The sequence below is a fragment of the Myodes glareolus genome, chromosome 7 (assembly GCF_982192425.1).
Source record: "Myodes glareolus chromosome 7, mMyoGla1.1, whole genome shotgun sequence".
NCBI lineage: Eukaryota > Metazoa > Chordata > Mammalia > Rodentia > Cricetidae > Myodes > Myodes glareolus.
This window is the reverse complement of record NC_142032.1, coordinates 101,790,357-101,903,916: the sequence shown is the minus strand read 5'-3', so window position 1 is coordinate 101,903,916 and position 113,560 is coordinate 101,790,357. Positions and strand designations below refer to the sequence as shown.

General features: G+C 42.5%; 6 protein-coding genes and 1 pseudogene across 6 annotated transcripts; 5 read left to right on the top strand and 2 right to left on the bottom strand.

Moving 5' to 3' along the window:
* Positions 1-9,859: 9,859 nt before the first annotated feature.
* LOC125397271 (olfactory receptor 51G2-like) lies at positions 9,860-10,810 on the top strand. The gene has a single exon (XM_048429549.3). It carries the CDS (start codon positions 9,860-9,862, stop codon positions 10,808-10,810), a length of 951 nt encoding a protein of 316 aa, XP_048285506.3.
* Positions 10,811-27,601: 16,791 nt separating this feature from the next.
* Positions 27,602-28,549, bottom strand: LOC125397232 (olfactory receptor 52P1-like). Its single transcript, XM_048429520.3, has one exon. It carries the CDS (start codon positions 28,547-28,549, stop codon positions 27,602-27,604), a length of 948 nt encoding a protein of 315 aa, XP_048285477.2.
* A 9,306-nt stretch (positions 28,550-37,855) lies between these two features.
* Positions 37,856-38,809, top strand: LOC125397231 (olfactory receptor 52K2). Its single transcript, XM_048429519.3, has one exon. It carries the CDS (start codon positions 37,856-37,858, stop codon positions 38,807-38,809), a length of 954 nt encoding a protein of 317 aa, XP_048285476.1.
* A 7,533-nt stretch (positions 38,810-46,342) lies between these two features.
* LOC125397233 (olfactory receptor 52M1-like) lies at positions 46,343-47,302 on the bottom strand. The gene has a single exon (XM_048429521.3). It carries the CDS (start codon positions 47,300-47,302, stop codon positions 46,343-46,345), a length of 960 nt encoding a protein of 319 aa, XP_048285478.3.
* Positions 47,303-58,355: 11,053 nt separating this feature from the next.
* LOC125397230 (olfactory receptor 52M1) lies at positions 58,356-59,309 on the top strand. Its single transcript, XM_048429518.3, has one exon. It carries the CDS (start codon positions 58,356-58,358, stop codon positions 59,307-59,309), a length of 954 nt encoding a protein of 317 aa, XP_048285475.1.
* Positions 59,310-70,469: 11,160 nt separating this feature from the next.
* Positions 70,470-98,550, top strand: LOC125397234 (olfactory receptor 51H1-like; annotated as a pseudogene).
* Positions 98,551-101,395: 2,845 nt separating this feature from the next.
* On the top strand, positions 101,396-102,370 carry LOC125397229 (olfactory receptor 52I2-like). Its single transcript, XM_048429516.3, has one exon. The coding sequence runs from the start codon at positions 101,396-101,398 to the stop codon at positions 102,368-102,370; it is 975 nt and encodes a 324-aa protein (XP_048285473.1).
* Positions 102,371-113,560: the final 11,190 nt, after the last annotated feature.

Genomic DNA, 113,560 nt, shown 5'->3' with positions numbered 1-113,560 from the left:
GGATGAGTCCACTCTGGCCAGGACAGGAAGGACATCCTCTGCCTAGTTCTAATTAGTGACCTAAGAGGCTCCAAAGATGTGGACGTAGAAGCAGGACCAGTCGGGAAGAGGAAGGGCTCACCAGGAGCGGGAGAGGCGCAAGAGTGGGTGACAGAGGGTTGCTCATTTTAACTGTGCATCAGAATTAGCCTTTACTCTCATAGATGAGGTGTTTGCTGGTTTCTGTGCCTATAATAAAATACCACAGACTGAGTAATTCATAAAAACAGGTTTCCTTTTTTACGACTGTGGAGGGTGGGAAGTCCGAGATACGGCAGCAGCAGGTTTGTTACCTCATACTCGCTCTCTTCTAAAGATGAAGCCTTCTCTCTGGATCTTGTTCCGTAAGGATTCTAAGGCACAGCTTCATTTCCTGTAATCATCATCGTCGTCATCCTCACCTTAATATGTGAATTTCACGGATACACAGACATTCAGATCACAGCAGATGGGATTTCCAAATTGCTGTCACACCTGTGCTCTCGGCAGGGCTACTGACCACCTGTCCTAACTGATGATGCACATCCCAGATAAATGGTTTCCGTAGGGAAGCCCCATTATTAGGACTCGTTAGATCTAAAACAGTTTCCTGGTTACAGGTAATGCTTTGGAAATAGCTTAGTGGTGCAGGTTTAAAAATGGTGACACTTGGCAGACATAATGTAAAAAGAAAAACATATACAGGAATATTACTTACTTTGTTTGAAAAATTCCATTCGTTTAATGTAAATAATATCACTAGAAAACTGCTCAGACTTTCCTAGGCACAGTAAAAAGTCAGGCTAAGAGTTAGAGTTATACATAATGGCAGCATTCCACTTCCTCCAGGAACCCCCAACTTCCTCCTTCCACTTCCCCCAGGAAGTGATGGGATCTCCAATCTTAAGAACCCGTTATGGATCAAACGCTGTAAGCAAATGTACAAAGAGTGTAAGATTAATTTTGGTTGTAACTTTGCTGGCTTGAGGTGCTGTCTGGAGAACTGGCCTCTCTCTCTGAATGAGTTTGATATAGTCCCCCCCGCCACCAAAGCATACTAAGACTCTTCCACAGCTTGACCATGGGGAGGGCAAGGTTAATATGTGTATATTGGTATAGAGGAGGCTTGATGGGCCAACAAAGCCAGCTCTTAATATCTAATGGGGAAGTGTAAAGCTTGTAAATCCTTTCCCAAGAGCCCCATGTATTATAATTTATTTAGGTTTTAAAGGACTCGTGTGTGTGTGTGTGTGTGTGTGTGTGTGTGTGTGTGTGTGTGTTTTAAAGTGCACGAATTTGGTAGGAAAAATGGTAGGGGAGTAGGGGAGGAACTGGGAGAAAGGGAATAGGGAATAGGAAATACGGTTGATCAAAACACAATATATGCATGTATGAAATTCTCAAATAGTAAAAAAGAAAAAATTCCACATGAAAAGTTTGTATTTTAAAAGAGAATGTGTAGTTATTTTATAAAGTAAATGATCTGAAACAAACCAGATTAATGAGTGTTGGAAAAAACAAGACTTATTTTATGTGTGTGTGTTTATGTGCACACGTGTGCAAGTGCCCATGGAAGCCAGCAGGCGATGCTGGATACTCTGGAGCTGGGGTTATTAGGCAGCTATGTTGCCTGATGTGAGTGCTGAGGACCAAAATCTGGTCCTCTGGAAGAGTAGAAAGCATGCTACACGGTTTCCCAGCCACATACGTCCTAATTTAATCATAGCAAAGATTCTGTAGAGCAATCATCACTTCCAATATACAAACAAAGGCTAAAGATCAAGGAAGTCAGTTGTTCACAATCACATATTTGGTGACTGGCTCAGAAATAAACAGCCCAGAAGTTTTCTACTACATCAAGCTAAGCAAATGATCACCAAGGGCATTCCTGGGAGTGAGAGAAAGCTTGCTTCTGGGGTGTCTTTACCTTCCAACACTGTCATTTCCAAGCGCCACCGTGGGGTTAAGCAGAAAAAATTTTCATCCTCTCTCCCAAGTTTCCTGGGCCTAAGGCACTGGTGTGTGTTTCTGGCTAGCCTAATTCCTCTTTGAAAGAATTTGGCAAGATCACACTGATGCTCTCTAGATACAGGCATTCTTCAAGGTCTCTTCCACAGTAGAACAGAGTGTGCCCAATCTCTAGGTACCCTCTTGCTCCCCACCTGCCTCCGTCTGTCACAGGAGTTCAGGGGGCTGGGTCTTCAGGAAACATAGCCACTCTGCGTGAGTTGTCTTGAGCGCCCTCCTGGCCTGATGCTTCCACACCAGGTCTCAGAGCTGCCTGTCCCAGAGCTCAGGGACCTCAGCAAGGTGAGCTGAGTAAATCTCTTGGATTTGCGTCTGGTTCCCAGCAGACCAGTTATGTCTCCACTTCCAACAGGAAGATTATAAAGCACTGGCCTTTATGGGCAGAGCAAGAGATGCGTCTTACTAACAGAGGAACAGATGAGAGGAGACACGGACTCTGCAGCTGTGGTGAGTGAGCGGATGAGCTGCCGGGGCTGGGCGGAGGGACCCTCTGCCCGTGCCGTCATTTCTGCTACTGAGCAGCACGGTAGCCATCTAGAGCAGCCGCCTTCCCTCTGGGTCAGTCGTCCCTGAGACGTGAGAGTGCCTGGATGAAGGCTTTTCCTAATCTCCTAGCATGAGGGACTTGGGTCTGTGAGGCTCTCTTTAGGGCTGACTGTTCCTAGGTGGTCCGACCAAGGACTAGAACGAGAAGATGGGCAACTCAGGATGAAGGGTAACACTGTTCTTCGCTGCTTCAGGCACAGGCAGAACCCGAAGTGTTCTACAGTCCGTTGTGGGGCAAAGTTAGCTACAGCATGGGATCAGCTGCTTGGCTAAACCTCCATCTAAGTGGCGATTTCTGACTAGTTTGAGGAAGGTAGTTGACAGTCTCTCTTCTGCTAAGCCAATTCGGTCTGAGGAGGCAGGAGGGACCATATGACGCTGGTCCCGTTAACACTTGCTAGAACCTCATGACTTCTGGATGATCTCATAGACCTTCACTGCCACTCAAGGATAGATGCGCTCCTGTTGTTTCTTGTTTACAGATAGGCAATTTAGAACAAAGAGGTACCAAAACATGCCCAATACTCACTGGTGGCAAGTAGCAATGCTAGGATTCAAACCTAGACTTTATGGATCTAAAGCACAGACTTGAAATGTTTTCAGTTTAGTTTAGTTTAGTTTAGTTTGTGTGTGTGTGAGTGTTTTGCCTGCATGTATGTATGCACACTACATGTACTCTCAAAGGGTCATTATCTCTCATGTGGGGTGGGGAAGTCAACCTGGGCCCTCTGCATGAGCAACAAGAGCTCTCAATATCTGAGCCATTTCTTTAGCCCCTAGAGTGTGCACCTTTAATCCCGTGTTGCCTGCCTAGAATGTAATATATATATATATATATATTATATGCCTACATGCTCTAACTTCTGAAATACCAGTGTAAAATGTGTGATTTTAATAGAACACACACGCTACTAAAATTACCCAAATAATTCCCCTTCTTCTCCTCTCTCTCTCTCTCTCTCTCTCTCCCTCTTTCCTTCCTTCCTTCCTTCCTTCCTTCCTTCCTTCCTTCCTTCCTTTCTTCGTTCCTTCTATGTGTCTATAGTTATTACATCTTGATACTAAATATATTCTGGACTTACTGTAGACTGTAACCTCACCAGTTAAATGTAAGTTTTAGTTGCTCTTTGTTTTAAAGCAAAGACAATACTCATACGATTAGATTTTGAAGATCAACTGTTTAAAACATCTGAAGAGATTTAATACAAGTCAGAATAACATCAAGACAAGGATCTGATTTATTTAAAACAAAGATTTTTTTTCCTATAAAGATCATGAGTGTGTGAACAAACAAAAAGTTTGACAAGATTCTCCAGTTTCCATTCTTTTCTTAATCTCACTGCAACTCTTCTGACAACATCAGACCCAAGTTTGTTATTAGTTTTCATCCATGGACTCTGAGGATCCCAGTTTGTAAGGGGTGTAGGTAGGAAAGGTGTGGAGAGCAAGTCTCCTCTTCACCACCCTGCACTCATCCTCTCTACCATGTACATAATGAAAGCTTCAGCCAGCCGGGAAGCCGCGGAGGTGGAGGAGTGGTTGCTTGGTGACCCTGCAAACAGTTCTTAACTTCCTTGTCGCAGGTGCCTGGCATAGGCAGGTGTACCCAAGCTTCTTTCTGAGCAGTGTAATTTTAGCCCTCATGTTAGCTGAGGTACATCGGTGTCATGGCTTGAGGAAACCTGAGTTTCTGGCTCATGCCAGTCCCTGCTAGGCTTAGGATTCGGCACCGTGATCTGTTTTTTTTGTGTCTTCCCTTTAGGCCCTAGGACTCAGCTGACAAAGCCAGAGGCTTAAACCCTCACATTCCCTGGAGTGTTGGTGACTGATACTTAGTTGTCATAGAAACCTTCCTGGGGTCTCCAACCTTCTCTAAGCTGGACTATTTCCTTTCAAGACTCATAGTGAAGCTGTTAGTGATAGACTTCTTTGATTAGCAAAACAAAATAGACTTTATACTATTCACAACCTTCTGGGACCTGGGTAGGTAAAATGGTGGAAGGACAGAGAATGTAATTTAATTTTTTCCATCCCCAGAATTGACCGTGTTTCTGACTTTTCTCTGTCTACCCAACCTGTGTGTTATTTATCTATTTTATCTATTCCTCAGTCCTGTCTACCCTTCACTCCATCTACATCTAGTTTGATTAAGTGTCTTGGTCCCTCTCAGGAGATTCCTGCTTTGAGGAGCATGTTCTTCCTCGGCCATAACTCCGTATCTAATCCACATGGTTTACACACAGGATGGTCATTTAGCTTGTGGGCTTCTTTTGGTTTAGGGTGTAGAAATATGAGAATTCTCAAGGGCTGGTGACTGGGACATCGGAGGGGTCATGGACGAGGCAGGGCTGCTACCTCTCAAGTATGTAACTTCCTGTCACCTCTTTGGGGACAGGTATTTCCAGCACTAATCATGTTAGTAGGCACAACAGACAATAGAAGAAGCAATCATAACATGGTGCCTAGGAGCCCCTGGGATCAGGCTGCCTCGAATTCTATTCTGGCCATTCACTTCTTAACTTTATGGTCTTAGGCAAGTCATCAAATTACTTGGTGTCTCAGTTTTCCCATGTGAAGATGGGAGGATAATTCTATTCTCATAATATAGCAAGACCTCAATAAATAGGGAATTTATTATTATTATTATTATAATAAAATTATTATTATTGAGATTGGAGCTCATTGTGTAGCCTAGACTGGCCTCAAACCCACAATCTTCTTATCCCAACCCCTGCTATGTACTGGCATTGCAGGTGTGCTTCACCACTGTGATATGTATGAAGTATGTGAGTGGTAGCCATGTCAGTGCTCATGTACCAAGCACAGTTTCAAGTCTCACGTACACACACACACACACACACACACTCAGTACATACACACACACACACACACACACACACACACACACACACTTATAGGAAGAGATGGTTCTTGGGAGTGAGAATACTGATGGCAGGCACACCAGCATTGGTATCAAGTCGTTTGTTTCTTCTGCTTACTTCTAATGAGGTAAGACAGGATTTCTCGTCTCTTCGATTGCTTTCTCATCTTCAGGAAGGAGACAAGGCCACTCAAAGGCTTTGGAAGGAGGGGGCTTCATGAGATGTGGGCTCTAGGCTCTAGGCTAAGGCGTGGTTAGCATTACCTTTCACCAGTGTCTACAGTGTGTAAAACGGTGTGCAGCCTTTCCCAGGTTCATGACCACTCTGTGACATCAGTGTCATGGTCCTTTATTACGTGAAAGGAGATGATGCTGGCTCAAGCTGGGAAACACAGCTTCTGGAGGCCACACTCCCTGGGGCTGAAGGGTAGAGGCAGCCCTGGCAGTGTTACTCTGACTGCATAGTTGCTCATGCTTACGTATGAGACCAAGTGTGGTTTGGCTTGTGTGACAGAGCGGCTTAGGAAGAGCATACAGGCATGCACGCATTGCGGGGATACTGTAGGATTCAGGCAGGCACAATGATGCCTGCCATGAACTTTCCTTCAGCAAGCTTCATCCTCACAATTCTCCAAAGAGATGTGCTTTAAAATAGGGCAAAAGAAGGAATGACGGAACTTTGATACTGTTTAAGGGCTTATATTTCTGGGTTTTCATTACTCAAGAGTGTCCTCAGACTTTCTTTCTTTCTTTTTTTTTTCAAGAAGCAATCCAAACTGCATCTTTATTGAATTTTATTGTAATCTAAAATACAACATTGATGAAAATGCAAAGCATTTCATGATATTTAGTGTATATGTAAGTATGCATCTATCTAAAGCAAACCAACAGAAGGAAAAAAGTCTCAAGAGCAGGCACAAGAATCATTGACCTGCTTGTTCACACAACCAGGAGTCCCACAAAAGTACTAAACTCAAAGTCATGATATATACTCAGAGGGTCTGGTGCACACCACGCAGGCCCTGTGCTTGTGGCTTCAGTATCTGTGAGTTCACATGAGCTTTGCTCAGTTGGATTAGAGGGCCTTGTTCTCTTGGTGTCCTCTGTCCCCTCTGGTTACCACAGTCCTTCTGCCTCCTCTTGCACTGGGTTTCCTGGCTTTCACTGAATTGAGAGAATGAACTGACAAGGTGAAGTAGACACTGTGTGTCAGACACATGCTGTTGTATCTACTCACAGTGGAAGAATCCTCCAGCAAAGAGATGAACAAATTGCAAGTAGATGCAGTGGTATGGATGTGTCATAGATACAAAGTTGAATGAATTACATGTGCACACTGTATGATTATAATTATATAATATTCCAAAATTTGTGACATTAATCTTTGGTGTCAGGAATCAGAATAGGGGGAGGATGGAGTCACTGGAAGCGGTCATTGAACTTGGAGATTCTGAAAATACTTAGTTTCTTATTTAAAAACATACTATTATTTTGTGAATGAGTGTGTGAGTGTGTGGGGGGAGGGAGGAAGGGGAATAGAGGTGTACATGCTATGCACACGTGTGAAGATCAGAGGATAGCTGTGTGGAGATGGCTCCTTTCTTCCACCTTTACATGGGGAGTAACTCTGTTAGCCAGGCTTGCCCAGCGAGCACCTTTGCTCTGGGCCATCTTGCTGGCCCTCAATATTCGGCTACACGGATGTACTCACCTTGTGGGAATTAATCAAGCTTTACATTTTTGATTTGCAGAAATGTATGTGCTATATCCTAATCAACATATTGTTAAATAAGCAAACAGCAAATTCAATGAATAGAAGGATATCTTAGTAATTCAGGGTATCTAGGGGAAAGGTGACTGAAAAGATTAGAGACATGAGATGGGCACCATGGGGACCTTTTAGCTCTGCTCCTCTGTACATCAGGGGCCATCGATGCTCGTAAATGCCAGAGTTGCTAAAACACAAGTGCACCCTATTTATTTATTTACACATTCATTCTTTGATTCATTCATTAATTCTTAGCTGTATATGTAACAATTTTAGTACTTCTACTGAACTTTCTATAAATATCTTGAGCCTAATTAAATAGAAACTTGAAAACTGAAATACACAAAGATTGCAATAAATGGAACAATGGAGCTGATTCATTACTCAGAAAAGTGGTGTTGGTTTGGCTTGATTAATTTCACTGAGACCTGAAGAGAAGAGAAAGTTCAAAGATTAGCTGATTAGAAGAATATATTCGGAGTAAAAGGTTTTTGAGTGTTTTATGGATAAACAAAGGAAAGGAGACAGGAGTCCACAGGAAAGGGATTGTGGCTTTGGGAGGGATGGGAGGGATTAGTGTTTTGTTAATCTGTAATGTAGACCAGTGTGCAAAGCTAGGTGGAAAAGGGAAGGTCAGCTGTGCTTTGTGGCAAGAAACTGGGAGAAAGTGATGTATGAGGTTGTCAGAACAGGGGGCACACACACTTCAGTCTGGTGTGTCAGAACAGGAGAGCGCACACTTCAGTCTGGTGTGTCAGAACAGGAGAGCGCACACTTCAGTCTGGTGTGTCAGAACAGGAGAGCACACACTTCAGTCTGGTGTGTCAGAACAGGAGAGCGCACACTTCAGTCTGGTGTGTCAGAACAGGAGAGCACACACTTCAGTCTGGTGTGTCAGAACAGGAGAGCGCACACTTCAGTCTGGTGTGTCAGAACAGGAGAGAGCGCACACTTCAGTCTGGTGTGTCAGAATGGGGGCACACACTCTTCAGTCTGGTGTGTCAGAACAGGAGAGCGCACACTTCAGTCTGGTGTGTGAGGACAGGAGAGCGCACACACTTCAGTCTGGTGTGTGAGAACAGGAGAGTGCACACACTTCAGTCTGGTGTGTGAGGACAGGAGAGCGCACACTTCAGTCTGGGCCTTTGGACAGAGCTTTATTAATCCTGGGGTTCTGGAAGCACATGATTCTGCTTTACCTGACATCATGTGATGCCCTTGAGCTCTGTCAGTCATGTCCCTCTTTCCCCCCCCACCACCCCCGTTCCCAGCCAAGGAGACCTTCGAGGTAGCTGAGCTCATCTAAGAGGCTGAAGGGTGGTTTCAGGGAAACAGCTCTGTAGTTGAGTCTGTGACCAGGGCCCTATGCTGACAGGAGGGTCAGGATCCCACAGGAAAGCTTTCAGTAGACGATGAGGTGGACATGGGACTGGAAAATGCACTAGCAAGATTGAATGTATTTGGTAAATTCCCACCTTGCCTTGCTTACCAGACTCTGAGGAATCCTTGGCCACTTCTTTTAAGCCAGTTCATTTTCACAGGAGAGAAATTCGTCACCAGTGAGCCCATTTGAAGAGGCTATACTGGCTAGTACACATTGCATGTATGTATTGAAATATCACATGGGTCCTTACAAATATGTACAATTATTACACATTCACCAAGAATTTAAATATGTTTAAGGGGTAAAATGTTAGCTGGCTGAATTGATTATTATACGATGTACACATTAATTGGTACAAAGTACTCCACACATCTGTACAGTTAGCAGCAACTAAAAATGATATACAACCAACTAAAGAACCTGTTTTCCTCCCCCAAAGCCTTTCCCAGAAGGTTTGCAGAAAGTGTACACAACAGTAGAGAAGTGAAAGCCAGCCTCCTAAGGGGATGTTTCTGCACACACACCACTGGGTCAACCGTCCTTTCGGGCATGAGTGATGGCAGTGTCAGGTGGAAAATCCACCTCTAAGGGGCAATGCAACCATCCTCCTGTCTCTGGGCCATATGATTTGTTTGTATTGTCATCCTAAAATTAAAAAAAAATTATCACACTTATTGTGTGGGTGTGCGTGTGTGTATATGCGTGTGTGTGTGTGTGTGTGTGTGTGTGTGTGTGTGTGTGCATGTGTGCCTCGTGCCAATTAGAGGACAATGGTAGAAATCAGATTCTCTTCCACTGAGTAAGTTCCAGGGAGCCAACTTAGGCTTCAAGCTTGGCAGAAGGCGCTGTTATCAGCTGCGCTATCTTGCCGGCCACCATCCGTTTCTCTGGAGAACTTTTCTTCCCCAGTACGTAGCCTGAGAAGGCTCTCTCGGTGATTAGGCTTTAAGGTTTCACTCAGGTGAAAACCAGAAGTTGCTCAGACCCCAGTGAAGGCAGGTGCTGCCGGCTAAAGAAAAGACAGCCAGCAAAAATCAGAAATTGACTCAGGAAATGTGTCCGACAACACTTTCTTCAGAGAAGGAAAATCAAATGAAACAAGAGCTCCTAGGAGGAGTGCTGCTGTCTTTCAGTGGCCTGGTTGCGCGCTATGAGTAACTCCCCTTTCCTAGCTCAGTGGCGACTGAACGAATGTCTCTTCTCTTAGGGCGGACAGTTCCCTCCCGGAGTCAGCATGTTCTGCAACACCAGCGCTCCTGGCCACTCTACCTTCCTCCTTACTGGCTTTCCAGGCCTGGAAGCCTCCCACCATTGGGTTTCCATTCCTATCAATCTCATCTGTGTGGTTTCCATCCTGGGCAACAGCATCATCCTGTTCCTGATCCGCACAGATCCAGCCTTACATGAACCCATGTACATGTTCCTGTCCATGCTAGCTGCCTCTGATCTGGGCCTCTGTGCCTCCACCTTCCCCACCATGGTGCGGCTCTTCTGGCTGGGCATTCGGGAACTGCCCTTCGACCTCTGTGCAGCACAGATGTTTTTCATCCATGCCTTCACCTACGTGGAATCTGGCGTGCTACTGGCCATGGCCTTCGATCGTTTTATTGCCATCCGGGATCCTCTGCACTACGCCACGATCCTTCCCCACTCCGCAGTGGCCAAAGTCGGAGTCGCGGTTTTAGCAAGGGCCATCCTACTCAATCTCCCTGCACCCATCCTTCTCCGGCGCCTGCTCTTTCCTCAGATCAGCGTCCTCTCCCATTGCTACTGCCTGCACTGTGACCTCGTGGGACTAGCTTGCTCAGACACTCGGATCAACAGCTCGGTTGGCCTGGTCTCCATCCTCCTCTCCCTGGGCCTCGACTCCGCTCTCATCATGCTCTCCTATGCTCTGATCCTGCGGACTGTGCTAAGCATCGCATCGCCCGGGGAACGGCTCAAGGCACTCAACACGTGTGTCTCGCACCTCTGCATCGTTCTCATCTTCTATTTGCCAAAGTTGGGACTGTCTGTGCTGCACCGAGTGGAGAAGCACAGCTACCCAGCTCTGGCAGTGCTCATGGCCAACCTGCACTTCCTGGTGCCACCCTTCATGAACCCTGTCGTCTATTGCATCAAGTCCAAGCAGATCCGCCAGGGCTTCCTAAAGCGCTTCCAACAGAAGAGGGTTGAGGCTTTCTAGGCCACCATGACCTCATCTTGGGGTGGTGAGGTGTAGTGAATGGGTCAACTTTTGAGGCCTTTGAGTGTCGTCACTGTTGAACCCTTTGGGGGCCCTCCTGACTTCTATCATTATAGACTTCAGACACTGAGCCTGTCGGAGAACTCCTTTGATAATCTTTTCCATGTTCCATTAAATCAGAGCTGAGCTTCCTAGACTGACACACGCTGCAGCATCTTACCCAGGCTGCACGTCTCACTGACAGAATGTTTCTGCCACTGTGTTAAAACACCCAGATGAAAAGCACCACAGGGGAGAAAAGCCTTTATCTGGTTTACAGATAGTCTGTTATTTAATGGACGCCAGCACAGGAGCTGGAAGCATCACATCTGTAGTCAAGAGCAGAAAGAGAATAAACACATGGGTTCTAGCCTGTGTGCTCAGCCTCCCCTTTCTCTCCTCTACAGCCCAGGAACCTTGCTGGAGGAATGGTGCCACCTAGAATGGACTGTTTCATTTAATGATCAAGGCAACCCTCTACACACATGCCCACGGACCAAGCTGACCCAGGAAACCCTTCAGTGGAGACTCCCTTCTCAGGTGGTTCTAGGTTGTGTCAAATTGATAGTTAAAACTAATTGGCATGCTGTCTACACAGGCATCGCTCCTTCCTAGATTTCCCTTTGCATTTTGTGCATAAACCCAAGGAAGAACTGACATAAACTCTGTTAATTGCCTTCCCCCAAATTTTGTATTAACTGACTCCTGTGTCAATAAGCACAGAGGGAGGCGGGTGATGGGGAAACACAGATGACAATATTGTACTTACTTGCAGCTTAGGGAAAGGTAATTATATCTTTCAAAAATTCTTTGAGAATTTCAGGCAATGTATTTTGATCAAATTCATTCCTTCCCAAACTCCTCGAAGACCCACCCCCCTTTTTTTAATCTTCTCAACTTTGTGTCCTCGTTAAAAAAAATCAAGTCCAGTTGTGCTGCTTATACACTTGTGGGTTTGCAACCATTCACTAGGATGTACTTGACCTATCAGCGACCACAGTCTTACATAAAATGGACTCTCTTCCTATTGGACAGCTTGCCAATAGCTCCTCAGCTAGGGATGGGACTTTGTGCCACCTTATCCCCCTCTTCCATGGTGGGATCTTATCTAGCCGAAGCCTGCAGATGTCCTGTGCTTGCTGTGTCAGCTGCTGTCAGTCTGCACGTCTACCGGGCTGTGTCTGGGAGGCGTGGTTTCCCGAGAGCGACCTACAATCTTTCCATCATCTCTGCTGCAGTGATCCCCGAGCCTTGGACGGAGAGGACGTGATATAGCTATCCCATTTAAGACTGAGCATCCAGACTCTCTTATTCTCTGCCCCTTGACTAGTTGTGCGAGTCCGTATCCATCACTACGCTCTTCAGAAAGCACCTGTCTGATGAAACTCGAGAGATGCACTCACCTATGGGTGTGATGATGTCGTTTGGATGGCTTTAACACTGTGTCTGTTTAGCAGAATAGTTGTAGTGGTTTCTCCCTTGGAGACCATGACCTGTCCAGCCACAGGTTCTTGGCGCTGGTAACAGTGCTAGTGCCACGTATGGGTTTCATCTTGAGAAGTGAGGTTTCTTTTTTTTTTCTCTTTCTTTTTCATTTATTAGATTTTTAACAAATACCAACCCAAATTCCTACTCCCTCCCTTCCTCTCATCTTCTCCCATTCCCTCCACACACCTTTCCATTCCACCCCCATCCAAGACTCAGAGAGGGTAAGGCATATAGCTTTGTGAAAGGTCCAAGGCTCTCCCTACTATATCTAGGCTAAGCAAGGCATACATTCAAAGAGAATAGGTTCCCAAAAAGCCAGTACATGCAGTAGGGATAAATCCTGGTGTCACTGCCTGTGGCCCCTCAGTCTGCCCCAGCCACGCAACTGTCAACAACATTCAGAGGGCTAATTTGGTCCTATGCTTGTTCCTTCCCAGTCTGACTGGAGTTGGAGAGCTCCCGGTAGCTCAGCTAAACTGTTTCAGTGGGTGAACCCATCATGGTCTTGGCCTCTTTGCTCATATTCTCATTCCTCCCACTCTTCAACTGGACTTTGGGAGCTCAGTCCACTGCTTCGAAGCAGGTTTCTGCCTCTGTTTCCATCAGTTGCTGGATGAAGCTTCTAGATGCCCCTCAACCGAAGAATGGATAAAGAAAATGTGGCAATTTACACATTATAGTACTACTCAGAGGTAAAAAACAATGACATCTTGAATTTTGCATGCAAATGGATGGAATTAGAAAACACTATCCTGTATCAACATGTAGAAAAATGAAAATAGACCAATATCTATCACCATGCACAAAACTCAAATCCAGATGGATCAAAGACTTCAGCATAAAGCCAGCCACACTGAACCTTATAGAAGAGAAAGTGGGAAGTACACTTGAATGCATTGGCACAGGAGACCACTTCCTAAATATAACCCCAGTAGCACAGACACTGAGAAAAACAATGAATAAATGGGACCTCCTGAAACTGAAAAGCTTCTGTAAAGCAAAGGACATAGACAACAAGACAAAATGACAGCTTACAGAATGGGAAAAGATCTTCACTAATCCCACATCAGACAGAGGTCTGATCTCCAAAATATACAAAGAACTCAAGAAATTGGTCATCAAAAGAAATAATTCAATAAAAAAAATAGAGTACAGACCTAAACAGAGAACTCTCAACATAGGAATCTAAAATATAAAAATGCCTGAAAGACACTTAAGGAAATGTTCAACATCCACAGTCATCAGAGAAATTCAAACCAAAACAACTCTGAGATTCCATCTTACACCTGTAAGAATGGCCAAGATCAAAAGCACTGATGACAACTTATGCTGGAGAGGTTGTGGAGTAAAGGGAACACTCCTGCATTGCTGGTGGGAATGCAAGCTGGTCCAGCCCCTTTGGATGTCAGTGTGGCAATTTCTCAGAAAATTAGGAAACAACCTTCCTCAAGATCCAGTAATACCACTTTTGGGTATCTATCCAGAGAATGCTCAATTGTGCCACAAGGACATGTGCTCAGCTATGTTCATAGCAGCTTTGATTGTCATAGCCAGAACCTGGAAATAACCTAAATGCCTTTTGATGGAAGAAAGGATAAGGAAAATGTAGTACATTTACACAATAGAGTACTACACAGCAGAAAAAAATAATGACATTTTGGATTTTGCAGGCAAATGGATGGAGCTAGAAAACATCATTTTGAGTGAGGTAACCCAGACCCAGAAAGACAATTATCATATGTACTCACTCATAGGTGGTTCTTAAACATAAAGCAGAGAAAACCAGCCCACAAATCATAATCCCAGAAAACCTAGACAGCAAAGAGGACCCTAAGAGAGACATACATGGATCTAATGTACATGGGAAGTAGAAAAAGACAAGCTCTTCTGAGTAAATTGGGAGCATGGGGATCTTGGGAGAGGTTGAAGGGGAGGAGAGAGGGAAGAGGCAGGGAGGGGAGCAGAGAAAAATGTAGAGTTCAACAAATATTAATAAAAAAAGAAAACACTATCCTGAGTGAGGTAACCCAGACCCCAAAAGATGAATATGGAATGTACTCACTCATAAATGGATACTAGCTATAAACAAAGGACACTGAGCCTATAGTTCATGATCTTAGAAAAGCTAAGTAATAAGGTGAACCCAAAGAAAAACATATAGATCCACCTGGAATTGGAAATAGACAAGATCGCCTGACAAAATTGGGAGCATGGAGGTAGGGGGTGGGGAGGGTAGAAGGGGAATAGGAAGGGAGAAGGGGAAAGGTAAGGAGAACTTGAGGGAATGGGATATTCAAGATGGAGGAAGGATAGAGGTGAGAACAAGGAAAGAGATATCTTGATTGAGGGAGCCATTATAGGGTTAGCAGAAACCTGGCACTAGAGAAATTCCCAGGAATCCACAAGGGAGGCCCGATCTCGACTTGTCCTGTAGTCAGACTGATGAATATCTTAAATATCTTCCTTCCTTCCTTCCTTCCTTCCTTCCTTCCTTCCTTCCTTCCTTCCTTCCTTCCCTCCTTTCTTCCTTCTTCCTTCTCTCTCTCTCCCTCTCCTTCTTTCTTTCTTTCTTTCTTTCTTTCTTTCTTTCTTTCTTTCTTTCTTTCTTTCTTTTCTGTCCTGTGTACCTTTTCCTTTTTTTTTTTTTTAGAAAGTTTGTTATTGTCAGGGTTAAGGAAGTTATTTCTGGGAGGCACTTGTTTCTTAGGTACAAATAGTAATGCTAGACTTTCCTTCGGTTCCACAGCAGTTGACCTACTGGAGTTGATAGTCTCCAAGAGGCAAAGGATTCAGGGCTGTTTGTTCATTGATGTGTCTGTCTTTAGCATTAGGAATGGTGCCTTCTGAAGAGGGACACAGGGTCTTCAATGGATCCGTGAGTGGGGGAGATGCAAGGGTAAGATATTAACAGCTGGTTCTCAGGAGGGCAGAGAACTGGGAGATCTGAATGTCTAAGGCAGACGAGGGGAGCAGGCAGCTAATATATTAACTGGAATGCACGACGTAAGGCAGACAAGGGAGCAGGCAGATAATACATAAACTGGAATGCATGAGGTAAGGATGGGTGTCACGGACCTTCAGATTACTATTTGGGAAACTATGCTCTTAGACCACAAGAAGGTGGCTTCTTCCAAGACAGTAGCTTGGAGAGGAGCCAAGGACACTGTGAAATCTTTTCCATTACTGCTTCCAAACTTTCAGGAGACTGAAGGATTTCATTCAACTTATGCCCTTTCTCTTGATACAAATTATTCAAGTATTTATTGAATAAATGTGGATATTCCTGGTGGAAAAAGCCATGACAACCCTGCTAGGTAGAACTTTTACTTTATATCTAGATATTTGAGACCCCAATGATTATGGTCATTTGTCATTTTCGTAAATTGAGAAGAGAGAGAATAAGGACCTTGGGGGCAGGAAGACAGCATGAAGAGTTATGAATCTCAAATAAAGATGTGTGACTGGAAAGCTTGCTTGCCCTGCTGTTTCCTCTGGCCATTTCCTCTGGCCACAGTAGTGTGAATTCTGTGCGTGTCAGTAAGTAGAAGGAGGCTTTTGTGACCCCGTGTTGGATCCCAGGCCTTTCCCAGCTCCTCGAGGTGCTATGCAGGACTGTTTACCCAACCAGTCTAGCTTCCTGTCATCTCCTCTGCTTGCTCCACCTAGCGGTTAGGGGAATTAGCATAGAGAGCCTTATCCTCTATTGGCATGGTAATTCCACCTGCAAAGAAGGGTTCTCACAGCGGCACCTGCCATGTCTGTCACTGCAGCTAGCTCGGCACCCCCTGCCCGGCAGATTCTGTCATCCGGCGCCAGGCGCCCAACACCTTGATCTCACTTGCAGCTGGGAGGGGGTTCTCCTCCTTTGGCCTCTAAGTATATAAACCTGGAATTTCGTTGAATAAAGTTGATATTTACCTTTTGGGCAAATGATCCAGGTCTCTCTCTCTGTGTGTGTGTCTGTTTTTAACTCCTAGGACATTGTTCCAAGCTCGCGGTTCGATACAGGAGGCGCGCACCCATATCAGGGGAAAAACGGGCTTGCAGAATTGGGTGGAACATCTGGAGGCACCGCTTAGGATCAGAGAAAAAACAGCTGCCTTCTGCTCATCTGCTCATCTGCAAACGAGAGCTTTGGGGAGGTAAGACCCCGTGGGAGTCACCCTCAAGAGGGCTGGCCAGCATCATAAGTGTGTAAGTGTGCAAGGAGGGTGAATTGGCTTGGTTTCGGAAAAATGGGTGCCGATTTGTCTGTTCCGGCGTTAAAAGGCCAATTAGCAGATCAGTTGCTGGACCTCGTAAGGAGGCTAGGCACCAAGATCAGAGTTGACACTGCACAGGAGATCATAAAGACGATTTCAGAGCTCAGTCCTTGGTTCTCATTAACAGGAGGTTTTAATATCATGGACTGGGAACAAGTCAGGGCTGATTTATGTATTGCTCAGAGAGAACAGGGAACTAAGGCTGTCCCCCTAGCGATCTAATTGCTATGGCGTCTTATCAGAGATGCCCTCCTCAGTGAGGATGTAATAGTGAAGGAACAGTTAGAGGTTTTGAACAAAACCCTTGAGGAGATTCAGAAAGTAGAATCTATGAGTTCTATCAGGAGTTTTGAGGAGTAAGAAATCAAAAGCATTGAGAATTTAGAAGAGGAAGAGGAAATATTAGAAGGCGAAATTGCACTTCTAACCAAACAGCTGGAAAAAGAGGAAGGCGGGGCCGCTAACAGAGATCTCCCTGTGAGACTTCTGCCACAAAAAACATTTTTTTGCCACCCCAAACCGTTGTGCTATGGTTCTCGCACCTATCGACCTAGAGGCGGGAACTCGAGAGATGTTAGACGGACCTAATAATCTGGGTAGAGAAAGGCCGATTTATCCTGCTGAGGAAACTATCGGTCAGCAAGTACATAGAATCAGAAAGCTTGACTCTCTGGCCTCTAAGGATGTCAAGCAACTGAAAGAGGCGGTCGTTGCCTACGGGGCTCACGCGTCTTTTACTGTGGCATTGCTGGAGCCCTTCGCTAAACTTAACCTCACACCCAGGGATTGGACACAACTTTGCAAGGCCTGTCTCTCGGCGGGGGGGGGGGGGGGGGGATTATTTGCTGTGGAGGGGTGACATGCGAAAAAATTGCAAGGAGACCGCATGGCATAATGCTACCACAGGTTTTCCCCAGCATAACCTTGACATGCTACTTGGTGAGAGTCAATATTCTGACCTTACAGCACAGAATACCTACAATCCCGCAGTTTATGCTCAAATTGCTGCCGCGGCGATCAAGGCCTGGAAAACTCTGCCCAATGTTAAAACAGGGGAGCAGCTTTCAAAAATTGTACAAGGACCTACAGAGCCTTATTCTGAGTTCATTGACCACCTTTTAGAGGTGGGCAATCGTGCTCTTGGGGATATAAATTCACCAATGCCAGTAATAAAACTATTAGCCTATGACAACGCTAGCAGATCTTGCCAAAAGGTTCTGTGCCCACATAGAAACAGGAGTTTAGATGATTTTATCCACCTATGCAGAGACGTGGATACTCCCCCTATGGTGGAACAGGCGAATGCTTCTGCCCCTAGGAAAGTTCCAGGCAGAGCTAGATCTGGAAATTGTTTTCACTGTGGCAGGCCAGGCCAAGCCGCAGAGCCGCACAGAGTGGAGCCTGCGAGTGGGTCAGAGCCAGGCGGCGCAGAGAGGGAGTGGAGTGCACACTTGGCCCCGGTGGCCACTGTGACGGACAGCGGCCCCACAGGGGATGATGGAGGCACATGCCTCCCATCCCAGCTCTTTGGAGACAGAGACCTACAGATCTCTGTGAGTCCAAGGCCAGCCTGGTTATAGTTAAGTTCCTAAAACAGCTAGAATACATTGCTCCCAGAGACCGGCGAGGGAAGCCGGTTATGGTGGCGCACGCAGGCAGGATTTGCCTCATCTAGCCGATGACATCTGGCATGGTCCAGGTCATGTACTAATGTAGCATGGTCCAGTTCATGTATTAATTTGGGAGAGGAGCAGTGTGTATGTTTCCACAGGACGCAGATCACCCCATTTGGGTCCCCGAGCAACTGGTATGGACTGTGGATTCTTCCGCCCAAAGACCTGAAGACGAGACAAAGCCAGGAAGTCCCACGGATGCTGGCTTGTCTGTGGCGGAGCTGGCGGATTCCTGAGAAACGATCCAGCTCCTGATTTTACCCTTTTCCCAGCTCCCTACCCTTGTTCTGCCTTGATCTGTCAGTCATTGCCGTGCCTGCCCCTATCCTGTCAGCAGCTCCTGCTATGCGCTGCGGAAACCTTGCCGAGGCAGGCTGAAATGCCATGGCCGTTCAAATTGAGCTAAATTTTCAATTGAGTACTGCAGTTTATTTTTATGGACTGGGTATGGGTTTTTGACCTCTGCTGGTCACAGAATAGGCTTTTTGCTGTCTTACCTAAATCTTGGTATACAAGATTTGCTAATTGGCATTATTATTAATCTAGTTAGATTTACCAGGGGCCTTTTTCACCGGTACTGGTCCTTGCTTAAGGGGCTCTGTCTCTGAGCAAGTTTTTAAGGAGTGTGCTAAGCACAGTCTCCTTTTGGAATGCTTGTGTGTGCTGGTGCATCATTCCATGGTGCAGAGCCGGTGGCTACTCAGGTTCGCCACACGGTAAGTCCTATTAGGCATTCACCTCGGAGCATCTTTCAGCTTAAATCTGGCTGACCTAGTTGATGCATGACCTGAGCCAAAGACGGGTTTGGTTGCATGGAGGGGCAATCTCAACCTAAGACAGGGATGCGTTTAGACCTGGGCACATTCCGTAGACAAGTAAGGGATCTAGCCTGGCTTCCATCACGCCTAAGACAGGTCTGGTCATCATATTTTATATTTAATAAGGGAGATCTGCTGGATCCCAGGACTTTCCCAGCTCCTCGAGGTGCTATGCAGGACTGTTTACCCAACCAGTCTAGCTTCCTGTCATCTCCTCTGCTTGCTCCACCTAGCGGTTAGGGGAATTAGCATAGAGAGCCTTATCCTCTATTGGTATGGTAATTCCACCTGCAAAGAAGGGTTCTCACAGCGGCACCTGCCATGTCTGTCACTGCAGCTAGCTCGGCACCCCCTGCCACCCGGCAGCTCCTGCCACCCGGTGCCAGGCGCCCAACACCTTGATCTCACTTGCGGCTGGGAGGGGGTTCTCCTCCTTTGGCCCCTAAGTATATAAACCTGGAATTTTGCTGAATAAAGTTGATATTTACCTTCAGGACAAATGATCCAGGTCTCTCTGTGTGTGTGTCTGTTTTTAACTCCTAGGACATTGTTCCAAGCTCACGGTTCGATACAGAAGGTGCGTACCTGTATTGGGGAAAAAGGGGCTCGCAGAATTGGGTGGAACACCCCGTGTTTGAGGTTACAGACACTGTCCTTAGAGATCAAGAAACAAGGATGAAAAACACAGGTTTAGAAGTCTGGGCTGTGAAAGCCATTGCATGGTCAGAATAAACTGGTTTTTCTGTGGGAGCATGGAAGACAAGACTACTAAAATAAATACAGAAGGTGGAGGCCTGGCTTGCAAATTTCCATTTTGATATACTGTGTACTATCCAGCCAACAACATCAGTGAATTTGGTTTGGCCCCTCTTCTGCTTCATGTGCAAGTCCAGTAACAAGAAGGTTCTAGATCTGGAGGAAGTCCATTTCACTGAGGGTTTTACCCTCAGTTTCTGTCTGAAACTAGAGGTTCACAGATGGCATGCATAGACAGTCAAACAAACAAACAAGCAAACAAACAAACAAACAATTGTTTTAGAGCCCAGAGGCTAGAACATTCCCATTCAGAAGATGAAAGGAATAGACTTGAGGAGAGGGAACCTGGACTCCATCACACTTAAGTGACAACATCTCTGAGCTTGGCAATGTCTTTCTCTTTTCATTTTAATTTTTAAATATTTATTTATTTTATCTGTATGAATGCTTTTTAAAATATGTTTTAAAATTGAAATAGAACTATATCACTTTATCCCCCCTTTCCCTCCATCCCCTCACAGGTACCTGGAATAAGGCATGAGTTTTTGCCTGCATATTTGCATGTGCATCATGTGTGTGCCTGGTGCTCATGTAGGTCTAAGACCTGGTGTCCGTGGAGGTCTAAGGGAATGCTGGATGCCTGGAACTGGAGTTTTGGATAGGTGTCAGTCACCATGTGGGTGCTGAGAGTCAAACCCAGGTCCTCTGCAAGAGCAACACAAGTCCTAAACTGTTGGATCATCTCTCGCATCCCATTGGTGATGTCTCTCAGGGTTCCCTCTCTGTCGTTGCAGCTGACTTTTCATGGCCATTATGACATTACAAGCTGGTTGGGATCTAGGATCCTGTACCTCTACAACTTCATTTACTGTGCAAACATCTCAGCATGGCCCACAGTCTTTACCTTTGCTTTACAAGCCAACTACAGAATGGCTGAGTCGGGCATAATAAGGACTCCCGAGATGACCTCTAAAATGCTTTGCTATTAGTTTACCCTGTAGAGATTGTTAGGATGTAATGTTCAGTGGTCTTAAGGTTTCAGTGTCAATAAAATGTCCATGCACTGGCGCATGCCTTTAATCCCAGCACTCAGGAGGCAGAGGCAGGTGGATCTCTGTGAGGTTGAGGCCAGCCTGGTTTACAAGAGTGAGTTCCAGGACAGTCAGTATTGTTACACAGAGAAGATCTATCTCAAAAAACAAAAACAAAAACAAACAAAAACAAAAAAAATGTCCATGCACATGAATATAATGCTTCTGTTCTTACTCTGTGTTCTAATCAGACTGCATGGGTATGCGGAAAATACAAGTTTGAAAGTCTTGTTCTGCCTCATGCTTCCATGTGGCCTTCAGCTAATTACAGCACCCTTCCGAGGTGCCATTTTCTTAGATGGAGATACCTTCCTTGCAGAGGTGAAGACTTGACTGTACAGAGCACACAGTTCAACACTAGAGGACCCTTTGATGTGGATTTAGTTATTTGACTAGTGACGTTTTTCCCTTTTACTAGAAACACCATGGAGACAGTTTCTTGACTTAGCCAATCTTATTGGTGAACATGGTTTAGTCCATTGCAAGCCTTTTATGTAATAAAGAAATAAGCAAAAGACTGCATTCCTAGTCTTTTGCAACTGAAGGTAGCATTGATTCAAGTTGCAATTGCCCTTATACCACAATGACGTGGAGATGAAATGGGCTCCATTTGGAGAATTTTAAGAAGTACAGGAAAATGCAATAATGCTATAACTTGGTGTCATTTATCCCTTGGGCCCCATAAATCCGAGGCAGTGACCTTGCCTAGCTGTCTGCTCTCCCAGATCATGTCTAATTTAATTATCCTTTCCCAGAGCTCCAGAAACCCCGAGAGACATTCCTAGCTTTGAGAGCTGATTTGAGAGTCTTCCAATTCCTTATCACCTGAACCATTAACACAATTTCACAATTCAGTTAAACTTAAGAAGAATGCTGACCTACACTTTAGAAGTATTTATAAAGATGACTTTTAACCCTCGCCTAGCAAAGGAGGCGTGGTTTGATATTTCCTTTTTATGGAGGAAGAATATTGCTATGTCCTGGAGTTGGGGGAGGACAGACTTTTCCTCTCACTGCTGTTTATAGCCTTCCTAAAAAGCGTGTGTGTGTGTGTGTGTGTGTGTGTGTGTGTGTGTGTGTGTGTCTGAGAGAGAGAGAGAGAGAGAGAGAGAGAGAGAGAGAGAGAGTATTTATGTATGTATGTAGGCGAGAGGACAACACAAGCTGTCATTCCTCTGAGCACTTTATTTACTGAACTATATCTCCTTGACCCCTAGGCTTCAATTTTAAAAGTTTATGGATGATTTTCATGCAGCGCCCTGCTTCTATCTTCCTTTCTATACATCTTTTGTCACATCATTGGCAGGTATTGATAAGGCATTGATTATAATATGCTGCTGCCCTTCTTCAGAGATGGACTTTACCATTGAGTAACATCTTGTCTTTCATTTGTTGGTGTGTAATGACATTTCCCCAAGACTTTAGATTGTTATCATCAGGCATTTGAAATAAGTAGGCACAGATTAGAGCCATACTCTAAGCCTTATGAGGGACAATTCCACAATTAATGGTATATTCCAAGATTTGGCTCTTTAAGGTAGCATTGTGCTTCAGCTAGGCTAAATTTCTGCATCTCCAAAACTGTCAACTGTGTCAGGTGTCACTTGCAAAGATGCAAAGCTTAATTTCCTTCTCTCACCTCTCCTCCTTCATCTCCTCCTCTTCCTCCTCCACCCTTCCCTTCTCAGCTTCCTCCTCCCTCTTTGTCTATTGTTACAGGGTCTCATTATGTAGCTCAGGTTGCTCCCAAATTAACGATCTTTATACCTCAATATCTTGAATGCTGGAGTTACAGATATATGTCACCAGGCCTGGCCTTAAGACTCCGTTTTCTTCTCTGAAACTCAGTCATTATGCTTGATAGCCAGCTGGTTTCATGCAGGAAACAACGAAAGATGCTGCTACAGCTTGACAGCTGTCATTTTTCAAGTTCTTGTTTTTTCTTTTGAGGTCATCCCTCTTTATGAATTCATTTTAATTCATATCATCTTCTTGTCCCATTGGAGAAGATGTGAAACTTGATGACCTGACTAAACATTCTTAATTCAGGAGGATGGGTCAGCTTATAAATTGATTTCACTGAGAGAACTGCTTCAGTCAATTTCCTCCATCAAGAGAGCAACTGAAGGTAATACTTCTGAAGGGCCCAATTTATTATGGGATGGGTTGAGAGAGGGATTTCTGTACCTTACCAGTTGGATTATGTAACCACAAGGATCCTAACTGATCTCCAAGCTGAATGCATTAGGAAACAAATAATGTCCAGTTACTCGCCATCTTTATCAGAAGCATGCCTTGTGGTTAGCATGGATACACTCCAGTCTTCATCTGGAAGCATGCTGTGTGGTTAGCATGGACACACTTCTGTCTTTATCCAGAAGCATGCTGTGTGGTTACATGAACATATATCTCCCCCACCCTCTGCCCCTTAAAGGAGATGGTTTGGTACGTACGGCAACTTGATGTGGGATTCCCCTCTGTGTGCTGTGAATAAAGAAACTGCCTTGGTCTGTTGTTAGGGCAGAATTTACGTAGGCAGGGAAAACTAAACTGAATGCTGGGAGAGTCAAGAAGAGGAGGAGGCAGAGTCAAGGAGAAGCTATGTAGCCCCACTGGAGACAGACACTGGGAACTTTACCAGGTAAGCCACAGCAATGTGGCAATACACAGGCTATTAGAAATGGGTTAAATTAAGATATAAGTGTTAGCCAATAAGAAGCTAGAGCTAACGGGCTAAGCTGGGTTTTAAATAATATAGTTTCTGTGTGATTATTTTGGGTCTGAGGTGCTGGGCGGCTGGGAAACAAACAAGTGGCCTCCTTACAACAGCAACTCAGAAGCAGAGGTCTTGTTAAATTTTTTGGTTTGATCTTCCTCCTGTGAGAAAGCAATTTTTCTCATAACCCACACCAGGCATGGGGCTTTTATCCAGCAATGATGGGGAGAACGGAAATGCTGTGAACTCATCATTACCAGTCCTTTCCTCGCTGTCCTCTCCCGTGTTCAGGTCAGGCTTTCAGCTCCTTCACTCCACTGGGATGACTCACTAATCCAAGCTAAAGTGGGACGGAGTCTCCCTGAGGATGAGCTCACCAAATGGTTATCCAATACCAGCAGTTGGCCCTGAAAACATGTGCATGCAAAGATCATTTTATGGACTGGGCAGGTGGTGGACATGTTTGTAGGAGTATATATACCAACTGTTCAAGAAAAAGAGGCCAGGAATTTGAACAAGGGGACTGGTATATAAGAAGATTTGGAGGAAGGAAAAGAAAGGAGGAAATATAATTAATTAAAAAACATTAAAATAGTTTCCATTTATTGTCTGACATCAGCATTTAACAGTGAATCTCTTCACTCTATAAAACTTTCTTCAAAGATGTGGTCTATTTGCACAATGGAGTTCTATTCAGCGGAAACAATGACATCTTGAAATTGGTGGGCAAATGGATGGAGCTAGAAAACATCATAGTGGGTGAGGTAACCCAGACCCAGAAAGACGATTATCACATGTACTCACTCACAAGTGGCTTTTAGATGTAAAACAAACAAACAAACAAACAAACAAAAAGCCTACAATTCACAATCACAGAAAACCTAGACAACAAAGAGGACCCTAAGAGAGACATACATAGATCTAATCTACAAGGGAAGAAGAAAAAGATAAGATCTCAGAGTAAATTGGGAGCGTGGGGACCATGGAAAAGAGTAGAAGGGGAGGGGAGAGGGAGGGAAGCAGAGAAAAATATATAGCTCAATAAAAACAATTAAAAAACAAAGTCTGCCTGGTCTAGGAGTTATCAACAAATCTTAGATAGTAAAAAAAAAAAAAGATGTGGTGACCATTTTGTCACATATGAAAAGATACATTTTTAGATACTTTTGAAAAACAGAAGAAATATTCTAATTAATCAAAGAGTTTCTTTGTTGCTATTATTGAGGTTTTTTTTGTGTTCTGATTGATTGCTGTTTTGTTGCAGTACTGGGGACAGAACCTAGGCCCTCACACACATCAGGCAAGCAAGTGTTCTTAAGCTGAGCTACATTCTGAGCCTACGAAAATAATGTGTTCTTGCTAACAATGTAGTATTTAGCAATTTTCTATCTTTAAATAAACTAATTCAATTCCTGCTGTAAAAAAAAAAAAACAACAAAAAAACTTTCTTTAATTTCCTCCAATACAGCAGATCCAAATCCTCTCATTTCACCCCATCACGTCACTGTCTTTCTCTTCCAGATTCTTTGGGTGTCTCCTCACTGCGCAGTGCTACCTTGATTCATATGCCTTCATGGCTGACTGGGCAGCCAGAGGTCCCCACTACTCTTGGAGTTGGAAGAAAAGCCTGCTCTTGCTGCTGAGTGCGCGTTTGTTCCTGGCTGCAGGGCCTGCTGCCAGGCTCTTGTACCATTCCTGTCTCTCACGATGTCCCCATACCTCACTCAGCCTTTGCAGGCCACGCACACCTGCATTAGTCAGCTTACACAGTAACTGTGTAATGTTACACAGTAATAACATGGTGTCTCAGTTAGTGATGCTGTGATGAACTCCGTGACCACAGCAAGTGTGGAGGAAAGGGTTTATTTGTCTTCCTCCTTCACATCGCTGTTCATCACCAAAGAAAGGCAGGACAGGAACTCAAGCAGGGCCGTGCCCTGGAGGCAGAGGCTGATACAGAGGCCCTGGAGGGGTGCTGCTTACTGATTTGCTCATCATTCCTTGCTCTGTCTGCTTCCTTTAGGAACCCAGAACCACATTCCAGGGATGGCCCCACCCACAATAGACTTGGTTCTCCATCAATCACTAATTAAGAAAAGACCTATTTTGCCTACAGCCTGATATCATGAAGACATTTCCTCAGTTGAAGCTCTGTCCTCTGAGATGACGATGCCTGTGTCAAGTTGGCACAAAACTCAGTGTTGTGCGGCACCCACGAGAGATGACTTGGAATGGACTGAAGGGAGCAGCAAGCCTTCGTTAGCCAGTGGGGACGCCGCGGAGGGTTCAGGACCCCAGCGTAGTCCCAGGCCTTTCTCAGCATGAGCTTTTAAGCACAAAAGCCATATTAGTATAGTTTGCAGAAATAAAAACCCCAAATACTGTACAGATGTAGAAACCAGATTTTCATAGCACATATTTAAGTAGACGATTAAGAGGGAAAATGAGAGAAGTCACACAGGAATTATTTTTGAAACATTTTGTTATCATTGAATACTTTATAGATAAAGTATGTAAAAAGCAGGGTAGACAAGACAGCTCAGCTATTTACCATGAAATCTGACGACCTGCATTTAATCTTAGAAGCCACATGTGGGAGGAGAAAACTGACTCCTGAAATATTTCCTCTTGCCTCTCTGCCTGTGCTATGACCAATTTGACAAGGGAACTCAGTTTGACAGAGGAAGAACTTCCAACAAAAATCGCTGGAGCAGATGGATATCCACATGTGAAAGAGGAAACTCGAGTCCTAACTTACGCCATAATAGTTGGTATTTGTTGTGTTGGGTCATACACCTAAAATTAAAATGTAAGTATATGAAATGAATAATAAACCACAAATAAAATGATTTGCGGTTTACCATAACTTGCATTTTAAGTAAAAGATATCATTAAGAAAACAAAACAAGCCAGGCAGTGGTGGCCCACGCCTTTAATCTCAGCACTTGGGAAGCAGAGGCAGGCAGATCTCAATGAGTCCGAGGACAACCTTGTTTACAAAGAGAGTTCCAGGACAGCCAAGACTGTTACACAGGGAAACTCTGTCTCAAAAAGCCAAAAAGCAAGCAAGCAAGCAAACCACAAAATTAGACAAATAGTATGTATACTTGACAGATAACTTAGACTCAGAGCAATTAGACAAAACATATAATACTGAGCAAGAAACTCTAAATATGGGCAAAAGACTGAAGTTTTTATAAAAGGAATATTCATGAATTGTCAACATGAGAGAGTTTGCTTAACATAATTAGTTACAAGAAAAACGCAAGGCATTGCTGCAATGAATTTCTTCTAGTTTACGCTCACTGGAGTGGTAAAAAAATAATGACATTATCAAAGATGGGCAGGAGAGGGACAGCTGGGAACTGCTCGACATCATTGACGAGACTGCGCCATGGTACAACTACACTGAACAAAGCCATCCAGCAGGTTCTGTTAAATACACACCTGCCCTCTTCCTGGCAATTGTACCTGTAGGTTAAGAAATATAGCAGCTTTATTTCCCTCCAGCCCAAAGTAGAAAACATGCAGGGGTCCAGGATCAGAGAGTCAAACTGTGGTGGTTTTGCACAAGGTAGCATTTGTCAGCAATCAAAAGGAATTAGCTGGTGGACACAGCAACCTGCAGGTGGGAAGTATTGTTCTTCTGAGGTCAGGAGCCACATTTCTCCCATTTAATCAGCATCCTTTGGAAGAGAGGAGAGATGGTAGACAGTGGGATTTCCAGGGAAGCCACTATCAGTTTGGAAGCTGTATCTTCTTGTAGACATATCTTCCTGAGCGCTGTGACCCTATCTCCATCACAAGTAGCAAGCAGTGAATGATTCCTCTTCCACCGTATGCAATCTTCACATTGAAATAAGAATGCCATCGAATGTGGGCTCCTGCTTCCCATCATGTTGGCAGTTGAAGAAAAACAGCATAGAGTCTGGGGGTAGGGTTGAAGCATTATGACGGGACAGGACCCCTCTTCAGTAGTCGGAATGCTCCGTCTCGGATCTGCTTGGTTTTCATCCCATAGATGATGGGGTTGAGCATGGGTGGCACAACCAGGTAGAGGTCAGCCAGGAGGATGTGGACATGCCTGGGCACATGCTGGCCAAAGCGCTGTGTGTAGAATGAGAAGAGCCCTGGCGTATAGAAGAGAAGGATGACACCCAGGTGGGAGCCACAAGTGCCAAAGGTCTTAGCTCGGGCCTCTTTGGAGGAGAGGCCCAGCACAGCCCGGAGGATGAGCGCATAGGATATGGCGATACAAATGGAGTCAGTTCCTACTACTAGAGTGGCTGCTGTGATGCCGTATATATTGTTTGGTTGTGTGCCGCCACAAGCCAGCTTCACCACAGCCATGTGCTCACAGTAGGAGTGTGCCACCACTCGGCCACAGTAGCTCAGCCTTGCCAGTAGGCAAGTAAGTGGGGTCATGAGCCCCAAGCCACGAAGCAAAGCAACAGCCCCTAACTTGTTCACTGACTCTAGGGACAGCAATGACCCATAGTGCAGTGGCCGACAGATAGCCAAGTAGCGGTCAAAGGCCATTGATAGCAAGATCCCAGACTCTACAGCTGAGAAGCCGTGGATAAAGAACATTTGGGCAGCACAGGCCCCAAAGGCAATCTCAGCAGCATTTGCCCAAAAGACGGCGAGGAGCTTGGGCACAGTGGAGGTGCAGAGCACCAGGTCAATGGCTGACAGCATGCACAGGAACAGGTACATGGGTTGGTGCAGTGATGGCTCAGAGTGCACCACCAGCAGGACCGCCATGTTGCCAAGCACTGCCAGGGCGTACATGGAGCAGAAAGGAAATGCAATCCAAAAGTGGGATGACTCCAGGCCAGGAATTCCCATAAGTAGGAAGGAGCTGGGGTTCTGATGGCTGTGGTTTGTGTATTGCATGGTCAGGCCAAAGACAGACAGTATTGGGGAAGATCTCACTGCTTTGCTCTAAGCTCTATGAAGCCTTAAGAGATAAGATCATCTTTCTGCTCTAGCTGAATGGCAGCAGAAACATTTGAACTAAGACTCTACAAAAGAGCATCTGGGATGGGAAGATTTGTAGGACCCTGGGAAATAACAAAGCAGGAGATGGGTTAGTATCAGCAAGGTTCAAAGGACACCCTTCTCACTTCGTCTGGTCTGTGGGGTGGGGTGAGGGGGCATGGCTATAGAACTACCACAAGGTGAAATTCAGAGCTAGAGATGTTTACATAGTTGTCTCTGCCTATGAACCTTTGAAATTCTCTAATACTATTTTCTTCCAATTCATTGGCTGTGTGATAACAGCACAGGGTCAGTCCGAGTGAACAGGAGCCTCAAATATGGTTCCTTTTCAAGATGTGAAGATTATTATTGAAGGAAGTAAATGGAGGTTAAGACATTTTGTGGGGGTGATTCCAAGCTCCTGAGTCTATCACAACTCATGCATAAGGACTGAAAATTCAGTTTTGACCAGGAATATTAAAGCACAGATGAAGGACTACATCTCTTGTAGCCTCTGTGGACAGAAGATTTTCTGGCTCAAGTTTAGTAAGATCCTGGAATTGTGTTATGTGTCTATATAGCTATAGGCAGAACCAGGTGAAGCAATGCAGAATGGTTAGCCGTAGCTGTCAAGCTGATTTAGTCATAACAAATGATTTGTTGAGGGTCATAATAAGTGATTTGATGAGACCATTAACAGATAATTGCTTGCAAATATATTCTATAATAAAATGTTAAGTTATGTAAAAGGGTGAGATGTGCATTTTAATCACCAACAATATACAATACCCATAAGCAAGCAGAGTTAAACTTTGTCCAAAGACAACGCTGGGCTCTGACGTATCTCTATTCCACACTGTCTGCCTCACACACGCTTCCGATCTCCCTCCACCTACGTACATCTTCTCACTTTTTTATACACTAACCAGCAATATTTGAGAATTTAAGAGAGTGAGGAGATCAAGTGAAAAATATGGGAAGAGGATGATAGGGGAGAGATGCTGATGAAAATGAAACCGAGAATCAAAGCCAGAATTCACATGGAGAGAAGTGCTCACGACAAGATGGGCCACGAGCTTGTCCTGGTTGCATGTCCATCAGCATTTACAGGGACTCCTGTCTTCTGATTTAGTGAGCTCTAGGCTGAGGGCTGAGCAGCATGCTTGCTGAGCCCATTCAAGGTGAAGGTGGTACTGGATGGACACTTTTCCAGCATTTTCCTGTATCTCTATAGCCTAGCCCTCTTTTTAGTCTCTAGTGTCTTTTTTCCTGATTCATCTGCAACTTGCAGTCTACCAAATATACCCCAGCCACTTCCAAATAACTTTCTCAAAATAGCAAGTAGTTTCTCATCCATTCGCCTTATTTGAATCACATTAACATTTGCTATAAGACAGACCTTACTTAAAACATATAAGAATAGGTGCCCAGGTGCCAGGAACAGAGTTAAGTTTTGAGGTAAGAAACAGGTTTCTCACCCCGCTTGGGCGTATGAAAACACCTTTGCCAGAAATTCATCACTCCTTGATGAAAGACCAAGATCACTGCAATTCAAATCCTGGTTCAGAAACTCACTAGCAGTGTAGATTCAATGATCTCACCTAAACGCTATTCACCTGCTTCCCTGTGACCTGGAGAGGCTGATCCATACATTATAGGACACTGTTGATTGACAGAGGAGGTCTTTATCCGAAGAGCCTGGAATATCTCAGCGAGAAATGATCCTAGTGGTGCTTGGGTCTGTGGTCAACTATTGTGTGTCTAATGCAGAAGTGAGCTTACAGACAGACTTACCGGGTATGAGAAGGGGGTGATCATGGAGTTCCGGTCCTGTGGGGCTTAGAGCTTCAGTATTTATCCTGTCATTAGGGCTCTAGGTGTGAGCAGAAACTCCCTGGTGGTAAGGACACTAAAGAGACCTCTGGGATGCTGCACAGAAGCATCAAATTGAAGCCTTGAAATTTAGACTTTGTTTGAGGAGGAAAGAATGTCATAATCCACCCTCTGCTGTAACAGAATACCACAGTGTGCTTTATAAATAATAAAAATTTATTTGGCTTATGGTTTTAAAGGCTGTTAGTTTCAAGTTCCAGGGGCTCCATCTGCCAAGGGCCTCATTACTGTGTTACTATGTGTTATTTATTTATTTATAAATGAAACGGTCGTGTGATCTCTCAATTTCACTACTGGGTATATACTCAAAGAAAATGAAGTCAGTATGTTGAAGAGAGATCTGAACTCCCAGTGTTTATTCACAATCAGTGGCATGGAACTCAGAGTTCATCAATAGATAAGTGCTATTTAGCCATAGCAAGAGTACAATGCTGTTTGCCACAATATGGATGAACTGCAGATGGTATCAGGTGGAAGAAGACAGACACAGAAAGACAAATCCCTCCTATTTGTGGAATATAAAGACCGGCATGATGGGAAGAGAAAGTTAGATCAAAGAACACAAAGACTGAAGTTAATTGAGGGCAGGTTTCAGAGGGCCAGGCAAATGTCATGGCCAACTCCTAGTCGCTCAATTACTGCCTCGTGAGACTAAACAAGACAGTTTCTGAGGAAGACACAACAAAGCATATCCAATTGCCAACACGCTTTGGACATGGAAAAGGGCACGTGATAAACCTGGACCAAACTTCCCATTGCCTTAGGACAATAATCAAATAAGGACAAAGCCTGTAACCTTCGCTGTAAAAGCTATATGCTTAGCTAACTCCTGCTAGCCCGAACCAATTAGGACATACTAATCACACACTAAACACTAAAATCACACTGCTTTTGGAAGTCCTTTAGCTATAAAAGAGCCTGCAAGTTTTTCTTGGGGGTCACCTTTGTGCTGGATGTGCAACCCCAGCATGTTAGCACTTCTAGTCTAGAGATAACAAAAGTTCTTGTTGATTGCGTACGTGGAAGGTGGTCTTTTGTGGGACTTCTCCAGGGCCCTAATGAGGTTCGAGAGACAGTTATTATATTATGCTCTGAACTTAGTTAACAATAGTTAACAATTTCTTTCCTTAGTTCTTGCATGATCTAGTGATGACAGAGGTTTCTGTCCCTCCCGGTACTGTAGTCATTCAGTCCCAAAGAAACACATAGAGGCCTACATAAATTATAAACTGATTGACCAATTAGTTTAGGTTTTCTTATGAACTAACTCTTACATCTAAAATTAGCCCATAATTCTTGTCTGTGTTAGCCACATGACTTGTTACCTTTTATCAGTGAGGCATTATCATCTTGTTTCCTCTTGGTCTGGGTGACAACTGCAGACTGCAGAGACTTTTCCCTTCCCAGAATTCTCCTACTCTGGTTGCCCTGCCTATACTTCCTGCCTGGCTACCGGCCAATCAGTATTTTATTAAAACAGTACATGTGACAAATCTTCAGAGAGTACAAGACCATTATCCCACAGCAATCTAGGCAAGTGATCTGCCCCTTTCATGTGGGATTAATATACATATTAAGTCAGCTTAATTATCCAAATCACAAAGTACATATATTTAAGACATTATGCTGTGCATAATAAACGTACAGAATTTTATTTAAAAATTTAAAAATGAGAGGTGCTTTGGAAAAATTGGATTATAAGGAAGAAAGTGTTAGGAAGTGCAAGTTGGCAATTATGATAGACCTTTCTGAGGAGCTGACTGAGTTGGGGATCTTGATGAAGTAAATGAGAAAGGCAGGCTGGTCTATGAGGTATACTGCTACAGGCAAAAGGAACAGTAGATATGGAAGCATCTGGAATGCATTTCGTGAATTTGAAAGACAGCCTCAGGCCAGTTGCTAAGGTGGAGTGACAGAGGAGATAGTGAAAATGAATTTGGTGAAGAGGCTGTGGCCAATGAGACAAAGACTGTAGCAGGTTGTGGTGAGGATTCTGTTTGCTTGAAATGTGACGAAAGACATTGAAGACAGTGGTGGCTGGAATGAAAATGGCCCCCATAGGCTCACAGGGAAGGGCACCATTGGGAGGTGTGGCCCTGTTGGGGCAAGTGTGTTACTAGGGGTGAGTGTGGGGTTTCTGAAGCCCAAGTCATCCACAGTGGCACTCTTTCCCCCTGCTGTATGCTGATCCAGATGTAGAACTCCCAGCTACCCCTTCAGCTCCATGTCTGCCTGTGTGCCACCATGCTACCCACCATGATGATAAGGGACTAAAATTTGAAACTGTAAGCCAGCCCCAATTAAATACTGTCTTTTTTAGGAGTTGCCATAGTCATGGTGTCTCTTCACAGAGATCTAAGACAGAAGTTGGTCCCAGAAGTGGAGCATTGTTGTGATTGTCCTGACCATGCTTTTGTTTGGAGGAAAATGGAATACTTTGGTACTAGAATATTTCTGAACTAGAAAAGCATTTGGACACTTTAAGTGGGCTTCAATGAGCTATAGTAGTAGGATCATATAACACAGTGGTTTTGAGGGAGAATTGAAGTCGGACCTTAACAATGTAACCTTTGTGGGGAAGTCCTGCTTCAGGGCAATGTGTCCTGGAGACAACAGGCTCAAGGTGGTGCATACTTACTTCTGAGGGTCAACATTAGGACACCCATGCAGGAAGAGTGTGTGTCAGCAGGACACAATTTCAATAAAAAGTAGCTGCAATGCCTCAGGGAGTAATGTTTTCAGGCTGAGGGGTACAGAAGCATATTTGAACCCCAACTTCTCTCCTTAGGATCATGGCAGAGTAGTACATCTAAGACCAGTCCTGGGGGTTTTTGATACTTTGATATTATTAGAGACTAATAATTATCGAATATTAATAGCATAGTTTGTTATTCTATAATGATCTCATTGGATCCTTCTTTGGATCTTGTAAGGTGTGAAGGACCAGGCACTGGGGTCATGAGAATGAAACCATCTAAAGAATGAAGAGATTAAGTGCCTTGCCAACGTTGCAAACTAGATGTAAATGCAGGTCTCCTGTCCATAATCTCAAATGACAGCCCAGTGTAGAAAACAAACAAACATAAAATCACAGATGATCGTGCGTTTGTTATGAACCAACAACCCTCCCTTCCTCAGCCAAGGAGCAAGCAGCATCAGGACCAGCTCTTGGTGTCTTCTGGAGACGGCTTGCAGTTCTCAGCAGTCACCAAGAGATGGTAGAAGGAGGCACACTCATTACCTGACTGTAATTAGCCACGCTCTGCCTCCAGGGAGAAGCAAGACTGAATGTAACAACCACAAAATGGCCAGGACGTGGGCTTGGTAGGAAGCCAGAGGCAATGACTAGAAAGCCCTAGTGTCTCCCCAGAGAGAAGTCAGTACTTATGACAAGGCCTGGTTAGGATGTTCCTCAGAGACCAGGCCAACTGTTCCCCTTTTCTTCTGGGAAAAGGGAAGGCGAAGGGTATATCCAGTCTGCTTTGTCCATCCCTTCCCACGGAGAGAGGAGCAGGACAGGGCTTTGCCATGACCTGCAGGAAGTGAGTGGAGCTACATTCTGAGGTATGAGGCAGTTGATGCAGACTGATCAGGGAAGGGTACTTGTGGTGGGGTCAGCTGGCCTCTGGGAGGCTGGGGGTGGGGCGTGAGCAGATTATCTGGGGGGTAGGGAGGCAGAACAGACCAAGAAAAGAGGTCAGGGCATTGCCTCAGCTCCCCGCTCTCACTCCTATCCAGTACACACGCCCAGACACTAGGACACTTCCTACCCTCTTCTGAGGCTTTGTCTGCTTTGGGCATCTGATCCTCTCATCACGCCATCATTAGAAGCCCTGACTGCTCCCTAGGCCCATGCCCACTTTGGGTGCTTCTTAAAGTCCACTACCACCAGCTAACCCTGGCTGAGTAACCCAGACCCTGCCTAGACGCGCGCTCTCTGGCCGCCATTACTTTTCTTCCACCCCACATTCAGGCGCTCTCTCCCTCACCCACAGCTACTGCGTGGTGGCTGAAGACAATGGGAAGGACCGGTGAGACATCTGGTTCGTTAAAGAGTGCAGTAACAAGCAGCTGTGTCTCCACAGTGTGCTCCGGCAGCCGCAATCCTTAACACTGCAGGAAGGGTCAAAAGACGCGGAAACTAGGCTTAGAGTTGAAGCTTGAGTCCTCCGCGAGGATTTGGTGATGTACTTCCCCAAATCTATAATTTTAAGGTTTTTACTGTTTTAGACAAAGGCATGGTGAACTATGGCAACAGTGCTGCTTCAATGCTATCAGCTGCGGTTTGTGGGGAGACAACTTCTTATGGATCCTCACTGATATCGTTGGTGAGGACAGGCAATGAGCATAGCTGTCCCAGTGAGTGACGTGAAGGGCTGGGAACAGGAGCAGACTGGTGGAGACTGTGAACCGAACGGGAGGTGTGTTTTACTTGCAGCTGAAAAGAGCAGAGCTTGGCGGCTTCTGGGTGTTGTAGACATGACTGACAAGATTTGAGACTGAGCCGTGAGGGGAAACAGACCAGAGGGCCAGTGGCAGTCATCAGAAGAGTATAGGAAGTAAGAGAGACAAGGTCACTCAGGGAAGAGCAGTGGCTTGCTTGGAATAGAAGCAGCACATTTCTTTAGGAAGGGATGTAAGGGGTACAGCTTCATTGAGTCAGTGACTGCCTAGAAAATGCCACCATGACCTCATGGGGTCCCTAACTTGTGTCTTAGAGAAAATTCACAGTTTTATATAGCCTTGGAGAGGGCAATTTCTTCTTTCTTAAACTGAATTAGATTTGTTTATGTAATATATTCTGATTGCTGATTTCCTTCCCTCAACTCCTCAGATCCACCCTCCTCACTCCCAGGAGCCTTCTTTCTACTTTCATGTAACTTGTGAGCTTTGCTCTCTCCCCTTCTCAGACCTTGTCCTTCTCCCTGGGTCTCCTTACCCACCTCACAAACCTTAAAAGCCACGATCTCCATAAGTTGAGAGAGAGCTGAGACTTTTGTCTTTCTGAGACTAGGTCACCTCACTTACTAGAACACAGTTAAGAGCCATCCGTTTCCTGCAAATTTCATTTAAATTCCTTACAACAAAGTTCTCACAGCCCAAATTTGACACGGACAGTTTCCAGCTGTGGAACCATCCGCAGTAAGAACGGCCAGATTTCCTAACTCAGACGGTACCTGCATTTACTGAGGATGTTTTATGCTAAGTCTTTTTACATGATACTCTCAAAATGCTCAAAAGAAACATTTTAGGCTGTCCCTGGAAAAGATAAGAGGGAGAATGTGTCAACATTTTTTTGATAAAATGTTTAAGTTTATTTATGGTAGTGGGGAATTGAAACTAGCACCCTTTCCCCCCCTGAAATCGCCTGTGTTTATTTTTCCATAAGTTTTTATACCCAAATGTAAATGAGGGGTGTGTGGGGAATGTGACAAAAGACTTCATTAACATGACACAAAGGACAGCCCGAACAGTTAATCGCTTTAACACTTTGAGACATCAAATCATTAGCATTTTGTTGTTTAGGCAGTGAAGCTGCCCTGGACCACACGTCCTGAAGACAGCCACCCCAGGTGACCCCATAGTTACAAAAGAAGGAGCAGAAGGCATTTGTCCTGACCACCTGTCAGGATGGCATGGGCCTACTTGCATGAGCTATTTTAGTATCAAAAGAATCAAGTAATTACCTTCTGAGTTGTGATGTGTTAACTATGCTTGTCAACCACTTAGAGCAACTTCCAACTCTCTGACCATAATATGGGGTGGAAATCGATTCACATTTCTGGGCCTCCACAATTCCTCCCTTTTTATTAATTGTAGTAAGTGTATCTGCCTTAGGTGAGCACTTTCCTGTTTCCCAGACTTACCCATCTTTGGTACATGTATTTTAATCATACAAGTCCATGTCTTAGTCACCTGGGAAAACTCGTACCTTCTGTATGCTGGGCAAGAGCTCTAACATGTGCTATATTCTCAGTTATGTTTGAGCATTGTTCCCCCTCCCACTCTGGTTCTCTCTCTCCTTCCCTCCTTCCTTTCCCTTTTCCTTCCTTCTTTCCTCCCTCCCTTCCTTCCTTCCTTCCTTTCCTCCCTCTCTCCCTCCCTCCCTCCCTTCCTTCCTTCCTTTCCTCCCTCCCTCCCCCCCTCTCTTTCTCTCTCTCTTTTTCTTTTCTTCTTCTTTCAAGACAGGGTTTCTCTGTGTAGCCCTGGCTGTCCTGGAACTAACTCTGTAGACCAGGCTGGCCTCCAACTCAAAGATCTTCCTGCCTCTGCTTACCTAGGGCTGGGATTAAAGATGTGTGCCACCACACCTGGCTCTGTTTAAGTATTTTCAAAGCAGATAATAAACAAGGAGATAAAAGAGGAAGATAAGGGTCCCAGTTGAATTAAAACGGTAGGATAGAATGTTTTCTGAATGCCATGAAATCTAGCAAGGAAGTGGGTGAAAGAAAGAACTAGAGATGGAAATCAAGGTATGTGAAGGAGCCCAAAAAGACTCCTCATGTTTTTCTTAGCTGTAGAAAAGATGTTGATTGCAGAGATTGTGTGTTCAGCAGAATTTATAGAATGCAGTAGTATAGAATATACCATATCAGTAGTATAGAATAGAGTAGTAGTATAGAATCCAGCAGTAGCTGGGTCTTGTGGATCAGATTTAAAGCCCAGCTACTGGAGGGGCCGAGGCTGGAACATCTCAAGTTCAAGGCCACCCTGGCAATTTAGTGAAATTGTATTTTAAGTAAAATGTGAAAAGAGCTTTTTGGATAGACCTCAATGATATATGTGATTCGTCTTTGCAAGGCCCTAGGTTTAAACCTCAGCACAGCAAATAAAACCAACCAACCAATCCAAAACTTACAGATAAATAAATTAAGAGGTGATAAGTTTGCTTGTTTTCCATATAGCTATGTTTGATATTTCAGAAAGAAGTTCTTTTTGTGTTGAGGAGCTTTGTTGGAGTTGGGAGGCAGCAAGAAGTCAGTGAGACCAAGTAAAGTTTTGCAAGATGAAAGCAGAAATCCTTATCTTTAATAGAGACACCTCTGAATTCCCTCTGCAGTCCAAAACGGCCTTGAACTAATGGATCCCAAGAAGACTGCTTTTTGGTACCACCCACAGTAGTATTAGATACTCTGATAACAGGTGACTTTAGGGTAATTTTTTGATATATATTATTATTATTTATTTAGAGATTCACAAATGTGAAGAAGGGCTGATACTCCTCCATAACTGATTGGGACTTAAATTGAACACTGATTCTACTAATGGTGGATCCTCTTGGGAAGGGCTCTGTGGAAGCAGCTAGGAGGAAGAAAACTCCCAGCAGCCATGTTAGCTAATAATATCAACTCAACTCATCCAGTGGCCTTCCTGTTGATGGGGATCCCCGGGCTAGAGCACCTACATATTTGGATCTCCATCCCCTTCTGCTCAGCCTACACCTTGGCTGTGCTTGGCAACTGCACCCTCCTTTTCATCATCCTGGTTGATACAGCCCTCCATGAGCCCATGTACCTCTTTCTGGCCATGTTGGCAGCAATAGATTTGGTTCTGTCCTCTTCAACACTGCCCAAAATGCTTGCCCTGTTCTGGCTGAGGGATCGAGAGATCAATTTCCATGCCTGCCTGGTTCAAATGTTCTTTCTCCATTCCTTCGCTATCATGGAGTCAGCAATGTTGCTGGCCATGGCCTTTGACCGCTATGTCGCCATCTGCAAGCCCCTGCACTATACCACGATTCTGACCAAGCGCCTTATCATCAGGATTGGCCTGGCCTCTGTGACTAGGGCTGTGACACTAATGACCCCACTCCCCTTTCTGCTCAGACGCTTCCACTACTGTCGAGGGACAGTGATTGCCCACTGCTACTGTGAGCACATGGCTGTGGTAAGGCTGGCGTGTGGGGACACGAGATTCAACAACATCTATGGCATTGCTGTGGCCATGTTTATTGTGGTGCTGGACCTGCTCTTTGTTGTCTTGTCTTATCTCTTCATCCTTCGTGCTGTTCTTAAGCTGGCCTCTCAGGAGGCCCGCTACAAGGCCTTTGGGACATGTGTGTCTCACGTAGGTGCCATCTTGGCCTTCTACACACCTGTGGTCATCTCCTCAGTCATGCACCGTGTAGCTCGTCAGGCCGCCCCTCATGTCCACATACTCCTGGCTAATTTCTATCTGCTCTTTCCACCCATGGTCAATCCCATCATCTATGGTGTCAAGACCAAGCAGATTCGAGAGCGAGTCTTAGGACTCTTCCTCAGAAAGGATGTAAAAGGAGGGTGAGGGACAGTTGAAGAAGGAGTTAGACACAGGATGATAGCCGGTAAAGGAGTGCCAGGATCTCCATGCTTACTTTTATCTTGGTGTGATTTTGAAAAAGGTCTAGCCCTTGACAAGGCATCTTTCTCAATTCCGACTTGAGAACTTTCCCGATTCCTCACTCCTGCCCTACAGTAGCACGACAGAGCCATGAACTGCTGACCTCCTTCAGACTTCAAATAAAGACAATGTTCTCAAGCTCACTTGCTCATGAGAAGCCTGAGGGTCTGGTTTCTTGTCTGCGTCCCTGGAAGATAAAGCTTTATTTATCTGTCTATGCAGAACCTGGATATGCACCAAGAGTTTATCAATGAAGAGATCCTTATCACTTACTCCAGCCGGGGTCCAGGTTCAGACGGAACACTCTCACTGTTGGGGTCTGTAACGTTCTGGGACTCCAGGTCCATGTGACTAGACCGCTCTTTCTTCCCTTACCCAGCCTGTGCATTCTCTGACATCTGTTCACCTTTTCCCCTTCACAGCCATCTGCTCCCATTAAACACCGGATAACACACAGCACCTCTTCTGATCCTTCTTGTGGCATAAAGATCTTTCTTTGTACATATGTTAAAAAACCCTTATGTTTTCAATAAAAATGTGAATTGTTTCTTTATTAATCCAGACAAGAGTGTCTAGGGCAGCAGTTCTCAACCTGTGGTTTGCAGCTCCTTTGAGGGTTGAATATCAGCGATCCTGCTTATCAGATGTTTATATTACAGTTCCTGACAGTAGCAAAATTACAGTTATGAAGTAGCAATGAAATAATTTTATTTCATTGTGGGGGTCACCACAGCATGAGGAACTATATTAAAGGGTCACAGCATTAGGAAGGCTGAGAAGCCCTGCTCTAAGAGCTTGGAACACATGCATCTTAAAGTAGACACGCTGGGTTTGTGCCCTAGGAAGAGAAGGAAATGATAATTTCAATAGACTCTGTTCTTTGCATCTCTCATTTCAATCCCAGAATTTAGTACATGGGAGAAAAATCAGAAACAAAGTAGAGAAGAAAAAGGAATAAAAGCCATCTTTCCCTTTGTCTTATGCAAACTTACATGCTCGATAATTTTCTTATTATTAACCCGGACAGCTCCTGTGACCTTCTCAGACAAGCCCTAACGCATGTCTCCCTGAGTGTATCATTTCTCTTTTATCTTGCAACTCTTTGTTTCCTCGGGCTGTTATGTAAGAATTATATTGCTTTTTCTCTGTAGGGTATTATATACTACATTTATTGCTAACGTAATAAAAACTTTTGGATGGTTTCTGTTGAGTATTAACATATAAACAGAGAGTAGCATGAAGTAAAAGAAGTTACTTTTTCTTCACTGTTCAAGGTTTATTTGGTGTTTTCATTGGCAAAACACACTTGGGTAGTTGATCGCATCATCTGTATGCATATCTTACTTTTATATTGTGTTTCAATGGATATTACAGAAACATAATACACAAAATAATATACTTTAGAGCAGTTATACACAAGATACGCATTGAGCTGTGATTGTAATGTCTTTCATGGTCTAATTCAAATTTATGTATTCGCATTTCTGGAACATATTCTTAGCACTTTGTGACAAGAGAGCATAGTAAATAAGCTTTAGAACTGGCCCAGAATGTTTTGATAATATCTGAAAAACAAACTTTGTAATTTGGATTAATTCCTTAGTAAAAGAAAGTGTTGGTTTTTGCCAAAAAGGAAGTTACTTTTTTTGTTTGTTTTCTGAGACAGGATTTCTCAGTAGCTATGGAGAAGTTACTTTTAAAAATTAACTTTTTATATATGTGTGTATATGTCTGTGTGTGGGTGTTTTCATGTGTGAGTGCAGGTATCCTCTGAGGCCAGAAGTGGGTGTCAGATTCCTGAAACTGGGGTCATGGGTGGTTGTGAGTTGCCTGCCATGGGAGCCTGGAACTGGGCTCAGGTCTGCAAGAGCAGAATGTGCTTCTAGGTACTGAGTTATCTTTCCAGACCTAAGAAATTACTCTTATCAATAGTTGTGATTATCCTTCTGTTGGTTTATATAAGGAATACCATCATCCTGCAGGCCAGATCCACCCTCAACAAAAGGAGAAGAATTTTGTTTACAGTGTAAGTCCAGTAATATAAGAATCCCCAGGCAGGAAACGCATGCCATCATCACAATGAGGGTTGGTCACAAAATAGTGAAAGGGACATTTTTTGTGTTAGATTCCTGGAGCTTCTATGAGACAACCTAGTGATTTCTCATCACATTCCTTGATACCACCTTGCTTTGGAGACATCATCCTCCCTTTAAGTCAATGCAGTAGACTTTCTTCCTTCAGGGTCCTGAGTTTAAACCCAAGGTTTTTCATTGTTAGTCATTGCTTAACTACTGTGTCTGGGGCCCTCAAACAGACTCTTAAATTATTTGCCTTCAGCAATCCTCCCTTCTTTGTGCTGTTCTGTTGCAGGTTATATATCTGAAAAAATAGACTTTAAACTAAAACTAGTCAGAGGAGCTAAGGAATGTTACTTCACACTTCATACTCATTAAATGAACAACCCACCAAGAGGGCATTACAATTCCAAATATATACATGCTAAACATAGGAGCACCTAATTTTATAAAAGAACTACGACTATATGTAAAAGCCATAGATTAATACCCCATTTCCATCAATAGACAGGTCATCTAGACAAAAACAAAACAGGGAAACACAGGAGTTGGAATAAATCACAAACCAAGCAGACCTAACAGGCATCTTCCACACAAGCATGAAAGAATACACATTCTTTTTAGTAGCCTATGGAACTCTCTGCAAAATGAGTAATATATTAATACACAAAGCAAGTCTCAACAAATAAAGAAAAAGTAAAATGACGTCCTGTAACTTCACAAAATATTAAATCATGTCACTATATAGAAGAGAGTTTCAGAAAGACTTGAAGCAGAAGTCAGGGTTTTCTGCACGATTTCGTTAGGTTAAGTACTAATGTTATGCCCAAATCCGCGGGGTTCCCACAAAAGCCAAGAAAGGAGACCGAGTCCCATATGTAAAAGCAAAGAGCCTTTACTTTTAATCAAGTTTGCAAACTAGGTCTCTCCCCATGTCCAACGTATTGAAAAATCCAGAGAGCCCCGAGCCCAATTAGAATAGGGTCTTTATAGTAGAGGTGGGGGTGAGGGGTTTCTGAGGTTCAGGGCCCCTGATTGGCTGACACTTGTCTAGGGGTGTCCTGTTGAGGTGAGCTGGCAGGTGTCTCTGTCTACAGTTCTTGGAATGCCAGGCATTTCCTTTGAATGGTCTGCTCTTGGGTAGGGGTCTGGCAATCTCGGCCTATGGTTCCTCCTGCAGCCAGGCTTGTCTCAGGGTAAACTATTGAGACTCCAGACTCCATTTAAATTCATCGATGGCCAGAGTCCCAGGTGATAATGGTTGAAAGTAAAGAACTTCCTTTGGGTGACCTGCCCAGACTTAGCTTATCATGACTGGCCCTCACACCCAGACCTTCTCTATACCTGGTAAAAGATGAGACATTTGTGGGATCATGACCTCTTTCCACCAAGCTGAACTCCCAAGGTCCCTAGGGGCACAAGACTTTGCATCATTAGCACTTCTCTCCTGGGACACAGGAGACCAAGTTGTTGACTAAAAGAACAAGAATTATGACGCTGATGCTGGTTGGTTTGTAGAGTCCTCAGTCAGGATTTAGGGGCCAATACCAGGAGGTTGCATAGCAAAGAGTCTTTTCCAGGGTTCTGTGGGAACACTACTGTCCTTTATCTCAGTGGATGAACAATACCACAGTCTCCTAGGTCTGGTTCTACAGGTCACAATGTGAAGGAGTACTATTTATTATAGCACAAGTTGGATCAGGCTCGGAGGCCCGTGGAGGAACCAGGAAGCAGCAGCAGGCATCCCTCTCTAGGACTGCCTGGTGACACTTTTCCAAAAGTCCACTTCACTTCCTACTGAAGTCTTAACCTTAGAACAAGGAAGAAGTCAATTAAAAAACACTTAAGAGGAATTTTGAGATCTATAATGGACTGAATTATTAATTAAAATTGTCTGAGTCTTAAAGTTATGGGGCTGGAGATATCTCTCAATGGTTAATAGCACTGGCTGCTCTTCCAGAGGACCTGGATTCAATTGTCAGCACTCACATGACAGTTCATGTGTGATATATATTTAACCTTTTGTCATTTCAAGACTAGTTTGGTAAGCATCATCTTAGATGAAAAGCCTCAACTAGTAGTGAGTGTGTGCTGGGTAACCAAAGGAAATAGAAAACAACAATAACAAACAAACAAACAAACAAACAAAACAAAACAGAACAGAGCTAGCTTTGTGGATATGTCTTTCTGCAGAGAAAAGAAATCAGCCTTAAGAACTTTCTATATCTATAAGTGAGCTGTGATTAAGGCATTCTTAACTTTTTTTTGAGATTTTTTCCCACAATGGAAAACATCCCATTTAGGTCTGAGTGCTTCAAAGTCTCTGTTTTCTTTTTTGGTTTTCCCAAACATGGTTTCTCTGTGTAGCTCTGGCTGTCCAGGAACTCACTCTGTAGACCAGGCTAACCTCAAACTCACAGAGATCCTCGTGTTTCTGCCTCCTTGAGTGCTGGGATTAAAGGTGTGCACCACAACCACCTGGCTAAGTCTCTGTGTTTTCATCAGTCCCCTCACCTCAAGACTCAGGGATCTGTAAGGAAGAGGAGGCAGAAAGACTACAAGAACCAGAGGTGATAGAAAATAATTTATTTATTTTTATTTTCTGTATATGGGTGTTTTGCCTGCATATTTGCCCATGTACCATGTGCATGAAGAACCTGTGGAGACAAGATGAGGGCTTGGCTCTCCTGGGACTGGAATTATAGTTAGCTACCATGTGGGTGCTGGAAATTGAATCCTGTCCCCTGGAAGAGCAGCCAGTGTTCTTGGTTGCCTGAGCCTTCTCTCCAGCCCTGATTAGGATAGTCTCCATGGTTCCCAGGACCTATCTCACTCTCTTTTCCTTATTGCTCATTCTGTCTCAGGAAGTCTTTCAACGTATAACACACTATTTAAGAGACAAGTTTATTTTTATAATTTGTGTGCCAGGCAACACACAAGAATTCTACATTATCTTATTGCATCCTTACAATAAACCCATAATATCATTATTTTCATTTCCAAAAATTGAAATAGGCTTTGATCATATCCAAAGTCTGACATACTATTGTAGATCCACCTCTGCCCTTTACAATTCTACAATCCAAGTTTTTAAGACATCTGTGCCACACAACCCTGTACAAATACCACATCAGTGTCTCCTCCTTCAATCATTTCCCAGGCTGAAAAAGGCACGGCAGTCTTCTGTTACCATCCAGAGCATTGGTTCTGGAAGAGAACACAGTTGCAAGAGGAGGAACAACCACTGGTTTGATTCTGATACTTACTCATTGGTCACAGCTCCATACTGAAATTCTTTAGTGCTCATTCTCTTCTAGTTTGTTGGATACGCCTTCCACCAAGCCGTACAGCTATGCCCACAGATGACAGGAGGACTAAACGTCTTATTGAAACTAAGAGGACACCACTGAGTCTGGTCGGTGCTCTTAGGAGGCGCCCTGGATGGAGCGTGAGAATAAATTCATCCCTTTCCTTATCTTTGCCCTCAGTCATTCAGTCTGTATGATGCTGGAGTTGGTTCTGGTCTACCGGAGACTCAACAGATTGTTTAGGGACTAATTTTCTAATTACTATTCTGCCATAAAGTTCTTAGTATGAAGCTGCATTTTAAAAGTTCAAACTCTCCATATGTACAATTATAAGGTATAAGTGGAATTTAGGCATTATAACTGTGAACTATCAAAGTTTCCCGTTAATGTCCCTCAGCCAACTCCACCACTGGTTTGAAAGTTACATTCTTTTTATCTTCTTTTATCTTCTCCTGTGCCTGGGGCAGCCTAATATTTAAAACAGATTTTCTAGCTCTGAGAAGTCAAAAGCATCTTTTCTCCAACTTCAGGTAAAAGCCAGTAGTAAAAATTAATTTTAGAGCTAAAACTATGTTCATAAACTCCATATCTTTTCATAATAATTTGACTCAAGTTTGGCCCTGGAGTCAGGGACCTTGAGAGGATTGGAGAATAATCGTCCTTTACCTGAGGCAATGGAGAAAGAAGAACAAATGCTATCTAAACAATCTTGGTGTTAGGCATAGAGGTGTGAAATGAAACTTGGGCTTAGTCAGGGATTTACATTAAACATTGGATAAAACAAAACAAAACAAAAAAAAACAAAAAAAAAACAAAAAAAAACATTGGAGATTTGTGCTATTCCAAGTTTCTTATTTATCTTATTCTTTAAATGATAGACTTGTATTTTAGTTCTGGCTTGACCATTGACTTTCTTAGATTATATTTTCTAAAGTGCTAAAGTGATTTTTTTTTTAAAACTTAAGAGCACCCATTTTGGCCTTTAAAAACCCTTCATGACTTGAAGCTAAATTTCTTAAAATTTGAAAAAGATTCTAACCAAAATGGACAGAAGCGTGATTCTGAAGCCTTAGCACCAGGAGTGATTGCCGTTTAAAAGTGCATCATCAAAACTTTTATGGAAGTGTTTTGAGCTAAAGTCTTCTCATGGAACTTTTGTGATCAGTTAGCAGTGTAGCAAAAGGTTAAGTCATAGCAAAGGCTCAAGAAGAGTTCCCCAAACAGAACTCTTTCAAGGTTTATCTACCAAGGTCTTTATCTATTCTCTTCACCTTTGACCTTTCTTCTACCCAACCCCCTTCACGTCAATCTCACTTTTACCTCCTTTCCTTCATCCCTTTGTTATCCCTGCAAAGCTATGATTATCATGTGTTATCTTGGAACCTCTGGAACGGAATCTCACAATGTCCTTTGCTAGCTCCTATTTGTTCTCCATTTAGCTCTGGGAGAGGTAGTATTCCACGTCCACCTCGTCTGTTTAAATGAAGGAATGACTTGGTTCAGAGACATTAACTCTGATGGACAGTTAAATCCCATTCTAAGTCTCATTAAACTTTCTCATATTTATGTTGCGTCCATCTTCGATAGATAAATGTCATTTTAATAGGGACAACTCAAGAAAATTTGAAAAGTTTGCCAATATAATAAATATCTGTAAGTGTTCAAAGGATTTAGTAAATTGTACTTAAGAAGGTTTTAGAATTCTACTATCTACAAGTTGTGCTTGATTACCCTTGCGATAGAGAAACAGGAAATCTGATACCATGAAAGTGAAGGATAAAATGATCTCAGCTCTCTTGGCTATATGCTTATTGCACCTAATTGCATAAAATTAAATAGGTTTTTAAAAAAGGGAATTACAGTACAGGAGCTTATCACCCAATCTTCCTTTTCTTCTTCAAGATATTGGATTCACACTGCATAGAAAATGCATGTGCCGACAGACTAGTTATTAGTTCTGCTTTTAGGCTCTTATCCCCACCGTTTAGGTAGCACCCAGAAATATCATGGGCTTTCTCATTTAAGAAGAGCCTCTTCCAATCATCACCAAATATTTATACGTTCCTGGGTTGGGTTCCTGACTTAATAATGTGCAAAAGCCTCTCTCGAATCTGCTTGGTGCGCACAGCATAGACAACTGGGTTGAGGATGGGTGGGATGAGGAGATAAAAGTTGGCCAAGAGAATATGGATGTGGGAAGGCACATGACGGCCAAAGCGATGAGTGAGAGACGAGACAGCAATAGGGACATAGAAGACAAGGATGGCACAGATGTGAGAGCCACACGTCCCCAAAGTTTTAAACCTGGCATCAGAGGTGGACAATCCCAACACAGCTCTGAAGATCATTACATAAGACGTAGTTATAGCTAGCGAGTCTAGGATTAACACCAAGAATCCAATTCCCATGCCATATAAATTGTTGACTCTTGTGTCGCCGCATGCCAAAGTGACCACAGCCATGTGCTCACAGTATGAGTGGGCAATGATTGGGGTTCGATAAAGAGGCAGCCTCAAACGAATTAGGAGTGGAAGAGGTCCAATGTAGAATACTCCCCGGAGGAGTGCAGCCAGCCCCAAACGTCCCACCAGGGCATGGGTAAGTACTGATGTATGGTGTAGTGGGTCACAGATGGCCACGTAGCGGTCAAAAGCCATGGCAAGGAAGATGCCCGACTCAACAGTAGCAAAGCAGTGGACAAAGAACATCTGAACCAAGCAGGCGTCTAGACCAATGCTGCAGGCACCAAACCAGAAGATGGCTAATAGTTTGGGCATTGTAGAAGTAGACAGAACCAGGTCAATGACAGCCAGCATGCACAGAAAGAAATACATGGGCTGGTGCAAGCTGCGCTCTGTCTTAACCACTGCCAAGATGGTGATGTTCCCCACCACAGCCACCAAGTACATGGAACCGAAGGGGATGGAGAGCCAGATGTGCAGGTGTTCCAATCCTGGGATGCCGGTGAGCCAGAAGGAGCTGGGTACTGAGCAGGCATTATTAGAAATGAGCATGCTTGGGAGCATGGGCTATGCAGAGGAGCTCTTAAGGTCAGGTTTCTGCTCCTGTGAGACAGGATGCCTCTTGCAGTTCTGGAACAGATCCTCATTTCCATTCTTGGTAACTTGTGGCACCTACGAAAGGAAGAATTCTGAATGGTAACATGAAAGATCACTATGTTACTTAAATTATAAGAATTATATATGATGATACCCATTGCTAAACATAGAAACAGGCATGCTCAGGGTTTCTGCCACTGACTTTCCAAATGGAGTATAGAAATATATACCCTTGACCCAGGAAATTTATTTTGGGGAACTTTTCCGAAAGAGAAAGAAAATGCAGAAATGATTTCCCAATAATAGTTAAATGCAAATAAAGAGGTAACATGTTTACTCAGTAACTGTATATGCTTTTTTAAATCATCGATCAATATCATTGATATCAATAATGTACTCTAATTAGCCTCTTTATATTTTTATTCTAATGAAAAGTTGGAGTTATGTGGTCAACATAAATAAAGCATTGCTTAAATTTTAATTTACACATTTACTGAGTTAAAATTATGTGTACTAATAGTTATATACTAAAACTATATATATCTACTAATTTAATGGTAGCAAATAGAGGCTGTCTTCTGATTGTCTTTATGCACAATGAGATACATGTGCCTGCGCAATGCATGCTCATGAGTGTGTGCATACATGCGTGCACACACAAACACACAGGCACATACAGACACACATACAGACAGACAAACACAGACACATAGACACACACAGACGTAGACAGACAGACATACAGATACACAAACAGAAACACACACAAACACACAGACACATAGACACACACAGACACATAGACACACACAGACATAGACAGACAGACATACAGATACACAAACACAAACACATGCAAACACACAGACACATAGACACACACAGACACAGACAGACAGACATACAGATACACAAACACAAACACACACAAACACACAGGCACATAGACACACACACAGACACAGACAGATAGACATACAGATATACAAACATACACAGACACACACAGACACACACACAGATTTCACACACATTTCAGGTTGCTGAATTTTAAGCTTAAACAGATCGAAGAACAGACTCAACTTCTTGGGAACAGTTACTCTAGGAAACGATGAGCCTTAGTAAGTTTTCCTGGCAAGTCCTGAGCACCATTTGTGATTTGACTGAAAAGGTCCATTTTTTTTTCCTTAGAGTGAATTTCATTTAAGTTTTCTACTGTCTGCTGTTGGAGAGTAACAAGCAGGGATTGAACAGATGAGGCCCCTTCTTGGCATCAGAATCCTTGATCTCTACAGCACCAAAACCCCAGCCTTCCTGCTTTTCAGATCCAGCTGTTGAAAGACCTTATTTACACCCTCACGCTCCCGGTCTGAGAGCTCCTACACCCTTTGCACCCTACCCCCGCTCAGGCTGGCCCTTCTGAGCAGATCCTCACTAATGAATTTTTACCACACCCTTGTGTGCTGCCTGACTTTCTTCACACGGCTCTTACAGCTGAGAAGATTTTTCATTGCTTTTGTTCCGACCGAGGGCCATTTCCCCATCTTTTAAGGCCAATTTCAGGTCACCCTTTCCAAAGCCCTCTATGATATCTATCTTTAACCCATAACATTGTGTGTGTGTGTTGTGGGGGACCCTTGTAAACTTCCAAATTGTCTCAAACTTTAGTTTTTGTCTAAATTAGGACTAGCCATTCCATTTCCGTACCAAACAGGAGGGAGCCCCAGTGTAGCCTCTAAGGCCTCTGCCTCAGGCTCCATACATAGTTTATTTTAAGAGTTCATTTGCTTACTAAATAGCTAGACATTGGCCAGAAATGGAGTAGAAACATCCAAGTTTTGTGAATCTTAAAATAATTTGCGAGATTTTTTTATATTAAATATTTGATTTGGATATTTGAATATATAAATGAGTGTTAACTTGTAAAGTTGCTTCATCAAGGGCCAAATAAATGTACAATTGCCTTGGATCAATCTGTGACAGTGAAGGAAGGGTGGCCTTTAAAGGCTGCTCAGGACGTGAAATTACTGTCTACCAAGCCCAGTTTGTCACCCCAGACCTTCACTGCACTCAGCAATTTCCTGACTGTCTTGAAGCCTTCTTTTCCATATGTAAAACAAACCAACCAACCAACCAACCAACAAAGGCTTACTGCAAATGGAGGGTGTCTGGAACAGAAAACAAGAGTCTGACCTAACAGCGGATGCTTTCCCCGAAATTCAAATGGGTAGCAGACTGGAAAGGCACAGCCCCCAAACAGGAACTGTCACCATGCTTGTTACACCTCAGAGGGGCTGCAGAAGTGCACGGATAGGTCAGGCGGACAGAGACTTAAGGCAGTCCTTAGTCAAGGAGAATTTCAAAGCTGTGCAATGTTTGATGTGTGCCCTGGCTATGCAATGTCACCATTCTAAAGCAGAAAGGAGCTCGCCAGTTCACTTTCTGCGTGGTGACCATTTGCCGTGAGAATCTGAGTCTGGCAATGGGCTTTAGTTTCCATCCTTGATTTGTGTCTCAACGAGTTCAGCCAATGAAGTTATGACTGAGAGAATGTTGGAAAATAAGTGTGCTGTATTTCCATCCAATGTACACCGCCATTGTAAGCGTCGGTCTTAACTAGCTGTGCTGACTGAATTACCTCAGCCTAGAGCATCGCATGGCAGTACTTCCTGCCTTCACAGAGATCACACTTGTACCTGCACAGTGCTGGCAAGTCCAGGGAGAGGGAGGTCTGATGGTCTGAGGCTTCTGAGAGACGCTGTGACAGATGAGAAGCAGGACACACCCACCTTCACAACCTCACTCTAGTCTTCGCTGTGCTACAGCTTCACACAATTTGTGTTTGTTTTAAGTTTTGTTTCCTGGTCTGCGATTAGGGAGAACCTGAGCGTCTCTTCACGTATCAGTCATCTCTCTCGGAGTTAGGGTTCCCAGCTGCTGAACTGCCCTCATTCTCCTTTCCCTAGAACAAACAATGCTACTGTCTCTAGGAGAAAAAGAGAGACAAAAAGCTCTCTCTTTTTGCATAGTCTTTGCTCCTTAGCTTTTGATGGATTGGCCCGTAAGCACATCATGTGCCTTTTGCTTTCAAGGAGTCAGACGCATAAGAGTCTTATTTTGAAATTTCACAGCTAGCTTCATTAGCATGGATTTATATTGATTGAAGAGACATACTGATTGTGTTGGGGTCAGTTCAGGGTAAAAAGCTCCTGTAACCTAAGACAAGGGGCTCAATTGGGCTGCAGGACTCCAGACTTTTCTCTGCAATTCCTAAATACTAGGACACCAAGCCTTCTATACTGTGATTTCTTTTTTCTTTGACTCAACCAAAAACATCTCAACCACTGCTGCTTTTGACTAACCCTACGAAGAGAGCAGTTTCTGATCTAGAAGCCTGCTTCCAGGAGCTTGCTCCCCGTGATCCTGGTGTGTGCTTACCCATGGGGCGTGCCCACAGAGCTGTAGGCTCTGTTCCTCACAGTGGTTAGCTCTTATCTGATGCCTGGGAAAATGTAGTTGGCAGCAAGGGGAAGGCTGTGCCCCCATCACGATCACTTTCTTTCCTCTCCTTTATCTCGGTTCTGAAAACTAGCCAGTTATCTCCCCAAGGCTTCACAGAGAAACATGCATGCTTCCCTCTGGACTTTAATTCCCTCTCAGGAGTAGTCTTCACTCCCTGTCCATTCAAGCTCCAAGGACCAGACACAGACTTGTTCTTACCCTCTGGTGAGCTCTTAGCTGGTGTGGTCTTTGACTGCTTCCCTTGGGCCTGAGGTACTTATAGACTCCGAGAGTCCTACCTCAGGATCTCTTACAGGAGAAGGGTGGGGCAAACTACTAGATCCTCCTAGAGCTTCATATAACTATTGTAGGATCTTTTCACTACTTCTACTAAAAACAAAAACAATAGCAACAGAAGAAAAAAATCAACAAACAACCAAAAAGCATTAATCACCACGGGGGGGAGGGTTCAGTGGCTGAAGTTCTTGCTTTGCAAACATGAGGACCAGAGTTTGAACTTCATAACTCATGTAAAAAAGCTGGGAGTGGTGGTGCACACCTGTGTTCCTACTACTAGGGCAGGAGGCAGGAGACGGCTCTCTGGGGCTCATGGCCAGTCAATGGTCTGCTTGGTGAGCTCTGGGCTAGTGAGAGACCCTGGCTCAGTAAACCAAGGAAATGGCACATAAGGAACGACGTTTATCTCTCCCACACACATATAGACACATATATAGTGTCTCTCTCTCCTCTCTCTCTCTCTCTCTCTCTCTCTCTCTCTCTCTCTCTCTCGCCTTAATTAACATCTGACCTATACTAAGAAGAAAACAACTTACAATTAAATGTTAATTTTTTTAAAAAAAACTCTACTTTTTTTCAGTTCATTTTTCTTTCACCCAAATATTTGCAAGTTGGAAATAGTTGTGTGGTAATATTCTAAGGCTAATGAGAAGGCTAATTTTAGTTTTCCCTCCATATGCAGAGGCACAGACATATTTCCCAACATCATATATCTGTAGAAGCACAGACTAGATTCCTAGGAGGGAGCTGATGGTCGGGCACAGCGTGAGGAGTCCCGTTTCGGTTTTCCCCTAAGGCATTTCTCTAGCCTATGCACAATGGCATCAAGAAAACTCTTCTGAAAAAGGTCCTTGAAGCAAAATATACATTTTACAGATAAGAAAAAGGGTGTTGTTTGCTTTTGTTATTTATGTGACATAAATACTTTTTTATTTGAAAGGAATTCATGGCTGATATACTTATTTCGAGGCATTGTTTTCCTTTTTTTTATGGAGTTTAAGCAATTGAATATTTAAAAAGAATTTGTAGTCAGTGTACTTACGTTGAAAATTATTTTTCCCCTTTTTCTGGATTTTTGGTATTTGTGACAATGGGAAGGATGATTTCAGAAAATACGAAAAAGATCTTTCTCTATGGGGTGTGGACATCTGTGCAAGTCTTACAGTCTCTTAGTTAATGGAGACTGAACCAAGGACCCTACGGCTGCTATGCATGCTCTCTGTCACTCAGTTATACTCCACTGTAAGGGTAGGGACAGATATGGGCGGAAGAGGTCCCAAAGGTCAGAGGACATTCGTATACATGGGGATCTCAGCATGATGTGAGGATGGTGGGGTACCCATGAAAGTAGTGATACTCAGGGAGAACTATCGAGAATGGAATGAGCATGAGGAAAAATTAAGGCTTTGAGATGCTAAGAACCTATGTCTATTAAGAACTGGAAGTGACGCGTGCTATACTAGATGTCATCCCATGCCAAGCTCTCCTAAACGTGGAGGAACATTTTCCTCATGGAAATGAACATAAAATGTTTGTATGATCCCAGAACCTAAATATTGGGTCTTCTGCCTAAGATAAGAGGATTCTAGAAAAATTCTTTACCTATTGATTATCGCATTCACGGATGGGAAAATGGACCATTAGTCTTTGGAGATGTATATAAACTGCTAAAATTATATAGGACCCCATACATTTTCAGTTTAGCATATGCGCTAGCAAGCTGTCAATCACATTTTCCTCCAGAATTCCACACAGTCAGTGGGCAGTTTCAGAGAGCCCACTGATGAGGTTATAAACTTGAAATTAAAATTTCAAATTATAAGGAGAGTTGTCTTGTGTTTTGGTATTTCTGTGTTGGTCTGACCAACACATTTTCAGTAGGGGTTTGGAAGTTTAGTTCTGCAACAAAGCTGATTGGCTGAAACCCAAACTGAGGGCTAAGTAGAATCATACTTAAGTGACGAAGACATTTAGTGCCATCAAACTTGCTTTCATCTTTTTTTAACTGTGTACAAACATTTAATGATTAAATTTTGCTATTTTTTTTCTAATTTTTAAAATGTCATTGGACATTTAAAAAATCCATTTTTATGTACATAGAAACAGTTTTTCTTAAAAAAAGGATTTATTTATTATGTATATAGCGAGCGTTCTGCCTGCATGTATGCTTGCTTGTACTGCAGGCCAGAGAGGGTACTGAAATGCATTTCAGATGGTTGTGAGCCACCATGTGGTTGCTGAGAATTGAACTCAGGACCTCTGGAAAGGCATCCAGTGCTCTTAACCTCTGAACCGTCTGCCCAGCCCCCATCTTTGGAAATTTAATGCAATGTATCTCGACTATATTCACCCTTTCCCCCTCATTCCTCCCAGATGCTTTCTGCCTTCCATGGCCACTCAACTATGTGTCCTATTTTTAAAAAAATTAAATATAGCTTGTGCTGCTGATATATTCTTGGCTATGTGACCTTCACCAGAGGGTTTTACCCACCAGCAGTCTGTCCTTTAAAGAATACAGACTCTCCCTCTCAGCACTTGTCTACTGCTGCTCGCTCCTCAGTTGGGGTGGGATTCTGTGCCCAACTCCCTTCCCCACGCTGCTATTCTCTCTGGCGCCAGTTTGAGGGACTCTTGTGCTGCCACAGCTGCTGGGAACACATAGGTTCCAGGAAACCCTTGTTGCTGCTCTCAGTCGGAGCCCAGCGTCATCTTATTTTCAGTTGGGTGCCCTGTCCTGAACAGGGTTAGAATGATAATGTTTGCTTCTGATTCCAAGGCTGTATATAGGCATCTTTTGAATATATATAAATTTAAGATCCTTTTGTGGGGTAAGGCAAGGCCTTTTTTTATTTTATTGTTCTTCAATCTGATGTACACTTTTCTCTATTTGGGAAAATGAAAAGATTGAGAGTTGGTACGTGCCAATTAAACGGCGAGGCATTAGTCTTAAAAATGCCTTGAATATGATACAAATAGTCAGCTATGAAAGACTCATCTGATAAGCTTAGTTTACCGCAGGCTGAGCTCACCTGTCTGAGGTGGGAATATTGAACCAAGACTCAGAAGCAGCGTAAGAGCCTGTACGGAACGCAGTAGGCTGCGAGCTCCCCACCTCCTGCGGTTCTGCAGCAGTAGGAAGCCGTGAAGGAGAGCAGAGAACACAGCCTTCCTGGGCTGACTCTTCTGCATCTGCATTCCTCTTTCCTGCCTTACCTGATCCTGATCTGAAGGGGGACGCTGGTGTCTGCGGGGCTCACCAGAGTGACTGTCTCCCACAGATGCAGGAAGAACAGTAGTGATGGAGAAGGATAACGCTGGTTAAGCATGCTTGGTTTACCAACTCTCTTATAGAGAAGAACCTAAGTTACAAAACTATGCATGAGGTAAATGATCTAATTTTCTACCAGAAGAAACAGAGTTGGAACAGTCTGAGTTTCTTTGTCTCATACCCTAAGCATCTGGTTAGAATACCCTGAGAGAGACTGCTTTCTCAGGTTGGCTATACTTTTTTATGAGGAATGGCAAGCTTTGTAATGTTAGTGCATGTAAATGTGCATGTAATAGACCATCTCCTTTATGAACACATGGGATCCTTCCTGTATGATGCAAACCAGAGATAGGAAAAAGTTTCTAAAGTTTTTTTTTTCTGATATTGCCCTTCAATACACCTTAGTATTAATTCAGAACCCCACCACCACCCCCAAATACTGTAGAGAGAAATGCAGGGATTTACAGTTCTCATAAATATGGACCTCCCATCCCTCCTGAGTCCAAGCAGACTGAGTTGGCAGGACTTTCTGATTTCTGCATACTATCCTTAGAACACTTTCCAGCTCCAGGGAGGCCAGGACAGGAGAACAGAGCAGGACTTAGGTCTAAGAAATTGCAACTCAGAAGGCGTGTCCTTCCCCTTTCCCACTCCAGAGCAGTCACGGTATGCTGGGGTGAGCTGTGCGCACAGCGGATTCTCTGTCCCTCCTCCTGGGACAAGTCTGGCATTACCCTTCTGCACCCCAGCCGCTCCACCACTCTCAGACGGTATTCCCGAGGCTGCTGAGCAGAGTGTTTATAAGTCTCTGAAGCAGTTAGAGGGTTCTGGGCTCTTCTGACCCGATCAAAGCATCTTAGGAAGGGGAACCAAGAGGGGAGCTGTGACTACCAGGACCATTTGCAGCTGATGAGGGGACTTGGGATTCCTGGGCGTTCAACTCTAGGTCACACCTCTGTTTAAGTCCCACGGTAAGAACCAAGGGAAGGGATGCTCCTGGAATTGGACTAAAAGGGTACCGGCCTCACAGAAGGTGCTTGGAAAATCTTTTACACGCCAATGCCAACAAAGGCTTGACACTTAACATCTCCAGTGTTTGAGACACAGCACTTTCTTCTCATTCCACAGACCAGGCCAGGCAAGCATTTATAGTAGAGAGGGCTTCAGACAAACCCTTGGCCTGCGGCACTTGCATTGCACCCAGAGAAGCATGCATACCAGCAGGTCAGAGGATTCTGCGTCACAGAAGAGGCCTAATTAAGGGTTAAAGCAGGCTTTCCTAAGATGATAATTACTACAGCAAGGGATTTTCCAAGTGAAGAAGGCAGGACTGTCTCAGTGCCAGGAAATAGCATGGGCAACTCAGCCGTAGAAGATCATGAACAGCCGACAAGCATTTTCCCCATTGGAAAGCAGTAAATAGGGTGAGAAGAAGTAAGCGCTGTGGTTGGCTATGGATGTCTCTGGATAGGGGTCTCAGATGGGTGTCTTAATGTGAATACTGAACCCTTACATCTGTGTGAGGCACCCTGACCTCCTGCAGGTTTTAAGGTACACACATGGCTTGCCTCTGACGAAGGCGATAAGGAGATATTTAGTGTTAGAACCCTGGAGAAAAGATTGGCTCCGTCTAGTCTCACTCAGCAGCTGAGGTACGGCTCTCGCTCCTGAGTTCCTTTCTCACTGTCACGAAGAGCTGGCATGGAGATATAAAATGGAGGAGAGATATCCAGAAAACCAGGTCTGTATGTGGTCAGACATAGGGAAGCGGGAGGAAGATTCTGCAGTGCAACTTATCTGCCCAAACCTAAAAGGGTCTTTCCTCCTCAGGGCAGCAGTGCAGGGACTTGCATGGCATTGGGAGGGAAGACAGGATCTGAAATAACTCTCATCAGTGCAATAGAAGCAACAGCCGTGCAGAATTGCGGGTACAAAAGCACTCATCTGTCAGTTCTGCACATTTTCCACTCAAGCAAAGCAAAGCTATTATGTTCCACATTAAAGCCCTGCTTTCTGTAACCCGCATAAGCTATGGAAGTAATTTGATTAGAAGCAGGGGGTGAAATAAACAAATCTCCATTAATTATAAATCTCAATGTCATGGACAAGGTTCTCTAGACTTGGCCCTCACATTGTAGCTGCTTTTCCTGTTTTTCAGTTCTGTGGCTGGCCTCTTTCAGACTTTATGTCCCACTAAGGAAGCAATCTGGTTGTCGAGAGACAATCCTGGGTAAAGGTTGTGCACCGATAGGCTGTTATCTAACACCCACAAGAGGACACACGGATGCTTGTGGAGACGGCTGAAGGGGCCATCTGCAGAGGCACAGGCAGGCTTGATGGGATTGTGAAGAATCTGGATGAGCAACGAGCATGGTTACTAGCCCAGATGTAGTTAGCAGAACACAGGGGGACCACTTTTCAAGAGCTGGGGCTTTGGCTAGAAGAAAATCTCCCATCCTGAACGTGCCTGGCGGGAAGGGCAGGTGAGAACAAGCGTCTGGTTTCTGCTATTGCCCCTCTCTCTCTGCCTGGTTCCTCATACTTGCAGGGCCCAGGTGGAAACAGGAGAGTCTGGATGATCCCAGAAATGGTCACCTTCTGGACGCATCATGCTGGTACCCACTGGGGCAGCCTATAAGGTCAGGGAACTGAGACAGACTCACCCCGGGTACAGCTCTGCTCTACTCTGTCCAGTGAGTTCAGAGGTCAGCTGTGATGGACCCTACCTTCCAGCCCAATGGTAGACGGATCATTTGTTTTTATATGTATTGCTAACACTAGGTCTATTTAACAATCTCTGTGGAGCTTGGGGGCGAGCCCACTTTATGGAGAGAAGTACAAAGTCACAAGACGCTTACAGGCCAGCAACTGTATTGTTACCCCTGCTCCCTGGGACGGACAGCTCCAAGTTCTTTGAGGTTTGATGAACATATTTTTAATTTTCGCACCGTGGTATCAAATGAACGGGACATGGCATGCGGCTGCCAGAACAAGCCTTTAGGCTGCAGCTTTGAGAGACGGCTGTGAAGTGCTACTAGCTGCATTTCAGCAAGGAAAGCTAGGCAGTTAGTGATGGCTCCCAGATTAACTTACTTCACAGTCTAGAAAGTCGGAGCTTGTATCTCACCTCCAGGGAGCTTTCTTTAAGGAGTGGTTATTGTGAAGAACCACCCTGTTTCTAGCCGGGCCCTGCCAGTATGAGGAACCAGGCAGAGAGAGAGGGGCAATAGCAGAAACCAGACGCTTGTTCTCACCTGCCCTTCCCGCCAGGAATGTCCAGGATGGGAGATTTTCTTCTAGTCAAAGCCCCAGCTCTTGAAAAGTGGTCCCCCTGTGTTCTGCTAACTACATCTGGGCTAGTAACCATGCTCATTGCTCATCCAGATTCTTCATAATCCCATCAAGCCTGCCTGTGCCTCTGCAGATGGCCCCTTCAGCCGTCTCCACAAGCATCCGTGTGTCCTCTTGTGGGTATTAGATAACAGCCTATCGGTGCACAGCCTTTACCCAGGATTGTCTCTTGACAACCAGATTGCTTCCTTAGTGGGACATTAGCAGATCATTCTAATATGACCCTCCAAACCACTTTATAGTATACCCAGAGAGAGAAATTACCAATTGAGTTCATCCCTGCCTCAGGGTAATTCATTTATTGATGTAAAGGATCACTCATTGAGGATTATACTATAAAAATCACCCATTCATTCAAACACAGAGTTTTGGTTATGCTTGTTAAATTTACATGGATACTTTAATGCAACATGAAATTTGATGTAGTTTGAAATGTTACAGTTTCTTCCAAAAGTTGTGTATCATTGTATATCATTGTATATTTTATGATATTTATTGTATGTCCAAGAATACTGTTGTTTTTTTTTTCTTTCCAGGGGAAAATGTTTTGCTGCATTTACGGACATAAATAAGATTAATTTATAAATAGCAATGTCCTCTTTTCATAATGCTTGCTCAGTACCCAGCTCCTTCTGGCTCACCGGCATCCCAGGGTTGGAACACCTGCACATCTGGCTCTCCATCCCCTTCGGCTCCATGTACTTGGTGGCTGTGGTGGGGAACATCACCATCTTAGCTGTGGTAAGAGTAGAGCGCAGCCTGCACCAGCCCATGTATTTCTTTCTGTGCATGCTGGCTGTCATTGACCTGGTTCTGTCTACTTCCACTATGCCCAAACTCCTGGCAATCTTCTGGTTTGGTGCTGGCGGCATTGGCCTGGATGCCTGCTTATGCCAAATGTTTCTTATCCATTGCTTTGCTACTGTTGAGTCAGGCATCTTCCTTGCCATGGCTTTTGACCGATATGTAGCCATCTGCAACCCACTGCGTCATAGCATGGTGCTCACCCAGGCCGTGGTGGGTCGTTTGGGGCTGGCTGCTCTCCTCCGAGGAGTTTTTTACATCGGACCTCTACCGATTATGATCCGCCTGCGACTCCCTCTTTATAAAACCCAAGTCATCTCTCACTCCTACTGTGAGCACATGGCTGTGGTTACCTTGACCTGTGGTGACAGCAGAGTCAATAATGTCTACGGGTTGAGCATTGGCTTTCTGGTGTTGATCCTGGATTCAGTGGCCATTGCTGCCTCCTATGTAATGATTTTCAGAGCTGTGATGGGGCTGGCCACTCCCGAGGCCAGGCTTAAAACCCTGGGGACATGCGGCTCTCATATCTGTGCCATTCTGATTTTCTATATTCCCATTGCTGTTTCTTCCCTCATTCACCGGTTTGGTCACCGCGTGCCTCCGCCAATCCACACGCTACTGGCCAACTTCTACCTCCTCATTCCCCCGATCCTTAATCCCGTTGTCTATGCTGTTCGTACCAAGCAGATCCGAGACAGACTTCTTCAGATCCTAAAGACAGGAACCAAGATCAGGTGACTGCAGTTTCCTCTTCTCTCTCAAGTAAGTCCCTGGAGAAGAAAGCATCCAAATATGGACTCCCATTCCAAATGGGAAACCCAGTCTGAGCTGTAGGGCTGCATTTGCAGTCCAGGAGGAGTACACAACTCTGAAATGTCTGTTTCTGCCTGGAGGATGCTTGAATTGCAAAGAAGGTAACTCAACAATGATGTTGTCACCAGCAGCAAATAAATAGCACTTTAAAAATCCCACACTTTCCACACAATCCTTATAAATACTCTCAGATCTTATGAGGTGTTATTGTTCACGTTTTATGTATAAGGAAATAGGAAAAATTGCTCTATAATCCACATATAAAACGACTTAAACATTCTAGCTCAGTATTTGATTGAAAATGATAAGACACTTTGGTGTTATTACTAGCCCTTTGTATTAAGCTTGTTTTCTAGAAATACTTTCAAAAGTACATTTGAAAATCTTACTCATTTCAAAGTCACCATAGTTCCAAAAAATATTTCCTGAGCTAACTGTTGCTAAAACAGAATTTAATAATAGAGAGAACACGGTGTTTTAGAAGACCAACTGTATAACACAGCTGGGTGCAGACACCACTTAGGAAACCAAGCACGGATTGACAAAAACTACTGGATTAATGAGAAAATGACTGTATTTGCCAACTACCTTTGTGGTTTTTGCTCTGGTCCTGAAGTACATGAGGTTTCAAGGAAGAGAAACTGTCCTTTCCCAGCCAAATCCCCCCACCCTGAGCCCTGATCTACCTGTGGGATTTCTGTCCAAGAGGGATCAGTTTAAAATAAAGTTGCAACTTATAAACACACTGGTTCTGAACTTGCGGGTTTTATTAGCTCGGCACGTAGAAAATAGCTGTGTTGGATAGTCACATTTTTTGTCAACTTGATACAACTTGGAGTCACTTAAGAAGAGGGAGCTTTATTTGAGAAAATGCTTCAGATGGGCCTATCAGCAAACCTGTGGGACATTTTCTTCAAATTAATGACAGATATGGGAGGACCAGCCCATTGTGAGCGTTTGTCATCCCTGGGTAGGTGGTCAAACATGGCCTCCTACTGACCATGGGTAGGCTCAATGGTATACAGAGACTTGGCTACCAGCCACTACCTGTGGGCTAGAGCCAGTGGCCAGCACCAGGCGCTAAGCTGAGCCACACAGCAGCAGACATACCAGTTTAAGGTTTGTCTCACAAGCTCAGAGAACACCTCAGCGGCTCAGTAAAGACAGATTCAGAAGGAAAAAGAACCTCTAAACAGGTTACAGTGTGTTTAAAAAAATGTGCATAGGTTTAAAAAAGAAAAGAAAATGACAGCCATAGAAAAAGTAGTTTATAAATAGTAAGGCGAAGTCTATAAAGAGAGAATAAAATAGTATAAAAAGGATAAGCCATGTAAAGATGGAACACAGAAAGTCTGGATCCTATATGGTATCTTGTTTAGATTTTTTGATTGCTGATGAGCAGACCAGAGCTGCTGAGAGACATCGGAGAGAAGAGGAACTGCTGAATTAAACCAGCCCTGCTACGTTAAGAATGCCTTAACTTTAAAGTGGAATTAAAAAATGTATTGCATTAGAGAAGAGGTTATGCTTTTGTTTCTATAGCAAACAAAAGACTGTGGATTCCTTCAAGGTTAAAGAGAATCAAGTTTGATAGGCGGAGACCTCCTGAAAATCTTGACTACAAATATGAAGAAATAAACCTAAAAAAAAAAATCCAAAACAAACTACAAGAACAGTGGTGTATATTTACCTGCTCAGACATAAAACAAAAGATTGTCTTTGGCTGGCAGTGTACAACACGTGTAACATGCTTGTGTTAATACAGATACATATGCTACCTTTCAAAGTCTGTGTGTTTTTAGAGCAAGGAGACCAAACACCAGTGAAAACAGGTGACTCAGGGGGCCCAGCCTCTCAGAGTGCCTTGGTTACAGTTTCCTCAGAGTTCTGCATCCAGAACAGCTTCAAAGTTGTTGCCTGAGATGGTCCAGCCTCACAGACTATTCTGGCCAGGACTGCAGATAGACCTTGTCCTTTCCCATTGCACAAAGACGAAGCAACAAATATTATGACTAGGTTTCCCAGGACTTGACCATTATCTCAATTTTGTCAGGTTTCATATCTCCCAGACAATAGGAAGCAGTCTAGAGGATAAAACACCCACATTCTCAAGAGGTGGGATGGGTGATTCTTGATTATTTTGTGGGTTATAGATAGATGTTTGTCATCATTTAGGGGAATTGGTTACAATTTTTTACTGGTCATGGTCAGAGAGAAAGCTAAACAAAAGAGATCAGACTCAAGAATCTATTTCTGAAGAAAAAAGGGGAATATAATATAGAAATGGTGGAATGGAGCAGACTGTTGAGTCTAATTTGAACAAACACTATTCTAAAATGTTTTATATTGGTATGGATTTTTGTATGTTGATATAAATTTAAGGTTATTTTTTATTATACTGTACATATGTTTCTTTTTTGTTTAAGGTATTATACCTATGCAGTTCATTTAAAATATAAAGATCTAATCCTTGAAAGTTATTTAGGATAATACAGAAATACATGTTAATAGTTAGTTATCTATAATAGTTAAACTCATAATCATGTTAAGTTTGTTTATATAGTTATATATAATATATATATACATATATTTATATATACTTTAGATAGGTGATTTTCAAACACTTTAAAGACCTACAGAATATGGCATTTAAAATGCTTTAATAACATAAGGTTTTTCAAGTCGGGCAGTGGTGGCACACACTTTTAATCCCAGCACTTGGGAGGCAGAGGCAGGAAGAGCTCTGTGAGTTCCAGGTCTTCCTGATCTACAAAAGCTAGTTCCAGGAGAGCTAGGACTGTTACACAGAGAAACTCTGTCTCAAAAAAATGAAAAAAAAGTCTCATAACAGTGAGACTTGTCTACTCTTCGCAGCACTAATTTACTTCAAAAAAGGATATTGGGGATTGAAGAACCTCCATATGGAGTTTTCTTTCTTTGTGGCAAAAGCTAGCCATTTGGGCAAGAAACTGTTTTTACTTCGAGTTTTGACAATATGATGTCCAAATGGACAGGACACAAAAGAAGAAAACTGCCAAACTTTGCCAAGACAAGGTAGGCAGTCCTTCAAAAATTCCTGCTTCACATATATTTTAAGCCCATAGACTGCAGACGGATGCCCTAATGTTGCAGAGGAACCTTGGAGTGACTGTTCAGACAGTCAGATATCTCTGTTGTTTTTTAGTTTTGGAAGTGGTTTGCTGTAAACTTCCTGTTTACTTAATACTGTATCCTTTTCAGGTCTCTGATGGAGTTGAAGATGATATAGTTACAGTTTTCTTTGTTACCAATTCAGAAAAGAAACTTACAAAAGAGATATAAAATGTATAAGGTTGAGAGACATAAAAATTTGAGTTGTTTATCTAAGAACATATTCTAATGTCCAAAAATATATTTTTAGGTTGATAATACAAGATATGATTAAAAAATGATTTAGGTATAAAATTTGGACTCACTAAGTAGGATAGATAATATAGTGCTTTCTACAAATTTGCAAAATGCAAATGGGCTGGACACTGTGAATATAATTGTTACTTGAAAATTGTTCTTACTGTATATAGTTTTGCTTTGTTAAAGTTAAGTCCTTCCCTTTTTATTTGTACAATAATTGCTATTATTATATATAGTTTTACTGGTTTTTATTTAGACAAAAGAGGGAATTGTTGTAGGATAATTTTTTTGTGTACTTTGAAGATGTGTCTTTGCCAAGGTGACTTCTGATTGGTTTAATAAAGAGTTGAATGACCAATAGGCAAAAAGGAGTTAGGTAGGACTTCTAGACAAAGCAAAAGGAAGAGGAGATGAATTGAGGCTTGGAGAGATGTCAGAGGACACAAAGAGGATACAGGAGGTGCAAGAAGGAAGAAAAGTAAAAAGCCATGAGGCAAAACAGATTAATATGAATGAGTTAATTTAAACTATAAGAGCTGGTGGGACAAGCCTAAACTATAGACTGAGTTTTCATAATTAATAATAAGTCTATTTGTCTTTTTTGTGTGTGTGTGTGAGCTGGCTACCCAAAGGAAGACTAAAGGAGAGAGTGAAGTTGGGGGGAGAAGTCAAACATATTGTATATAAATATTTTTAAAATAAAGAGGATATTTAAAATTATTCATTTAGATCAGAGGTTTTCAATTTTCTCAGTGTTGCAACTCTATAATGTTGTGGTGACACTCAGCCATAAAATTACTTTTGTTTCTACTTCATAACTGTAATTTTGTCACTGTTATGGATTGTAATGTAAATACCTATAGGCAGATAGTCTTAGGTGACCCCATCAAAGGATCATTCAACTCAGAAAGGAGTTGTGACCCACGGGTTGAGAACCACTAATTTAGATTGACATAGAAACCAGGACCAGGTTTACAGCTTAAATGAGAGGAGCAATAAATGGGAGGTTGAAGCTAATCTGAGCAATGCCATTATACACCATCAACACTATTATGAGTGACTGTAAAGGCTAAGGTACACTTGGATGCTTAAAGTTGGATGTGAACATAGTCAAAAGAAGAAATATACATGATGTGCTAATTTAGATCTAAGAACAAAACAAGTATTTATCTAAAAAATGCTATAGTATCCAATCTACTATGCAATAAGCAGTCAAACCTCCACATCTCATCTAGGAAAGAAAAACATCTGCACACCTCCCAGAAGTAGAGTGAAAATCTTTTCTGTGTTGTTTGTTTTTGCTGTTTTCTGTATCAGTAGAAATAATCTCAGCTCATTGAAGGACTTTTTGGGTGGGCACTAATTACAGACATTTAAAGGACATATAGTCCTGGTGGCTTGTTTTGAAAATGTCATGAGTTTGAGGGAGTGTGTGCCGGGGGAGGCATGCATGTGCATACACGTGTGTGGGTGCACATGTGTGCATGTGTGTGTATGTCTGTGATGTTTCAAGTTAACTATTCAGTACCAGAATTAATAAAAATCAAATCCCCCTACCTATTCAGGCTTCAAAAACTTAATGTTGAATGTCATTTCTGACTGACACTACATCTTTATGTTTTGTTTTTTTTTTTTTGTTGTTGTTGTTTGTTTCTTGAGACAGGTTTCCTCTGTGAAACAGCTCTGGCTGTCCTGAAACTCATTTTGTAGATGAGGCTAGGCTTGAACTTACAGAGATCTGCCTGCCTCTGCCTCCCTAGTACTGGGACTAAAGGTGTGTGGCACCACTGCCAGGTTGATACTCCATCTTAAAGAACAATGCTAAAGACTATGTGTGGGAATTATGCTCATGTGCTTAGGCACCATCTTAATCTGTGTACACAAATAGCTGTCTCATTGTCCACATAAGTTGTTTTATTCATACTGTGCCAGGACTCCCTCTTCTTCATGGTCCTCCCTCTCAGGAGGGTGAGGGAACCTTCCCATCCCATTGTTTGCAAATATGCATGTGGCAAGCAGACACCTTGGTCCACAAAAAAGGGAAATTACTAAAATGAAAACAACCCAGACAGATTGGATTCTTGTCCAGTATAGACTCTACACCTAAAGAAACCACAGGCAAGATGAGAGTGCGCTAGGGCAGCTGACCTCTTCACCAGGTAACTCACGCACTGCAGTTTTCTAGGACTGAGGTTTTAGCTTCTGTATTTTCCTTTGCTACTTGGGCTTCAATTTTCTCTCAATTATTCTTTATTTGAATTTTAGTAGTGTTTTTATTGTACAGTATTAATTTTTTATCCTTCATTTATTAGTCTAATTTTGTACACATTTTCTTTCATTATTGAGCAATTTTTCTTACTGTTGCTTTCTATTTTCTTGCTGCCCTCTATTTCCTTCCTGTTGTAATCTTGGTAATACTTTGTCATCATGCTATATTGCTTTAATTTTTTTTATTGCCTTCTTACATTTATCTAATTTTATTTTTGAAGGTTTTAGGAAATTTGGGGAAATATTTTTATTTCTATTTTTATTGTTGTTTGTTCTTTTCTCTTTCTTTTCTTAAAAGTTGGCTGCCCATAAGATCCTCAGATAAAACTTAGAAGTACTGAAACCAATAGAGGTGCCAACAACATAGCAAACAGTAAACCAGCCAATGCACAGTTCCAAACGGGAATTAAAAAACAAACAATAATCTAACAAAGCAGGAAAAAAACAATTAAAATTACAGGAATCAGCAAGTATCTCTCAATAATAACCTTAAATGTAAGTGACCTTAGCTCATTAATGAAAAGGAATAGACTAGCTGATTGAGTTAAAAACCACCTCAAGAAACACACCTCACTGGCTGAGGCAGCCATAGGTTAAAATCCAAGCTTAAAAAAAAAAAAAGGGAAGCTGAAAACAAACTGATGTAGTTTTTTTGTTTGTTTTTTGTTTTTTTGCTTTTTTTAAAAAATATATTTTCCAAAGTAGACCAAACCAAAATGGTGCAGTTAAGAAGGTTACTCTGTATTAATAAAGGGGAAATCCATTTAGGAGATACAATAACTGCACTATATACAATGACTGTTGGAGCTCTCAATTTCATAAGTTGTTAATCATCACATTACGTCACCTAGGTACTTTCAATGGTCTATTCTCACTTAAACTGAAACAAACAAAGGAATTTCAAAGTTAGGAGTTTCTATAGAACATCCTAGATGACAGAGTAACCTGGGACTGTGAGCTAAATAATCCTCTGTCAGGGCATTTAACTACAGCAACATTGAATGAAACTAAGATAGGTATCTCTGTACTGCCACATGTTCTGCCAAGGGGCTAAACGCATGATGGATCTTCTCGGGGAACTTGGAGAATGAGTGAGAGACAAATCCTTAAAGTGTTCTTGACTAAAGTACAGGCACTTCCATTATTACTACTAATAGTATTGTAGTTCTCATTTGTTGAAAAAAATCATAAAATAGATGTTACAAAACTGAAAATTTATACTATAATTATGGAGTTTGGGGCTACCCTAGTCTACACAGTGAGTTCTAGGCTACTTGGAACTAATGATAAGACTGTATCTTAAAAATCCAAGAGAAATAAAACAAAAATGTCAAATGAAAATCAATGAGTTACAATATAAGCAGATACAAAAATACATTCTGATGTAGGTGGGCCTTTTGTTATGTGTTATTTTCATTGGTTAATAAAGAGACTGCCTTGGCTCTCTGATAGGACAGAAAATTAGGTAGGCAGAGTAAACAGAACAGAATGCTGGGAAGAGGGCAATGAGGCAGACGCCATGGAGCCAGCCACCAAGTCAGACATGCTGAATCTCTTCCGGTAAGCCACCACCTCGTGGTGCTACACAGATTATTAGAAATGGGTTAATCAAGATGTAAGAGTTAGCCAGTTACTAACTCTCTAGAGATAATGGGCCAGGCAGTATTTAAATGAATACAATTTGTGTGCTATTATTTCCAGGGCTAAGCTAGCCATGCGGGAGCCAGGCAGGATGAAAAGCAAGCCTGCCCGCAGCCCCTCACTACATATGGCGCTCAGACGTGGATAACCGAATCCACAGAAAGCTTGAGAAAGCTTGGGAAAGAATAGAGTAAATCATGTTTTCTTGGTAGCAGCAATTTCTTGGGTCTGCTCTGCTTGCTAGAGGCAAGCAAGTGCTCTCATCTAAGAGAGGCTTCCTGACTCAGCTTTAGCTGCAAAATCCTGCAGCTCTCTTAAAAGGTCCTGCCACGAAACACTTAAACGGTGTTGATGAAAAGCTGAACACATGCTTTTCAGTTTTCAGCCATAGCAGGGAAAAAGCTGTGTTGTTTTAAAATGCTGTCTTTCTGGGTCGTCCTGCCAGGGAAAACTCTGACTCTTTCAAGCAAGCAGTCCTGATTACAGAGGTTTTAAGTGTTGCTTAACACTGTTGCAGCTTGCTTGCTGGCAAGGACCTTGAAACGCCTTGGAGTTGTGGAGATGAAAGTGGCTACAGCCGATACCTCTGCCATGAGGCTGGAAAGCTAAGGAATGGGCTGGATCTAGCCATCAAAGCCACGGCTTTAATCCTCTCCTTAAAGACTCATGTGGTCAGAAAAAGAGAGATATACAGTAAAGATAGATTCAAAGATGAAGGAAACCTCTAAATGTTTTACTGTGTGTTAAAAATATATGCAGGATAAAAGTTAAAGTTCTTAAAGTGAAAAAAGAAAGAAAGAAAGTAGTTGGGTGTCGTGGTACACACCTTTAATCCCAACACTTGGGAGGTGGAGGTACATTGACCTCTGTGACTTCAAGGGGCAGAGGTAGATTGACCTCTGTGACCTCAAGGATTAAAGGATAAATGCCTTTAATCCCAATGCCTGGGAGGCAGAGACAGAAGGATCTCTGTGAGTTCAAGGTGCTATAGCCACACCTTTAATCCCAGCATTTGGGAGGCAGAAGCAAGTGGATCTCTGTGAGTTCAAGGACAGCCTGGTCTACAGAGTTATTCCAGGACAAAGATGTATACAGAGAACCTGTCTCAAAAAGCCAAAAGTTAAAAGTAAAAATAAAAGAAATAGAGGTTGAAATAAAGCCGTATAAAGATGGAAAATACATAGAGAATCTTGGTACTGTATGCTATTATGCTCTCTTTGAATTGTTTGAATGTTGAAGAAGGAACAATAGCTGCTAAAAAACTTTTGTTTATAAATGCTGCTGAACTAACCCAAGATAGGTATTTTGGAAATACCTTGGCTTCAAAACTGAAGTCAAAAGGTATGTTACTTTGGAGAAGAGATTTTGCTTTTGTTTCCACAGAAAGTGAGAGGTTTTGGATTCATTCTGAGTTAAGAAAAATCAGGTTCGATAAAAGAAGACCACTTGAGAAATCTCCAATAGGAACAGATGGCCCAGATGACAGAGTTCTTCATCCAGAACAGGTTCAAGACTGCTGCCTGAGATGATCAAGACTCACAGGATACTCCAGTCAGGACTTGATTATAACTCTAAATTTTCTTTAGGTTCCCATAAGATTATCAGCGCCCCCAACCAGCAGGAAGTAGTATAAGAAGACTGAGCTAATGGGCCAATCAGTTTATAACCTAATGTAGACTGTGATTTCCTTGAGATATGCCGGAAGAAGAAATTTGGAGAGAAGTAACTACGTCCATATTCCCAAATATTGCTTATAAATGTTCTTTTACATTTAAAGGGGGATATGATATAGATATGAATAATTTGCATTGTTATGGGTTTTAAGGTCAATTTTGTATATGTATATATATTTCTGATCTTGATTGAGATATTCTGATTGTGTAGCTCATTTAAAAATGCAATATATAATTAGAAAATATAGGTTGTTAATGGATAATCATTGATAATAATCAAGCTTGTAGTCATGTTAGATTTTCTAGGTATAGAGATATATTTTAGTTAGATTGGCATTCTTCATAGCTTTCAAAGACTACAGAATATGGCACTTTCAATGTTTTAATAACTTAGGACTTTTCATGACAATAAGACACGTCTGCTCCTGGCAGCACCAATCTACTTCAAGAGGAAGATGGGCATCAAAGAGACTCCTTATGGAGTTGGTTAGCCATTTTGGGCAAGAAACTACTCTTGCCTGGACTGTTGCATAGACTGGACACAGAGAACCCGCAGAGAGAGGACTGCTGAACTTGCCTAAAGGTGAGATGACCTTTCGGGGTTCCTGATTCATGAAAGAGTCTGCGAGACGTTCTGCAGGACACAGCAGATAGTGACTGAACTGCCTTTGAAATTTCCTGCTTCATGGAAATGTCCCTGGATACTATGGGCCTGTAGGGTGAAGATGGATGCCCCAACGGTACAGAGGAACTTTGAGTGACTGTACAGGCAGCAAGATGTCTCTGTCATTTCTAGAGTTTTGGAAGTTGCTTACTTCTTGTTTACTTAGGTAATATAATATCCTTATGATGTCTTTGATGGAGTTGAAGAATGGTTAGGTATAGTTATAGTTTTCCATTATTATGATAGAGATATAATAGATATAAATATTGTAACTGTAATTCTTACTTGATAACTGTTTTGTTATATGTAATTTTACAATGTTAAAGTGAAAGCCTTTCTTTTTTGTTTAAATAGAAAAAGGGAAAATGATGTAGGTGGGCCTTTTTTATGTGTTATTTTCATTGGTTAATAAAGAGACTGCCTTGGCTCTCTGATAGGACAGAAAATTAGCTCAAGCACAAAGGGTTAAAACAAAGGGTTTAAAAGCACAAAGGTTAAAACTGAGTTTATTAATCAATACTTACTATGTACATGTGTGAATGAACACACAGTGTACCCATATACACCAGCCTCACCCTTCCTTTAAGACAAGGTGGTATTCCCAAAACACATCTTTGCTCACAAGAGTGAGTCTGCTGCACTCTTGCTCAATGGGTCTTAGCAACAGGACTTCTAGGTTGCATGTTTGCTGACATTTGAGGATTCCCGCAGCTGCCTATAGTTCATCCACTTATCTGAATCATTGCTCGATTTCCTGTTACACTTTCTTGAGCTGTCTAACGTATGTCCTAAGACATTTTAGGTATAAACATGTATGCAAACATGTTACAATAATTGGAGTTACATAATATTGAAACATATGTCAACTTATTGGCTAGTGTATTTCCCCGGGGCTAATGCCACATCCCCACATTCTTGTAGCAGTGATTCTCAAAAGGAGTGACTTAGAACAGTGCTTCTCAAATGTTGATGTATATGCAAACCACTGGGGAGGTCTTGTTAAAATGCACTGATCACTGGGACTTGGAGTGAAACATTTTTGTTTTTTCTTTTTACATTTTAATAAGCTCCCAGGTGGTACCCTACTTGTTTGAGGAGCATGCTTTGTACAGCAAGGAGTTACACACCCTGGTGACTCCCTACATTAAACTGAAGTTAAATCTTCAACATTCACACAATGATTCCATTTTTATAAATATTCTCTTCATTACTGATCATAGTGATATGTATTTATGAAGGATTTGACTTAACATAGGTAATATGGCAAGCCCTGTACTTGTAGTTAAGTAATTTTTTAAGTAGTATAATAAACATCATGGTTTTCAGTTTATCAACAAGGAAATTCAGATAGGAGAGATTCTAAATGACCTAGTTTGAGGATAATGAATCTTTCTATTTAAACGACATGTAGGTAGGTGTAAGGGGCTGCCAGGATGTCACCATGGCGAGATGGTGCCAGTGGTCCTACAGCTTGGAGGTATACAGATCCTTTGATGCTGCCGCGTGGGCCAGAGCGCCTGGGGCTTGTATTTTGCATAACTGAGCCTTGGTTCCCTAGCCTATCCCGAAACACGGGGCTCCAGTAGAAAGGTATTAACCAATCAGTATCCGAGCCTCTCCACCCTAGAAAAGCGGTTGCCTTTTAGTTTCTCTCTCTCTCTCTCGTCCCCCATTCCCCCTTCAACCAAGTGCTCCAATAAAGTTGTGATTTGGGAAGGATTCTCGATTTCATGGTTGCTTCTGCTTGCTGGTCAAGGGATGCGTCTCACAACTGGTGCCATTTAAATCTGGGATGCCGGACAAGAACAAACAATATCGGTCACCAAAGGGAGCAGAATTCAGAACCCGACACACAGGGGCAGTGACGTCAGTGAAATCTTCCAGATGTATGCTGATTGCTAAGGCTGGTCCAGAGTGATAATGTTTGTATTCGTTCTTCTCTGCTGTTTTGGGCTGCGCTGCTATTAACCAGGCTGTGAGTGCCTTTGCTGCTGCGACCGTGACTAGTCTAAAGTGAAACTAAGTCCGCAGTAGATCAAGCGGCATTTTTCTAAAAAGACTTCCTTGTAAGTAAAAAGGGGTTTTTTTTTCTTTAGCCCAGGCGGTAAGTGTATACCATGGGCAATTCTTTTGGAACCACCTCGAGCGCCAGAGAGATTTATCGCTCAATCCAGGCGCTTTTGCAGCAGCGTGATTTAAAGATCTCTTCCAGCACTGTTGCTACTATCGTGAAGGACATTGTTAAAGTCTCACCTTGGTTTGCAGCTTCAGGTGATCTAACTTTGCCATCTTGGAATAGACTAGGCAGGGATTTGGAACAAGCAGAAAGAAAGATTGGGAGGGGCACACTTCCTTTTTGGAGGATGGTGCAGGACTGCTTGAAGGAAGAACGTAATATAGAGATATTAAAACAGGGTCGCAAGGCATTACAGAAACATCAGGACAGCTTTTCAGAATCAGATCAGAAGGAGGAACAAGAGGATAGGCCTAGAAAGAAAATGGAAAAATCAAAAGAACAGGATCTGGAAATAGAAAAAAGAGAAAAGGGGAAGAGTAGCCCCATAACTTTAGTGGTGAATGAATTTATAGATCTAGATTTATCAGAGGAGGAAGAGCAGCTTGAGGAGGCAGCTGCTAAATCTGAGAAAGAGCGAGGTAGCCAGAGGTGGGGCAATGATGATGTGTTTACTACGAAAGACAGAAGTCACGAGGCGCCCGTAGCTTCTGCTCCTCCCCCATCCGCCCCTCCACCCATGTACTTGCAGGTAGCTACAGAGGGCCACAGCTTCATAGGAAGGCAAACTTGGTCGCAATTGGCGGCTGCCTTTCCTGTTTTTGAAGAGCCACAGAATCATAATAGGTGGTATGAACCAGTCCCATACAGACAGCTTAAGGATCTGGTTGAAGCTATGAAAAATTATGGAGCAAATGCCAGTTATACAATCGCATTATTGAGAAGGATTGCTGCAGTAGCGCTGACTCCGACAGACTGGCAGGAGAGTGCAAGGGCAGCTCTTCCGGCAGGGCAGTTCCTGGATTTTAAATCTATAGCCCAGGACAAGGCTCAAACCCAAGCGCGCATTAACATACAAGGCGGCCACCCAGAGTGGATGGCTGATATGCTTCTTGGACAGGGACCATTTGCTGGAAATCAGAATAATTATCCTTGGGAGGTTTATCAGCAGGTTAGTGAGATTCATTATAGAGCATGGAAATCACTCCCTAATAAAGGTGAAACAGCTGGTAACTTAACCAAGATTATTCAAGATGCTGTAGAGCCATTCTCTGATTGTGTGGCTAGAATGACAGAGGCAGCTGAAAGAATGTTTGGGAATTTATACATATCAATGCCTTTCGTCCAGCAGATCATATTCGAACAGAGCACCAAGGAATGTCAAAGAGCAATAGGTCCAGTAAAGGGAAAGGGATTAGAAGCCTGGATCAAAGCCTGCCGTGAAGTTGGGGGGCCTCTAACCAATGCAGGGTTGGCGGCTGCTGTGCTTGCTGCTGCCAGCAGTGCCAGGGGAGATAAGGGAAAGGCATGCTTTAAATGCGGACAGTTGGGACATCTCATGAAACAATATCCCAATAGTATTAATGCCTCAGATTCTTCAGGGCCCTCAGCTGTAACATCACAGAGGCAGCCAGGCACTTGCCCCAGATGCAAGTAAGGGAAGCATTGGGCTAATGAATGCAGATCAGTTAGGGATATAAATGGACAACTTATTCCTCAGGCTGTTCAGTCATTGTCAAAAAACGGATTAAGGGGCCCATGCACCCAGGGCCCAAAAATATTTGGGGCAATTCAGAGCTCGATGGCAGTCCCCGATATGACTCCATCGTCCCAACAAGAAGGGCAACCAAGGGCTCCGCAGGGCTGGACCTCCGTGCCACCTCCGAACTGCTATTAACTCAGGATATGGGAGTTCAGGTCATAGAAACAGACGTATCTGGACCATTAGAACAAGATACTGTTGGCATAGTCTTGGGACATTCATCCTCAATTATGAAAGGCCTGATAGTCCATCCTGGAGTCATAGACCCTGCTTATGAAGGCTGCATTAAGATTCTTTGCCATTCTCCGTACGGGGAGAATTTCCATCGCCCCGGGAGACAGAGTAACTCAACTCTTGGTTCTGCCTTCAGGGTGTAATAAGCTTCCAGCAGAGGGGCTTGTCCTAAAGGACAAAGGCCTTGCTTCCACGGGAGTAGATTTGGCTTGTTTATCCTTGGAGCTTGATCAGTGGCCAATTTTAAATTTAGAAATAGAAGGAAAGGTTTTTTTCAGGCCTGGTGGATACTGGGGCGGATAAAAGTATCATCAGATCCCAGGCATGGCCAAAACACTGGCCCTTACAGCAGGCCTCCCAGTCCCTTCAAGGGCTGGGGTATGCATAAACGCCGCATATAAGTGCTAAGGAGTTAGTCTGGAAAACAGAAGATCAGAAAGGTTTTCAGCCTTTTGTGGTTGATTTGCCCATCAACCTGTGGGGCCGGGATGTGCAGTCTCAAATGAGATTGAGACTTACAAATGATTACTCTGACACCAGTAAGCAAATGATGGCACGTAGGGCTAAGTTCCCAATAAGGGACTTGGTAAATGTCTCCAAGGTAGACAGAATCCTATTGAGACTGTCTCCAAGTTAGATAGAAAAGGCTTGGGATTTTCATAGGGGCCACTGAAGCTGTAGCTTCCAGACAAAAGACAATGCCCATCCCTTGGCTAATAAATAAGCTGGTATGGGTCCCTCAGTGGCCCCTTTCCTTGAAAAAGCTGGAAGCTGCAAAACAATTAGTACAAGAACAGTTAGAACTAGGACACTTAGAACATTCTGTATTACGTTGGAATACGCCTATTTTTGTGATCAAAAAGGCTTCTGGAGGTTGGAGGTTACTACATGACCTTAGGGCAGTCAATGCTCAGATGCAAGTCATGGGCCCAGCCCAGCAGGGCCTCCCATTGCTTTCAGCAATACCAAAGAATTGGCTGGTAATTTCCTTGGACATCAAGGACTGTTTCTTTTCAATTCCCGTGTGCCCTCAGGACTGGGAGAGGTTTGCGTTTACCCTTCCTTCTGTTAACAATGAACAGCCCAATGCTCGGTTTCAATGGAAAACCTTGCCCCAGGGGATGGCCAATAGCGCATTAATGTGTCAGCTATATGTAGATGTAGCATTGAGTCCTGTTAGAAGACAATTTCCTACGTAAAAATTGTTCACTACATGGATGATTTCTTGTTATCTGCCCCCCATCAGGAAACCATGAAGGAAGTTTTCCAAAAGGTTACATCCCTTTTGGAGGAGCAAGGACTCCACATAGCCTCAAATAAAGTACAAGCATCTTCCATGGTGAAGTTTTTGGGGACTATAATCACCCCTGAAAGCATCAGGCCTCAGAAAGTGCTTATTCGCACCCATCACCTTAAAACTCCTAATGATTTCCAGCAGTTGCTGGGAGATATAAATTGGATTAGAGGATATTTAAATATACCTCAACCTGAGCTCTTGCCTTTGTTTTCCATCTTAGAAGGCAACCCTGATATCTGTTCACCTAGAGCCACGACCCCGGCTGCGATGCAGGCCCTTAAGAGGGTAGAATCTGCTATTACTACAGCTCAATTGCAGCGGGTGAATCCATCCTTGCCAATCTTGCTATGCATTCTCAAAACAAAGAATTATCCCACTGGAGTGTTATGGCAAGATGGGCCCCTCTGGTGGATGCATGGAAATTCCATAGGAGCAAGATCTGTTCAATATTATCCAGAATTGGTGGCTGGCCAAGCATTAATGGGAATAAAGCTTTGCTTAGCCCACTTCGCGAGAATGCCTGACAAGTTGATAATTCCCTATACGAGGGAACAGGTAGAAGTTTTGACAGCCATGGTAGATGGCTGGGCTATCCTGCTTTGTGCATTCCCAAATGTTATTGACAATCATGTGCCAAGACACCCCTTGATGAATTTTGTGGAGAAAAATTTGGTGTATTTTCCCAGGATTACCTCACCCCACCCATTAGAAGGAGCCTTAACTATCTATACAGATGGCTCAAAGGTGGGAAAAGGGGCTTTGGTGGCAGGAAATGCTAAACCTGTGGTCTTTCAATTTCGGCCTGATTCCCCCCTAGTCACTGAGTGCTTGGTGGTTTTGGAGGTGTTTCAGAGATTTCTTGAGCCATTTAATTTAATTTCAGATTCACAATATGTGGTCAATGCTGTGACCTCTCTTGAGGTTGCAGCCTCAATTCGCAGCTCAAGTACAGTGTCCAGTATTCTTTTACAAATACAAAAGCATATTTTAAAAAGAGAAAATCCCTTTTATGTTTCTCATATTCGAGCCCATTCTCTTTTGCCAGGACCTATGGCAGAGGCCAATGCTCAAGCTGATGGTGCTACTCGAGCACTCGCCCTTGTGGCTACAGATTCACTCCAGCTAGCTAGAGATTTCCATCAGCTTTATCATGTCCCGGCAAATACACTTCGCTTAAAGTTTAAGATCTCTAGGGAGAATGCCAGGAGAATATTAAAAGCCTGTCCCTCCTGCGTGACCATGTTACATCCCCCACATATTGGGGTAAATCCCAGGGGGTTAAAGCCAAACTCACTCTGGCAAATGGATGGATGTGACCCACATCTCGGAATTTGGCAGACAAAAATATGTTCATGTGTCAGTGGACACATGCTCTGGGATAATTCATGCCACCCCACTAGCAGGGGAAAAGGTAACTCATGTAAAAATGCATTGCCTAGAGGCCTGGGCAGCTGGGGGAAAGCCAAGTTGTCTAAAAACCGACAATTGCCCGGCATATACCTCACAGGGCTTTAAAGCCTTTTGCAAGCAATTACAAGTTGAACATACCACTGGCCTACCATACAATCCACAAAGCCAGGGTATTGTAGAGAGAGCAAATAGAAATTTAAAGGAAATTTTGCAAAAACAGAAAGGGGGAATAGCTGTAGCAGCTTCCCCCAGAGAAAGGATTTCTCTTGCACTCTTTACACTTAATTTTTTAATTCAAAATATTGCTGGAAAAACAGCAGCAGACAGGCATGCCCTGCATGAAAGCTCTACAGAGCAAGATTTGGTCATGTGGAGAGATGTACTAAATAACAAATGGTTTGGACCGGATCCGGTAATTACCAGATCCAGGGGAGCGATTTGCATTTTCCCCCAGAATTGTGAGGATCCAATCTGGGTGCCAGCGAGACTGACCAGAGAAGTGAAGGATGCTGCGAAGAAGAGAGATGACCCAGTGGATGCTGAGTGCCCTGCTGTGGAAGATTCGTGCAGAGGCAGCAGAGATGACCCTCTGGGCGGTGTCAAGAGCAGCTGTTTCACATTATCACCTTGAGCAGCACCCTGTGTAGCCTCTTACCTTTGAGCAGTTTTCTGACTGACTCCATTCTGCCTTTTTCCTTCCTTAGGAATGGGTGGGAGCAGAGATATTTTTTGGCATGCTGTCTAGGTGGATGTGCGGTATGTCTTTGGTTGGTGTGCCATCTGCTAGCCCAAATGAGGAGGGACAAGGTCATTGTGGCACAGGCCTTGGCTGCCTTGGAAAGTGGAACCTCACCCCAAGTTTGGCTTTCAGCCTTAAAAGAGCTCGTAGGCAAAAGTCATGCATAGCCTTAGCACCCTCTAGGGACCAGATAGTCCCACTGCACAGAGGAAGGTATGCATAGGCGAGGGTGTATGGATACAGCCCTAGCACTCCCAGGCAAAAAACTATCCCATTGCATGGGAAGGGTGTATCTTGTTTTTTCATTTCCCTTGATCGATCCACACATCATGAGGTGGGGACCAGATTGGGAAATAGGTTTTACCTTATTGCTCTTTAAAACAAAATGGGGGAACTGTAAGGGGAAGCCAGGACGTCGCCATGGTGAGATGGTGCCAGCGGTCCTACAGCTTGGAGGTATACAGATCCTTTGATGCTGCTGCACAGGCCAGAGCGCCTGGGGCTTATATTTTGCATAACTGAGCCTTTGTTCCCTAGCCTATCCTGAAACCCCAGGCTCCAGAAGAAAGGTATTAACCAATCAGTATCCGAGCCTCTCCACCCTAGAAAGGCGGCTGCCTTTCGGTTTCTCTCTCTCTCTCTTGTCCCCCATTCCCCCTTCAACCAAGTGCTCCAATAAAGTTGTGATTTGGGAAGGATTCTCGATTTCGTGGTCACTTCTGCTTGCTGGTCAAGGGATGTGTCTCACAGGTAGGTAGCTTTTTCTTTGCAAACATTCATGGGTAGTATAGCAATCTACCATGTTTGGAAAATGGAGAATAATCTGAAAATTATTCCTTTTAAAATTATTTATTTTGTACTTTTTGAGAAAAGATCTCATGTGTCCCATGCTAGTTTCCTCAGTATAGCAAAGAAAACCCTGAACTTCTGATCCTGGTCATCACATGCTAAGTGACTGGATAACAGGCATGGATGTTTATGTGGTGCCAAGGACTGAAACCATCATGGAAACACTAGAAGAAAACATAAGAAAAGCCCCTCAGGGCTTTGGAATGTACAGAACATTTTAGACAAGACTCCAATGAAACAGAAGGCAAAACCTGACAAATCAGTTTCCAGAAACCTGAAGATTTTGCAAAGGAATCAGTAAATAAAGTGACAAAACAATGCCCAGAGTTGGAGAAAATATCAACAAATTGTACCAGTGACAGTGGGTTAATACCCAGAGTATATAAGGAACTATAAAAGCTCAATCATGAAGCAAAGCAAAATAAAACAGTTACTTGGTTAGGAGAGAGCAACAACCCAGGCAGACATTTCTCTAAGGAAAAACACAGATGGGGAAGGAGGGCAAGGAAGAAATGCTCCACAGTGGGGATCATCAGGGAAGTCAGTGAACCGCAGGCAGCTGAGTTTTCCTCCTGTCACTGCAGATAGCAATGCTACTGAGGTGTGGAGAAGGGGAACGCTTGGACAGTAGTGATGGGGATTCAAATAGGAAAATAGAACCCATCCATCACTCCATAATCTTTCTTCTGAGTATATATTTAAAGGAAATGGAATTAATTTGTTGAAGAAGCATCTGCATTCATGTTTATTGCAGCACTAATGACTAAGAAACAACCTAAGTGCCCGTTAAATGATGAGTGGATAAAAAAAAAAGAGCCACATATGTGCATAATGGCTAACTACTCAGTTATAAACACACTGAACTCTGTCACTATGCTAAATAAAACAAGCCATGGAAACCAAGAAAAATGTTCTCATTCATATGTGAAATCTAAGAATGTTAGCCTCACAAAATTCAAAGAGAGGTAGAGACTGAAGAGACTATGGGGGGGGAGAATGAAGAGTTTGGTTAATGACTACTAAGCTATAGTTATGAGAAAAACGTTCTTGTGTTCTATTGTATGGTAGGATAACCACAAATAAAAAGAATATTGTCTATTTCAAGCACCTATAAGAAAGTATTTATAAGATAAAATAAATATTTGAAGACATATCTTTAACTTGATCTGAATACTTTATAATTACGTATACATCTACCAATATATTGCATATTACTGTAACATAATTTTTAAAGTTTTTATATGTTTTCTAAAATAAGCTTAATAAAATAGCATAAAAGAAAATAAAGTTCTGCTATATACTCTCAATTATGGCTAACAAAAAGTATCACTACATAGATTATTTCTATCTGATGTTTGATTATTTGCTGTGGAGTTATGAATATGCTCATGTAAAAAATAACAAATGATATCCAAAAGAACATGAAGGGCAGACTACACAAAGGTGCAGACTGGAGTAACTGGCTTTGTAGTAAGAATAATCTCATTGACAGAAAAGATTACCACATATCAGTGTATTAAAACAAATGCAAGAACTTAGACATAATATATTAAAATTATTAACCAGAAAACCCAAGAACCCACACAAATCTAAAAAAAAAAAATCTTTATTTCTGATGGACAGAATCTAGGCAAGCTTTTCTTTCATCCACTCCAGCACAGTGAACTCCAGTATAGTTTCAGGGCAAACTGTGGCATGATGTCATCACTGAGGCTAAGAATAGCTTTAGAGACAGAAGACTGGAATCCAAAGAGGGATACACGCATAACTGGTTGGTGTAATAGGAGGCAAATCAGTGTGTGTGTGTGTGTGTGTATGTGTGTGTGTGTTTATGTGTATGTGTGTGTGTGTGTGTGTGTGAGAGAGAGAGAGACAGAGAGAGACAGAGAGACAGAGAGACAGAAAGATAGAGACAGAGGGAGACAGAGACAGATAGGCAGAGGGAGATACACACACAGAGAAACAGAGAGACAGAGAGACATAGACAGACAGACACAGAGAGAAAACACAGATAAAAATAAAATGAAGGATTTGAGAGAAGAAAATATTGGTCTGTATTATTTGAAGGAAGAGGTTAGAGTTCTTGAAATAAGAATAGAATAGCCCAAGCAGCTGCACATCCTTAAGGGACATTTTCCAGTGCAGCTGAAAATCCCTATGGAATCATGTTGGGTGTAGACATCCACAGAGGTCTGAGTCATCTTCATAAATATATTGCATGCTATTCTCAGGGAAGATGAAAGAGAAAATAATTGAGAAGTGGAGCACATGGACTGACATAGGTAGGAAAAGTCCTATTTGTTAAGTCTTCTACATAGGTAAATTGCATAGAAGATATTTTGTGTATATTTTAAAATAGAATTCCAAGAAGATTAAAACTGAAGAGAATAGTATAGAGAGTCATGCAATGAAGAAATGCTAAGGGGAGGGCTAGAGAGATGGCTCAGCGGTTAAGAGCATTGCCTGTTCTTCCAAAGGTTTGAGTTCAATTCCCAGCAACCACATGGTGGCTCACAATCATCTGAAATAAGATCTGATGCCCTCTTCTGGCCTGCAGGCAGACACACAGACAGAATATTGTATACATAATAAATAAGTAAATAAATAAATAAATATAAAAACAAAGAAATGCTAAGGGGAAATAAGATATGAGACATAAATGATTTTACTGGAAATAAAAGAAGCATATGGAAGGAAAGAAAATAGTGCATGGAGAAGTTAAAATAAAGATGAGATTGAGGAGGTAGGCTACTCCAACACCCCCATCCCATTTATTGAACTCTGTAAACTACAAGTCTCACTACTCCCAGGTTCTTCTATCCTACTATCCCCCCACCATGACCTCAGAAAAACTCTGAAACACAGGCTGAAAATACACAGAGAGGACCAAGAGGTGAGTGGCAATGTACCTGGTGAGACACCCCACTCTCTAGGCCCTTCATATTAGAGCAAAACCTTGTGTTCCTCTGCCACCTGCCTCAGCTTCTCTAGCCAGCTAGTAGGCAAGCTTCCTGCAGGTAGGTTGCTCCAAAACCCCAACCCGTCCATCGGACCCTGTAAGTTACAAGACCCACTCTGTCCCCAAACCCACCTATCCCCCTATCCCACTGCTACCTCAAAGAAACCCTGAATCACAGGCTGTGAATACACAGAGAGGACCAAGAGAGGAACTCTGAAGTACAGGCTGTGACTGCAAAGAGTAGACCAAGAGAGCGAACTAAGAGAGTAGACCAAGAGAGTGGACCAAGAGAGACCTCAGTGGCTCCCTGAGACACAGATAATGACAGTACAGAGCAGACAAAGAACAGTTCCCAAAGACACAGACAGTCACTGCAAAGATTGGACCAAAAGGCAAAGACACTGCCAGCACCAATTGGAGGAAGAGATGGGTAGGCACCAATGTAAGAATTCATCCAACAACCTAAAAAGCAACATGGTAACACAAGAACTAAGTTGGTCATAAGGAAGACTTGATCATTCTAACCCAGAAGAAGCAGAAGAAAATTATTTTAAATATAGTTTTATAAGGATGATGGAGACTTTTAAAAAAGAAATGAAAAATTTCCTTAAAGAAATGGAGAAAAAGACAAACAAAAAGTTGGAGGAAATCAATAAATCTCTCAAGGAAACCCAAGAAAACCAAGAAAAAGCAATCAAACAGGTGAAGCAAACAGTTCAAACAGTTCAAGACTTGAAGACTGAAATAGAGGCAATAAAGAAAACATACACAGGGAATTCTGGATATGGAAAACCTGGGTAAGTGAACAGGAACTACAGAGACAAGCATAACCAACAGAATACAAGAGATGGAAGACAGAACCTCAGGTATTGAAGATACAATAGAAGAAACAGATTTATTGGTCAAAGAAAACAATAAATCCAACAAATTTTTAACCTAAAACATTTAGGAAATCTGGGACACCATGAAAAGACCAAATCTAGGAATAATAGGGATAGAAGAAGAAGAAGAACTCCAGCTCAAAGGCACAGAAAATATATTCATCAAAATCATAGAAGAAAACTTTCCCAACCTAAAGAAGGATATCAGCATGAAGGCAGAGGAAGCTTACAGAACACCAAATAGACTGTAAAGTCCCCTTGTATATAATAATCAAAATGCAAAACATACTGAAAGACCCCCGAGGGATGTCTTCCTTTCGAGAGAGGCCCCCGGACCCACGAATCAGACAAAACCACACTTACAGATGCAAACAGCAAGAGGTTTATTCGAATACACAGGTACCTGGGGCGACAAGGTCTCTCGGAAGACTTGCGCGCCCGTCAGGCTGGGGTGAGGGGTTTTTATAGGAGAGCAAAAGCGCGGGAACAGAAGCGAAAAGCGTGGTTATGGGGATTCATTCCATTGGTCAATTCAAATAAGGCTAAGAGTGCGCGCTCAGTGGCAAATTCTTGACCTTTCACCTAAATACCAAGGAGGGGGTTGTCCAGGAGCTTCACCTAAATACCAAGGAGGGGGTTGTCCAGGATCTTCACAGGACAAAAGGCCTCCTCCCCCTTATTCTAATGCCTTTCATTCCAACATTCAGGGTGGTATCTTTTCTTTTTTTCCTTTTCAATACAGAATAAAGAAAGAATACTAAGAGTGGTGAGGAAAAAAGGTCAAGTAACATACAAAGGCAGACTTATCAGAATTACACCCAACTTCTCAATGGAAACCATGAAAGTCAGAAGGTCCTGGACAGATGTGCTGCAGACACTAAGAGACCACGGATGCAAGTCCAGACTACTGTACCCAGCAAAGTTTCAATCATCATTGATGGAGAAAACACGATATTCCATGACAAAGCCAGATTTAAATAACACCTATCCACAAATTCAGCTCTATGGAAAGTGCTAGAAGGAAAACTCCAACCTAAGGAAGCCCACAAAAATACAGGCAACAGATAACCTCAAAGAAGGGAAACACATAAACATCAAAAAATAACAGGAATTAACAACCATTAATTGCTTATTAGTATCTCTTAATGTCAATGAACTCAATTCACCTATAAAAAAACATAGGCAAAGAGAATACAAAAGCAGGATCCATCCTTCTGCTGTATACAAGAAACATGTCTCAACCACAAAGACAGGCATTGCCTCAGAGTAAAGGGTTGTAAAAAGATTTTTCAGTCAAGTGGACATAAGAAACAAGCAGGTATAGCTATCTTAATATCTAAGAAAATAGACTTTAAACCAAAATCAATCAGAAGAGATGGAAAAGGACACTTTATACTCTTCACAGGAACCATCCATCAAGATGAAGTCTCAATCCTGAATATCTATCCCTCAAATACAGGAGTATCCTCATATGTAAAAGAAACATTATTAAAGCTTAAATCAGATATCAAACCCCACACACTAACAGTAGGAGACTTCAACACTCCATTGTCCACAATGAACAGGTCAACCAGACAGAAACTTATGAGAGAAATAAGAGAACTAGCAGATGTCACGACTCAAATGGACTTAATAAACATCTACAGAACATTTTACCTAAACACAAAAGAATTTACCTTCTTCTGAGCACCTCATGGTACCTTTTCTAAAATTGACCACATACTTGGAAACAAAGAAAACCTCTACAGATATAAAAAAAATTGAATAACCTCCTGTATCTTATTGGATCACCATGTTAGAATTTAACAACAACACTAATTGCAGAAAGCCTACAAACTCATGGAAATAGAACAGTGCTCAGTAGAATCTTCCCTGGGTCAATAAAGAAAAAAATTAACAACTTCCTAGAATTCGATGATCCAAAACCTATGGGACACTATGAAAGCAGTGCTAAGAGGAAAGCTCATAGCACTAAGTGCCTACATAAAGAAAGTGGAGAAATCTCACACTAGCATGAAGCATGATTAATAAAAACTCAGGTATCCCAGCCAACAGGACACGAATGGGGGTCCCTGATAAACTTAGAGGAGGAAGAAGAATGGAAGGGCACAAGAGACATGAGAAATGACCGCAAGACAGGATTTCTGATCAAACCGTGAGTTTGTTATTTCTCAGAAGCTGTTATATAGCAAACTGGCAAGGAGGAGGGAGCTGTCAGGTCTGCTGGAATTCAGGCCTGGAGACATCCCTAGCTGATAAGGAAATACTGAAGGCCTGTGATTGTTAACTAACAAAGGAAATGCTAATTTTTCTGAAGCCTGGTGCCTGTAGGTCTCACTAGGAGATAAGATGCCAGGTTGATTTCCTAGGCCCTGCAGCTTAATATGGCTGTAAACAAAATGTAGATCTCAAAATACAGGTCTTTGCTTCCAGCACTCAGGATCAGAAACAGGGTTTCAATCTGAAGATCTGAAAACAAAGGAGTCAGCCACTGGCACTTACCTTGACCTCAGTCTGAAATGGCAATCCTGCCTCCTGGAATTTCAGAATGAGACTATCCCTGAGAACTGTCTTCCTTTGTGTTTTATATTCCTCTCTAGGGCTGGGATTAAAGGTACACACCACTGGGATTAAAGGCATGCACTGCCTAATTTCTATGCAACTAGTGTGGCTATGGGATTAAAGGTGTGTGTCATTATGGCTACTGAGTTTAAAGTTGCCTGTAATTGTGGCTACTGGGATTAAAGGTGTGTGTTACCATAACTTGGTCTGTAAGACTGACCAGTGGGACTATTTTACTCTCAGATCTTCAGGCAGTCTTTATTTATTAAAATACAATTAAAATGCCACTAAACTAGCAACTTAACAGCACACCTGAAAGCTCTAGAACAAAAAGAAGCAGACTCTCCCAGGAGGAGTAGATGATAGGAAATAATCAAATCGAGGGCCAAAGTCAATAAAACAGAAACAAAGCAATACAAAGAATCAATGAAACAAAGAGCTGGTTCTTTGAGAAAATCAACAAGATAGACAAACCCTTATCTAAACTAATCAAAAGGCAGAGAGAGAACACTCAAATTAACAAAATTAGAAATGAAAAGGGGAAAATAACAACAGACACTGAGGAAATCTAGAGAATCATTAGGTCATAGTACAAAAACCTATACTCCACCAAATTGAAAAATGTAAAAGAAATGGATAATTTTCTGGATAGGTACCAAATACCAAACTATATCAAGACCAGGTGAACAATTTAAATACACCTATAACCTGCAAGGAAATAGAAGCAGTCATCAAAGGCCTCCCAACCCAAAAAAGCCCAAGGCTGGATGGTTTCAGTGCAGAATTCTACCAGAACTTCAAAGAAGAGCTAATTCCTATACTTATCAAAGTGTTCTACATAATAGAAACAGAAGGAACATTTCCAAACTCTTTTTGTGAGACTACAGTTACCCTGATACCCAAACCACACAAAGACTCAACCAAGAAAGAGAATTACAGACCAATCTCACTCATGTACATAAAATGCTGGCAAACCGAATCCAAGAACACATAAAAAAAATCTCCACCATGATCAAGTTGGCTTCATCCCAGAGATGCAGGGATGGTTCAACATGTTAAAATCTATCATTGTAATCCACCATATAAATAAACTGAAAGAAAAAAAACCATATGATCATCTCATTAGATGCTGAAAAAGCATTCAACAAAATCCAACACCCCTTCTTGATAAATGTCAGAGAGAGATTGGGGATAGAAGGAGCATATCTATACATAATAAAAGCAATACAGCAAGCCGACAGCCAACATCAAATTAAATGGAGAGAAACTGAAAGCCATTCTACTAAAATCAGGAACAAGACAAGGCTGTCCACTCTTTCCATATTTATTCAACATAGTTCTTGAAGTTCTGGCTAGAGCAAAAAGACAACAAAAGGAGATCAAGGGGATTCAATTCAAATTGAAAATGAAGAAATTAAATTTTCATTATTTGCAGATGATATGATAGTATACGTAAGTTTTGTTCTTTAAAAGGTGGGCGTGCTCCCTGGCAGGCTCGCAGAGCAGCTGCTAGTCTGACAAGGATGACTGTGGGTCCCTGCAAGATCTCCAGGGTGGCAGGCTGGTCCCGCCACGCAGCCGGAGAGCAGGCGGGTGGGGGAGTGGTGGACGGCAGAGTAAATGGACATAAGGCTATATATAAAGCTAAACATTTATTACTTAAAGAAGAGGCAGAGAGACAGAGATAGAGGAACATAAAGACATAAAAACATAGAGACAGAGGAGACACATGTGCACATGCCAAGAGACGGGGACAGAAGAGGAAGAGTTAAGATGATGACGAGGGAGGTCAGAAGTGGCTGGGAGTGGGCGTGACTTGCCCTTAAAGGGACCAGAGCAGAAGAATAACAGTAAGTAAAAAAAAGTCCACCAGGGAATGCCTACAACTGATAAACACCTTCAGTAATGTGGCAGGATACAAGATAAACTAAAAAAAAAAAAATCAATAGCTCTTCTATATACAAATGATAAAGTAGCTGAGAAAGAACTCTCACAACAGCCACAAATAACATAAAACATCTTGGGGTAACACTAACCAAAGAAGTGAAAGACCTGTTTGACAAAAACTTTAAGTCTTTGAAGAAAGAAACTGAAGAAGATATCAGAAAATGGAAAGAGCTTCCATGCTCTTGGACAGGTAAGATCAACATAATAAAAATGGAATCCTACCAAAAGCAATCTACAGATTCACTACAATCCCCATTAAAATTCCAACACAATTCTTCACAGACCTTGAAAAAATAATACTCAACTTCATATGAAAAACCAAAAAAACCCAGGATAGCCAAAACAATCTGTACATTAAAGAACTTCTGGAGGCATCACCATGTAAAAGGAGCAGTGGGCTGCATCCTGTCACCCGGCTCCTGGCTAGCTTTACCCAAAATAATTACATGGAAACTGTATTCATTTAAACACTGTCTGGCCCATGAGTTCTAGCCTCTGATTGGCTAACTCTCACATCTTGACTAACCCATATCTAATAAACTGTATGCCACCATGAGGTCGTGGCTTACCGGCATGAGTCTACCAAGCATCAGTCTCGGAAAGGGGAATCATGGTGTCTGCCTGACTTTGCTTCTTTCTCCTAGCACTCTGTTCTGTCTACTCCACCTATCTAAATCCTGCCCTATCAAAAAGCCAAGGCAGTTTCTTTATTAACCAATGAAAGTAACACATAGACAGATGACCCTCCTACACCATCACCATACCTGACATCAAGCTCTATTATTGAGCTGTAAGCAGCTTGGTATTGGCATAAAAACAGAGAGGTTAACCATTGGAATCAAATCGAAGATCTGGATATTAACCCACATAGCTATGAACACCTGATTGTTGACAAAGAAGCTAAAATTAAAAAAGGGAAAAAAGAAAGAATCTTTAACAAATGGTGCTGGCCTAATTGGATGTCAACATGTAGAAGAATGAAAATAGATCCATGTATACCACCATGCACAAAACTCAAGTCTAAATGAATTAAAGACCTCAATATAAATTTTATCACACTAAACCTGATAGAAAAGAAAGTGAGAAATAGCCTTCAATTCATGGGCACAGGAGACCACTTTCTAAATATATCCCCAGTAGCACAGACACTGAGAGAAACAATTAATAAATGGGGCCTCCTGAAACTGAGAATCTTCTGTAAAGGAAAAGACACAGTCAATAAGACCAAAAAGCAGCCTACAGAATGGGAAAAGATATTCACCAACTGCCCATCAGACAGAGAATTTATCTCCAAAATATATAAAGAACTCAAGAAACTAGACATCAACTTTCCAAATAATACAATTAAAAATGGTGTACAGAACTAAACATAGAATTCTCATCAGAAGAATCCAAGTGGCTGAAAGACACTTAAGGTACTGTTCAACATCTTTAGCCATCAGAGAATTGCAAATCAAAACGACTCTGAGATACCATGTTACACCAGTAAGTATGACTAAGATCAAAATTACCAATGATAGCTTATGCTGGAGAGATTATGGAGTAAGGAGAACACTCCTCCATTGTGGGTGGGAATGCAAACTGCACAACCACTCAGGAAATAAGTATAGTGGTTTCTCAGGAAATTTGCAATCAACCTACGTTAGGACCTAGCAATAGCACTCTTGGGCATATACCCAAAGGATGCTCAATCATACTCCCAGGACATTTGTTCTATTATGTTCATAGCAGCATTATTTGTCATAGCCAGAACCTGGAAACAATCTAAATGCCCCTCAAGCAAAGAATGGATAAAGAAAATGTTGTACATTTACACAATGGAGTTTTACTCAGTGGTAAAATACAGTGACATCTTGAAATTTGCATGCAAATGTATGAAATTAGAAAAAACCATCTGAGTGAGGTAACCTAGATTCAGAAAGATGAACATGGTATGTACTCACTCATAAGTGGATACTAGCTGTAAAGCAAAGGATAATGAGCCTATAGTTCATGACCCTAGAGAAACTAAGTAACAAGGTGAATCCTAAGAAAAACACATATAGATCCACCTGGGGAGGGGAAATAGACAAGATCTCCTGACAAAATTGGGAGTGTGGGGGTAAGGGGAGAAGGGAAGGTGGAAGGGGAAGAGGTGAAGAGAAGGGGAGTAGGGAGGAGAACTTGAGGGAATGGGATAGTCGAGATGGATAAAGAACAGAGATGAGAGCAAGAAAAGAGATATTTTGATTGAGGGAGCCATTATGGAGTTAACAAGAAGCCTGACACTAGAGAAATTCCCAGGAACCCACAAGGATGACCCTAGCTAAGATCCTATGCAATAATGGAGAGGGTGTCCCAACTGCCCTTGTCATGTAGTCAGATTGATGAATATCTTAAATGTCACCATAGAACCTTCTTCATCCAGCAACTAATGGAAACAGAGGCAGAGACCCATAATGGAGCACTGGGCTCCACTTGAAGAATAGGAGGAGTGAGAATATGAGCCAAGAGATCAAGACTATGATGGGTTCACCCACTGAAACAGTTTACCTGAGCTAAAGGGAGCTCACCAACTCCAGCTGGACTGGGAAGGAACAAGCATAGGGCCAAACTAGGCCCTCTGAATGTGGTTGACAGTTACATGTCTGGAGCAGACTGCAGTGCCACTGGCAATGGCACCAGGATTTGTCCCTACTGCAGGTACTGGCCTTTTGAGAACCTATTCTCTTTGGGTGGATACCTTGCTCAGCCTAGATATAATAGGGAGGTCCTTGGACCTTTCTCAAAGCAAAGTGCCTTACCCCCTCTGAGGAGTGAATGGGGATTGTGAGGGAAGGTGGAGGGAGTGCGAACTAGGATTGGTATGTAAAGTGAGAAAAGATAGTTTGTTTTCTTTTTCAAAAATAAAATAAAGATGAGCCCGAGGAATAGAAAAGAATTTAAACTGAGAGACAGAACAAAGGGAGATCTGAATCTTAAGGAAAATTGTAAAGAAGAAAAGATGTAGAATAGGGATAGGAATGACAGAGGACAGTACAGGGTAAAACCAGTAAAAGGGAAGGAAAAGAAGAGCCAGTTATTTGCATATAGTAGTGATTCAGCTGGCTCTGGGGATTTAGTCATCAAGAACTGCTTAAGGAAAACAGACTGGGGATCCTCCACTGATAAGGGGCATCCAAATTGCCTGGAAGGAGAAGTGAAGGCTGCTATAGAGCATGTGAAGTCTCACAAAGCCCCATGCTCAGAACATAGGACTAGACAGACACTATAAGGTGCTTCCATAGAGGTCACCATCTACTTGGAGAGAAGCCTGGAATCTGGTTACAAGGCAGCATGGTTTTGTAAACGGACATGGACTCTACCTTTCAAGGATTCCAAGAGATCACAGTCTGAAAACTAGTTTATTTGTGATCACGGACCCCATATGACAATTTCTCACCTCCTAACAGAAATGGGACAGAAGGAGCAGGGGCCCTACCCCTCCTCCACTTAGAGTCCACAGACCAGCTCTTTGGATTTCATTTCTTTCTCTGTCTCTGACTCTCTCTCAAATATGTATGTGAGCAAAGTTCACTATTCCTTACCTCAAAAGTGTCACATTCTTTTTCTGTGGCCTTGAGAAGAAACTCCCCCTCCTTGGTTGACAATTTCAATCCACAGAAAGAAGATAATGGAGGTATCTGATGGTTTTCAAAAATCCTTGAGAGAGCCTAATATGTAATCATCTTGAAAAGGAAAAAAAGAATACCACCCTTGATGCTGGAATGTAGGTCCTTAGAAACAAACAAGTCAGACCCCATGCTGTAAGGGAGGGAAAGGGGGCCTTTTGTCCTGTGATAGGATGTGAGTCAGAGTATTTACAGCCGGCCATCTAGTCTCCAGCTAAGGAAAGGAGGAAGAGATAAGAGAAATGGAAGGCCCCTGAGCAATCCCCCCTCCTTGGTATTTAGGTAAAAGGTCAAGAATTTGCCACTCAGCGCGCGCTCTTAGCCTTATTTGAATTGACCAATGGAATGAATCCCCGTAACCATGCATCTCGCTTCTGTACGTGTGCTTTTGCTCCCCTATAAAAACCCCTCGCCCCAGCCTGGTGGGGCGCGAGTCTTCCGAGAGACTTTGTCGCCCCAGGTACCTGTGTATTCGAATAAACCTCTTGCTGTTTGCATCCGTACGAGTGGTTTCGACTGGTCCCTGGGGCACGGGGTCTCTCCTGAAGGAAGATATTCCTCGGGAGTCTTTCAATCTATTTTCATTCATTTGTTGTTTTTTTCCTTTACTGAACAATATGAAAATGCTTGTATAGTCTTCATGTAATCTATATGAAGTAATGAATAATGAAACATTTTTATCCTTTATTGTGTTTAACTTTCAATACTTACACAATGTTTAATAACTCATTCATTTATAAGAAGAAAGATTGCAGCGTGTGAAAGGAGTTTGCAAAGAGTTCTAAACTCCTGCTAGCATTTGGAAAAGGGTTGGTTGAGATGGGTAGACTGGCCAGACACAGAGAAGCAGATGTGGGGGAGACATAATAAGGAAATCGGAAAAGGCATTTTCTAGAAACGTGGTATTAGGAAGTATTTTAATGAGATCCAGGGATGGAAATTTGGCTGAAGGGACCAAATGAAATAGTAACTGGTGTAAGCTGCTAGAGATGTAAATGTAGGTAGGTGTTGTATCCTACTGTGAGGGCTCTGACAGTGGAAGTTTTGACTCTCTACTAAGTACATCAAAAGCTCGTAAAGGAATTTTGTTTGTGACTGGTAACTCAGATTTCTAGAACAAATTTTATCCTACCTTCAGAATGAAAAAAATGTGCTGAAAGAGGTGTGGATGTGACAAAAATGAGTTAGGGAACCTGAAATAAGAGAGCCACACTATTTATTAGCTATAAAAATAGAAAGAAAGAAAGCTGAGCGTAGTGGTACATGTGCATTCATGAGGCCAAGGCAGGGCCACAAGTTCAAGACCAACCCCAGATACATAGTGAGACTTTGTTTCAAATCTTTTCCTCCACCAAAAAAGAATGGGAAGGAAAGGTAAACTTTTCTTATATTTTAGAAGTAAATTTAAAAAGGAGTTAAGTGTTGCTTGAATAAATAGAGTTTCCAATATTGGTTCCTAGACGTCTGGTGTGTTAAGAGAATCTGAAGATAATCAGCATAAATTTTTATATATCTTATTGTTTGTTGTTTGCTTCCTTAAAATTAAAATGATAAAATTGTATATTTTTGACATTTGTGAGCATTAAATACTAAATGATGTGTATGTAGTGAACAAGAGTATCAACAAACATGTCTATCATGGCATATAGTTCATAGTTCATTATAAACACAGTGGGTTAAGGGCATAGTAAAGTATACACACACACACTCACACACACACACACATATATACATCCACATACATAAGTATACACACACACACACACACACACACACACACGTAAGAACACAAGATACCTAGGTACTAGGTACTATTTGCTAACCTGGTTCTTTTCTCTGTTCTTGTCTAGTATTTATAAAACCATTTGTTTATCTCATGTAAAACTATCTTTTTAGTTTAGAAGCTGTGAGCTAAGTTGGAGAGACCAGTTTTATCCAGTGGTGAGATCACTAAGATGAACTCAAATGCTTCCCATAGATAGCACTTTGCCAGAGGTTTCTGTTCCTCCTGGTCCTACAGCCATTAGTCCCGAAGAAATACACAGAGGTCTACATTAATCATAACTGGTTGACCTATTAGATCAGGCTTCTTATTAACTCTTACATCCTACATTAACCCATAATTCTTGTCTGTGTTAGTCACGTGGCTTGATATCTTTTATCAGTGAGGCATTCTCATTTTGCTTACTCTGTGTCTGGGTGACGACTGAACCTTTCCTATTCCCAGAATTCCTCTGTTCTTGTTACCCTGACTATACTTCCTGCTTGGCTACTGGCCAATCAGTATTTTATTAAAATGATACAAGTGACAAATCTTTATAAAGTACGAGACCATTGTCCCACAGCAAATCACTAAAGTTTCACTCTGTCAGGCATCCCTGGGATGTCATACAAGAACCCATGTATAGCCTTTCCCTAGGATTTCTCTACATACTCACTGTCCTGGGAAATGGCACCATCCTAGTGGTTGTCAAGGTGGAGCAGAGCCTCCATGAGCTATGTAGTACTTCCTCTGCATCTTGGCTCTAACTGATTTTAGTCTCTCCATGTCTACTCGCCTCTATGCTCAGTATCTTCTGGTTCAACGCCCCTGAGATTCCCTTTGATGCAGTTGTAACACAGATGTTCTTCATTCATGGATTTGGAGTAGCAGGATCCGGAGTCCTAGTGTTCATGGCCTCCGGCAGATTTGCGGTTGAAAGACCTGGATAAATCCAGATTCCTCCTAATAGGAAAATAGAGCCAAAAATCTAGCAGGAAGAGAAGAATCAGAAATCTAAGATTAGCCAGTTCCAGGGTTCCAGGAACTAGCTGAAGACAAAAGTAGATTATAATCTTGAGAGACAAAGAGATTCCCCCTAGTAATTATCACCCCCTAGTAATTATCACTGGAACAGGAACTAGCTGATTAATGATCTTGAGAGGCAGGGAATTGCCCCTTTGTAATCATCACTGGAATTTTCGGAATTTTCTGTGACACCCTCCCTGCCCCCCTTTCAGATTATTGGGCTGTGTGGTTTCTTCCTATAAAAATTACTTCTCCCGGTCACTCGAGGTCGAACTCTTCCCCTGCGTGGGTTATGAGTCTCGGTCCCCAGTGCACTGGTCCCTGTCTTGTTGTCTTGTCATTAAACCTCATGTGATTGCAGCAAGGACGGTCTCTCGTGAGTTACTGGGTGGGGGTCGCGTCATCCCGAGGCTTGAGTGAGAGTCTCCCCAAATCGGGGGTCTTTCACGGCCATCTGAGAACCTCTGCATTATGCGTCAGTCCTCACCAGTGGCCTTATTGGAAAGACTGGAAAGTTGTCTTTGCCCGGGCAGTCTGTGTGGTCTTCCCTGTGCCTTTTCTTACAAAGAGGCTATCATTCTGTCATTCCAGTGTCTTATCATTCATACTGTCTTCACAAGATATGATGTGTCTAGCCTGTGCTAGCACCCGTGTCCACAGCCTCTATGGCATCATCGTTGTCATCCTCACGTGAGGGCTAGATGTTCCCATCATTCTCTTCTCCTACATGCTCATCCTGAAGACAGTGCTGGGCATTCCCTCAGAGCCCAGAGGCTCAAAGCCCTCAACACCCGCCTCTCTCGCAGCTGTGCTGTGCTTCTCTTTTATATTCCTCTCATCAGTGCCGCCATGATCCACGGATTTGGGAAACATTTATCATCAGTTGTGCACATGCTCACGGCCAGTATCTACCTTCTCCCCCTGTGCTGAGTCCCACTGTGTACAATGTGAAGAACAAACAGATACATAGACAGATCATCCAAGTGTTTCAGGGGAAGAAGAACAGCATCTAGTGGGGCAGAGTCAAATCTGGATACAGAATAAGTAGACAGTTGAAACTGTGAGTTTCACATTTAGCAGTTATGGTGAAATCAGTTATTCATATACATTAAAATAAAAGATCAAGAGAGGTTTTTGCAGATAAAATATGGTGATTCTTGTTCTTTACTATATTTTGGAAAATAGGTATTTGATATGTGGTATCATAAAATCCAATTTGATTGAGTAACATACTTTTTCTTCTTTGAAAGTGGAGATGAATATAAGTTATGGCAAATTGTTTAGCTACATAATATAAACATTCATTCTTATAATGTTAAGAATTAGTTTAATTGTACAGTTGCCTATCAGTTGTCAGTATTCTTGAAAGTAAACTTTATTAAACTGATTGGTTCTCCAACTAATTCAAAATTATTTAATTTACTTATCAATTAAGTAATAATTACACCAATGAAGATCCATTAAGTCCTATAGTAATTCTGAAGAATTGGGCATGTAAAATACTCTTTTGTCCTGGGACTAGCCCCCCCCACCAAAAGGCTAACCAATTCCAAGAGGTCAGCCCTAAACACATAGAAGAGAATCACCTCAGCATCCTGTATTTATAAACTTATATGTGTGTGTGTATTTAATAATTACAATTAAAGAATAAGAGTCTATACATGTTGGAAGGAGTGGGATGAACACAAGAGGAATTAGGGGGAGGAGAGGAACAAGGAGAATGATGTAAATACAGTGATAATATATGAAATTACCCCCAAACAAAGTAAACAAAATTTAAAAATGTTTTTAAGTAGAGAAAAAACTGTTGTATGATTAAACTACATTTCTCTCTGTCTAGGTGTCTATGATATAACTAAATCAAATACATGTGTTATTCTTTATATATGCCTTCTTCTACTGGTATCATTTCCTTTTATATTTAATATAGTTCTAGATTTTCTCTCTCACAATTAGGGCAGTAATAAATGTCCCACCATTTTTCTCTTGACCAAATGAAAATGGACAATTTTTCTGCATACTGGGTGATCCCTGGTCTTTATATGGGGCAAGCAAAAATTCTCAGTAGAAGTGTTTTTATTGTCTGAGAATTTCATACATGCATATAATATGTTTTGAAGGAAATATACACTTCATCCTCTTCCTTAAAATATTCCCTATACCCATTACCGCTTTTCCCTCCCAATTTCATGTGGTCATTTTTTAAAACCACTGAATCTGCTTAATATTGCTAGCATATACATTGGTGTAGGGACATATACTGGAGCATGTGTATCCAATAAGAGGCTGTATCTCTGAAGAAAACCAACTCTCTCTCCCTCCCTCTTATAGCCACAAGATTGCCAAAAGTTCTTCAGCTAGGGAGAAAGGGATGTTATGCGCTCTTCTCCCATCCATGCTTGAATTATGTTAGTTTGCTCTTGTGTAGCTCTTGTACATGCAGTCACGGCAACTGCAAGTTGTAGTCAATAGTCCTGTCTTACCTGGAAAGCACTGTTTTGAGGCAGTCATCCAAGGCTTTCGGCTCTTAGAGGCTTTCTGTCACTTCTGAGATAGTCCACAAGTCTTGAGGGGAATGGGGATGATATATATGTCCTATTTAGGACCAACCACTGCACAACTCTTGTTCTGTGCACACTGAGCAGTTGTGAGTCTCTGCATTAGACACCATCTACTGCTAAAAGAATTCTTTGATGAGGGTTGAGAGATGCACTAATCTATTGGCATAAAGACAAGTATATAGAAATGCAACACTGTGTCCACTTAGCAGAATAGTAATATTTGGTTCTCCCATAGAGTCTATGAACTATTTAGTCACTGGTTCTTGGCCTATTTAACAGTACTAGAAAGGAGTTCTGTTTTGTGGAGCAGGCCTTCTAAACCAATCAGAAAGTGGTTTGTTACTCCTATAACATTTGTGCCACTACTACACCAGAGGATCTACCTTGCCAGGTCAGCTGTTAGTACAGCTTGTATTCACATCTGAGTCAGGTTGTTGATTACTGTTCTCCAAGAGTAGTACCACGAAAGCCAGCCAGCAGGGACAAAGCTTCTGCGTCAGTACCAGCCAGATTTTTTTGTGTCCTATAATTCAAGTATGTGGTGTCTCCAACAATAGGGTCTAACTCTCAAGCTCTGGAGGTTAACCAAGAGCAATAGCAATGCTTTGTAATGTTCTGGATATCTGTGGGGCTCCAACAACTCAAAAACGAGATAAGCACTAGTTGGTACTAGGCTTTTAGTTTGATAGTCTCTGGTGTGTGGGAAAGGCATCACTCCTTTAATTCATTATAAGATAATTCCATTCAAATTATTGTTATATTAATATGCATTTTATGAAGTTTCTAAAGTACTAGGTTTCTCTGTGGCTTTTTCAAGGGTCTTCGATGTTAGTTATCCCTTCTTCGTTCCTTCCTCTATCTCGCCTGGCTTAATTTTTACTTCTTCTCACTTAATACCACTTGTGATGCATCTCTTTCCTCCCTTTCAATCACTTTCCTAGACTTTTACTTGGTCCCTGATGTTTATGTGTATTCCAGTTGAAACATACAAATCTAAAGGTTCAGTGCCTAGATACACATGAGAGAGACTGAGTCTGAGTTACCTCAGTTAGTATAATACTTCGCTTACTACAAATTTCAAAATTTAAATTTTCTTTATAGCTGGATGAATTTCCATCATACATATGTATCACATTTTTATCATCCATTCATCAATTGCCGAACATCTAGGCTGCTCCATTTTCTGGCATTGGGTGAGCTAGCCGAGGCAGTGCTGGAGAGCTCATCTGGGTAGTTATGACGAGGGAAGTCTAGCAAGCTGACCAACCCTGCTGACACCCAGGCTCAGGACTAGGGCTATGAGTTAGCTCACCCCAACACTCACCAAATCTATGAACTGTTGGAGCATGCGAAGGGGACAAACCTACAAATCCCAAACAGCAGGATCTCCATGACATAGGACAGCTGGATATCCAAGAGAAGCCCCAGTGAGAGCCCATGATTGGTGGTGTAGCAGAAGCCAGAGGTCTTGAGCCAGACCAATGACTCATAGCATTGATCACTTATCAGTAAACATGTATAGACTAAAGGGCAATCTGTGTGGCTCACCGGCCACACTACAGATCCCATGACAAGAGTTTTTTCTTTTTTGTTTTTGTTTTTATTTTTGCTTTGGTTCTTTGTTAGGTTTTTGGTTTTTCTTTTATATTTGGTTTTGTTTTGGGGGAGGTTGCAAGGGTTGCGAGGGCACAGGGAGAGTAGGATGGGAATGCATAGTGTGAAATCTACAGAGAATCAATGAAAGTAAAAACATCAACTAGCTTTCTTATTTTTCACACATTTATTAAACTGCATGCTAAGCAAGTGCTCCAGCTCTGAGCTATGTGATCAGACTGTCACATAACACTTCTTCGATTCTGAGACAGGATCTCACTGTGTAGGTTATCCAGGTCTACACAGTGAACTCACAGAGATCCTTGTCTGTTCAAAGATAACTTTACAATATCATGAGAAATACTTAGTGGATAAAGGCCACTATGATTCTCTAGGAGAAACTGAGACTGAGTGAATTTGAGAGATCAGGTAGGTATACCATTAGTCTGAATAAATGTTGAGCAATGCTAGATGCACTGCTGTCTTGACTTTTACTTTGGATTCTCTGGCTTCCTAGCTCCATGACTTCTGTCACACGTCATACACAACATGCAGGCATCCTGATGCTGGCAAAACCAGAAGGTTGAGAACACAATGAGAAAACACCTTGATAAGAATCTCCCTGGGAGCCTGGCACATACCGGCTTTCCATTGAACCCTTCTTTTCTTTCAGGATAAACTTGATTTTACTGAACTAATATTTAGGTATTCCCTGAGACCTGAAGAAACAAAGCCGATTAACTCACTAGACATCTGACTCATCCTGAAGTCTGGGGAGCTCCAAATGGAACACAGAGAAAAGCCAGTACTCTGGAGGAATTACAGTGTTTAGCTGCTGGGCCGAGGCCAAGGGATACTGGGTATCCAGGGAAAAGGCAGGCTGAAGTACAGGGGAGGAGGAACCCCAGTGGGAGGTCTTTCACGAGGACAATTCTCAGCTTGACTCTCCATTGTTTTCTTTGGTCTCCTGTGGTGCTCACCTCTTCTGGGAAGGGTCCTGAATAAATCTTATTTCTTTTTGGTGAAAAAAATGTGTATCATCACACATAGATAATTAGAGAAAGTTAAATAAACAAAACGCAGGCACAAAGGCAACTGAAACAGGAAGTTGGGCTGAAGCAGTCTCTAGGGCACGACCACCCTAGAAAGGAGGCGCCAAGTCCTCTGCCAAAGTGTAGAGGTTGGCCAGGTTTGCAAGGTGCTGCGAACACCAAAGGCTTCTGCAGCAAGTGATGGGAGACTGAAGGAGAAGGGAGCGTGAACAGGAATGGAAAACTACTTGTATTTAGCAGAAAGAAGGGAGAAGTCCAGCTCTGGGATAATGGAGGGATAGTTTCAGGACAAAGAGGAGCTATGTGAAAAACCTATGCCGTCTAGGCCGAGAGAGAGCGTGTCTGGTGCCGGGGAGCGGCAGGGTGGCAGGCACACAGGGTTAACGCTGGCAGCTCGGCTACATTCAGATGAGAATCACAGTTCACTTTCAACTTCAGTGAAATTTAAAATCTAAAACTCAAGGAGTTACTGATGCGAACAGGAGCCACAAGGGTGACAACCAATCTCGGATGGAGCCCCTTGTTGATCTTCACAAGAAAAAAAAAACCTTCATAATAGGCTGAGTGAGATAAAAATTTTGAAGAAAAATGTCCAAAACAAATGATTGTAAAACATGCAACCCTCTGTGAGTCCTGACTAATGGGAAAGTAAGTAACTTTAGAAGGTCATAGACAGTGTGATGAGGTGAGGTTGTCAAGGCTGGAGAGAGGAAGAATGGTAGGGCATAGGTACATAAAGCCCTCGCAAAAGGCGGGTTTCTGTCAGGCAGCGACAAGAGGAAGGTCAAAGATGGATGGAGCAGTGGATCTTTGGGCTTTTCCTCAAATCTATAGGCAGTGACGCTGAGCCCTGACTTTGTGGCACGCAGGGCAGATACAGCAGTAGCATATCCTGAGCGGTTTTCACTTTTCAAGCCGTTCTGCTTGACTGTGTCCACCTGTGCTCACCGGTTCTTTCCTGAGGCTGTCAAGCACAGCCAGGTTCCTGGGCTCCATCCTGTGGAGCTTATCATGACCTTCAGCCTCTGTCATTAGACAGCCTTCTCCCCTTTGTGGTTTGTTTGTTTCAAAGTTTCGTAATTTGAACTGAGATTTCACACATTTGGTTTTGCAGATAATTCCTGAAAACTCTGCTCAAGGTGGCTGCAGACACCTGGATGTCATGTCAATCAGTGCTTAGCTGTCCCGGACTGACAGTGAAATGGCAAGTGTGTGTCATACAGTTAGGGTGAGAACAGGTGAGTGCTTTCCTAGTCTTTAGATAACAGAGAACATGTCTAATGTAGCAATGGGACTCGGAGAGATGCCCATAGGTCTCATCTATACAATTACCCAGGGAGGTAATTGACACACAGAAGAGAAGCTAAAGAGGAGATAGTCAAGACTTTATCCAAGGGTGAGAACATTTCAACTTAGCCTGGAAGCCCATTACTGACTAGAGGTCACAGGATTTAGTGGATCGTCAGCCTGGTCTTAAAGCTTGTCAAATAACTCTTTATTTGAAGATTCTTGGAAACTTAAGGAATTAGTTCCTCGGGTGTATTTGTCTATTATTAAGTCAACCCAGGCAGGTTGAGCCTAAGCTGCCTGTCCATTTTCCCTGGATGCGGAGTGCTGTTGAGAACAATAGGAGAAATTGTGGAAGCACCAATTTGCCCGTCCGGGCGGAGTCTTATCACACCCACTCCAAACACTCTTTCATCCCCGGAAGAACTTTTAGACAGCAGCAGCACCAGCACTTTGTTATCAGAAAAGAGTTATAAGTAGATGGACAAGTACTTTTGCCACTAAGGTGGCAATGAAATGATTAAACAGACCCCCACCCCTGAAAAAAAAAACCCGCAGCAAATTACAGATCTTTAGAACCTCACTGTGTGCATCTCTGGGCGGGATGTCTTGCACTGGCAGATCACTGGGTGATAGGAGGAAAGTGTCAGGCAATGTGTGTAATTTTAAAAAGTTTGGTCTCCGAGTTATTCTTACCCATTTGAGTATGCGATTTAGATTAACCCATGAAAACAGTCTCTTCAAAATTAGTTATACTTTATTGAGCACCCTGGGTACCAAGCATCCTGCTATACACCCAACATCTTCCGATATAGGGGCATGTGCAGTAAGGTCAGTGAAGGGCAAGGAGGAAATCTTCAGGAATACTTGTTTTGCTGATTGAGTTTCAGTTGTTATTTTGCCTTGAATTCAGTCACACTCATTTAAGTATGCTAGCTAGAGTAATTTGGACATACTGGATTAGGCAGGATAAGCAAAGCAGATTTTTACTTTCTGTACTTTACAGAATGTATATTGTTCAAACCATCATAGTAAGCCCTTTGTTTAGCTTTTCATTTAAGTTCAAAATAGCTCTTTGATACAGGGACGGCAATTTTCTTTCCTACCAGTGTGGAAGTTAGGGTTGGAAGGTGTACATGATGTGATCGAGGAAAAAGGGCAAGCAAGCGACAAACTGGGGTTTTCATTCTGTGCAACATGATTTTAGAGTCACTGCTGCTTGCCACTGTTTTTCCGTCTCTAAATGACATAACTCTAACGACACATTTTGCAGCAGACAACAGAAAGGGTTTTAGGTTGTGCTTCTGGAAATTCAACATTTCCAGGTCTGAGAGAAATCACCACATCAAAGGGAGCTTGTGTGATGTGTTCCCAGAGTATTCTGGGGCTGCTGTACACACATTCAAGTACCATGTAAAACCACAGAAAATGAGAAATTAAAGGGCGGGGGGAGAAGCAAAGGCTTACAGCACAGGACACTGGGAAAGTCACCGCATACCCAGTGACCCGGCAATACCTGAACGAGGGCAAAGCAAGCACTGCTGAGGTTGGCATGCGGCTCCCAGACTGGCAGAGGAGAACTGTCAAGGCAAATCTGTAAGACTCTCTAGGGTGAGTGTCCATAGCTGTTCTCTTGACTTTAGTGCTGTGCTAAATCTACTGCTAGGAGCCAGTGCTGGGTTGGGAACCCAAAACTGACTATATGGTGTTACATGATGTTGGATGAAGTATTTTCTCATTTAAGTACTTAAGTCAATTGTTTTATATGAATACCTGCTGTATATTATCAATGTAGAAATTCTTTTGCTATAAATAATGTTTCTCCTCTTAGTATGACTGGATGTTTTGTTTAAAACATGCTTTACTTTCACAAGGATAAAGTTTCCTTGATCTCTGGAGTGCCTTGGTAGATATCATGAAAAGGGGTAAACCATATTGACGAAGTAGAAGAGCTATGGGAAGGTTCATCTCGATGTGCATCTGAAGGGTTAATGTGCAATTATTTAGTGTAGTAATTGAAACTACAAGGAAATTGAGCACCAAAGTGAGAAATTATAAATATTTAAAAACCATTTGTTTATATGGAAAACGATTATGTCATTTTCTAAAGGCCTTATTTCCTGAACCTACACTTCTATATAATGCTTCTCTGACTGACAAGAACGTTTTTTTCATTTCTCTAGGTATGATCTTAAGCAGCTATAATATGATGTTTGATCTCAATAAGTTTGTATAATTTAGCAATCATGAGAAAAAAGGCAAATTCTTTGATTATTCATTATGTTGAAGTAGCTGCCTATAAGGAATATATGAAATGTATCTCCTAATTTTGTTCCACAGGCTAGGGTTACACAAAGTTACAAATAAATGATACATATTTGACTGTATATCATCAACCATAGATAGACCATTTGAATCATCAATTTGAAATCATTAAGGATCAACATGAAAGATTTCATGAACACCTGAAATAAAAATAAACATGCAGTACCTACAAGAAATAGGTATGGAGAGAGAGACAGAGACTGAGACAGAGAAAGAGAGAGAGCACTGCCTGTAGAAAAACTAAGAATTGATCCTTGAGATGTGAATAAAAATTGACTAAGCGCAAAATTTTTGTAGGATGGAAGGTTACTTTTAAAATATGTTAATTACTTTAGGTTACACAAATACCACCAAGAAGAAAATACCCCAACAATATTTGACCATCACACAAAAGACTCAATTTTGTAAGACTATTACCTCTCTCATAGTACCTTATAAATTAACAGGAAAGCAGTCTGACCAGTGATGTTGGCTACATCCTACAATCACACAATGGAGTCCCCTACCACCTTCTTCCTTGTTGGCGTTCCAGGCTTGCAATCCTCCTATCTTTGGCTGACCATCTCTTTGAGCTCCATGTACAGCATAGCCCTCCTAGGAAACGCCCTCATTGTCACTGTGATCTGCATGGACTCCACTCTACAAGAGCCTATGTGCTTCTTTCTATGTGTTCTGGCTGCTGTAGACATTGTTATGGCTTCCTCTGTGGTACCTAAGATGCTGAGCATCTTCAGCTCAGGAGGCAGCTCCATCAGCTTTAATGCCTGTTTCACTCAGATGTACTTTGTCCATGCAGCTACAGCTGTGGAGACAGGGCTGCTACTGGCCATGGCTTTTGATCGCTATGTGGCCATCTGTAAGCCCCTACATTATATGAGAATCCTTACCCCTAATGTGATGCTGGGAATTAGTGTGACCATCACCACTAGAGCTGTGATTTTTATGACTCCGTTGAGTTGGATGTTGAGTCATTTGCCTTTCTGTGGCTCCAATGTAGTTCCACATTCCTACTGTGAACACATGGCTGTGGCCAAGTTAGCATGTGCTGACCCCATGCCCACCAGTCTCTACAGTTTGATTTTTTCTTCCATCATTGTGGGCTCAGATGTGGCCTTCATTTCTGCCTCCTATACTTTGATCCTCAGGGCAGTGTTTGGTTTGTCATCAAAGAATGCACAGAGGAAGGCGCTGAGTACATGTGGCTCTCATGTTGCGGTTATGGCTCTGTACTACCTCCCTGGAATGGCGTCCATCTATGTAGCCTGGCTAGGGAAGGACAAAGTTCCGCTGCACACCCAAGTGTTGCTAGCTGACTTGTATCTGATCATTCCACCCACCCTAAACCCTGTCATTTATGGTATCAGGACCAAGCAGATCCGGGGACGGATATGGAGTCTGCTGATGCAGGGCTTCTATCACCAGGCCACTCACGGTTCATGAGCACAAAGCTTCCCATACCTTAAGTTCCAGCCAATGGCCATCAAAACTCTGATATCCATGGACATGGACTGGTTTACAGGTGTGGAGCCTCCTTGGATAACACTTCAACTTCTCACTAGAGTTCGACAGAAGTGATTGTATTTCCTGGTGTCTTTATTTAGCATGCTACCATATTGAAATTTGGACAGAGCATGTGTTTGTTATTTTGTTTCTTTTTTTTTAAATCTCTATTTCTATATAAAATCATTCCCTCTGTTGATGAAAATTAGTTTGTCCCCTTTTCCCTTACTAGAACTTTCTTGTTCCTCCCCCTGTGTGATGCTGTGCTACAAACTAGCTCTTGTTCTCTGGCTCCCCAATGAATCCATTTTATTTGATGCCTGTGTTTATTCTTGGAGCACGAACCTCCTTCACCTAAAAATAGATTTAGTTTATCTTATGTAAACTTAAGGTCAATGGTGTTGGCCCCTTTCTAATGAATGAACTGGAAAAAGAAACTTGAAACACAGTAATAAAAAACCAATCCCAAATCTGGGAGGAAAAGAATAATGCTCTCGGTTCAATCTCCTTCTGATAGCCACACAGTTTCATAGGGCAGAGACACATATGTTTGATTCTTAATGAAACTGAAAATCTTTTTTTTTTTTTTTTCCTCGAGACAGGGTTACTCTGTAGTTTTTGGTGCCTGTCCTGGAAACTAACTCTGTAGACCAGGCTGGCCTTGAACTCACAGAGATCCGCCTGCCTCTGCCTCCCGAGTGCTGGGATTAAAGGCGTGCGCCACCACTGCCCAGCTGAAACTGAAAATCTTAATAAGACTAATTATCTGATACAAAAATTCAAAGTGCTAGGAGAAACTGCAGTAGCAGGTTGATTAATTGTTCCCTTGATTAGAATGAACTGTCTTCTACCTCTTCTGATTAGCCTGAATTTTAAGTCTATTGGAAATATAATCAGTATAGCACTGACATAAAGAAAAATATTTAATAGGGAGCTCAGACCTGAACTCAGAGGTATATTTGGTTAACAGATCTGACGTTGGTCATGGTGTTATGACTACTGGACTTTCAAATGCAAAACTATTAGATGAGACTCTTACATTACACCGTATGCAAAAATTAACAGAAAAAAATATAAAGAACTAATTGGAAGACTGAAAATCATAAAACCAGAGAAAACATTTAACATTGCAAAGATTTCTTGGATATGATATCCAAAGTGTAGTCAGCAAAAGTGAAAAACAGATGCAACTACAAGGAGCAGAACTAATCTTGTGTAACATAACAGAATGCAGAGACGCCATGCAGGATGGAAGAAGATATATATATATATATAGGAATTGGATATTTAATAAGAATTATTTACTTAGTAAATGATTAAATTCTATAATTCAACAACAACAACAACAAATCAGGTACTCAAACTGCAATCGATATTCCTGTAAAGGACATGTACAGGTGACCAGCTAACATATGCAAAGATGCTCTTTGTCACTAATATTACAGAGATTAAAAATAAAACTACAGTGAGATAATCCATTTGACCCTAGGCGTGATCACAAAAACTCACACTAAACCACCCCCTGCCACGTAGAAACCAACTTTGGTGAAAGTGCGAACAAACTGAAATCTCTTTGTACTGTCGGTGGAGACCGTGACAGTGAAACCACTTTGGTGGATGGGTAATGTATGAGATAGGAAAAGTGGGGGTAACCTGAGGATGCAGCAATCCCACCTCAGGTAACTCATAAACAATGGAATCGGGGTCTCCAAGCTTAGTTCTTGGCTCTCACGTCCATGGCATCACACAGATGTGCAAACCAGTGAAGTATGCTCTGACAGAGAATCTGCAACTTCATCCTTGGTCTTAGAAGTTTTGCACATTTTTCTGTATCTCAAGTTCAGAGATGAAATGTGGGTATAATAATGGCAGGTCCTTCCGAGGACTGTGAAACCAAATGTGGAAATCTTAGGAAAACACCCACTAGAGCAATGTTTCTCAATCTTTGGGTCACACCCTCTTTGGGGGTTCAATGACCCTTTCACAGGGGTCACCTAAGACCATTGGAAATATGAGCTATTTATACTATGTTTCATAAAAGTAACAAGATTATAATTATGAAGTAGCAATAAAAATAATGTTATGTTTGGGGGTCATCACAACATGGGGAACTGTATCAAAGGATTTCAGCATTAAGAAGGTTGAGAACCACTGCCTTAGAGGTTCTGGAGTATTGAAGAATTAAAAAAGTAACCAGGGCTAGTATAACACCAGGGCTGGTACAATGGCTCAGTGGGTATAGGCACTTGCTGCCACGCCTGACAACCTGAGTTCAATTCCCAGGAGCTACATGATGGAAGAATAGGACTGACTCCTTCGAGTTGCTATCTGACCTTCATACGTACACCGTGGCATGGGCATTCCCACATACATATGCACAATAAATAAATAGATAAGTAAACAAATAAATGAATGAAAAAATGTACTAAGAGGAAAAAATGAAACTTGGACCATTTGATTTTTTTTTTCTACATGTATACTGCATCATTAGTCGAATGTTTAGGTATCCTCTGGAGACCAGAAGACACAAACACTTTTCGCTCTCCAGGCTCCTGACTCCTCTCAGTCTGAAATGCCCAAGAGACTGCAGGGAAGAGAGGCAGTCTCTGGAGGAGTCGCAGTGTTTGGCTGCTGGGCAGAGGCCAAGAGCAGCGGGGTTCTGGGAAGACAGACGCCAGAGTATCTCATGGGAAAGGGAGTCTCCCAGTGGGAGGTGTTTGGAAAGGACCACACTCAAAGTAACCCCATTGTCTTTGATCTCCTGTGGTTCCTGTGAATCTACATATTATTTGGTGTGAGACGTGTAATAGTAGGCATTCTTAACCAGAGAATGAATGCTACAAGAGGAAATCTATTATGTGGTAACTGACTTAGGAAGAGTTTGAACTTAAAAAGTCTTAAGGTTAGGGTTACCTCAAAACTGAGGATTCTAGTTCCCTATCCAAGTATATAAGTATAATGTGGCTGGCCAGATCTGGAGGCATTATGGACACCTGCAACTTCCTCTGGAAATGATGCGAGGGATGGCAGATATATATTATATATACCGATATAATAGGTATATAGGGTTTCTTGTGTCCAAAGCAGAGAAATAAAAAGGTAAGTGCAACCCTGGAATGATAAATATGTATTTTTAGGGATCAAGACTTGCTTTGAGAAAACAGATGCCATAGGGCAGAGTGAGATTGTTTTGGGTGTCGACGCAGGCACTTGGCCTATGAAGTTGTCACAGGCAGCAATGCTGTATTCAAGTGAATATGCATGCAGGACTGCTTTCATCGGGACAGCACGTTAATTATGCATCCCTCCATCCTTTTATTTGGAATAGAGCATCATTTCACATCCTGTGATTTACTTATTGATGTTCAATGACTTGCTTGGTCACTTTTCAGTGACGAACCCTACAGACAAGCTCACCTTCAGGGCTGAAGAAAGAGTGCGAGGCTGGAAAGGCGTCTCAGGAGATTTGGGCATAGGCTTTCTGAAAGAATTCACCCCAACAAGCAGCATGTTTCCGTGTGTTTATAGTGTGACCTCTACACCTTAGATTTCTGTATCTTATAGCATGCGTTTTGAGTGGCCCAACGAGCTAATGAAAAAATAAGCATCCAGGAAATGATGCTTAAGAAGTTACTGTAATCACAACAGATCTTTAATGGAAGTTATTCCTGATAGTCTCAAGAAAATATTTAAATATTTTAAAGAAGAAACAATTAAAACAAATGCTCTTTATTTTGAAAAGACTAAACACACACACACACACACACACACACACACACACACACCACCACCACCACCACCACCAAATAAGAAGAAAAGCAAATAAAACCAAGTAAAAAATGTTTAAAAGAAATGAGGACTATCACTAACTCCAAACCACTGTGAGAATCTGGGAAATGGTGTAGGACAATTCTGTATTCTGTCAAATATGTTTTAAATAAACACTGATTGGCCAGTAGGCAGGAAGTATAGGTGACAACCAGACAGGAAGTAGAGGTGGGGCAATGAGAACAGGAGTATTCTGGGAAGAAGGAAGCTAACATATACTAGAATAATGGGCTGGTATATGCTATAAGAGCTAATACAAAACCTGAGCTAATGGGCCAATCGGTTTATATCTAGTTTAGACTTCTGTGTGATTCTTTGGGGCTAAATGGCTGTGGGAATTGGGCAGGACAGAAACCCCAACAAGGAGGACCTCATGTTACAGGGGAGAGATGAGGTTCCCAGTGCTGCAGACAGGAAGGTGGAGCAGGGTATAAGGTGAGGACGTCCTTAGGTGAAAGGTGAGTTTATACAGAGCAGCTTCTGGGTCAGAGGTAAATGGGTGTGGACATTCTGAATCCTCCAGTTTTCTTCAAATCCATAGGCACCAAAGCTCAGCCCCAAATCTGTAGCATCTCAAACACAGACTGCGGCGGCAGGGATACCCAGGCTTCATTTTCATTATTCTTCTCAATTCTACTGTGAAGTTTTTCTCAGTGCTGACCTCACCTGTCAGCAATGTTTAAGTCTGTGATTATATACAACATGGATTTTATTTGATTGTGACATGGAACTTGTTCTGTAGTTCAGTCAGTCTCAGTATACAACATCTACTATTCTGAAGGTTTTCTTTCATGTTTTTTTTTTCTCCTCAAAAAGACCATATGTGAATATCAAGTCCTGGAAAATTGGGTCTTTAGAAAACTCTGGAAGATTCTGCACCAGTGTGGGGTCAGTCATCTCTCCAGGAGTCAAGTGGACACCATGTGGTAGGATGGAGACCCAGCTTATCTTATGTTTGGGTAACACAGAAGATGCCTTTTCCTACACATGGGACCCTAACACCGACTTTCACCATTCTGATCTATTCAGTCATTCAGGAGAAAGAATCGAGAGCTAAGAAGAGTCAGGGCTCAAGGATAAGGATGAGACAACTTCTTAGGCTGCAAAACCTTTATTAACCAGGGGTTACAGGACTTGAGAGCCTACTCAAACTAACCAGTCTCAAGGCTTGGCAAATAAGCTCTTTTCATGGAGGGCAGAAAGGAAATATAAGAAACACTTCTTGGGCTGCATCTGAATATTAAGTCAACACCTTTCTTGTCAGATGATATGGCATGCCAGGCTAAGGCCACAGACGATGTAATGATAAGGCTCTGTGGGCTTAAGGAAAAATTGGGGGACTTAACGTGGTCTACCCCACAGTTTCCTAGGTCAAACTACCTGTGCATGTCCCAAGAGAGAGGAATGACAAAACAACAGCCTACAGAATGGGAAAAGATTTTTACCAACTCCACATCAGACAGAGGTCCAAAATATACAAAGAACTCAAGAAATTGGTCATTAAAAGAACAAATAATCCAATAAAAGAATGGGGTACAGACCTAAACAGAGAACTCTCAACATGAATCTAAAATGACTGAAAGACACTTAAGGAAATGCTCAACATCCTTAGCCATCAGAGAAATGCAAATCAAAACAACTCTGAGATTCTATCTTACACCTGTAAGAATGGCCAAGATCAAAAACACTGATGACAGCTTATGCTGGAGAGGATGTGGGGTAAAGGGAACACTCCTTCATTGCTGATGGGAATGCAAGCTGGTCCAGCCCCTTTGGATGTCAGTGTGGCGAATTCTCATAAAATTAGGAAACAACTTACCTCAGGACCTAGAAATACCATTTTGAGTATATACCCAAAGGATGCTCACTTGTACCACAACACATGTGCCCAACTATGTTCATAGTAGCATTATTTGTCATAGCCAGAACCTGGAAACAACCTAAATGCCCCTCAACTGAAAAATGAATAAAGAAGATGTAGTACTTTTACACAATGGGAGACTACACAATGGGAAAAAAAAAATAACGACATCTTGAAATTTGCGGGCAAATGGATGGATCTAGAAAACATCATATTGAGTGAGGTAATCCAGACCCAGAAATACAAATATAATATGTACTCACCCATAAAAGGCTTTTAGACATAAAGCAAAGGAAACCAGCCTACAAATCAAAATCCCAGAGAACCTAGACAACAAAGAGGAGCCTGAGAGAGACATACTCAGATCTAATCTACGTGGGAAGTAGAAAAAGACAAGATCTCCTGTGTAAATCGGGAATGTGGGGATCATGGGAGAGGGCAGAATGGCAGTGGGGAGGAAGAGAGAAGAGCGGAGGAAAATATATGACTCAATAAAAACAATAAAAATAAAACCATGAGGGGGCTGGTGAGATGGCTCAGGAGGATAAGAGCACTGGCTGCTCTTCCAGAGGTCCCGAGTTCAATTCCCAGCAACCACATGGTTGTAACATGAGGGCCGGCTAGCTTGTTGGGGTTTCCATCCTGCCCGGTACCTCACAGCCGGCATGCCCCAAAGAGAAATCACACACAGGACTCCATAAAATTATAAAGCTGATTGGTCCATTAGGTCAGGCTACTTATTAGCTCTTATAACTTATGTTACCCCATTATTCTTATCTATGTTAGCACATGGCTCAGTACCTTTTCCAGTGGGGCAACTTACATCTTTCCTCTCTGGTGGTCTGGGCAGAACTGGGGAGGGAGCTTCCTGCTTCCCAGAATACTCCCAGTCTCTTTGCTCCACCTCTACTTCCTGTCTGGCTTTCCTGCCTATACTGCCTGCCTGGCCAATCAGCATTTTATTAAAATATGATTGACAGAATACAGACAATTCTCCCACACCACATGGTGGCTTACAACCATCTATAATGAGATCTGATGCCTTCCTTGCCAGCAGTACATTGTATGCTTAATAAATAAAATAAAAATCTTAAAAAAATGAAACCATGAAAAAATAAAATTAAAAAATTATAAAGTACAGACATGGTTCAAGCATTTGTAACGCAGTAATACTGCTGGGATCTGGATGTGAAGCACCCTCCACAGGTCATGTGTTTGAAGACCTGATCCTCAGGTGGTAATGGCTGTGGGAAGCTGCAGGGAACATTAGGAGGTCTAGCCTGCATGGAGAAAGCGGATCACCGTGGGGCAGCCCTTGAGGTCTTATGACCTAGTCTCACTTCCTGTTTATTCTTTCTAACTACATATGTCACGTGACCAGATGTCATGTGCTCCTGTCACTGATTTTCTCGTTGCAATGCCCTGTGTCCCTTTGAACTCTAAGTCCAAATGAACTTTTTCCCCTTACCTTGGCTTCTTGTCTGGGATTTGATGACAGCAACAAGAAAAACAACTAATAAAAGTACAGTCCCCAGATGTTGGTGTCATCACCATTTTATAAATAAAACTGAGTCTCAGAAAGTGACCTATCCAAAGCTAGTAAATGACAGGGTTGGGAATTAGTCAAGATCTTAGCCTCTGTGTCAGAATGTAAAATTATTTCCTTGTCCTAAAACTCTCAAAATGAAATGAAATAGCTACACTTTTAATGTTTTAGAGATTTGTCCCATAGAGAAAAATGTTTATTCAGAGGATTTGCCATATGTCCTTAAATTTTAATCTTAGCTTGAAGAATGAGAATTAAAATAGAGCAAGATTATTTCTCAGGCTGGAGAGATGGCTCAGAGGTTAAGAGCATTGTCTGTTCTTCCAAAGGTCCTGAGTTCAATTCCCAGCAACCACATGGTGGCTCACAACCATCTGTAATGGGTCTCCTCTTCTGGCGTGCAGGCATACACACAGACAAAATGTTATAATAAATAATAAATAAATAAATAAATATTTTTTTAAAAAAGATTATTTCTCATGTACATCTGAGAAAGAGCATGGTGGGGCCTACAAGCTGATCACAGTGGTTAGGACAAACAAGCAAGGCATGTGACAGAGGGCTTATCCCAAGTGTGGGAAATGGAGCCCTTGACAAAGAACAAGCTCCCTAGTCTAGCCTTTCATCTGCCTTTAATAATTTAAACTGAAGTCAGAAATACCTGATAATATGGATCCTGTGAGTATTAAAGCATGTTTAGCACATAAGCATGCCTGACAATTGGAGAATCAATCCTAAGGGATTCATCTACAGTCCTTTCCAGTTCCAAAATAATGTGTCATGATCCAAAATTACTAAGCCTGAGTTGAATTTTTAAAATGAGGAGGTTAAAATGATTCAGCTAATGTCAAGTAACTCTATGTGGCCCTAGTAGGGGGAAGTTAGCAGGTTCTTAATTACTAAATAACTGTCATTATGAAAACTCACTCAAGTCACATAGAAACCAATGAAAACCAAGGGTTTGCTTCAAGTTCTCAACACTAAACTCATCCTCAGGTTAGGCATCCCCAAGTTAAGGCTTAAGATGGGATGCAGAGGAAATGGGAGAGAAGAAAATCAAAGATGGCCATGAATGAAGGAAAAGATGTAGCTCAGAATATTAGATGCAATGATCTGTAGCCACCAGGGGCAAGAGGATCAGTTCTCCAAGATAGACTTCTGATATAGAGAAGACCAGATGAGGGGCAGAGAAAAGACTGGTGTAGCCAGCTTCTATTGCCTACCTCGTATTCCCAGGCAACATCCTCTACGGGCACAACACTGTGGGCTTACTGCTCTGGGGACTGATGACAGGCCTTGCAGGTTACCGCGTCAGCCTCTTTGCAGAACACATCAGTGGTTCCTTATGGAGACCACACACATCAGTCTTTAGTCCCATTTCCATACAGAACCCTAGTAGATGGACCTCATCTACAACACTGGCCAGTTGCCAATTGGGACATAGTTTCCTTGGCTTCATAGGAGCTTGAGAAAGGGGACAGGTGTGGTCCAAGTCCTGGGACTCTCTTGAGAGCTTCCAGAGTCCAGAGAGACAGCTGTAACAGAAAGTGTGGCCACAATTGATGCTCACAGGCTCCCTGAGGAATGTCATAAAGATAGAATAGCTCATTTCTTCCACAAAGGCTTCTACTAATGCTGCAGGATCTATGGTTCCATCTAACAATAGTCCCAGAACAGGAATGAAAACTGCAAAGAATAAAAGAAAAAAGAGAAAATAAGAGGAAAAGGTAACAACAGTAAGCTCTGCCCCCCATAACAAAACTAGTGATTGATAAAAATGCACTTGTTTTAGAACCTTTACTAGCCGCCATTTATAATGAACACTGGCCACCACTGAAACTATCATTGGGGAACATTGTTCACACCACAGAAGGCACAAGAAGGGTAGGAATGGCTAAGAAAGTGCATTTAGAGAATTCCTTTTTATTTGTTTGTTCAATTCTGATTCTTCTGAGTTTATCCTACCCTACCATTCCCATCATGTTATAGAAATCAACATATTCTCTCTTGGACTATGACAAGTTAGTTCAAAATGTGATATTCCTGCATTCAGAAGAAGGCCACAAAATACTGTCAGCTTTTCTCTGTGATACTGATGGAGGAGGGTTATCTGTCTATTGTGTTATTTTCATTGGTCAATAAAGAGACTGCCTTGGCCCCTTGATAGGACAGAAAATTAGGTAGGCGGAGTAAACAGAACAGAATGCTGGGAAGAGGGCTATGAGGCAGACGCCATGGAGCCAGCCACCAGGTCAGACACGCTGAATCTTTTCCTGTAAGCTACCACTTCGTGGTGCTACACAGATATTAGAAATGGGTTAATATCAAGATATGAGAGTTAGTAACTAACTCTCTAGAGATAATGGGCCAGGCAGTGCTTAAATGAATACAATTTGTGTGTTGTTATTTCTGGGGCTAAGCTAGCCATGCAGGAGCCAGGCGGGATGAAAAGCAGGCCTGCCCGCAGCTTCATCACTACATGATACCTTTTGTGTACAGTTATGTTCTTCAAGGTTCCAAACCCCAGGAGCTCTGTCTGTCTGCTCAGGTTTTCAGAGCTTGTACACTGAAGTGTAAAATGTCATTTCTTTATGTCCTGTTCTCACTAACGGCCTCTCCTGCGTCTCGTCATTCCCCAACAGAACGGGACACTCTCCTCAGCAGGTAGTGAGGCATGTTAGAAGCTGAGGGAAAAAGCACCCCTTGGAAGACAAAAACAAGAATCACCTCAGGATATAGATGTATACAGATGACTTTTGCCCAGGCCACACATGTGCATAGAGCATGAACGGTCAGTGGCAGGCTTTCTTGGTATATTTGTTAATTCACGTTGTAAGTTTGTGCTCCTGAATAGGTAAAGGGAAGCTTCACATTGGTTTTAAATGCTGCTATATCTCCAGGATCTAATAGTGTATACCAGGCAAAGAACTGCTAGATGAATACATGCCTGCCAAGTGATTACATCAGGGTTAGGGAACACTTCCTAAACCCCAAATGCTCTTACAGTTTATTAGCAGATATAAGAAATTATAGGGCACACTCTTGAATATCTACTATGTGCCAGGTATGGCTCTATGTACTTTTCATGGATAATGTTTGTTTATCTCACCATAATTTCCAGGATAGAAACCATTGTTCTCATTTTGCAGGTGCTTGTACCAGGTTCCTATTATTCTACTTTAGGAAAACCACCTGCCTTCTCCAGCTCAGGATATGAGACAAATTCAAAATCAGAGAGGAAGAACTGTTTATTCTTGCAGAAGGGCATTTTGGAGGAACCAGGACAGAAAATCTGTAGGGCTTGGATCCAGGTCACCAGCAGGTTGTTCCTTCTCACTGTTTCCCTGCTCCACTCTCACCACTAGACCACAGGATCTGGAATCCTAAGATCCAGTTCTGCAAATACCGAAGTCCTGCATGGTTCATTGCAAGCCCTGTTGGAAGGATCATCGACCCACGTCTGTTCATTTGACCCTCTTTGGGGTCGTGCTGTTCTAACTGGGACTGTTCCCATGATCCTACTGTTGACATCACTTACCACAAGTTTGTTTGCCATAATTCTCACACCAGAGATTGACCAAGCATATTTTGTTTTTATCATAATATTCTTAATGCCACAATAAATTTAAATTACAGAGATGGTTTATTTTGGTCACATTGTATTCTCAGTGCCAAGAACAATTCCTCAGTATTTGTTAAATTTACGAGAATGAAATATAAATGTAGATGGTAACTGATAGTGGAGTTGTTAATATTTTTGTCTAAGGTAGTGTGTGTGTGTGCACACTTTGATATCAAAAACACAAAGAGCAACATTAGAACCAAAACAGCAGCTGAAAATTTGGAAGATACTGGCTGTAGGAAAGTGAGGCAAAGAAACAGAAATGACAAATCA

Coding starts and splice junctions, on each gene's coding strand:
- LOC125397232 (XM_048429520.3), bottom strand. CDS start 28,549: ATGCAATACACAAACCACAGCCATCAGAACCCCAGCTCCTTCCTACTT.
- LOC125397229 (XM_048429516.3), top strand. CDS start 101,396: ATGTTGGCTACATCCTACAATCACACAATGGAGTCCCCTACCACCTTC.
- LOC125397231 (XM_048429519.3), top strand. CDS start 37,856: ATGTTAGCTAATAATATCAACTCAACTCATCCAGTGGCCTTCCTGTTG.
- LOC125397230 (XM_048429518.3), top strand. CDS start 58,356: ATGTCCTCTTTTCATAATGCTTGCTCAGTACCCAGCTCCTTCTGGCTC.
- LOC125397233 (XM_048429521.3), bottom strand. CDS start 47,302: ATGCTCATTTCTAATAATGCCTGCTCAGTACCCAGCTCCTTCTGGCTC.
- LOC125397271 (XM_048429549.3), top strand. CDS start 9,860: ATGTTCTGCAACACCAGCGCTCCTGGCCACTCTACCTTCCTCCTTACT.